At 43.9% G+C, this 144179-nt stretch overlaps 4 protein-coding genes across 4 annotated transcripts; all 4 read left to right on the top strand.

Annotated features, from left to right (window-relative positions):
- Positions 1 to 11283: 11283 nt before the first annotated feature.
- On the top strand, positions 11284 to 25904 carry LOC130044153 (sulfotransferase 2A1-like). Its single transcript, XM_056136750.1, has 6 exons — positions 11284 to 12299; positions 15952 to 16160; positions 19697 to 19823; positions 20294 to 20388; positions 21415 to 21595; positions 25559 to 25904. The coding sequence occupies exons 1-6, from the start codon at positions 12164 to 12166 to the stop codon at positions 25669 to 25671; spliced, it is 861 nt and encodes a 286-aa protein (XP_055992725.1). The 5' UTR covers positions 11284 to 12163; the 3' UTR covers positions 25672 to 25904.
- A 23303-nt stretch (positions 25905 to 49207) lies between these two features.
- LOC130044155 (sulfotransferase 2A1-like) lies at positions 49208 to 64000 on the top strand. Its single transcript, XM_056136753.1, has 6 exons — positions 49208 to 50212; positions 54083 to 54291; positions 57793 to 57919; positions 58390 to 58484; positions 59511 to 59691; positions 63655 to 64000. Exons 1-6 carry the CDS (start codon positions 50077 to 50079, stop codon positions 63765 to 63767), a joined length of 861 nt encoding a protein of 286 aa, XP_055992728.1. The 5' UTR covers positions 49208 to 50076; the 3' UTR covers positions 63768 to 64000.
- A 20947-nt stretch (positions 64001 to 84947) lies between these two features.
- Positions 84948 to 102352, top strand: LOC130044349 (sulfotransferase 2A1-like). The gene is made up of 6 exons (XM_056137060.1): positions 84948 to 85149; positions 88801 to 89009; positions 92539 to 92665; positions 98083 to 98177; positions 99810 to 99990; positions 102001 to 102352. Exons 1-6 carry the CDS (start codon positions 85014 to 85016, stop codon positions 102111 to 102113), a joined length of 861 nt encoding a protein of 286 aa, XP_055993035.1. The 5' UTR covers positions 84948 to 85013; the 3' UTR covers positions 102114 to 102352.
- A 33891-nt stretch (positions 102353 to 136243) lies between these two features.
- On the top strand, positions 136244 to 144120 carry LOC130043323 (binder of sperm protein homolog 1-like). The gene is made up of 3 exons (XM_056135575.1): positions 136244 to 136253; positions 143199 to 143330; positions 143981 to 144120. The coding sequence occupies exons 1-3, from the start codon at positions 136244 to 136246 to the stop codon at positions 144118 to 144120; spliced, it is 282 nt and encodes a 93-aa protein (XP_055991550.1).
- The last annotated feature ends 59 nt before the right edge of the window (positions 144121 to 144179 follow it).

Raw genomic sequence — 144179 nt, 5'->3', positions numbered from 1 at the left:
CAATTTGTTTTCTTTTTTTTTTTAGTTTTTTTTTTTTTTTAGTGAAACACCATGAGGTACACTTGCAGACCCACAAATCTTCGTGCTTGGGTTTCGATTATACAATGATCAAATACCCATCCCTCCACCAGTGCCCATTTTCCACCACCATGGATAACATCCCTCCCACCCCCATCCTCCCCATCCCACCCTGCCTCTGTGACAGGGCATTCCCTTTTGTTCTCTCTCTCCCTTTGGGTGTTGTGGTCTGCAAAAGAAGCATTGAGTGGCAATGCCACTCCATATTCTACTCCCAACACGAATCTCCCCTCCTGGGATAAGCCTCCAAACACCCTTTTTTGGTGCTCCCTTCTCTATCTGAGTTGCCCTTTCATTAGAATACTCGGCTGGTCTCTAAGCTATGGAGTAATCCTCCTGGTGCTGAACTCAGCTATTCTTGGATATTAATCTCATATTTTGTTACTTTATATGCCCCAATCTTTCTATGTCTATCCCTCTCTTTCTGACTCATTTCGCTTAGCATGATACTTTCCATGTTGTACCACTTGTATGTAAATTTCATGACTTCATCTTTTCTAACAGCTACATAGTACTTTGTGTAGATGTACCAAAGTTTCGTTAACCAGTTCTCTGTTCTTGGGCACTCAAGTTTTTTCCAGTTTCTGGCTATTATAAAGAGTGCTGCAATGAACAAACAAGTGCAGATGTCACTTCGACTATACATTTTTGCCTCTCTGGGATATATTCCCAGGAGTGGTATTGCTGGGTCAAATGGGAGCTCAATTTCTAATTTTTTGAGAATCGTCCATACTGTTTTCCAGAAGGGCTGAACCAGTCGACATTCCCACCAACAGTGAAGGAGTGTCCCTTTCTCGCCACATCCGCGCCAGCATCGGTTGCTTTTGTTCTTCTGAATGTGGGCCAGTCTCTGAGGTGTGAGATGGTATCTCATTGTGGTTTTGATCTGCATCTCCTTGATGATTAATGATGTAGAGCATTTTCTCATGTGCTTTTTTGCCATTCAGATTTCTTCTTTGAGAAAGTTTCTGTTCATTTTGTTGCCCCATTTTTTGATGGGGTTGGATGTTTTCTTCTTGTGGAGTTCAACCAGTACTTTGTATGTCCTTGATATCAATCCCTTGTCAGATGTGTGTTCGGCGAATATCCTTTCCCATTCTGTAGACTGTCTTTGTATTTTGGTCACTGTTTCTTTTGAGGTGCAGAAGCTTCTTAGTTTAAGATAGTCCATTTTATCTATCTGTTTCACTTGCTCGACCAGTGACATGGTATCTTTTAAGATACCATTAGCTTCAATGTCATGGAGGGTTTTGCCAACTTTGTCTTCAATGTACCTTATGGTTTCTGGTCTGCTGTTGATGTCTTTAATCCATTTTAATCTTACTTTTGTACATGGTGTTAGGCAGAGTTCTGAGCCCATTTTTTTGCATGTAGCCATCCAGTTCTGCCAGCACACTTTGTTAAAGAGGATTTCCTTACTCCACGTCACATTTCCTGCACCTTTATCAAAGATTAGATGATCATATGATTTAGGGGAGATGTCAGTGTATTCAACCCTGTTCCATTGGTCTGCAGTTCTGCCTTTGTTCCAGTACCATGCTGTTTTAATTATTACCACTTTGTAGTAGAGTTTGAAGTTAGGGAGGTTGATTCCTCCCATTTTCTTTTTCCCAAGAATTGCTTTAGCTATTCATGGGGGCTTATTGTTCCATATAAATTTCAGGAGTGTTTGCTCCATTTCTTTGAAGAATGTCATGGGTATCCTTATAGGAATTGCATTGAATTTGTACAGTGCTTTCAGTAGTATTGCCATTTTGACAATGTTAAGTCTCTCGACCCATGAGCAGGGGATGTCTTTCCATTTCCTCATGTCCTCTTTTATTTCCTGAAGTAGCGTTTTGTAGTATTCTTAGTACAGTTCTTTTACTTCCTTAGTTAAGCTGATTCCTGGGTACTTGATTTTCTGGCGCACAATTGTGGACTGGATTGTTTTTTGCATGTAGCTTTCTTCTCTCTAACTGTTTGCGTATAGGAAAGCCATGGACTTTTGGGTATTGATTTTATAGCCTGCAACTTTACTATACAAGTCTATTGTTTCTAGGAGTTTTTTGGTGGAGGTTATTGGGTTCTCTAAGTATAGTATCATATCATCTGCGAATAGTGAGAGCTTGATTTCTTCCTTTCCTACCTGAATGCCACTAATATCTTTTTCTTGCCTAATCGCTATTGCAAGTACTTCCAGTACTATATTGAACAGCAGTGGAGAGAGTGGGCATCCTTATCTCATCCCTGATCTTAGAGGGACGGCTCTCAGTTTTTCCCCATTGAGGTTGATGCTTTCTGTAGGCTTGTGGTAGATGGCTTTGACTATGTTGAGGAAAGTCCCCTCTATACCCATTTTGTCTAGGGTTTTCATCATAAAGGGGTGCTGTATCTTGTCAAATGCTTTCTCTGCATCTATTGATATGATCATATGCTTTTTATCTTTTCTTTTGTTGATATGATGGATTATGTTGATTGATTTATGAACGTTAAACCATCCTTGCATCCCTGGGATGAATCCTACTTCGTCATGGTGTATGATCTTTTTGATGAGTAGTTGGATTCTATTTGCTAGTAGTTTGTTGAGGATCTTTGCATCTGTGTTCATTAGGGATATCGGCCTGTAGTTCTCTTTCTTCGTGGTATCTCTGTCTGCTTTTGGTATCAGTGTGATATTTGCTTCGTAGAAACTGTTTGGAAGTGTTTTTGATATTTCAATTTCGTGGAAAAGCTTAAAGAGGATTGGGAGTAAGTCCTCTTTAAAGATTTGGAAGAATTCACTAATGAATCCATCCGGGCCAGGACTTTTGTGCTTGGGCAGACTTTTTATTACCATTTCAATTTCCTTGATGGTGATAGGTCTGTTCAGGTATTCCAGGTCTTCTTGGTTCAGCCTTGGGAGTCTGTAGGAGTCTAGGAATTTATCCATTTCCTCGAGGTTTTCATGTTCCGTGGCATAAAGCTTCTGAAAGTATTCCCTGAGGTTCCTTTGAATTTCTGTAGTTTCTGTTGTAATGACCACCTTTTCATTTCTGATTCGGTTTATTAGGGCTTTCTCTCTCCCTTTCTTTGGGAGTTTTGCTAGAGGCTTATCCATCTTGTTAATTTTCTCGAAGAACCAGCTCTTGGTTTCATTGACCTTTTGGATTGTTTTTTGGGTTTTCATCTCGTTAATCTCTGCTCTGAGTTTTATTATTTCCTTCCTCCTGTTTCCTCTTAACACAGCTTTTGCTGTGTCCCATAAGTTTTGGTAACTTGTGTCCTCATTTTCATTCGTTTCTAGGAATCTTTTGATTTCCTCTTTGATTTCCTTTCTAAGCCACTCATTGTTCAATAGCGTACTGTTTAATTTCCAGGTGTTTGATTTAGTTTTCTGTTTTTGTGTGTGATTTACTTCTAATTTCAGCGCATTGTGGTCTGAGAAGATTGTTGATACAATCTCTATCTTCTTAATTTTATGGAGGTATGTTTTGTGGCTCAGCATGTGGTCTATCTTGGAGAATGTTCCATGTACGCTTGAGAAGAATGTGTATTCAGCTTTTTGAGGATGAAGTGTCCTTTATATATCTACTAAATCCCTTTCTTCCATTTTTTCCCTCAGATGAAGTATGTCCTTGCTAAGCTTGAGTCTGGTTGATCTATCAAGAGGTGACAAAGCGGTGTTGAAGTCTCCCACTAGTATTGTGTTGCTATTGATGTCTTTTTCCAATTCTATGAGTAGTTGTTTTAAGTACTTTGCTGGTCTCTCATTACGTGCATATACATTTATTATTGTAAGTTCTTCCTGTTGTACAGATCCTTTGATCAATAAGAAATGACCTTCACTGTCTCTTATGACCTTCTTCACCCTGAAATCGATGTGGTCTGATATTCGGATGGCTACCCCAGCTTTTTTATGGGAGCTGTTTGCCTGTAGGATTGTTTTCCAGCCTTTGACTCTAAGCCTGTGTTTGCTTTGACTATTGAGATGTGTTTCTTGCAGGCAGCAGAATGTTGGGTTCAATTTTCTAATCCATCCTGCCACTCTATGTCTTTTAATTGGTGCGTTTAGCCCATTGACATTGAGAGAGATTATTGTTATGGGATTTTTCCCCATTGTTTTGTTGAAATTTGGTGTATTTGAGGGGCGTGTCTTGCCTTAAACTAGCCCATTTAGTTGTTCTTGTAACCATGGTTTTGAGTCTATGAAGTTCCTGAGCTGTTTTTTGTCTGTGAAACTGTGTGTTCTTCCTTCTATTATGAATGAGAGTCTCGCTGGGTAAAGTATTTTTGGAGAAGCATTTTTTCATTGAGTTTTTTCACTATGTCCCACCACTGATTTTGGGCCATGAGGGTTTCATCAGAAAAATCAGCTGTTAATTTCAAGGATGCTCCCTTGTAAGAGATTTCTTTCTTCGATCTTGCTGCTTTCAGAATTTTATCTCTATCTAAGGTTTTGGTCATTTTGATTAGGATGTGTCTTGGGGTATTTTTATTTGGATTTCTTCTAACTGGTACCCTTCGGGCCTCCTGAATGTGGTCACAGGTTTTCTTCAGCTCTGGAAACGTAGCAGTGATGTCTTTGACAGTTTCTTCTTCATCAGGGTTTTCTTCCTGTCCTTCTGGGACTCCACTAATTCTTATGTTACCCCTCTTGGCTTCATCACGATCTTCTCTTGCCATCTGTTCCGAATTGTAAGTCTCTTTTCCATTTTCTGCTCTTTTCTGGAGAGTCTCTGAACTTCATCTTCAAGCTCACTGATTCTGTTCTCAGCAGCTGTTTCTCTGATGCTAAGGCCTTCCACTGAGTTTTTCAATTCGCCTACCAGGTTTTTCAGGTCTGACATTTCCGATTGCATTTTCCTCATTTCTGCCTTTAAATCCTCTTGTCTTTTATTGGCATTGCTTTCCATTGTTCTTTGAGTTCCCTCAGCATCCTAAGTAGCTCACTTCTGAATTCCTTGTCAGAGAGGTTGTCTAACACTACAGTACTGTTGGTGTCTTCTGGGCTAGCCTCTTCAATAAGAAAGTTTGGTGGGCTTTTGCATTGCTTAACCACTGTGACCAGTGTGGTTTAGTCCTTCACGTTCACTGTTACTATTCTGGTTGAATGAGGAGAGAGTGCCCGGAGCCATTCAGCTTTGTTGCCGCGAGATGGGCCTCAGTTCCCGTCCCGCGCAGATCAAGGGAGCAAACCGGCTGTTCCAGGGGTTCGAGCTAGCTGTGCATGCCCAGAGAGAGTCCCAAGCCCTGGGGGCTGGCTGTACCTGGGGAGGAGGGGCCAATTAGCTGGTGGATCTGTCCCACCGACCTGGACCTGTGGTGTTCGGGTCCCCGCTGGGGTTCGGTGGGAAAAGGCGCGCGGCTGGGGGGGAGGAGCGGCTCCTGGCTTGGGCTCCCCCTACCCACCTGGGGAGGAGGGGCCGATCAGCTGGTGGATCGGTCCCACGGAGCTGGACCTGCGGCGGGCCGACAATTTGTTTTCTTTCGCTGATTATGAATAGCGGATGATGTCGTGTGCCCATGAGAGTGGCCATGCAATCTTTGAATTCTAAAATTTTAATAAATAGGTCTGGTGAGGTTTCTACCAAGAGCCGCTGGGTTTCGAGATTCGTTTGTGGGTCTCTAAGATCATGACCAATACGCAGCTTAACGAATAACTGGGGGGAGGAGGGGAGAGGGGAGCATCGGTGTTCTTGGGTGGCATCTCAGGGATTCATCGGGGTGGAAGAGGAGAAGCACCAGCTTCTGTCCTATCCAGTGAGGCCAGGAGTGTGTTGTCATGGATTAAAGACAATTTAAAGAGAAGAAAATTTCCATCTAAATTGAGATGCTAAGAATGAATGTGATCAACTAGCACAAAACTGCTCCGGAAATCTTCAATGATTCAGTAATACCATTAAAAAACACCAAGTGGTACTACATGGAAAGTATCATGCTAAGTGAAATGAGTCAGAAAGAGAGGGACAGACATAGAAAGAGTGCATTAATCTGGGGAATATAAAGTAACAAATTGGGAGACTAACACTCAAGAATAACCAAGATAAGTACCTGGAGGTTCACTCCATGGATCGGAGGCCAGCCGCACATGCTGGGGGGAAAGGAAGCTCAGATAGAGAAGGGAGTACCAAATAAAGGGTGTTGGGAGGATCCTCCTAGGAACAGAGATGCATGCTGAAAGTGGACTATAGACCAAACATGATTGCCACTCAATGCCTCTTTTGCAAACCACAGCACCCAAAAGGAGAGAGTGAACAAAAGGAAATGCCTGCCACAGAGGTGGGGGTAAGATGGGGTGGGGTGGGAGTTGGGAGGGATTCTGGGAGCATTGCAGGTGGGGAACAGGCACTGGTGGAGGGATGGGTACTCAATCGTTCTATAACTGAAACCCAAGAACAAAAATCTGTAAGTCTACAACTGTACCTCATGGTGTTTCACTAATAAAAAAATTTTAAATAAAGAAAAAAAACTACTCAGGAAATTCTCAATGATTCAGTATTGCCATTGAAAAATTATAACAGTGAAAACCACTGAACTTTTATTGACCTTAGTTGGATACTTCCATTTGACTTTGCGTTGTAACAAACCATAGGAAGTAAAATTATTGTACCTACTAAGCGAGTAGGTTGAAATGGTGGGTGGGTTACCAGGGACATTGGTGGAGGGAAGGTCACACTGGACGTAGACATGTTGGTGTTGGAAAATTTAATGCCCGAAACAACTGTATTATGAACAACATAGTAACATTTATATATTTTTTAAAGTGCATGTAAAACTGTTTATTGAAAAGGCTGTTTGCAGGGAAAGATATAAATGTGAGCAGTAGTCAGGAAATGAAGGGTCTGTAAGAGTGAGTTAGTTAAATGATACGGGTGTTATTTCTTTGGTGGGAATCATGTCATTTCTAGGGATCTAGGAGACTCTCCCAGGTGTTCTGGAGACTGAGATGATTCATGCAGTTATTTCAAGCATGGCCTCAAGCATGTCTGGCAGTTGATCCTGCCCAATGTGATGACACCCCTGTCTAGTAGGTATTCATTGTTTTTTTATTTTAGTTTTTCAATTTAAGATTTATATAGACACTGCAGTTCACAAAGTTGTTCATATCACTATTGTTTCAGGCATTGTGTTCCAAATCTATCCTATCACCATTGTGACCTTCCCTCTACACAGTTCTTAGATTGCTTCCCCCGTCCCACGAAGGCTGTCCTTTAGCAGGCACCAAATAATTGATCTATCTTGTTTGTGCAACGCAATAATTAATGGAATTACCAAATAATATTGCGGAACAAAATTTGTGAAAATGGTTATGTCTTACAATGGGGTCAAAATATTTGTCTGAGGGTTTACCAAGTTGTTTGGTGATAGTTGAGCTTCTGTTACTGATTTTTTAAACTGAGCTTCTTTGACTTCTATGTTACATTCTGATCTAATTTGGTGTGCTCTAAAGAGCCCTCAGTACCGTGTAATTTGGTAGGGTCACTCGGCCCCCTGTGTGACTGCACACTCCAGAAGTCCAGGATCTGTAGAACTGGGACAATTGGATTCAGCAGCTTAGCTTGGCTTGCATCTCCCCTGAGACTGTAAAGCTGGGCGTTTTTTATAAGGAAGTGACTGTGGGATGTGGGTGTCACTTGTGAGTCTTCCAGCAGTACAGCAGGGTGGGGAAGGCTGCTTTTCCCTACTCCAAGAAGAACCCAGAGTTTTCAGGTCAGAAACCTATGTACTAGGAATTTTCATTAGCCTGGCATCTCTGCAGAGATGCGGTGTGAAGCAGTGAGGTTGGGGTTGTTTGCATGGCTCCAGCTCTGGGCAGTGGGTGCAGATGCTGGCGCTTTGGCAGGGAGAGGACTTGGCCTGTCCTCCATCCTAAGGGACCCCCATAGTATTGAGCCTAAAGATGCATATCCTAAGGGACCCCCATAGTATTCAACCCCTGAGATTTATCTTAGGTTCCATCTCTTCTGGGGTTGGTCCTGAAGCTGTGTTGCTAGACTGCCTTGTCTATCTAGATGCTATTTTTATGAGGGAAGGCAAACAAATGAGGACTGAGGCTGAGGTCAGGGAAAGGGTATCACTGTTTTACTGTCATCCCGATTTGCTCATCCTGATTTGCTCGAGTGGGCGCCAGTAACATCCCCAGTCTTCCCAGACCTGACATTTTAGCACCCTCTACTTCTCATTCTTCCCAACGGTGCCCCACTGGAGGCCTTTCAGGGTCAGGGGAATGAGACCCATTCTTGTTACTGTTTTTGACATATCGAATATGCCACAGGGAGCTTGCCAGGCTCTGCCGTGCAGGCAGGATACTCTCGGTACCTTGCTGGGCTCTCTGAGAAGGACGGAGAATGTATATAAGAGAATACAAGCAAGTGTGTTAAAACCAAACACATGTGTGCCGCTTTAGGTACATCAGTGGGCTAGGAGTCAATATCACAGTGTCTTACCTCTAAGATCTTAATCCTTCACCTTCCTCTGGTGACAGCTAATTTACCCCCAAGATTAGAGGAGAGAAGTACCAAAAACTGAGAAGTACAGAAGGAGTGCAGTTTTTTCTCCAAAGGTTTTTTTCCCTGTTACTTAGACTCTAGGTAGAATGTAGTTGCTTAGCACCTGCAAGAATAGCTGAGATCAGCCTGGCACCATCTGCCCATGACAGTCCTTCCTGTCAGCATCCCAAGACTCAGATAACTGATCAGGAAGGTACTTGACATATTCTATTTCTCTTCAGACATCAACAGGAGATTTCTGGGTCCATAAACTTTTGAAAAAAAATACTATCATTGACAGTGAGTTTGCATTTTAGGATACAGTCCTGCACACGGTTATGCCAAACATCATAAGGGCGTGTATCTCTACAAATTGAGCCAATATTGTTAGAATGATGCCTTGACTTCTCTGTCACATGCAAGGATGGAGTCAGTTCTGCAAGATTTCTTCAGGGAACCTTGATGAGTGGGTCTCAGTGGACTGAGACTTTTACCCAGAGTTTGAAAAACACTGACCAGTGGTTTTCTAAACTTTCTGTGGATATGTTTGACGGTGGGGGGCCTTGGAATACTTTCCATACCCCAGGAGATGTTCAGGCTTGTGATGAATTTATAGGCTTCAAATATTTTTAAGAAAAACTTAAATTTAGTTGTTGTGGTTTGCAAAACCACAACACCCAAAAGAAGAGAGATAACTGAGGGGAATGCCCAGCCACAGAGGCAGGGTGGGATGGGGGTTGATGTGGTTGGGAGGGATACTGGGATCCGTGGTAGTGGGAAATGGGCACTGATGGAGGGATGGGTATTTGATCATTGTATAATTGAAACCGAAGCACAAAATTTGTAAGTCTACAACAGTACCTCATGGTGTCTCACTAATAATAAATTAATTAATTAATTAAATTGCAGTATATTGACTTTAGCCCCAAATTTTCTCAAATGCTTGGATCATTAAAATGTATTTACTGATTATAAAAAAAGCTTAAATTTAAAAATCATGTATGAGTCTGAAGATTCCTTGGTCGAATGGTCTAGATTTGTTGTCCATTTTTATGTTTTGGTGGGGTGCTAGAGAAGGACTGCCTGCAATGCTCAGAGATCATTTCTGGCAGGGCTTAGGGTACCATATGGGATGTCGGGGATCAAACTAGGGTTGATCATATGCAAGCTCCTATCCGCTGTGGTGTAGATTTGTCCTTGCCTTGATATTGATTGGCATTGACCAATCCAGTGAACTTTGGAAAACCCTGTTCATGGTCTTCCACTTCCAAACTAAAGGGCATGGGGCAGTTCCAAATTCTTTATTTAATTCAATATCATTGTTCTTGAGGACATTATGTCAGGATGAAAAAGAACACATATTGAAATTCCACAGATCAGTCTTTCCTTACTCAGTCCTGAGTTTAGGTCTCTCAAAAAATGTGTGTCTACAGTTCAATGCTAGGATCTGATAATGAGGTGCTCCTTGGGCGCTTTGGTAGCGGAGGAGACCCAAGCCACACTGGTGGTTCTCTGAGACCAATAGAGCTGTACCTGGGATGCTCAGGAGGTCAGGTGAGGCAAGGATTTGAACTGAATTTCGCTCATTTTATTATACTATCTCCCATCCCCTGTTTTTATATTTTCTTTATTTACTATATTATAGTATATTTTAGTAAGTAGAACTTACGTCAAAGTATATAAATCATGTTGTTTAATAAATGCTTATTAGAATGAAGTGTGGAAAGTAGATCAATCCAGGTAATATGCACCAATCACATGCTGAAGAGCATTTTGTCCTCTCAGAAATCCTATTTATGTGCGCTCAGTCATCCAAACACTAACCAACTGCTGTTTTTGATGTTTTTCACAGAAGAGTCACAAAAAGTTTTTCAAGTATAGTAATAAAGTCATGATAATTTCTGGTACACAGCAGGTAGGACAGTTGCCTTGCATACTGTGACTCGGATTTAGTCTTTGGCATCCCATTAAGTTCCCAGTGCCCTGAGTTTAGAGCCAGGAGTAAGCCCTGAACACTGTTGGGTGTGGCCCCCGAACAGAAAGAAAAACAAAAGCAAACCATGATAATTTCTTATTTTCTTCTTGCCTGATTGCAACCTTTGCTGCCCTCATTGTAACTAAAGTAGATTTATTTTACTTAGAGGTTGATCTCGACCTTGGATTTATAACTAAGAGGCTGATTTCTCACTGATGTACTTGATACTATTCCTCCTCTGTACCTTCACCTCTAATTGCATGTGTTCATGGAAGCTGCCAGGTGCTGAGGACACAGAATCTTCCCGGTAGTAACAAGAGTAATAAAAGGGTGTGAGGGCAGGGAGGGTCAGGAGGGCAGGAACTTGAGTGCACTCAGGCCTTGCAGAGGTGAAGGTGGACTTGGTGGCTGAGAGGCTCCCCCCTGAGTCACAGCTGCTCTTCCAATCCCATCTCAGTCCCTTCTGGAAGAAGCTGACTCAATTCCAAGGGAGAATTCCAGGTGTGTGTACATTTCTTGTGTACAGAAGCGTTCAGGAACATGGCCAGGGAACTATGATCAGATCTGCCCCAACACTCCCCTGCCCTGAGCTTTGCTCTCTGGACCTTGTTGGCTCTCTGCAATTGGTCTCAGTGTTCCCTACCTCAATCTTGTTTCCCACCTTGCATCAGCAGGTGCCCAAATTACAGGTCCAAAGGCAGATGAAGCCTAAAACATAAAAAAGTATTTTTCACAGATTATCGCCTCCTCCGTCTGCTCCTCCTGTGTCTCCTCTCCCCCTACTCCTCCTCTTTCTCCTCTGCCTCATCCTCCTTCTCTTCTATCTTTGCAGTTTTCTACATTGCCACTTTTTAAACATTTTTTCCTTTTTTTAATGAATCACTGTGAGATAAAGTTACAGATTTACAAACTTTCCTGATTATGTTTCAGCCATATGATGATTGAGAACCTATCCCTCCACCAAGCACCATTCTCCACCATCAATTTTCCCTATATCCTTCCCACCTATTTTCCCACACCTCTGTGGCAGGCACATTCCCATTTACTCTATCTTCTTTTGGGTGTTATGGTTTGCATTATAGGTATTAAGTGACCACCAAGTTTGGTCTATTGTCCACTTTCATCATGTATCTCCCATCCTGTGCATGCCCTCCAAACATCATTTATTTAGTGGTCCTTTCTCAATCCCAGCTGCCTTTTTCCCCAGGATGTGAGGCTGGTTTCCAAGCTGTGGAGCGATCCTTCTGGTCCTTACCTCTACTATCCTTGGGTGTTAGTCTCCCATTATATTCTTTACTTTATATTCCACAAATGAGTGGAGTCATTCTATGTCTGTCCTTCTCTCTCTCACTCTGACTCATTTCACTTAGCATGATACTTTCTATGTTGATCCACTTAATTACTTTGCCTCTAAAACCATTCTTTAAAAAAATTTTAAGCACCCCATAGCCTACTCTCTCGGGATGTTATTGAATTGCAGTTTCCTTCTCAAGATTCATGCTCATATTTCCACATAATATCTCCAGACTGACCACAGTTGCATAATATCATGACCGTTGGACTTAGAGATTGTTTGAACTTAATCATAATGTGAATATTACAATCAATCAAGTAACCTCCAACTGTGGATACCACATTCCTCCAAAGACAGGCAACCAGAATGTCTGGTGAAAATAAAAGGATTAATGGTGTACTTTTTCCCACTGTGGTTTTCACACCTGCTTTCATGACAGAAGAGTGGCATAATTTTTTGTTTACGGATGAAGATGTCTTGCTGCTAACCTACCCTAAATCAGGTAAGGCAGCTGGAGCGCTGCAGAGACGGGTTGTGGCTCTGTCTGTGGGCATTAGGGAACGAAGAGAGACTTTCTACAGGCCAGACCATCAGTGTCCAGGGAACTGGACGTGGGCCTTTTACAGAGACATCCTAACAGGGTTAGGGTAGGGCTATCTAGGACCTATCTAAGACCATGTCAAGTGTTTTAACTAAAGACAAGATGCAGAAATCCAGAGAGAGCTCATCAAAGACCTAGAGGGAGGTTGATTGTTGATTAGCTGGGACTGTAGCGGCATCACTACACACTACCTATAGTCCTGTGATCAGGTTGTGTCCTGTAAGTAGAGTTTCACTTCTCAGTTGTGATGTTTGAATTAAAGACAATTTAAAAAGAAGAAAAGTACCATATAAATTGAGGTACTAAGAATGAATGTGATCAGCTAGCACCAACCTGCTCAGGAATTTTTCAATGATTCGGTAACTCCATTATGAAATTATAACAGTGAAAACCAATGGACTTTTATTGACCTTAGTTTGGGTAATTCCATTTGCCTTTGTGTTGTAACAAACCATAGGAAGTAAAATTGTCGTGCCTTCTAAGCGAGGAGGTTGAGATGGAGGGTGGGTTATCAGGGACATTGGTGGAGGGAAGGTCACACTGGAGGTAGGCATGGTGTTGGAACATTTAATGCCTGAAACAACTGTTATTATGAACAATATGGTAAATCATGATGTTTTCTATATAGATATATATATACTTTAAAAAATAATGCATGTAAAACTGTTTATTGAACAGGTTGTTTTCAGGAAAAGGTATTAATGTGAGCAATGGTCAGGAAATAAAAGGTTTGGAAGAGTGAGTTAGTTGAATGATGCGGGTGTTATTTCTTTGGTGGGAATCATAGCATTTCTAGGGATCTAGGAGACTCTCCCAGGTTTTCTGGGAACAGGGTGGTTTATGCAGTTATTTCACTCAGCCTTCAAGAATGTCTGACATTTGATCTAGCCCATTGTGCTGACACCCCTGTCCAGATGCTATTCATCATTTTATTTTATTTTTTTTCTATTTAAGATTTATATAGACACAGTGGTTCACATGGTTGTTCATAGTACTGTTGTTTCAGGCATTTGTGTTCCAAACCTATCCCATGACCATTGTGACCTTCCCTCTACCACAGTTCTTAGATTGCTCCCCCCTCCAACCCCACAAAGGCCACCCTTTAGCAGGCACAAAATAATTGATTTATATTTTTGCTGCAACCCAGTAGTAAAATGGAATTACCAAATAATGCTGCAGTAACAAAATTTGTGAAAATAGTTATGTCTTACAATGGGGTCAAAATGTTTGTCTGAGGGTTTACCAAGTTGTTTTCTCGATGGTTGAGCTTCTCTGTTATTGATTTTTTAAATTGAGCTTTGTTGACTTCTACGTTACTTTCCTATTTAAGTTGGTGTGTTCTAATGGGCTGTCAGTATTATAGAATTTGAAGGAGTTGCTCAGCCCCATATGTAACTGCACACTCCAGAAGTCCAGGATCTGTAGGACTGGACCGATTGGTTTCAGCAACTTGGCTTCGCTTGCATCTCTCCTGAGACTGTAAAGCTGGGTCTTGGTTATAAGAAAGTGACTGTGGGATGTGACTGCTGCCTGTGGGACTTCCAACAGTACAGCAGGATGGGTGAGGCTGCTTTCCTCCACTCAAGAAGAACTCAGAGTTTTCAGGCCAAAAACCTATGTACCTAGAATTTTCATTGGCCTGGTATCTCTTCAGAGATGAGTTAAAGCCGTGAAGTTGGGTTCTTTTTATGGCTCCAGCTCTGGGAGGTAGGTGCAGATGCCTGGGCTTCAATCAGGAAGGGACTTTTCCTGTTCCCCATCCTAAGGGAGCCCCATAATATTCAGGCTAAAGATGCGTGTACCCCTGAGATTTATCCTGGCTTGCATGTCTTCCGAGGTGTGTCCTGAAGCTGTGTTGCTAGGCTGCTATGTATATCCAGATGTTATTTATGAGGGAAGGCAAACAAATGAGGACTGAGTCTGATTTCAGGGACGGGATAAGTGCATATAAATGACCACTAGCACAGAGGCAGAGACAAAGTCAAGATCAAATGCCTTAGTAATATGTAGATAAAAGGTAGCACCAACATCTCAGGGCATATTCTTCATCCTTTTATGAAAAGTGAAATTCAAAAACAGTCCCAAGATTTTGTGTGCTCTCAACTGAGTATTGAGTCCAGATGACTGTAATGAGTCTAACGACAAGCCACACAATGATAAACTATCGTTCTGGTCCATTGAGGCAGGGCACCTGCTGTTCTGCAGCTCATGAAAACAGAAAAAGATAAATGGTGAATAGGGAGTAAAGGGAGGGAAAAGGGAGAGTTTATATGGATTCAGTAGAAGGTCCTGCTTGAATGTTTATAACCAGGTACGATGTTCCTTCTTGTAAGTCAAGACTTTCTCGCATAGAGAACTCCAAGCATGTCCCCAGTACTGTGACCCTTGCTTGTTTCTTTGCATACTGAGGTACCAGAGGGTTTCAAGAGCAATAAATGTTTCTGTTTAGGGATACACTGAACCATTCCAAATCCAACACCAAATTTCCAACACCCCTGAACCACAGCTCACCCACTGCCTCCTCGGTAAAATCAAAACTGTGCCTGCTAAGGGGTAGCCATCCAGGAGTCCCTCTATTTTATTTCCTTATTTTCTTGATTATCTATCGGCTATATCACCTGGTATCTATTTTTATTTATTTTTCTAATTATTTTAATTTTATTTTCATAAGGTTGTTCACAATACTTGACTACATTCAATATTTCAACAACAATCTCACCGCCACTGCACCTTCGAACCACCATTATTTTAAATTTTTGCACCACCATTCAAACCTGCCTGTGAGGGGCAGATTCTAAATAATTTATTTTCTATTGCTTATTATAATTATCATAAGGGGTAACTCGGCTGAGAAAGCGTCCATGTACTTCCAGAATTCTCATATATAAAATGGTTGGGGTCCAGAGACATCTCTGTAGGGAGCTAATTCATTTTGAGATTCATTTGGGAGTCTCTAGATCAAGGCCCTTGATGCGTTGTGATTGCACCCAGCGTCAGATCATGGCGGGCATGATGTCTAGAAACCCCAAGTGGGCAGGAAGACAGGAAGGGAGGGCCAATCCCCGTGCTACCATGTGACCTGGAGTCTTAGTCCCTGAACCCAAGCACCTGCATTTTTCCTCTGGAAGCTCATAGCCACCAGGGTTTCATTTGGAGCCAGCAGAGAGGGCACACCCACTCCATCTGAGGTGCCCTGGTGGAATTAACTCTGTACGGGGTCTGGAGAGAACTCTGGCGACCTGTAATCTTCCGGAATTCAATGCTGTGTCTCTGTCACCTGGTATTTAATTTCTCCATTACTCCCTCATGAGATGAGAACAATTGGACTGCATCTCTTCTACCAGATGACTAGGATTCCTCACTATCTGTACAGTTCTCGTCTTTTTCATTCACGTATCTGTTTGCGGGCATTTGGTTGCTTTCAGATCTTAATTTTTGTTGATAGAACTGGGGTGCACGTGTGAAAATGGTGACTTTTTGTTCCATATTTAATACAGTGCATTTTTAAAAGTCAAAGAAGATGTCTGATCATCATTTTCTGTCCTTTATTTAGGAACAAACTGGATGATAGAGATTCTTTCCCTGATTCGTTCCAAAGGCGATCCCAAGTGGATTCAATCTGTGCCAATCTGGGATCGTTCCCCCTGGATAGAGACAGACGAAGGGTTTAAGGTATTAAAGGATCAGAAAGGCCCACGATTTATATCTTCCCACCTTCCAATCCAATTTCTGCCCAAGTCATTCTCCAATGCCAAAGTGAAGGTGAGTGCACAATGGTCCTCATATATTTGATCAATGCTTTTTAAATGTCGCTATGCCCAGAGGTTAGCAGAGACTGTGGTGGAGATGCAAAGTTTCTTTCAAGGGCCTGAAGTGGGGTCTGTGATTCTGTATTGGATGACGTTACTGTGCATTTCTGAGTGCAGTCTCTCAATCGCTTCACAGGGTTTCTGATAGCTAAGTTAAAATACAAATAAAGAGTTCTTTTCTGTGCTATGTCACCCCACTCTGTTTAAGATGCTACTTCCATTAGGTCAGGTTGAAGCCCAAAGAGCCATCCATAGGAAACTGCTGGGAACATTCATAAATGAACTGCAAGCCAGGGTGAGTGGTTGATACCCCTCCCTGAATTTTCTGCCCCTTTATCTCTACTAATTGCCAATGTCTATTAAGTCCAACAGTCTAACACATCTCACATGGGAATGACAAGTGACCCACATAGATCAGACAAAAAAATAATAAACTGTGTATCTGTAGACAAAAGTCAGTTTGAAATGAAGAGTAGAGCCAAGTGAGGAAGAGTAAGTCCATGTAGATGGACAGGCGCACCTCTGCCTTCTCATCTCTGGACCTCTTCTCTGTGTCCTGGACTCACAATCCCCTCATTTCCTCCTGAAATGAAACAATGGAGAAGTGAAGGGTATTTTGGATTCTAGGATTTCTGATTTCTGTTTTCCTGGAAGCCCTTCTGTCTCCCAAACTCAGTTCAGGGGGAACTCTGAGTATCAATGTTGGCATTCAGTAACATGGAGATCCAGGACTGGGTATCTTTGAAACCTTGTTGGGATTCTTTTTTACTTTTTTTCATTAGAGGGTTTCAGTCATACAATGTTGCAACTACCATCTCTTCACCAGTGTACACTTTCCACTACCAATGTGCCCAGTTTCCGTCCCACCCACCCTAAGCCTGCCTCTATAGCAGACAATTCTCTCTCTCTCTCTCTCTCTCTCTCTCTCTCTCTCTCTCTCTCTCTCTCTCTCTCCTATAGCAGGCAATTCTCTCTCTCCTCTCTCTCTCTCAACCTCTCCCTTTCTCCTTTTGAGCATTTTGGTTTGCTATACAGGTACTGAGAGGAAATGTGTTTGTTCAAGAAGTTCAGTATTTATTTGGAGAAGGTACAACTGGAGTGGAGTTTGTAAATGAGTGTCAGTTTTGGGTTGAACATAACTGCCAGGGCTTCTGGAATTGCAGAAAAGTGGGAGGAATTAGCCCATAACAACTGCAAAAGAGCCTGGATATTTCAGTCATAAAGCCAGCATACCCAAAGTTCTAGCAGATTAATATCTTGGTGAGGTCTGTCCATTGATGTTGGAGTTTGGTCCAGGGGATGGTGGAGATTTTGGACTGTGGGAGCAAGTGGCTGCTAAAGGCGCTGGGAATGCACTGGGCTAACTCACTCCCACATCCCCCAGGTGCACTGGAGGATTCAGTCATGCACCTGTCTTAAAATTTTCCTGAAGCTTTTTAAAAAAATCTCTTTTGAGATTTATTTAGACAGTCTCTGGAGCAAGCTCAATAAAAGAGTTTGTGTGGCAGCACCAGAGGTGGTTGGTGGGCATGTCTACACCATACCTAAATTTTGGCAGCCTAATTTTTTAGAAAACTATTTTCATAGTTGAAGGAGTCTAGGCAGAGGCATAGCACCAAATTTTGGGGTGTCAGGAAACACAGGGGCACCACTGGGCTGCTGATACTCTGGCCCAGCAGGTCCAAGTTGCCCCAACTGCTGCGCTGCAGCCTCTGGGCCCCAGGGGTGATGGCAGTAGCAATGCTGGCCAGAAGTTCTGTGAGTTGGGCACTCTCGGAAAGCGGCCACAACCAGTCCAGCCGGACCTTCCCAGAGGGCATTTGCCCCTATCCTGAGTCCAGTCTCCAGGCAGTTGGAGCTCAGGAAGATTTTCCTCCGAGATATGATACCGTTGGCCACTGCTGTGAGAGCTGATCTTGTGGAGGATGAAGGATCAGTGGCGGCAGGGATGCCTTGGCAGAAGCGAGTAGCTGGGGCCATCGAGCCTGCCCCCCATTGCGGGAACCTGGGGCGCCCCTCTGCTCAACGACCCATGCGCTACGGTGGTGCCAGGTTGGACATGAAGATCATTGTTTATTCACACAGAAGTTGTGTGGCTGCAGTGGTCTGCTGACATAGTGCACATGACCGCCAATCCTCCAACAGCGCTGGCACCTGTAGCCACGCTGAAGCCTTCTTCAGGGATCACATTCCTAGGCAGTGATCCATGGCGGGTGCCAGTCTGGTTGCGAAAGGCACTCTTTGAGGGAGAATACTTAAAAGACACTTACATTCTTTCAGGAAGATATATTGTGACTGCACTGCCCGCTGTTCAGAGAGTTGAGTGCCGTTGGCACTAGCCATCTCTGGCCTCTCGTAGGTACGCTCCCACCATCTTCTCCCCACCATCCCGCTCTCCCCACACCTAGTTATTTTGTATTGATGGTGTTTTCTTGGATTATAGAAGAAGATAGATGAACATGTAAAATGGAAGACGACCAAACTAAAAAATAGCAAATGTTATTTTTTGACAAGTATGAAGTGTGACAGTATTAAGCTCTATGAAGCAAATCAAACAATAAAGACAAGTAACTTACAATAATTTTATTAATTTGTTGAAAAACTGAAAAAATCACGGGTTGGAAGCCGGCCTCACATGCTGGGGGAAAAGGCAGTTCAGATAGAGAAGGGACCACCAAGTAACGGATACTTGGAGGACCCGCTCCAATGGGAGGAGTGCACTGAAAGTAGAGTATAGACCGAAGATGATGGCCACCTAACACCTGCACTGCATACCACAACACCCTAAAGGAGAGAGAGAGAGAGAGAGAGAGAGTAAAAAGGGAATCTGCCTGATACAGAGGCGGGGTGGGGGAAGGTAGAGATGTGGGAGGGATACTAGGAACATTGGTGGTGAAGAATGGGCACTGGTGGAGGGATGGGTACTCAAGCACTGTATGACTGAAACTGAAGCACAAAATTTCATAAGTCTGTAACTGTATCCCATGATTATTCATTAAAAATTAAAAATATTTAAAAAATAAAATTAAAAATGAGCAAAGAGGGCAGGAGCAATAGTGCAGAAGGAAGAGTGTGAGGCTGGTACGAGTGCAATCCAACTTCAGTTCCCAATGCCCAATACGGTCCCCTAAGCCCAAGAGTAAGATTCCTGAAAGGAGAGCCAGGAGTATACCCTGAGTAACTGATGTGTGTTCCAAACAGCCCCCTCCCATGCACCTCAAATGATCAATGAATATAAGACTTTAGATAGATAAAATTAATATTAATAACATTGGTTACTAACTCAGTAGGAGTAGGTTTAGGTAATGGGAGGGATTGTTTGGTGTTGTGTGGAAGCTCGAGTTTGAGGGGAGACCACAAGGATGTCCTCTGTGGCACACTGGAAACACAGTCGTGTTTTAAACTGATGCTCCTCAATATGAATGAATTTTCATAGGAAGGATAGAACATCATTCCAATGGTTGATTTTGTCCCCTTTTTCTATTGAAGGTGATTTATGTCATTAGAAATCCCAGAGATGTTATTGTGTCTGGACATTTGTTCTGGAAAGGCTTAAAATATGTTCAAGCAGCAGAATCAATGGAACAATATTTTGATTGGTTCCTCGAAGGAAATGGTGAGTGACTGTAAAATACAGTAGTTGGATAGAGGATGTCAGAGTCCTTTATGAGAACTCATGTTACACCCAGATGGTAACTCAATGTCTTCCCAACAAATGAGCACCCGGTTTGTCAGTATGAAGCCCAACTTTTCTAGGTCCCAATTTTTTGCTAGAGTGCAGCCTCACAAACCTCCAGCATCAGGACCTATTGGACACCATGGAGTATTGGTCCTCCATTCCTTGTTCCCCGGGGGTAGAGCCTGGAGGTCAGCTTTTCATCCAATACCTGGATGAAAGAACCCGACTTCCCCTGACATCTTGGGCTATATCTTTGCAAGTTCCAACATCCTCCCATTCAATCAGTGACTCCTAGGAAAGGCCCCAGTGTGAAGAGGCACAAGCGATGTTGCTTGAGTTTTGACAATCAAGGATCCTAAGCAGCATGATGTGAGACCCTCTTCTTTCTCTGCTTCCTCATTCTGCAGTCCCCTACGGATCGTGGTTCGACCATATTCATGGCTGGATGTCCATGAGAGGTCGGGATAACTTCCTGCTGCTGAGTTATGAAGAGCTGAAAAGGGTAACTCTGGTTCTTGTGGTCAAACCCCCAAACTATCTGCATCTTATTTCCTGTGCATCCTCATCTGTGTCTCAAACCAACATCTCTGCCGATATATGGTAGGTCCCCAGGGAGAGGACAGTTTGTGCCAGGGGTGCCCCCTTTTGGAAGAGCTCTCCCCAGACTCCTTACTCTTTACCGTGGTTCTTTGCTCCCTTTAACAACATTGAAAGAGTGACAGTCCGCGCAGAGACAGATGATGCATGAGAGTCACATAGGTACTGGGTCGTCCACTGGGGGTGCTGCTCATGGGGGTGGGAATGATGGGCTGTGGAAGCAACTTGAGCTGCCCAGATGTATCTGGAGTTATTCCCTATTACCCAAAATACCTCGCTAACATGAGACTTTCCTTCTGACACCCACTCCCTTTCATCCTCTGAAGAAGTTTCCAGTCACCAAAACAACTTTCCTGACATCGTTTCTCATGTCAGAAGTTATCTTGTGAAATACAATCACGACTCATGGAAAAAAACAAAGTAGAAAGTTTCTTGGTTCTGAAAGGACTAAGGTTCATGAGTCACAGCAAAGAGAAACATCCGTTTTCTCATCACCTCCCGCTGGTGCTTCGTGTAACCAGTGAAATGAGTAACGCTGTGTGCAGGATGACACTGTGCACGTGTATGCACCTCAGTTGGAGTGTTTCTGACACCCTTTAAGGAGTCACGAGAGCTGGAGTCCATCCCTTTCACCGTGTCATCTTCTCCCTGGACCTGTCTTGAGTGACTCTGACCACAGGTGTCTGAAGTCTTTTCAGCATCTTGTGTTCTGGACTCTGCAAGGGCTCAGCTACCTCTCAGAGAACAGGGCGGACCTTCCTTCTTAACACTTTCTGTGTTTCTTCTGACTTTTTCCAGTCTATCCAGCTTCTGGGCGCTTGAATTTCCAAATGCTCTTCTGCACCTAATCCCCATCTCCCTTTGGGGCACTTCCCTCTCATCTCCTCTCTAGTATCTTTCAAATCATTGTTCTTATCTGGTCTTCTTCAAGGACAAAAGAAACAGTGTGCAGAAGATCTGTCGATTTCTGGGCATGGAATTAGGACCAGAAGCCCTGGATTCAGTCCTCGAGAATTCTTCCTTCCAGGCTATGAAAGACAACAAGATGTCCAATTATTCTCTTGTGGATGGTGTTGCTATTGATCTAAAGACATCAACCATGATGAGAAAAGGTAAAGGAAAATGCTATGTGTATGGCAGGACAACAGGGTAGAGAGTACAAGAGTTTGAGTTCATGCATGGACATTGTCAATCACTCATTGCCCTTCTCGCTGACCTGGGTGAAAATCTCTCATAGTTATGACGTGGGCTACAGGCACTGGCAGATGCTAATTCCTGCTTTGGGATCATCTGAGTTCTGTGATGTCAGTAGATCTATCCCTCTTCTAAGAAATTGGCACGCAGATATTCAGCTTACAAAGGGGTCCTAGTGAATTCCTGACCAAAATTAAACAGACCAGTCTGAAAGACCTGGGGAAGAGAGTGAAATTGGCCATGGTCTTATCACTGTCCTGAACTAATAAATGTCTAGAGTTTTTAACCTTTGAGAGAACAGATCAGGTTTTTTACTCTGCAAAAAGACTGTGTTCCTACAAGTTTCTGTCAGATCTGTGTAATAAAATTTGATGAATTCCCTACCCTCGGGCTCAAGATGAAGAGTTTCTCAGGCACAGACTTGGAAGTAGAAGTAGAATTTTGCAGAGCGGGGAGAAAGGGCTGCAAAGTTCAAAAAGAGAACTTCCAGAATGACCACCAACTGGGAACTCTTTGGCAATATTGCGGCAACATGGGAAGATGCCATTGTTGACAACATTGACGAGGAATACGGTCGACTGGTTCAGCACCTCCATGAATGTGAAAGGAACGCCAAGAGAGAGAGAGCCACAAAAAATCGCCTATCTTCGAAAACTCTTGAGCTAATTCGCCAGCGTGGTTTGGCGCATGCCTCAGGCAACTGCAAGCTAACGTCCGAGCTCGCAAAGCAGTGCAGAGATGCGATCAAGGAAGACCTCAAAGAGAGAAGAGCAAAAGTACTGGTAGATGCAGCAGAATCCGGGAAAAGTATTTGTAACGCCCGCCTGTCCTTCGCCAAATACAAGACCAAGATGACTGCCCTCCGACGTCCTGATGGATCCATCACATCTTCCAGAATGGCAATGGAGAAGATTATCCATGACTTCTACTCAAATCTCTTCGATAGCCATGTCCACTTGCCGACATACCAAATTCCACAGGATGGATATGTCGTTCCCAACGTTCTCCCTTCCGAAATCCGACATGCCATTTCATCAGTAAAGAAATGAACAGCATCCGGCCCAGACAAGGTCAGACCTGAACACCTGAAGAACCTGCCGTCAGTACTCTTCAATACACTGGCTTGGCTCTTCACTCGCTACCTGTCTGAATGCAGGGTTCCGTCCTAATGGAAAACCAGCAGCACCGTACTACTGTTCAAGAAGTGAGACATCCATGACATTGGCAACTCTCGCCCGATCTGCCTATTGTCTGTCATCTACAAGTTGTTCACTCGAGTCATCCTAAATAGGATTGGCAGAACACTAGATGAAGGACAACCATGAGAGCAAGCCGGGTTCCGCAACGGATTCAGCACCATTGACCATATCCAGACGATAACCAAGCTCATTGAGGTTTCTCAGGAGTTCAAGATGCTGCTCTGTTTAACGTTCATTGATTTAAAGAAGGCCTTTGATTCTGTTGAGAAGGAAGTGGTCATTGAGGCCCTAGCCAATCAGGGCATTCAAGCCCAATACATCAGGATCCTCCGTGAGCTGTATTGCGGATTCACTACTAGGATCTCACCATTCTACAAAGAAGTGATCGTTGATGTCAAGAGAGGGGTGCGGCAGGGTGATACCATTTCACCGAAACTCTTCAGTGCCACCCTCGAGAACATCATGTGACGACTGGAATGGGAAGGAATGGGAGTGAAGATAGATCGTCGGCAACTACACCACCTCCCCTTTGCTGATGACATTGTTTTAATAACACCAAACATCAGTTAAGCGGCACAAATGCTGGCCGACTTTGACCGTGAGAGTGGAAAGGTTGGACTACAGCTGAATCTTACGAAGATAATGTTTATGAGAAACAGCCTCGTTCCTGATGCCCCATTCGCTCTCAACGGAACGACCATCTCCGAATGCAACAGCTATGTGTACCTAGGTCGAGAAGTCAACATGACAAATGACCTGGCACCCGAGCTGCGCAAGAGGAAGAGAGCGGCTTGGAAGACCTTCAAGAACGTCGAAGAAATAGCTAAGAGGAAGAAGAACCTCCGGCTCCGGGCACATCTCTTTGATTCCACTGTTCTTCCTACATTAACACATGCCTCAGAGACCTGGGCCCTATGCAAACAGGATGAGAATGCTATTCAGGTCTCCCAAAGAAGAATAGAAAGAGCTATGCTTGGAATATCACGTTTCACTCAAATGAGAGAAAGAATCTGGAGTTCTGACATCCTTTGACGATCACGAATCAGGGACGCTGTCTCATTTCCCAAGGTGTCAAAAATAAGATGGGCTGGTCACCTAATGAGATTTAAAGACGACCTCTGGACTAGAGCTGTTACCGACTGGATTCCACGGGATGTCAAAAGACTGCGCGGCCGCCCACCTACCAGATGGTCAGATTTTTTCGTCAAGATCATGAACGATCGGTTTGAGGCTCTTCATGTTCCCAGAGAGAACAGATGCCATTGGGCTACACTAGCACGCGACAGGGACAAATGGAGACGTTACTGGCGCCCGCAAGAGCAAATCGACGACTAATGGGAAGTTAAGTGATTAAGTGATTAAGACTTGGAAAATTCCAGCTTCAAGGATGTGAGGCTAGAAGAAGGAAGGAAATGATTTTCATACTCAGCCAGGCCAGGCTGTCACCCAGGGTTGTGGTGTCAGGTGACACGCAATGGTGGCCTAGAGGTTGTGCAGGAATTAGAGGCTTTCCTTGATGCTTAAAATCCAGGAGAATTTGATGTGTTACTCTTTTTTCGGGTGGGTGGAAATGAGGGATGGTGTGAGCCATGCCAGTGATGTTCAGTATTTACTCTTGGCACTTCACTCAGGAATTACTCCTAGTGGTTCAAGGGGGACCCTGTGGGATGCCAGACATAGAAACTGGTAGGGCCATGTGGAAGGCAAAGGACTAACCCCTGTGCTATGGCTCTGGCCCCTGCTCAGTGACCCTTAGTCAACTACTATTTTTCTGCAATGTCTGGCTTGATTCTGATTCTTTCCTTTGGAAAAGAGACCTGTGTTCTGCAGTTCATGATGTTGCATATGAAAACAGGTAACTTGAATCACAGACCACTTGAGGAAAGCTATTGCTTTAGAGGGTGGGAACATTTTGGCAGCTGGGTGAGAATACATTTTTCTGGTGTGAGAGGACGATAATTTTGTGGAGAGCAGGATGAGGTGCGTGCCGGGCTAATTTCTGTCTTTGAAGTGACTCCCATTCCCTGTTCAGGACTTCAGAACTAGATTTGGAGATATATTCTATAAGGAGTTATTACCACAATAAGATACTAAGACACAGCCCTAGATTGCTACAACTTATATCCTTTAAGCAGATAGTGGACAAAAGTGTGTTTGGGTAATTACCGGGAGGAGCACTTCCTCTCATGGAGAGCAATATCCCTCAGATCCCCAAGTATTCTGACATAGAAATCCTGGCCAGTGACCTCCAGGTCGAGATTAGTCTGAAGAAAATTAATTCAGTATTTTAAAAGAACAGAAGGAACTGAAGAGAAAACAAGAGAAAAGATAGAAGTCACTTGCACAGCATACAGCCGACCTAGGCTTGGTGCAGCAACACCTACCTGAGCTGACCAAGGAGTGATTCCTGAACAAAGCCCCAAGAGGAAACCTTGACACTGCTAGTTGTAGTCCAGAAATAAACAAATAAAAAAGAAATGAAAAATGGCTCTCTCACATTCCTTGCCAGTTACACTCAGTAAAGTGAAGAATCCTAGCACAGCATGACCTAGTTTTGCTAAGACTTGCTTAGACTTGCTCTTAGTTTTCCTTTTCTGCATTAGTACTTGGCAGAGGAGAAGATATCTTGGTGTCAGCAGAGCTGAAATCATCTAATCAGAGTCCCTTTTTTATGTTTATCAGGTGTATCTGGAGACTGGAAAAATCACCTCACAGTGGCACAAGCAGAAACCTTTGATGAAATATACCAGGAGAAGATGAAAGATCTTCCTTCAGAGCTGTTCCCATGGGAATGAAGTTCTAGATTGTTCTGGATCTCACATAGATGTTGATCATCGTTCAGTCTTTGCAAAAGTGCATGCCAGGGGGATGATTGTTTATGATAATTCATTTCTCCCTGGTATCCTGATGAACTATTCATTGCATCTTGGTGACGTTGCTTGCATTGATTTGTGTACTGCTCGGCATATAATGCAACCCACTTTGAAAAAAGAAATATGGATGGATGTTTCTTAAATGGATAAAATATTACAAGTAATGGTGATAATATTGTTTTAATCCAAATGCGGCTAAACCAAGGTGTGGAGATCAGAGAGTTGTGTTGGGGGCTCATGAGTAAGAGCTTTCCCAGTATTGCAGGTGTCCAGGCTGAGGAAGTGCTTGCTAGGTGTGTGGCTGCCACTTTCAAAATTGTAGCATCATCGATACCCTGAGAACCACCAGGGGTCACTCCTGATCACAGAGGAAGGAAGAGGCCCAGAGCATTTCCAGGTGAGGACCCTATAAGGAAGAGTAAAATTAAAAGGGTATTTTGACACAGTTGGCAGAGAACATCAGAATAAAGTTAAATTTAATCACACCCACTACACACATACACTTCTCACTGGTAGGTCTTCTCAGACACGGAAACCCTCCCCCTTCCACCCCACTGTCAGCTATCATATCAGCAATGCTCATCAACTTTCACACTCAGACTAACAAATCAATGCAAAGTCACCCATTTGGTAATGACTATATCAAAATATCTATGAGCATAAGATTGTATTTTAATAGGGGAACAAGCATGCCTAAATTCTGAAATTTGTGAATTTGAGACTGGCTAGATAGACTCATGTGCTCCCATCAAAATTCTCTGTCATGGTTAGATCAAAGTGAAGAGCAAGGCACACTAGACTGGAGATAATCATTTTTGTGGGAAACCCCGTTCTTGCAATTTTCTCTTTGTGCACATAGGCAGGATAATCCTACCTGCTCTGTCTTTTACTCTGGGAAAGTCAGTATAATGGGTAGTTGACAAAGTGACCTCTGTGAGGTCACTTAGAGTGGTACCAAGAGCCAGAGGAAGTCTTTCTATTTGAATTAGACCCAAAGCTTTTGCTTTAAGAAACCATCGATGAGGGTAGGAGAGATAGAGAAGAGACCAGTATGACAATAAGCTCTGTGAACAATATTTGTGGACAAGATCTGAGGGCTAAAAGCAGGTAAGTGATAATCTATATAACCTTTCAGAATCAATATAGAGAACTATACTCCTCAACGGGGTTGGAAAAAGAGAGAGAAAGAGAGAGAGAGGTGGGGGTAGGGGGGTGTGATGGGAGGAAACCTGGGGACATTGGTCCTGGGAAATGTACACTGGTTGAGGGAGAGGGGTTGGAATAGTATAGGACTGAAATCCAATCATGAACAGTTTTGTAAGGTTCTATCTCAGTGATTCAATAACAAAGTTAAATAAATAAAAGAAAAAGAAAACAAAACCATCAGGCATCAATTGATGGAGCAGTAAAGATGATATCATGGAACAGGGTTCATGCTTCCTAGAACCCTTCACTGTTGGAGCAGAATGAAAGCCTGTTCAAGTCGTCCACTTCCTCCTTTCACTTTTTACATTTCTGTGCCCTCCAGAAATCTCTAACTTGACAAAACCTCCAGCAATAATTTTCTCTGTTGTCTGCCTTAATCTATGAACCCCAGCTTGCCTTTTACTGCTCCGCAAATTGATGTGCTTTGTCTTGTCATTGCCTCCGCATGTTCAGGTTGAGAAGAATAGGGTCACGAGAGAGAAGATAATAATTTTATTCTCTTCGCTTAGGAACACTTTTCCTTTCCAATTTAGCACTCACATGTGACTTGTGAGAGTGAAATCAAATCAAATATTTAGAAATGAAAGTCATGTAGAACATCACAGAAAGTTGTTAGGTGGTATATGCACAAAGACTATCTGGGCATCTACCCAAATCCACTACAAAGTGCACATTCAGGCTGCGCGCCTGGGATTCTCTGTCCCAGTGCCTCATGCTACATGGGCAGTTGGCCAAACTGAATAGTGTACTTCCCAGAAAAATTTAATCAAATTGTATTATTAGTCAGTCTGTTCATCATTCACAGAGCACTTCTTGCATGTGTGCAATGCGGATTTTGATCTGTATCCTAAAAGTGAAGCAAAATAAAAGTTCTTCATTACTAGTGCCAGAGAGATAGCACTTGCCTTGCATGTGGAAGACCCTAGTAGCTACCGAGCATGAGATATGTTCACTGGAGCATGGAAATATTCTCAGTGAACATATATCAGAGTCAGAAGTATTCCTTGCCCTCCACCAGGTGTGGTCCCAATGTCTCCTTCAAAGTAAAGAAATAATTTTTTAAAAATTTTTATTAGTGAAACACCATGAGGTATAGTTGTAAACTTACAAATTTTTGTGCTTGGGTTTCAGTTATACAATGATCAAGTACCCATCCCTCCACCAGTGCCCATTTTCCACCACCACGGGTTCCAGTATCCCTCCCACCCCCATGCCCCCCATCTCACCCTGCCTCTGTGGCAGGGCAATCCCCTGTGTTCTCTCTATCCTTTTGGGTGTTGTGGTTTGAAAACGATTCATTGAGTGGCAATCATGTTTGGTCTATAGTCTAGGTATAAAAATATTAAAAAATAATGGGGCTGATGTAGGAGTACTTAGGTTAGGGCACTTGCATTGCATGTGACCAACTAATGTTCCATCTCTCATATAGCTCGTGCACCTTGGGAACTGTCAGTGCAGAGCCAAGAGTAATGCCTAAACACCTCCAGTTTTGCTCACCCCCTCTCAAAATAATTCCAGAATCTGAGTAACTAGTCTCAGCGAGAGCTACAAATCACAAGAGCAAAGTCAAGTTAGGATCGCCACATCATTCTAAAATCTGTGCTCTATTCTCAGGAATTCAGTGGAATTTTAGTCACTAAAAATTTGTATTGGGGCAGAGATGCTGCCAGAGCCCATGGCAGGTTGAATCATCTTGGACATCCCAGAATGGAGGGTTGAGCCAGCACCTACCAAAACAGAGTTTTGTCAGCAGAGAACTTCTACACTCCAACCACTGGTAACATCATGGTCATTTTTGTTAGGCTCTGAATGAGACTCCCCCAGAAATGAATCTGTTGAACAACACATGTATGTGAGTTGTGTGACTGAAATCTCCAGGCTCTCATGGAGTCATGGAAAGGATACCTTCCCCTGTTCTTCTGGAAGCCTGGCGGTCATGCCCTTAACCTTCTTCCTGTGTTCAATAATCTCATTAGTCAGCCATGATCCAGAAGCTCATTAAATCTCAAAAGAGACCCAACAGGTTACAGAGATTTTCGAGATCCTGTCACCCAATGTCACAATCCAGTCAAAATTTAACTTTTGCTGTATCACCCCATTCAAAATTTTGTATTCCTGAAAAGCAGTCTAAATTCATCTCAAACATTACATACTGATAAACCAGAAGTCGCACACCACATTGGATGTGATGTAAAATAGAAGGCAACCAATCTCGATCAACAAGATTAAAACACACACGGCTTATCCTGTAACAACAAGTTAGCAATCGCTTATACAACGGCTTAAGGGCTCCATGGGGAGATACAACAATCTTCACGTACTTTATTCTAAGAAAACACTTTTGATGATTTTTTGTGACTTTTTTATAACAAGCAAAATAAAATAATTTATTCAGGGCCTACTATAGGGTTAGGCTGGAGAGGTGATTGAGAACACTGGAAATAATGGTTGTGGGAAGGTGCATTATGATGGGGTTGGTGTTGGACTATTGAATGTACCAAACCATCAAAAACAAATTTCTTTAGAAAATTAAAAAGTGTCATATTGGCCAAGCCTGGGAAAATATTTATTTCCCTTCTTCTCTGCCCTGAACGCATCTCCAATTTAAGAAACTTAACCAAGAAGGCATGTTCAGGGCCAACCTTTGGTGGTGTAGCTGTCTTTGCTACTTGGTTCTCTAGCCTCCCCTTCATTCAGGGGACAAATCCATGAACTGCCCCATGCCTGACTGAGGACATAATGCAGCCCTTTCAATATTTCACGGAATGAAACTGCTAGGCAAGCAAGAACTCACTTGATTTCTTAAACCTATATCACCAACTCAACACCCCCAGAGGCTTCTGTGACCAATCATGACTGAAAAGCTGACAGGTGTAGCCACCACTGTCCCTTCTAATACCAAGTATCAGCAAAAAAAATATTCCAGGGAAACAGAAGAGGGGTCAATATCACAGTGTCTCATCTCCGAGATCAATAATTCTTCATCTTCCTCTGGGGACACCTGGTTTACCTCCCAAGAAATACAGGAGATGTTAATTGAAGCTAAGAGTATCACACCAAAGGGTTGATCACTTGATCACTTAGACAGCCCATTACTCATCGATTTGCTCGAGCGGGCACCAGTAGCATCTCCATTCATCCCTGTCGAGTGCCAGTGTAGCCCAGTGGTGTCTGCTTGTTCCAGGGACGCGAAGAGCCTCAAACCGATTGTTCAGGGTCTTGACAAAGAAGTGTGACCATCTTATAGGTGGGCGACCAGTTGATCTTTTGACGTTTCATGGAATCCACTTGGTAACGGCTCTAGTCAAGCGGTTGTCTCCAAATCGCATTACATATCCAGCCCATCTGATTTTCGATGCCTTGGCAAATGAGACAGCATCCCTGATTCTCGATAGTCGACGGATGTTGGAACTCCAGATTCTTTCTCTCACTTGAGTGAAGCATGATACTGCAAGCATAGTTCTTTCGATTCCTCTTTGGGAATCGCAAATGGCGTTCTCATCCTGTTTCTGTAGGGCCCAGGTCTCTGAGGCATATGTTAATGCAGGAAGAACAGTGGAATCGAATAGATGTGCCCAGAGCCAGAGGTTCTTCATCCTCTCAGCTATTTCTTTGACACTCTTGAAGGCGTTCCAAGCCACTCTCTTCCTCCTGCGCAACTCGGGTGCAAAGTCATCGTCATGTTGAGTTTTCGACCTAGGTACACATAACTGTTGCATTTGGAGATGTTCATTCTGTTGAGAGCGAATGGAACGTCAGGAACAAAACTGTTTCTCATAAACATTATCTTCGTGAGAATTAACTGCAGTCCGACCCTTGCACACTCACGATCGAACTCAGCCAGCATTTGTGCCACTTGTCTAATGTTTGGTGTTATTAGAACAATGCCATAAGCAAAGCAGAGGTGGTGTAGTTGTTGACAGTCTATCTTAACTCCCATTCATTCCCATACCAGTAGTCGCATGACATTCTCGAGCGTGGCACTGAAGAGTTTCGGTGAATGGTATCACCCTGCTGAAGCCTTCTCTCTTTTTTTTTTTTAATGTAGGAGTACTGCTATTTATTCAGTCTCTGAATAGATGATTGAATTGGGCATAAATTCCACATTAATTTCTTTTCATTTTTTATAATTTTATTTATTGAATCACCGTGGGAGCCGTCACAAAGCTTTCGGGTTTAAGTCTCGGTCATACAATGAAACACCCGTACCTTCACCAGTGCCTATTCTCCACCACCAAAACCACAGTTTACTCCCATCCCACACCCTCCCCCTACCTGTGGGGCAGATAATTTCCACATTGCTCTATCTCTACTCTGGTTATGTTCAGTATTTTGACACCAGACCCACCATTATTATTTGCGATTTTACCCCAATACTCAGATCTGCTGAAAAGGCAACAGTAGACAATTTGTTTTCTATTGCAGGTTATGAATAACATATGATGTCGTGTGGCTGCAGTAGTGGCAATACAATTATGCAATTCAGAAATTTTTTACAATTAAATCTGGAGGGATTTCTAACAAAACCTGCTGGGATCCGAGATTTGTTCCTGAATCTCTTGGATCATGGCTGTTGAGCAGCTTGACCAGGAGAGAGAAATGCCGTATATGGACGGCAATTCGGGGTCTTGTTGGGATGGGGAAGAAAGGGCCGGTTCCACCCTTATACCATGAGGCCCCGCATGTCTCGTCACTGCAAGCCCAAACCTGACTCTCCAAAAGCCTCGGGCGGATGGTGCCACCAAATCACTTAGGGGGAGCAGGTGGAGGGACAGTACCCTTTCCCCCCTGGGGTGGCCTGGCAACAGTAACCTACTGCGCAGTCCAGACACATTTCTGCCAAAAGCCCCTGGGTTCTGAGATTTGTTTTTGAGTCTCTGGGATCATGGCCATTAAGCAGTTTGATCAGGAGCCAGAGAGGCCGTTCGTGTGTGACAACTCAGGGTCTTGTTGGGGTAGGAGGGAAAGGGCCTGCTCCACCCCATACCATGATGCCCCACGTGTCTCGTCACTGCGGGCCTAACCTGAGTGTCCTGTGGCCTATGGAGGATGGTGGCCACCGGGCCGCCAGGGGAAACAGGCCAAGGCACAAAACCTATTCCCACCTGGGGTGTACCGGCGCCTATAACCTACTGCAGGGACTGGACACATTTCTGCCAAAAGCCATTGGGTTTTCAGATTTGTTTCTGAGTCTCTGGGATCATGACCGTTAGGCAGTTCTGTCAGGAACCAGAGAGGCCATGCCTCCAATTATATAGCTGAGCCCAAGGTGGTTTGTGGGTGTGTCTCCCACACACCTAACTTTTGGCCATTTATTTTCTTGGTAAACTTTGCTACAAGTTTTTGGGGTCTGGTCAAAGGCACAGCAGCAATTTTGGGGTATCTGGAAGTCTGAAGGCGCCATCAGGCTGCTGATGCACTCGACTCACAGGTACAGATTGACCTGCTGGCAGCACCATACCTCTTTGAAGCCTTCTCTTGATGTCGATGATCACTTCCTTGTAGAATGGTGAGATCCCAGTAGTGAATTCGTAATAGAGCTCAAAAAGGATACTGATGTATTGATTTTGAATGCACGCCCTGTTTGATTAGGGCTTCGATGACTGCTTCCATCTCTACAGAATCAAAGGCCTTCTTTAAATCAATGAATGTTAGACAGAGCGGCATCTTGAACTTCTAAGAAATCTCAATGAGTCCTGTTACTGTGTGGATATGGTCAATCATGCTGAATCCTTATCGGAACCCAGCTTGCTCTTATGGTTATACTTCATCTAGTGTTCTACCAATCCTACTCAGGATGACTCGAGTGAACATCTTGTAGACAATAGACAAAAAGAAGATTGGGCAATAGTTGCCAATGTCATGAATATCTCCGTTCTTATATAGTAGAACAGTCCTGCTGGTCTTCCATTGGTACGGAAACTTGCATTCAGACAGGTAGCATGTGAAGAGCTGAGAAGTGTATTGATGAGTACTGACAACAGGTTCTTCAGGTGTTCAGGTCTGATTGTGTTTGGTCCGGGTGCTGTTTGCTTCTTTACCGATGAAATGGCATGTCTGATTTTGGAAGGGAGAGCGTTGGGAAGGATGTATCCATCCTGCAGAATTTGGTTTGTGGGCAGCTGGACGTGGCTATCGAAGAGATCTGAGTATTAGTCATAAATAATCTTCTCCACTGCCCTTCTGGAAGATGTGATAGATCCATCAGGACGTCGGAGGGCAGTCATCGTGGCCTTGTAGTTGGCAAAGGACAGCGGGTGTTCTGAATGCTTTTCCCGGCTTCTGCCACATCTGCCAGCACTGCTGCTCTTATCTCTTTGAGGTCTTCCTTTATCGCTTCTCTGCACTGCTTTGCAAGCTCAGATGTTCGCTTTGGTTGCCTAAGGTTTGTGCCAAGTCACATTGGTGAATGAGCTAGAGAGTTTTCTCAGAAGTGCATTTTTTTGTGGCTTTCCCACTCTCGGCATTTCTTGCACAATCATGGAGGTGCTGAACGAGTCGTTCATATTCTTCATCAATGTTGTCAACAACAGCACAAATACCAAAGACTGTAGCACTATAGCACTGTCCTCCCATTGTTCATCGATTTGCTCAAGCGGGCCCAGTAACGTCTCCATTGTGAGACTTGTTGTTACTGTGTTTGGCATATTGAATACGTCATGGGTAGCTTGCCAGGCTTTGCTCTGCGGGGGAGATATTCTCAGTAGCTTTCCAGGCTCTCCGAAAGGGGTGAAGGAACCGAACCTGGGTCGGCCGAGTCGGCCGCGTGCAGGAAGTTTGTTGCTTTGCACGTGGCCAACACAGCCGACCTGTGTTCGATTCCACCAAAGACTAGTCTTTGTAAAAACTAAAGAAGGCATGCAGATTTTTCTCCAAAGTCGCTTTCCCTGTTCCTTAGACTCTAGATAGAATGTGGTTGCTTTGCACCTGCAAGAATACTTTCCAGTGAGCTGAGCTCAGCCTGGCACATTCTGCCCATTACACAGAGACAAGCATGTTAATTCCCATGACAGTCCTTTCTGTCAACATCCCAAGACTCAGATAACTCATCAGGAAGCCTCTTGACATATCATTATTTCTCCTGAGACATCAACCTGAACTTTCTGAGTCCAGCAACTTTTGAAAAAATACCGTCATTGACAGTGAGTTTGCATTTTAGGATACAGTACTGTACACAGATATGCCAAACATCCTAAGGTCCCACAGCTCTTCAAACTGACCCAATAGCATTAGAGATGATGCCTTGACTTCTTTGTCACATGTCAGGATGGAGTCAGTTCTGCAGGATTTCTTATGGGAATATTGCTGACTCAGTGAATTGAGATTTTTACCCAGAGTTAGAAAAACACTGTCCAGTGGTTTTCTAAACTTGCTTTGGACAGGATTGATGGTAGGGGACCTTGGAATACTTTTGATATCCCAGAAATTGTTCAGGCTTGTGATGACTTTGGGCTGGAGCAATAGCACAGCAGGTAGGGCATTTGCCTTGCATGTGGCTGACCCAGCCGACCCGGGTTCAATTCCTCCGCACCTCTCAGAAAACCCGACAAGCTACTGAGAGTACCTCACCCGCACCAAGCTTGCCCCGTGATGTATTGGATACACCAATCACAGTAAAAATAAGTCTCACAACGGAGATGTTACTGGGCCCACTCGAGCAAATCAATGAACAATGGGAGGACAGTGCTATAGTGCTACAGTGCAGTGATGAATTTATAGGTTTCAAATGTAAGAGAAACCTAAATTAAAAAATCATATTTGAGCCTGAAGATACCTTGGTCGAATGGTCCATCTTTGATGTCCATCTTTATGTTTTGGTGGGTGCTAGAGGAGGACTGCCTGCAATGCTCAGAGAACATTTCTGGCAGTACTTAAGGGACCATATGGGATGTCAGGGATTGAACTCAGGTTGACCACCTGCAAGACAAACGCCCTCCCCGCTATGCTGTAGCTTTGTCCCTGCCTTGATATTGATTTGCACTGACCAATCATTTAAATTTTGGAAAACCCTGCTCACGGCCTTTCTCTTCCAAACTAAAGGGCATCTGGGCAGTTCCAAATACCTTATTCAATCAAAAATCATTGCTCTCAGGGATTTCATGTCAAGATCAAAAGGAGCACATACTTGAAGTTCCACAAGTTTCAGTCTTTCCTTACCTCGTCCTAAGGTTTAGTCTAACAAAAAAAGGTGTGTCCACAGTTGAATGTTAGGACCTGACGATGAGGTGCTACTTCGGGCCTTTGGTAGCAGGGGTAACCCAGGCCACACTGGTGGTTTTCTGAGACCTCTAGGTCTGTATCTGGGATGCTCAGGAGGCCATATGGGGCCAGGATTCGAACTGGATAGGGCTCATATTATTGTACTATCTCCCATTTCCTGTTTAGTATATTTTCTTTAGTTGCTATATTTTAGTATATTTACTAAGTAGAACTTACCTCAAAATATACAAATCATGTTGTTCAATAAATGACTAATAGAATGAAGTGTGGCAAGCAGATCAACCCAGGTAATATACACCAATCACATGCTGAAGAACACTTTGTCCTTTCGGAAAGGATATTATGTGTCTTCAGTCAACCACACATTAACCAACTGCTGTTTTTGAAGGTTTTCACTGAAGATTTGTTTGGTCTGTCCTACAATGTTATATAAATAAAACCACACAGTATGTGCTAAAAAAATGTGTTTCCGATTACGATCCTCATTTTCAAAGACGAGCAGTGGTTCTGTGTTGTATTATAAAGCAAATTAGAATGGTCTCTTTGACCTGCATTCAGTAGGGTTGGTGGCAAAGAATGAGACAGATGGATGCAGTAGCATATCCAGGTGTGAAGGTAACCTCAACAGCCTCAAAAAAAGGTCCCCAGCTGGTCATTTATTGAACACAGTACCTGAACCCCACCCTGTCTCTCTGGATTCAGGTCTGTGAGCCATTATTTCTGGTAACAGACACCTGGAGGACATTATCAGGTACATGGAGTGCAAGGGCTGAGGTATTTACAGCACTTGGCTAAAAGGCGTCAGCAAGAGTCTTTCATGCATAGTACTAAAGTCATGATAATTTCTGGCACAGCAGGTTGGACAGGTAGGACTAGTGAAGGGATGGGTTTTTGATCATTGTATGACCGAGACTTAAATAAGAAAGCTTTGTAACTGTTCTCACAGTGATTCAATAAATACATTTATAAAAAAAAAAGAAAGACAATTGTGGGACAGGTCCAATTGTATATATAAATAAGCAAAGCAAATAAACTGAAAAAACCAAAATTCTCAGACTGAAGAAAAAGAGTTAGATCGGGTATAAGAGGATCCGGAAGAGAGAAGAAATATACCTCTGAACTTGAAATAAATAGAGTCTATCATTATTGTGAAAAAAAAAAAGATTCACACTCAGATTTTCACATACTGTCTCCTGAGTGACCTCGCAGTTGAATAATATCATGACACTTGGGCCTGTGTTAGGGATTGTTTGGACTTCATTATAATGTGGATCTTACAACAAATGAGACCAGCTCCAACCGTGGATACCACATTCCTCCAATGCAAGCAATCAGAAGGTCTGGTGAAAATAAAAGGATTAATGATGTATTTTTTCCAACGTGGTTTTCACACCTGCTTTCATGACAAAAGAGTGCCATAATTTTTGTTTACGGATGTAGATGTCTTGCTGCTGACCTACCCTAAATCAGGTAAGGCAGCTGAAGCAGGTACAGAGACGGGTTGTGGCTCTGTCTGTGGGCACTGGGGGGAAAAGGGAGACTTTCTATAGGCTAGAACACCAGATTTCAGGGAACTGGAGGTGGGCCTGGAACAGAGACATCCTAACAGGGTTGGAGTGGGGCTATCCAGGCTCCAGGGGAGCCCATAAGACAAAATCCTATGACTGTGTCAAGTGTTTCAACTAAGGACAAGAAGTGGAAGTCTAAAGGGAGCTCATCAAAGACCTAGAGGGGAGTTTGATTGTTGATTAGCTGTGACTATAGCGGCATCACTACACACTATATATAGTTCCATGATCAGGTAGTGTCCTGTAAGTAGAGTTTCAATTCTCAGTTGTGAGGTGTGAGTAAAGACAGTCTATTGGTTTATATTTATTTGTTGTTTTTTAGTTTATTTATTGAATTACCGTGAGAAGAGTTACAAAGCTTTTGTGTTTGAATCTCGGTCATACAATAATCAAATACCCATCTCTTCACCAGTGCACATTTTCAACCACCAAAATCCCAAGTATACCTATATCGCATCCCTACACCTACCTGTGTGGCAGATAATTTTCACATTACTCGCTCTCTACTTTGATCACATTCAGTATTTTGATACCAGCCCCCCCCCATTATTATATAAAATTTTCGCAAACACTCAGATCTGCTGAAAGCCAACATTAGACAATTTGTTTTCCTTATTTTTTTTTAGTTTGGTTTTTTTTTTTTGGCAAACACCATGAGGTACAGCTGTAGACCCACAAATCTTCGTACTTGGGTTTCGATTATACAATGATCAAATACCCATCCCTCCACCAGTGCCCATTTTCCACCACCATGGATAATATCCCTCCCACCCCCATCCTCCCCATCCCACCCTGCCTCTGTGGCAGGGCATTCCCTTTTGTTCTCTCTCTCTCTTTGGGTGTTGTGGTCTGCAAAAGAGGCATTGAGTGGCAATGCCACTCCATAGTATACTCCCAACACGCATCTCCCCTCCTTGGATGACCCTCCAAACACCCTTTTTTGGTGCTCCCTTCTCTATCGGAGCTGCCCTTTCATTAGAATACTCGGCTGGCCTCTAAGCTATGGAGTAATCCTCCTTGTGCTGAACTCAGCTATTCTTGGGTATTAATCTCATATTTTGTTACTTTATATGCCCCAGATGAATGCAATGTTTCTATGTCTATCCCTCTCTTTCTGACTCATTTCACTTAGCATGATACTTTCCATGTTGTACCACTTGTATATAAATTTCATGACTTCATCTTTTCTAACAGCTACATAGTACTCCGTTGTGTAGATGTACCAAAGTTTCGTTAACCAGTCCTCTGTTCTCGGGAACTCAGGTTTCTTCCAGTTTCTCGCTATTGTAAAGAGTGCTGCAATGAACAAACAAGTGCAGATGTCACTTCAACTATACATTTTTGCCTCTCTGGGATATATTCCCAGGAGTGGTATTGTTGGGTCAAATGGGAGCTCAATTTTTAATTTTTTGAGAATCGTCCATACTGTTTTCCAAAAGGGCTGAACCAGTCGGCATTCCCACCAACAGTGAAGGAGTGTCCCTTTCTCGCCATATCCGCGCCAGCATCGGTTGCTTTTGTTCTTCTGAATGTGGGCCAGTCTCTGAGGTGTGAGATGGTATCTCATTGTGGTTTTGATCTGCATCTCCTTGATGATTAATGATGTAGAGCATTTTCTCATGTGCTTTTTTGCCATTCTGATTTCTTCTTTGAGATAGTTTCTGTTCATTTCATTGCCCCATTTTTTGATGATGCTTTCTGTAGGCTTGTGGTAGATGGCTTTAACTATGTTGGAGAAATTCCCCTCTATACCCATTTTGGCTAGGGTTTTCATCATAAAGGGGTGCTGGATCTGTCAAATGCTTTCTCTGCATCTATTGATATGATCATATGCTTTTTATCTTTTCTTTTGTTGATATGATGCATTATGTTGATTGATTTCTGAACGTTAAACCATTCTTGCATCCCTGGGATGAATCCTACTTGGTCATGGTGTATGATCTTTTTGATGAGTAGTTAGATTCTATTTGCTAGTAGTTAGTTGAGGATCTTTCCATCTGTGTTCATCAGGGATATCGGCCTGTAGTTCTCTTTCTTTGTGATATGTCTGTCTGCTTTTGGTATCAGTGTGATATTTGCTTCGTAGAAACTGTTCGGAAGTGTTTTTGATATTTCTATTTGGTGGAAAAGCTTAAAGAGGATTGGGAGTAAGTCCTCTTTAAAGATTTCGGATATGGCCGAAGAGAAGGGCCACATGGAGGGCTGGCTCCACAGCCCCTGGAGAAAAAACCAGGTTCCAAAAAGAGCCGAGATCATCGAGAAGTCCCAGATGGGGTAGGTGCCGCATCCCGCCTCCCCCAGATAGAACCCCGGTGACCAGAAGCCTCTACAAGCATAGCTCGAGTATGCGGGAACTAGGACTTTTCCTCCAAACTGCCGGGACTACGGCTCCCAGGTAACCTCTGATTCCGGAAGTCACGCCCACAGCCCGCCCCTCAGCGACATCTTTACAGCATACGGCTGAAGAGAAGGGCCACATGGAGGGCTGGCTCCACAGCCCCCAGAGAAAAAACCAGGTTCCAAAAAGAGCCGAGATCATTGGGAAGTCCCAGATGGGGTAGATGCCGCATCCTGCCTCCCCCAGATGGAACCCCGGTGACCAGAAGCCTCTACAAACATAGCTCGAGTATGCGGGAACTAGGACTTTTCCTCCAAACCACGCAGCCGCTCATGCGGCCGCGCGACATCTCTCTATATACAAAGTGATCGATGGGAAGTAAATCACCCAACGTTTCTCCCTGAAAATCAGAGTAAAGTTTGGAGCATGGCCACAGCCCCAGAAACACAAGGAGTTAATGCAGAATCCAGCAGCTTGGAGCAGAAAAGTGAATGGACTATGCGTTAATCCAGGTCATCATGTCTGCCCAGAGGGGAAAGGGTGTTGCCCCATTCGCCCTCTCTTCTCTGGAAAGAAGGATGGCGGCTGCATGGGAGCCTTGTGGACAGCAGGTATGAGCCGGGGGTGGGGGCAACTAAAACCTCATGGGAAGGGGGGCGTTCCGGTCCGTCCTTCACGCTCCACCGAGGTCACCAGTTGCCCCCCACGAGCGGCTCTCCAGCACAGCCACGGCCCCAGAAGCACAAGGACTTAATGCAGAACCCAGCAGCTTGGAGCAGAAAAGTGAAAGGACTATGCGTTAATCCAGGCCATCATGTCTACCCGGAGGGAAAAGGGTGTTGCCCCATTTGCCCTCTCCTCTCTGGAAAGAAAGATGGCGGCCGCATGGGAGCCTTGTAGACAGCAGGAATGAGCCGGGGGAGTAGGGCCGACTAAAACCTCATGGGAAGGGGGGCGTTTCGGTCCGCCCTTTACGTCCTACCGAGGTCACCAGTTGCCCCCCACGAGCGGCTCTCCAGCACGGCCACAACTCCAGAGCACAGAAACCAATTTCTTAATTATCTGACTTTCAGTAGAAATACTTCCAGGGTTAATAAGTAAAATAGCAGAAATCCAAAACCAATATTTAATTCTTGAACCCAGCTGTAGAAAGCAAATCACTTCACAATGCTTTTTCAGCATGTATGATTTGGGGGTGGGTAAACTCTAAATAATAGTGGTGAATCTTTTATTGAAACAATGAATCTAATCAAAGCAGATAGAGTGCTAACTAGAATTCATCTGCCTCACAGCGACTGGGAGGGGTGGGAGTGGGGTTTTATTGGGGTTCTTCATGGTAAAAAATAAGTATTGGTAAAGGGAAATGTGTTTGATATTTGCATGACTGAGACCTAAACCTGAAAGCTTTGTAACTTTTCCCACAGTAATTCAATAAATAAATAAATAAATAAAAAGATTTGAAACAATTCACTAGTGAATCCATCTGGGCCAGGACTTTTGTGCTTGAGGAGACTTTTTATTACATTTGAATTTCCTTGATGGTGATAGGTCTGTTCAGGTATTCCAAGTCTTCTTGGTTCAGCTTTGGGAGTCTGTAGGAGTCTAGGAAATTATCCATTTCCTCGAGGTTTTCATGTTCCATGGCATAAAGCTTCTCAAAGTGCTCCCTGAGGATCCTTTGAATTTCTGTAGTTTCTGTTGTAATGACCCCCTTTTCATTTCTGATTTGGTTTATTAGGGCTTTCTCTCTCCCTTTCTTTGGGAGTTTTGCTAGAGGCTTATCGATCTTGTTAATTTTCTCGAAGAACCAGCTCTTGGTTTCATTGACCTTTTGGATTGTTTTTTTGGGTTTTCATCTCGTTAATCTCTGCTCTGAGTTTTATTATTAACTTCCTCCTGTTTCCTCTTAACACAGCTTTTGCTGTGTCCCATAAATTTTGGTAACTTGTGTCCTCATTTTCATTCGTTTCTAGGAATCTTTTGATTTCCTCTTTGATTTCCTTTCTAAGCCACTCATTGTTCAATAGCGCACTGTTTAATTTCCAGGTGTTTGATTTAGTTTTCTGTTTTTGTGTGTGATTTACTTCTAATTTCAGCGCATTGTGGTCTGAGAAGATTGTTGATACAATCTCTATCTTCTTAATTTTATGGAGGTATGTTTTGTGGGTCAGCATGTGGTCTATCTTGGAGAATGTTCCATGTACGCTTGAGAAGAATGTGTATTCAGCTTTTTGAGGATGAAGTGACCTTTATATATCTACTAAGTCCCTTTCTTCCATTTTTTCCCTCAGATGAAGTATGTCCTTGCTAAGCTTGAGTCTGGTTGATCTATCAAGAGGTGACAAAGCGGTGTTGAAGTCTCCCACTAGTATTGTGTTGCTATTGATGTCTTTTTCCAATTCTATGAGTAGTTGTTTTAAGTACTTTGCTGGTCTCTCATTACGTGCATATACATTTATTATTGTAAGTTCTTCCTGTTGTACAGATCCTTTGATCAATAAGAAATGACCTTCACTGTCTCTTATGACCTTCTTCACCCTGAAATCGATGTGGTCTGATATTAGGATGGCTACCCCAGCTTTTTTATGGGAGCTGTTTGCCTGTAGGATTGTTTTCCAGCCTTTGACTCTAAGCCTGTGTTTGCTTTGACTATTGAGATGTGTTTCTTGCAGGCAGCAGAATGTTGGGTTCAATTTTCTAATCCATCCTGCCACTCTATGTCTTTTAATTGGTGCGTTTAGCCCATTGACATTGAGAGAGATTATTGTTATGGGATTTTTCCCCATTGTTTTGTTGAAATTTGGTGTATTTGAGGGGCGTGTCTTGCCTTAAACTAGCCCATTTAGTTGTTCTTGTAACCATGGTTTTGAGTCTATGGAGTTCCTGAGCTGTTGTTTGTCTGTGAAACTGTGTGTTCTTCCTTCTATTATGAATGAGAGTCTCACTGGGTAAAGTATTTTTGGAGAAGCATTTTTTCATTGAGTTTTTTCACTATGTCCCACCACTGATTTTGGGCCATGAGGGTTTCATCAGAAAAATCAGCTGTGAATTTCAAGGATGCTCCCTTGTAAGAGATTTCTTTCTTCGATCTTGCTGCTTTCAGAATTTTATCTCTATCTAAGGTTTTGGTCATTTTGATTAGGATGTGTCTTGGGGTATTTTTATTTGGATTTCTTCTAGCTGGTACCCTTCGGGCCTCCTGAATGTGGTCACAGGTTTTCTTCAGCTCTGGAAACAGCAGTGATGTCTTTGACAGTTTCTTCTTCATCAGGGTTTTCTTCCTGTCCTTCTGGGACTCCACTAATTCTTATGTTACCCCTCTTGGCTTCATCACGATCTTCTCTTGCCATCTGTTCCCAAATTGTAAGTCTCTTTTCCATTTTCTGCTCTTTTCTGGAGAGTCTCTGAACTTCATCTTCAAGCTCACTGATTCTGTTCTCAGCAGCTGTTTCTCTGATGCTAAGGCCTTCCACTGAGTTTTTCAATTCGCCTACCAGGTTTTTCAGGTCTGACATTTCCGATTGCATTTTCCTCATTTCTGCCTTTAAATCCTCTTGTCTTTTATTGGCATTGCTTTCCATTGTTCTTTTAGTTCCCTCAGCATCCTAAGTAGCTCCCTTCTGAATTCCTTGTCAGAGAGGTTGTCTAACACTACAGTACTGTTGGTGTCTTCTGGGCTAGCCTCTTCAATAAGAAAGTTTGGTGGGCTTTTGCGTTGCTTAACCATTGTGACCAGTGTGGTTTAGTCCTTCACGTTCACTGTTACTATTCTGGTTGAATGAGGAGAGAGTGCCCGGAGCCGTTCAGCTTTGTTGCCCCGAGATGGGCCTCAGTTCCCATCCCGCGCAGATCAAGGGAGAAAACTGGCTGTTCCAGGGGATCGAGCTAGCTGCGCATGCCCAGAGAGAGTCCCAAGCCCTGGGCGCTGGCTGTACCTGGGGAGGAGGGGCCGATTAGCTGGTGGATCTGTCCCACCGACCTGGACCTGTGGTGGCCGGGTCCCCGCTGGGGTTCGGCGGGAAAAGGCGCGCGGCTCGGGGGGAGGAGCGGCTCCTGGCTTGGGCTCCCCCTACCCACCTGGGGAGGAGGGGCCGATTAGCTGGTGGACCGGTCCCACGGAGCTGGACCTGCGGTGGGCCAACAATTTGTTTTCTTTCGCTGATTATGAATAGCGAATGATGTCGTGTGCCCATGAGAGTGGCCATGCAATATTTTAATTCTAAAATTTTAATAAATAGGTCTGGTGAGGTTTCTACCAAGAGCCGCTGGGTTTCGAGATTCGTTTGTGGGTCTCTAAGATCATGACCAATACGCAACTTAACGAGTAACTGGGGGGAGGAGGGGAGAGGGGAGCATCGGTGTTCTTGGGTGGCATCTCAGGGATCCATCGGTATGGAAGAGGAGAAGCACCAGCTTCTGTCCTATCCAGTGAGGCCAGGAGTGTGTTGTCATGGATTAAAGACAATTTAAAGAGAAGAAAAGTTCCATCTAAATTGAGATGCTAAGAATGAATGTGATCAACTAGCACAAAACTGCTCCGGAAATCTTCAATGATTCAGTAATACCATTAAAAAACACCAAGTGGTACTACATGGAAAGTATCATGCTAAGTGAAATGAGTCAGAAAGAGAGGGACAGACATAGAAAGAGTGCATTCATCTGGGGAATATAAAGTAACAAATTGAGAGACTAACACTCAAGAATAACCAAGATAAGTACCTGGAGGTTCACTCCATGGCTCGGAGACCAGCCGCACATGCTGGGGGGAAAGGAAGCTCAGATAGAGACGGGAGTACCAAATAAAGGGTGTTGGGAGGATCCTCCTAGGAACAGAGATGCATGCTGAAAGTGGACTATAGACCAAACATGATTGCCACTCAATGCCTCTTTTGCAAACCACAGCACCCAAAAGGAGAGAGTGAACAAAAGGAAATGCCTGCCACAGAGGTGGGGGTAAGATGGGGTGGGGTGGGAGTTGGGAGGGATTCTGGGAGCATTGCAGGTGGGGAACAGGCACTGGTGGAGGGATGGGTACTCAATCATTCTATAACTGAAACCCAAGAACAAAAATCTGTAAGTCTACAACTGTACCTCATGGTGTTTCACTAATAAAAAAAACTTTAAATAAAGAAAAAAAACTACTCAGGAAATTCTCAATGATTCAGTATTGCCATTGAAAAATTATAACAGTGAAAACCACTGAACTTTTATTGACCTTAGTTGGATACTTCCATTTGACTTTGCGTTGTAACAAACCATAGGAAGTAAAATTATTGTACCTACTAAGCGAGTAGGTTGAAATGGTGGGTGGGTTACCAGGGACATTGGTGGAGGGAAGGTCACACTGGACGTAGACATGTTGGTGTTGGAAAATTTAATGCCCGAAACAACTGTATTATGAACAACATAGTAACATTTATATATTTTTTAAAGTGCATGTAAAACTGTTTATTGAAAAGGCTGTTTGCAGGGAAAGATATAAATGTGAGCAGTAGTCAGGAAATGAAGGGTCTGTAAGAGTGAGTTAGTTAAATGATACGGGTGTTATTTCTTTGGTGGGAATCATGTCATTTCTAGGGATCTAGGAGACTCTCCCAGGTGTTCTGGAGACTGAGATGATTCATGCAGTTATTTCAAGCATGGCCTCAAGCATGTCTGGCAGTTGATCCTGCCCAATGTGATGACACCCCTGTCTAGTAGGTATTCATTGTTTTTTTATTTTAGTTTTTCAATTTAAGATTTATATAGACACTGCAGTTCACAAAGTTGTTCATATCACTATTGTTTCAGGCATTTGTGTTCCAAGTCTATCCTATCACCATTGTGACCTTCCCTCTACCACAGTTCTTAGATTGCTTTCCCCGCCCCACGAAGGCTGTCCTTTAGCAGGCACCAAATAATTGATCTATCTTGTTTGTGCAACGCAATAATTAATGGAATTACCAAATAATATTGCGGAACAAAATTTGTGAAAATGGTTATGTCTTACAATGGGGTCAAAATATTTGTCTGAGGGTTTACCAAGTTGTTTGGTGATAGTTGAGCTTCTGTTACTGATTTTTTAAACTGAGCTTCTTTGACTTCTATGTTACATTCTGATCTAATTTGGTGTGCTCTAAAGAGCCCTCAGTACCGTGTAATTTGGTAGGGTCACTCGGCCCCCTGTGTGACTGCACACTCCAGAAGTCCAGGATCTGTAGAACTGGGACAATTGGATTCAGCAGCTTAGCTTGGCTTGCATCTCCCCTGAGACTGTAAAGCTGGGCGTTTTTTATAAGGAAGTGACTGTGGGATGTGGGTGTCACTTGTGAGTCTTCCAGCAGTACAGCAGGGTGGGGAAGGCTGCTTTTCCCTACTCCAAGAAGAACCCAGAGTTTTCAGGTCAGAAACCTATGTACTAGGAATTTTCATTAGCCTGGCATCTCTGCAGAGATGCGGTGTGAAGCAGTGAGGTTGGGGTTGTTTGCATGGCTCCAGCTCTGGGCAGTGGGTGCAGATGCTGGCGCTTTGGCAGGGAGAGGACTTGGCCTGTCCTCCATCCTAAGGGACCCCCATAGTATTGAGCCTAAAGATGCATATCCTAAGGGACCCCCATAGTATTCAACCCCTGAGATTTATCTTAGGTTCCATCTCTTCTGGGGTTGGTCCTGAAGCTGTGTTGCTAGACTGCCTTGTCTATCTAGATGCTATTTTTATGAGGGAAGGCAAACAAATGAGGACTGAGGCTGAGGTCAGGGAAAGGGTATCACTGTTTTACTGTCATCCCGATTTGCTCATCCTGATTTGCTCGAGTGGGCGCCAGTAACATCCCCAGTCTTCCCAGACCTGACATTTTAGCACCCTCTACTTCTCATTCTTCCCAACGGTGCCCCACTGGAGGCCTTTCAGGGTCAGGGGAATGAGACCCATTCTTGTTACTGTTTTTGACATATCGAATATGCCACAGGGAGCTTGCCAGGCTCTGCCGTGCAGGCAGGATACTCTCGGTACCTTGCTGGGCTCTCTGAGAAGGACGGAGAATGTATATAAGAGAATACAAGCAAGTGTGTTAAAACCAAACACATGTGTGCCGCTTTAGGTACATCAGTGGGCTAGGAGTCAATATCACAGTGTCTTACCTCTAAGATCTTAATCCTTCACCTTCCTCTGGTGACAGCTAATTTACCCCCAAGATTAGAGGAGAGAAGTACCAAAAACTGAGAAGTACAGAAGGAGTGCAGTTTTTTCTCCAAAGGTTTTTTTCCCTGTTACTTAGACTCTAGGTAGAATGTAGTTGCTTAGCACCTGCAAGAATAGCTGAGATCAGCCTGGCACCATCTGCCCATGACAGTTCTTCCTGTCAGCATCCCAAGACTCAGATAACTGATCAGGAAGGTACTTGACATATTCTATTTCTCTTCAGACATCAACAGGAGATTTCTGGGTCCATAAACTTTTGAAAAAAAATACTATCATTGACAGTGAGTTTGCATTTTAGGATACAGTCCTGCACACGGTTATGCCAAACATCATAAGGGCGTGTATCTCTACAAATTGAGCCAATATTGTTAGAATGATGCCTTGACTTCTCTGTCACATGCAAGGATGGAGTCAGTTCTGCAAGATTTCTTCAGGGAACCTTGATGAGTGGGTCTCAGTGGACTGAGACTTTTACCCAGAGTTTGAAAAACACTGACCAGTGGTTTTCTAAACTTTCTGTGGATATGTTTGACGGTGGGGGGCCTTGGAATACTTTCCATACCCCAGGAGATGTTCAGGCTTGTGATGAATTTATAGGCTTCAAATATTTTTAAGAAAAACTTAAATTTAGTTGTTGTGGTTTGCAAAACCACAACACCCAAAAGAAGAGAGATAACTGAGGGGAATGCCCAGCCACAGAGGCAGGGTGGGATGGGGGTTGATGTGGTTGGGAGGGATACTGGGATCCGTGGTAGTGGGAAATGGGCACTGATGGAGGGATGGGTATTTGATCATTGTATAATTGAAACCGAAGCACAAAATTTGTAAGTCTACAACTGTACCTCATGGTGTCTCACTAATAATAAATTAATTAATTAATTAAATTGCATTATATTGACTTTAGCCCCAAATTTTCTCAAATGCTTGGATCATTAAAATGTATTTACTGATTATAAAAAAAGCTTAAATTTAAAAATCATGTATGAGTCTGAAGATTCCTTGGTCGAATGGTCTAGATTTGTTGTCCATTTTTATGTTTTGGTGGGGTGCTAGAGAAGGACTGCCTGCAATGCTCAGAGATCATTTCTGGCAGGGCTTAGGGTACCATATGGGATGTCGGGGATCAAACTAGGGTTGATCATATGCAAGCTCCTATCCGCTGTGGTGTAGATTTGTCCTTGCCTTGATATTGATTGGCATTGACCAATCCAGTGAACTTTGGAAAACCCTGTTCATGGTCTTCCACTTCCAAACTAAAGGGCATGGGGCAGTTCCAAATTCTTTATTTAATTCAATATCATTGTTCTTGGGGACATTACGTCAGGATGAAAAAGAGCACATATTGAAATTCCACAGATCAGTCTTTCCTTACTCAGTCCTGAGTTTAGGTCTCTCAAAAAATGTGTGTCTACAGTTCAATGCTAGGATCTGATAATGAGGTGCTCCTTGGGCGCTTTGGTAGCGGAGGAGACCCAAGCCACACTGGTGGTTCTCTGAGACCACTAGAGCTGGGATGCTCAGGAGGTCAGGTGAGGCAAGGATTTGAACTGAATTTGGCTCATTTTATTATACTATCTCCCATCCCCTGTTTTTATATTTTCTTTATTTACTATATTATAGTATATTTTAGTAAGTAGAACTTACGTCAAAGTATATAAATCATGTTGTTTAATAAATGCTTATTAGGGGATGGGAGGATGGGGGGGAGGGATATTATCCTGGTGGTGGAAAATGGGCACTGGTGGAGGGATGGGTATTTGATCGTGGTATGACCGAGATCCAAGCACAAAATTTGTAAATCTACAACTGTACCTCATGTTGTTTCACTAATAAAAAAGAAAAAAAAAAGATGATTTACAATAAAAAAAATAAAAAAAATAAATGCTTATTAGAATGAAGTGTGGAAAGTAGATCAATCCAGGTAATATGCACCAATCTCATGCTGAAGAGCATTTTGTCCTCTCAGAAATCCTATTTATGTGCGCTCAGTCATCCAAACACTAACCAACTGCTGTTTTTGATGTTTTTCACAGAAGAGTCACAAAAAGTCTTTCAAGTATAGTAATAAAGTCATGATAATTTCTAGTACACAGCAGGTAGGACAGTTGCCTTGCATACTGTGACTCGGATTTAGTCTTTGGCATCCCATTAAGTTCCCAGTGCCCTGAGTTTAGAGCCAGGAGTAAGCCCTGAACACTGTTGGGTGTGGCCCCCGAACAGAAAGAAAAACAAAAGCAAACCATGATAATTTCTTATTTTCTTCTTGCCTGATTGCAACCTTTGCTGCCCTCATTGTAACTAAAGTAGATTTATTTTACTTAGAGGTTGATCTCGACCTTGGATTTATAACTAAGAGGCTGATTTCTCACTGATGTACTTGATACTATTCCTCCTCTGTACCTTCACCTCTAATTGCATGTGTTCATGGAAGCTGCCAGGTGCTGAGGACACAGAATCTTCCCGGTAGTAACAAGAGTAATAAAAGGGTGTGAGGGCAGGGAGGGTCAGGAGGGCAGGAACTTGAGTGCACTCAGGCCTTGCAGAGGTGAAGGTGGACTTGGTGGCTGAGAGGCTCCCCCCTGAGTCACAGCTGCTCTTCCAATCCCATCTCAGTCCCTTCTGGAAGAAGCTGACTCAATTCCAAGGGAGAATTCCAGGTGTGTGTACATTTCTTGTGTACAGAAGCGTTCAGGAACATGGCCAGGGAACTATGATCAGATCTGCCCCAACACTCCCCTGCCCTGAGCTTTGCTCTCTGGACCTTGTTGGCTCTCTGCAATTGGTCTCAGTGTTCCCTACCTCAATCTTGTTTCCCACCTTGCATCAGCAGGTGCCCAAATTACAGGTCCAAAAGCAGATGAAGCCTAAAACATAAAAAAGTATTTTTCACAGATTATCGCCTCCTCCGTCTGCTCCTCCTGTGTCTCCTCTCCCCCTACTCCTCCTCTTTCTCCTCTGCCTCATCCTCCTTCTCTTCTATCTTTGCAGTTTTCTACATTGCCACTTTTTAAACATTTTTTCCTTTTTTTAATGAATCACTGTGAGATAAAGTTACAGATTTACAAACTTTCCTGATTATGTTTCAGCCATATGATGATTGAGAACCTATCCCTCCACCAAGCACCATTCTCCACCATCAATTTTCCCTATATCCTTCCCACCTATTTTCCCACACCTCTGTGGCAGGCACATTCCCATTTACTCTATCTTCTTTTGGGTGTTATGGTTTGCATTATAGGTATTAAGTGACCACCAAGTTTGGTCTATTGTCCACTTTCATCATGTATCTCCCATCCTGTGCATGCCCTCCAAACATCATTTATTTAGTGGTCCTTTCTCAATCCCAGCTGCCTTTTTCCCCAGGATGTGAGGCTGGTTTCCAAGCTGTGGAGCGATCCTTCTGGTCCTTACCTCTACTATCCTTGGGTGTTAGTCTCCCATTATATTCTTTACTTTATATTCCACAAATGAGTGGAGTCATTCTATGTCTGTCCTTCTCTCTCTCACTCTGACTCATTTCACTTAGCATGATACTTTCTATGTTGATCCACTTAATTACTTTGCCTCTAAAACCATTCTTTAAAAAAATTTTAAGCACCCCATAGCCTACTCTCTCGGGATGTTATTGAATTGCAGTTTCCTTCTCAAGATTCATGCTCATATTTCCACATAATATCTCCAGACTGACCACAGTTGCATAATATCATGACCGTTGGACTTAGAGATTGTTTGAACTTAATCATAATGTGAATATTACAATCAATCAAGTAACCTCCAACTGTGGATACCACATTCCTCCAAAGACAGGCAACCAGAATGTCTGGTGAAAATAAAAGGATTAATGGTGTACTTTTTCCCACTGTGGTTTTCACACCTGCTTTCATGACAGAAGAGTGGCATGATTTTTTGTTTACGGATGAAGATGTCTTGCTGCTAACCTACCCTAAATCAGGTAAGGCAGCTGGAGCGCTGCAGAGATGGGTTGTGGCTCTGTCTGTGGGCATTAGGGAACGAAGAGAGACTTTCTACAGGCCAGACCATCAGTGTCCAGGGAACTGGACGTGGGCCTTTTACAGAGACATCCTAACAGGGTTAGGGTAGGGCTATCTAGGACCTATCTAAGACCATGTCAAGTGTTTTAACTAAAGACAAGATGCAGAAATCCAGAGAGAGCTCATCAAAGACCTAGAGGGAGGTTGATTGTTGATTAGCTGGGACTGTAGCGGCATCACTACACACTACCTATAGTCCTGTGATCAGGTTGTGTCCTGTAAGTAGAGTTTCACTTCTCAGTTGTGATGTTTGAATTAAAGACAATTTAAAAAGAAGAAAAGTACCATATAAATTGAGGTACTAAGAATGAATGTGATCAGCTAGCACCAACCTGCTCAGGAATTTTTCAATGATTCGGTAACACCATTATGAAATTATAACAGTGAAAACCAATGGACTTTTATTGACCTTAGTTTGGGTAATTCCATTTGCCTTTGTGTTGTAACAAACCATAGGAAGTAAAATTGTCGTGCCTTCTAAGCGAGGAGGTTGAGATGGAGGGTGGGTTATCAGGGACATTGGTGGAGGGAAGGTCACACTGGAGGTAGGCATGGTGTTGGAACATTTAATGCCTGAAACAACTGTTATTATGAACAATATGGTAAATCATGATGTTTTCTATATATAGATATATATATATACTTTAAAGGGCTGGAGCGATAGCACAGCGGGTAGGGCGCTCGCCTTACACGCTGCCAACATGGCCGACCCCAGTTCGATTCCTCCACCCCTCTCGGAGAGCCCGGCAAGCTACTGAGAGTATTCGATATGCCAGACACAGTAACAACAAAGTCTCCAATGGAGACGTTACTGGGCCCGCTCGAGCAAATCGACGATCAACGGGAGGGCCTTATCCTTTATATACTTTAAAAAATAATGCATGTAAAACTGTTTATTGAACAGGTTGTTTTCAGGAAAAGGTATTAATTGAGCAATGGTCAGGAAATAAAGGGTTTGGAAGAGTGAGTTAGTTGAATGATGCGGGTGTTATTTCTTTGGTGGGAATCATAGCATTTCTAGGGATCTAGGAGACTCTCCCAGGTTTTCTGGGAACAGGGTGGTTTATGCAGTTATTTCACTCAGCCTTCAAGAATGTCTGACACTTGATCTAGCCCATTTTGCTGACACCCCTGTCCAGATGCTATTCATCATTTTATTTTATTTTATTTCTATTTAAGATTTATATAGACACAGTGGTTCACATGGTTGTTCATAGTACTGTTGTTTCAGGCATTTGTGTTCCAAACCTATACCATGACCATTGTGACCTTCCCTCTACCACAGTTCTTAGATTGCTCCCCCCTCCAACCCCACAAAGGCCACCCTTTAGCAGGCACAAAATAATTGATTTATATTTTTGCTGCAACCCAGTAGTAAAATGGAATAATGCTGCAGTAACAAAATTTGTGAAAATAGTTATGTCTTACAATGGGGTCAAAATGTTTGTCTGAGGGTTTACCAAATTGTTTTCTCGATGGTTGAGCTTCTCTGTTATTGATTTTTTAAATTGAGCTTTGTTGACTTCTATGTTACTTTCCTATTTAAGTTGGTGTGTTCTAATGGGCCGTCAGTATTATAGAATTTGAAGGAGTTGCTCAGCCCCATATGTAACTGCACACTCCAGAAGTCCAGGATCTGTAGGACTGGACCGATTGGTTTCAGCAACTTGGCTTCGCTTGCATCTCTCCTGAGACTGTAAAGCTGGGTCTTGGTTATAAGAAAGTGACTGTGGGATGTGACTGCTGCCTGTGGGACTTCCAACAGTACAGCAGGATGGGTGAGGCTGCTTTCCTCCACTCAAGAAGAACTCAGAGTTTTCAGGCCAAAAACCTATGTACCTAGAATTTTCATTGGCCTGGTATCTCTTCAGAGATGAGTTGTAAAGCCGTGAAGTTGGGTTCTTTTTATGGCTCCAGCTCTGGGAGGTAGGTGCAGATACTGGGGCTTCAATCAGGAAGGGACTTTTCCTGTTCCCCATCCTAAGGGAGCCACATAATATTCAGGCTAAAGGTGCGTGTACCCCTGAGATTTATCCTGGCTTGCATGTCTTCTGAGGTGTGTCCTGAAGCTGTGTTGCTAGGCTGCTATGTATATCCAGATGTTATTTATGAGGGAAGGGAAACAAATGAGGATTGAGGCTGAGTACAGGGACGGGATAAGTGCATATAAATGACCACTAGCACAGAGGCAGAGACAAAGTCAAGATCAAATGCCTTAGTAATATGTAGATAAAAGGTAGCACCAACATCTCAGGGCATATTCTTCATCCTTTTATGAAAAGTGAAATTCAAAAACAGTCCCAAGATTTTGTGTGCTCTCAACTGAGTATTGAGTCCAGATGACTGTAATGAGTCTAACGACAAGTCACACAAGGATAAACTATCGTTCTGGTCCATTGAGGCAGGGCACCTGCTGTTCTGCAGCTCATGAAAACAGAAAAAGATAGGTGGTGAATAGGGAGTAAAGGGAGGGAAAAGGGAGAGTTTATATGGATTCAGTAGAAGGTCCTGCTTGAATGTTTATAACCAGGTAGGAAGTTCCTTCTTGTAAGTCAAGACTTTCTCGCATAGAGAACTCCAAGCATGTCCCCAGTACTGTGACCCTTGCTTGTTTCTTTGCATACTGAGGTACCAGAGGGTTTCAAGAGCAATAAATGTTTCTGTTTAGGGATACACTGAACCATTCCAAATCCAACACCAAATTTCCAACACCCCTGAACCACAGCTCACCCACTGCCTCCTCGGTAAAATCAAAACTGTGCCTGCTAAGGGGTAGCCATCCAGGAGTCCCTCTATTTTATTTCCTTATTTTCTTGATTATCTATCAGCTATATCACCTGGTATCTATTTTTATTTATTTTTCTAATTATTTTAATTTTATTTTCATAAGGTTGTTCACATTACTTGACTACATTCAATATTTCAACACCAATCTCACCGCCACTGCACCTTCGAACCACCATTATTTTAAATTTTTGCACCACCATTCAAACCTGCCTGTGACTGGCAGATTCTAAATAATTTATTTTCTATTGCTTATTATAATTATCATGAGGGGTAACTCGGCTGAGAAAGCGTCCATGTACTTCCAGAATTCTCATATATAAAATGGTTGGGGTACAGAGACATCTCTGTAGGGAGCTAATCCATTTTGAGATTCATTTGGGAGTCTCTAGATCAAGGCCCTTGATGCGTTGTGATTGCACCCAGCGTCAGATCATGGCGGGCATGATGTCTAGAAACCCCAAGCGGGCAGGAAGACAGGAAGGGAGGGCCAATCTCCGTGCTACCATGTGACCTGGAGTCTTAGTCCCTGAACCCAAGCACCTGCATTTTTCTTCTGGAAGCTCATAGCCACCAGGGTTTCATTTGGAGCCAGCAGAGAGGGCACACCCACTCCATCTGAGGTGCCCTGGTGGAATTAACTCTGTACGGGGTCTGGAGAGAACTCTGGCTAGCTGTAATCTTCCGGAATTCAATGCTGTGTCTCTGTCACCTGGTATTTAATTTCTCCATTACTCCCTCATGAGATGAGAACAATTGGACTGCATCTCTTCTACCAGATGACTGGATTCCTCACTATCTGTACAGTTCTCGTCTTTTTCATTCACTTATCTGTTTGCGGGCATTTGGTTGCTTTCAGATCTTAATTTTTGTTGATAGAACTGGGGTGCACGTGTGAAAATGGTGACTTTTTGTTCCATATTTAATACAATGCATTTTTAAAGTCAAAGAAGATGTCTGATCATCATTTTCTGTCCTTTATTTAGGAACAAACTGGATGATAGAGATTCTTTCCCTGATTCGTTCCAAAGGCGATCCCAAGTGGATTCAATCTGTGCCGATCTGGGATCGATCCCCCTGGATAGAGACAGACGAAGGGTATAAGGTATTAAAGGATCAGAAAGGCCCACGATTTATATCTTCCCACCTTCCAATCCAATTTCTGCCCAAGTCATTCTCCAATGCCAAAGTGAAGGTGAGTGCACAATGGTCCTCATATATTTGATCAATGCTTTTTAAATGTCGCTATGCCCAGAGGTTAGCAGAGACTGTGGTGGAGATGCAAAGTTTCTTTCAAGGGCCTGAAGTGGGGTCTGTGATTCTGTATTGGATGACGTTACTGTGCATTTCTGAGTGCAGTCTCTCAATCGCTTCACAGGGTTTCTGGTAGCTAAGTTAAAATACAAATAAAGAGTTCTTTTCTGTGCTATGTCACCCCACTCTGTTTAAGATGCTACTTAAATTAGGTCAGGTTGAAGCCCAAAGAGCTATCCATAGGAAACTGCTGGGAACATTCATAAATGAACTGCAAGCCAGGGTGAGTGGTTGATACCCCTCCCTGAATTTTCTGCCCCTTTGTCTCTACTAATTGCCAATGTCTATTAAGTCCAACAGTCTAACACATCTCACATGGGAATGACAAGTGACCCACATAGATCAGACAAAAAAATAATAAACTGTGTATCTGTAGACAAAAGTCAGTTTGAAATGAACAGTAGAGCCAAGTGAGGAAGAGTGAGTCCATGTAGATAGACAGGCATACCTCTGCCTTCTCATCTCTGGACCTCTTCTCTGTGTCCTGGACTCACAATCCCCTCATTTCCTCCTGAAATGAAACAATGGAGAAGTGAAGGGTATTTTGGATTCTAGGATTTCTGATTTCTGTTTTCCTGGAAGCCCTTCTGTCTCCCAAACTCAGTTCAGGGGGAACTCTGAGTATCAAAGTTGGCATTCAGTAACATGGAGATCCAGGACTGGGTATCTTTGAAACCTTGTTGGGATTCTTTTTTCCTTTTTTTCATTAGAGGATTTCAGTCATACAATGTTGCAACTACCATCCATTCACCAGTGTACATTTTCCACCACCAATGTGCCCAGTTTCCCTCCCACCCGCCCTAAGCCTGCCTCTATAGCAGGCAATTCTCTCTCTCCTATAGCAGGCAATTCTCTCTCTCTCTCCTCTCTCTCTCTCACAACATCTCCCTTTCTCCTTTTGAGCATTTTGGTTTGCTATACAGGTACTGAGAGGAAATGTGTTTGTTCAAGAAGTTCAGTATTTATTTGGAGAAGGTACAACTGGAGTGGAGTTTGTAAATGAGTGTCAGTTTTGGGTTGAACATAACTGCCAGGGCTTCTGGAATTGCAGAAAAGTGGGAGGAATTAGCCCATAACAACTGCAAAAGAGCCTGGATATTTCAGTCATAAAGCCAGCATACCCAAAGTTCTAGCAGATTAATATCTTGGTGAGGTCTGTCCATTGATGTTGGAGTTTGGTCCAGGGGATGGTGGAGATTTTGGACTGTGGGAGCAAGTGGCTGCTAGAGGCGCTGGGAATGCACTGGGCTAACTCACTCCCACACCCCCCAGGTGCACTGGAGGATTCAGTCATGCACCTGTCTTAAAATTTTCCTGAAGCTTTTTAAAAAAATCTCTTTTGAGATTTATTTAGACAGTCTCTGGAGCAAGCTCAATAAAAGAGTTTGTGTGGCAGCACCAGAGGTGGTTGGTGGGCATGTCTACACCATACCTAAATTTTGGCAGCCTAATTTTTTAGAAAACTATTTTCATAGTTGAAGGAGTCTAGGCAGAGGCATAGCACCAAATTTTGGGGTGTCAGGAAACACAGGGGCACCACTGGGCTGCTGATACTCTGGCCCAGCAGGTCCAAGTTGCCCCAACTGCTGCGCTGCAGCCTCTGGGCCCCAGGGGTGATGGCAGTAGCAATGCTGGCCAGAAGTTCTGTGAGTTGGGCACTCTCGGAAAGCGGCCACAACCAGTCCAGCAGGACCTTCCCAGAGGGCATTTGCCCCTATCCTGAGTCCAGTCTCCAGGCAGTTGGAGCTCAGGAAGATTTTCCTCCGAGATATGATACCGTTGGCCACTGCTGTGAGAGCTGATCTTGTGGAGGATGAAGGATCAGTGGCGGCAGGGATGCCTTGGCAGAAGCGAGTAGCTGGGGCCATCGAGCCTGCCCCCCATTGCGGGAACCTGGGGCGCCCCTCTGCTCAACGACCCATGCGCTACGGTGGTGCCAGGTTGGACATGAAGATCATTGTTTATTCACACAGAAGTTGTGTGGCTGCAGTGGTCTGCTGACATAGTGCACATGACCGCCAATCCTCCAACAGCGCTGGCACCTGTAGCCACGCTGAAGCCTTCTTCAGGGATCACATTCCAAGGCAGTGATTCATGGCGGGTGCCAGTCTGGTTGCGAAAGGCACTCTTTGAGGGAGAATACTTAAAAGACACTTACATTCTTTCAGGAAGATATATTGTGACTGCACTGCCCGCTGTTCAGAGAGTTGAGTGCCGTTGGCACTAGCCATCTCTGGCCTCTCGTAGGTACGCTCCCACCATCTTCTCCCCACCATCCCGCTCTCCCCACACCTAGTTATTTTGTATTGATGGTGTTTTCTTGGATTATAGAAGAAGATAGATGAACATGTAAAATGGAAGACGACCAAACTAAAAAATAGCAAATGTTATTTTTTGACAAGTATGAAGTGTGACAGTATTAAGCTCTATGAAGCAAATCAAACAATAAAGACAAGTAACTTACAATAATTTTATTAATTTGTTGAAAAACTGAAAAAATCACGGGTTGGAAGCCGGCCTCACATGCTGGGGGAAAAGGCAGTTCAGATAGAGAAGGGACCACCAAGTAACGGATACTTGGAGGACCCGCTCCAATGGGAGGAGTGCACTGAAAGTAGAGTATAGACCGAATATGATGGCCACCTAACACCTGCACTGCATACCACAACACCCTAAAGGAGAGAGAGAGAGAGAGAGAGAGAGAGAGTAAAAAGGGAATCTGCCTGATACAGAGGCGGGGTGGGGGAAGGTAGAGATGTGGGAGGGATACTAGGAACATTGGTGGTGAAGAATGGGCACTGGTGGAGGGATGGGTACTCAAGCACTGTATGACTGAAACTGAAGCACAAAATTTCATAAGTCTGTAACTGTATCCCATGATTATTCATTAAAAAATTAAAAATATTTAAAAAATAAAATTAAAAATGAGCAAAGAGGGCAGGAGCAATAGTGCAGAAGGAAGAGTGTGAGGCTGGTACGAGTGCAATCCAACTTCAGTTCCCAATGCCCAATACGGTCCCCTAAGCCCAAGAGTAAGATTCCTGAAAGGAGAGCCAGGAGTATACCCTGAGTAACTGATGTGTGTTCCAAACAGCCCCCTCCCATGCACCTCAAATGATCAATGAATATAAGACTTTAGATAGATAAAATTAATATTAATAACATTGGTTACTAACTCAGTAGGAGTAGGTTTAGGTAATGGGAGGGATTGTTTGGTGTTGTGTGGAAGCTCGAGTTTGAGGGGAGACCACAAGGATGTCCTCTGTGGCACACTGGAAACACAGTCGTGTTTTAAACTGATGCTCCTCAATATGAATGAATTTTCATAGGAAGGATAGAACATCATTCCAATGGTTGATTTTGTCCCCTTTTTCTATTGAAGGTGATTTATGTCATTAGAAATCCCAGAGATGTTATTGTGTCTGGACATTTGTTCTGGAAAGGCTTAAAATATGTTCAAGCAGCAGAATCAATGGAACAATATTTTGATTGGTTCCTCGAAGGAAATGGTGAGTGACTGTAAAATACAGTAGTTGGATAGAGGATGTCAGAGTCCTTTATGAGAACTCATGTTACACCCAGATGGTAACTCAATGTCTTCCCAACAAATGAGCACCCGGTTTGTCAGTATGAAGCCCAACTTTTCTAGGTCCCAATTTTTTGCTAGAGTGCAGCCTCACAAACCTCCAGCATCAGGACCTATTGGACACCATGGAGTATTGGTCCTCCATTCCTTGTTCCCCGGGGGTAGAGCCTGGAGGTCAGCTTTTCATCCAATACCTGGATGAAAGAACCCGACTTCCCCTGACATCTTGGGCTATATCTTTGCAAGTTCCAACATCCTCCCATTCAATCAGTGACTCCTAGGAAAGGCCCCAGTGTGAAGAGGCACAAGCGATGTTGCTTGAGTTTTGACAATCAAGGATCCTAAGCAGCATGATGTGAGACCCTCTTCTTTCTCTGCTTCCTCATTCTGCAGTCCCCTACGGATCGTGGTTCGACCATATTCATGGCTGGATGTCCATGAGAGGTCGGGATAACTTCCTGCTGCTGAGTTATGAAGAGCTGAAAAGGGTAACTCTGGTTCTTGTGGTCAAACCCCCAAACTATCTGCATCTTATTTCCTGTGCATCCTCATCTGTGTCTCAAACCAACATCTCTGCCGATATATGGTAGGTCCCCAGGGAGAGGACAGTTTGTGCCAGGGGTGCCCCCTTTTGGAAGAGCTCTCCCCAGACTCCTTACTCTTTACCGTGGTTCTTTGCTCCCTTTAACAACATTGAAAGAGTGACAGTCCGCGCAGAGACAGATGATGCATGAGAGTCACATAGGTACTGGGTCGTCCACTGGGGGTGCTGCTCATGGGGGTGGGAATGATGGGCTGTGGAAGCAACTTGAGCTGCCCAGATGTATCTGGAGTTATTCCCTATTACCCAAAATACCTCGCTAACATGAGACTTTCCTTCTGACACCCACTCCCTTTCATCCTCTGAAGAAGTTTCCAGTCACCAAAACAACTTTCCTGACATCGTTTCTCATGTCAGAAGTTATCTTGTGAAATACAATCACGACTCATGGAAAAAAACAAAGTAGAAAGTTTCTTGGTTCTGAAAGGACTAAGGTTCATGAGTCACAGCAAAGAGAAACATCCGTTTTCTCATCACCTCCCGCTGGTGCTTCGTGTAACCAGTGAAATGAGTAACGCTGTGTGCAGGATGACACTGTGCACGTGTATGCACCTCAGTTGGAGTGTTTCTGACACCCTTTAAGGAGTCACGAGAGCTGGAGTCCATCCCTTTCACCGTGTCATCTTCTCCCTGGACCTGTCTTGAGTGACTCTGACCACAGGTGTCTGAAGTCTTTTCAGCATCTTGTGTTCTGGACTCTGCAAGGGCTCAGCTACCTCTCAGAGAACAGGGCGGACCTTCCTTCTTAACACTTTCTGTGTTTCTTCTGACTTTTTCCAGTCTATCCAGCTTCTGGGCGCTTGAATTTCCAAATGCTCTTCTGCACCTAATCCCCATCTCCCTTTGGGGCACTTCCCTCTCATCTCCTCTCTAGTATCTTTCAAATCATTGTTCTTATCTGGTCTTCTTCAAGGACAAAAGAAACAGTGTGCAGAAGATCTGTCGATTTCTGGGCATGGAATTAGGACCAGAAGCCCTGGATTCAGTCCTCGAGAATTCTTCCTTCCAGGCTATGAAAGACAACAAGATGTCCAATTATTCTCTTGTGGATGGTGTTGCTATTGATCTAAAGACATCAACCATGATGAGAAAAGGTAAAGGAAAATGCTATGTGTATGGCAGGACAACAGGGTAGAGAGTACAAGAGTTTGAGTTCATGCATGGACATTGTCAATCACTCATTGCCCTTCTCGCTGACCTGGGTGAAAATCTCTCATAGTTATGACGTGGGCTACAGGCACTGGCAGATGCTAATTCCTGCTTTGGGATCATCTGAGTTCTGTGATGTCAGTAGATCTATCCCTCTTCTAAGAAATTGGCACGCAGATATTCAGCTTACAAAGGGGTCCTAGTGAATTCCTGACCAAAATTAAACAGACCAGTCTGAAAGACCTGGGGAAGAGAGTGAAATTGGCCATGGTCTTATCACTGTCCTGAACTAATAAATGTCTAGAGTTTTTAACCTTTGAGAGAACAGATCAGGTTTTTTACTCTGCAAAAAGACTGTGTTCCTACAAGTTTCTGTCAGATCTGTGTAATAAAATTTGATGAATTCCCTACCCTCGGGCTCAAGATGAAGAGTTTCTCAGGCACAGACTTGGAAGTAGAAGTAGAATTTTGCAGAGCGGGGAGAAAGGGCTGCAAAGTTCAAAAAGAGAACTTCCAGAATGACCACCAACTGGGAACTCTTTGGCAATATTGCGGCAACATGGGAAGATGCCATTGTTGACAACATTGACGAGGAATACGGTCGACTGGTTCAGCACCTCCATGAATGTGAAAGGAACGCCAAGAGAGAGAGAGCCACAAAAAATCGCCTATCTTCGAAAACTCTTGAGCTAATTCGCCAGCGTGGTTTGGCGCATGCCTCAGGCAACTGCAAGCTAACGTCCGAGCTCGCAAAGCAGTGCAGAGATGCGATCAAGGAAGACCTCAAAGAGAGAAGAGCAAAAGTACTGGTAGATGCAGCAGAATCCGGGAAAAGTATTTGTAACGCCCGCCTGTCCTTCGCCAAATACAAGACCAAGATGACTGCCCTCCGACGTCCTGATGGATCCATCACATCTTCCAGAATGGCAATGGAGAAGATTATCCATGACTCCTACTCAAATCTCTTCGATAGCCATGTCCACTTGCCGACATACCAAATTCCACAGGATGGATATGTCGTTCCCAACGTTCTCCCTTCCGAAATCCGACATGCCATTTCATCAGTAAAGAAATGAACAGCATCCGGCCCAGACAAGGTCAGACCTGAACACCTGAAGAACCTGCCGTCAGTACTCTTCAATACACTGGCTTGGCTCTTCACTCGCTACCTGTCTGAATGCAGGGTTCCGTCCCAATGGAAAACCAGCAGCACCGTACTACTGTTCAAGAAGTGAGACATCCATGACATTGGCAACTCTCGCCCGATCTGCCTATTGTCTGTCATCTACAAGTTGTTCACTCGAGTCATCCTAAATAGGATTGGCAGAACACTAGATGAAGGACAACCATGAGAGCAAGCCGGGTTCCGCAACGGATTCAGCACCATTGACCATATCCAGACGATAACCAAGCTCATTGAGGTTTCTCAGGAGTTCAAGATGCTGCTCTGTTTAACGTTCATTGATTTAAAGAAGGCCTTTGATTCTGTTGAGAAGGAAGTGGTCATTGAGGCCCTAGCCAATCAGGGCATTCAAGCCCAATACATCAGGATCCTCCGTGAGCTGTATTGCGGATTCACTACTAGGATCTCACCATTCTACAAAGAAGTGATCGTTGATGTCAAGAGAGGGGTGCGGCAGGGTGATACCATTTCACCGAAACTCTTCAGTGCCACCCTCGAGAACATCATGTGACGACTGGAATGGGAAGGAATGGGAGTGAAGATAGATCGTCGGCAACTACACCACCTCCCCTTTGCTGATGACATTGTTTTAATAACACCAAACATCAGTTAAGCGGCACAAATGCTGGCCGACTTTGACCGTGAGAGTGGAAAGGTTGGACTACAGCTGAATCTTACGAAGATAATGTTTATGAGAAACAGCCTCGTTCCTGATGCCCCATTCGCTCTCAACGGAACGACCATCTCCGAATGCAACAGCTATGTGTACCTAGGTCGAGAAGTCAACATGACAAATGACCTGGCACCCGAGCTGCGCAAGAGGAAGAGAGCGGCTTGGAAGACCTTCAAGAACGTCGAAGAAATAGCTAAGAGGAAGAAGAACCTCCGGCTCCGGGCACATCTCTTTGATTCCACTGTTCTTCCTACATTAACACATGCCTCAGAGACCTGGGCCCTATGCAAACAGGATGAGAATGCTATTCAGGTCTCCCAAAGAAGAATAGAAAGAGCTATGCTTGGAATATCACGTTTCACTCAAATGAGAGAAAGAATCTGGAGTTCTGACATCCTTTGACGATCACGAATCAGGGACGCTGTCTCATTTCCCAAGGTGTCAAAAATAAGATGGGCTGGTCACCTAATGAGATTTAAAGACGACCTCTGGACTAGAGCTGTTACCGACTGGATTCCACGGGATGTCAAAAGACTGCGCGGCCGCCCACCTACCAGATGGTCAGATTTTTTCGTCAAGATCATGAACGATCGGTTTGAGGCTCTTCATGTTCCCAGAGAGAACAGATGCCATTGGGCTACACTAGCACGCGACAGGGACAAATGGAGACGTTACTGGCGCCCGCAAGAGCAAATCGACGACTAATGGGAAGTTAAGTGATTAAGTGATTAAGACTTGGAAAATTCCAGCTTCAAGGATGTGAGGCTAGAAGAAGGAAGGAAATGATTTTCATACTCAGCCAGGCCAGGCTGTCACCCAGGGTTGTGGTGTCAGGTGACACGCAATGGTGGCCTAGAGGTTGTGCAGGAATTAGAGGCTTTCCTTGATGCTTAAAATCCAGGAGAATTTGATGTGTTACTCTTTTTTCGGGTGGGTGGAAATGAGGGATGGTGTGAGCCATGCCAGTGATGTTCAGTATTTACTCTTGGCACTTCACTCAGGAATTACTCCTAGTGGTTCAAGGGGGACCCTGTGGGATGCCAGACATAGAAACTGGTAGGGCCATGTGGAAGGCAAAGGACTAACCCCTGTGCTATGGCTCTGGCCCCTGCTCAGTGACCCTTAGTCAACTACTATTTTTCTGCAATGTCTGGCTTGATTCTGATTCTTTCCTTTGGAAAAGAGACCTGTGTTCTGCAGTTCATGATGTTGCATATGAAAACAGGTAACTTGAATCACAGACCACTTGAGGAAAGCTATTGCTTTAGAGGGTGGGAACATTTTGGCAGCTGGGTGAGAATACATTTTTCTGGTGTGAGAGGACGATAATTTTGTGGAGAGCAGGATGAGGTGCGTGCCGGGCTAATTTCTGTCTTTGAAGTGACTCCCATTCCCTGTTCAGGACTTCAGAACTAGATTTGGAGATATATTCTATAAGGAGTTATTACCACAATAAGATACTAAGACACAGCCCTAGATTGCTACAACTTATATCCTTTAAGCAGATAGTGGACAAAAGTGTGTTTGGGTAATTACCGGGAGGAGCACTTCCTCTCATGGAGAGCAATATCCCTCAGATCCCCAAGTATTCTGACATAGAAATCCTGGCCAGTGACCTCCAGGTCGAGATTAGTCTGAAGAAAATTAATTCAGTATTTTAAAAGAACAGAAGGAACTGAAGAGAAAACAAGAGAAAAGATAGAAGTCACTTGCACAGCATACAGCCGACCTAGGCTTGGTGCAGCAACACCTACCTGAGCTGACCAAGGAGTGATTCCTGAACAAAGCCCCAAGAGGAAACCTTGACACTGCTAGTTGTAGTCCAGAAATAAACAAATAAAAAAGAAATGAAAAATGGCTCTCTCACATTCCTTGCCAGTTACACTCAGTAAAGTGAAGAATCCTAGCACAGCATGACCTAGTTTTGCTAAGACTTGCTTAGACTTGCTCTTAGTTTTCCTTTTCTGCATTAGTACTTGGCAGAGGAGAAGATATCTTGGTGTCAGCAGAGCTGAAATCATCTAATCAGAGTCCCTTTTTTATGTTTATCAGGTGTATCTGGAGACTGGAAAAATCACCTCACAGTGGCACAAGCAGAAACCTTTGATGAAATATACCAGGAGAAGATGAAAGATCTTCCTTCAGAGCTGTTCCCATGGGAATGAAGTTCTAGATTGTTCTGGATCTCACATAGATGTTGATCATCGTTCAGTCTTTGCAAAAGTGCATGCCAGGGGGATGATTGTTTATGATAATTCATTTCTCCCTGGTATCCTGATGAACTATTCATTGCATCTTGGTGACGTTGCTTGCATTGATTTGTGTACTGCTCGGCATATAATGCAACCCACTTTGAAAAAAGAAATATGGATGGATGTTTCTTAAATGGATAAAATATTACAAGTAATGGTGATAATATTGTTTTAATCCAAATGCGGCTAAACCAAGGTGTGGAGATCAGAGAGTTGTGTTGGGGGCTCATGAGTAAGAGCTTTCCCAGTATTGCAGGTGTCCAGGCTGAGGAAGTGCTTGCTAGGTGTGTGGCTGCCACTTTCAAAATTGTAGCATCATCGATACCCTGAGAACCACCAGGGGTCACTCCTGATCACAGAGGAAGGAAGAGGCCCAGAGCATTTCCAGGTGAGGACCCTATAAGGAAGAGTAAAATTAAAAGGGTATTTTGACACAGTTGGCAGAGAACATCAGAATAAAGTTAAATTTAATCACACCCACTACACACATACACTTCTCACTGGTAGGTCTTCTCAGACACGGAAACCCTCCCCCTTCCACCCCACTGTCAGCTATCATATCAGCAATGCTCATCAACTTTCACACTCAGACTAACAAATCAATGCAAAGTCACCCATTTGGTAATGACTATATCAAAATATCTATGAGCATAAGATTGTATTTTAATAGGGGAACAAGCATGCCTAAATTCTGAAATTTGTGAATTTGGGACTGGCTAGATAGACTCATGTGCTCCCATCAAAATTCTCTGTCATGGTTAGATCAAAGTGAAGAGCAAGGCACACTAGACTGGAGATAATCATTTTTGTGGGAAACCCCGTTCTTGCAATTTTCTCTTTGTGCACATAGGCAGGATAATCCTACCTGCTCTGTCTTTTACTCTGGGAAAGTCAGTATAATGGGTAGTTGACAAAGTGACCTCTGTGAGGTCACTTAGAGTGGTACCAAGAGCCAGAGGAAGTCTTTCTATTTGAATTAGACCCAAAGCTTTTGCTTTAAGAAACCATCGATGAGGGTAGGAGAGATAGAGAAGAGACCAGTATGACAATAAGCTCTGTGAACAATATTTGTGGACAAGATCTGAGGGCTAAAAGCAGGTAAGTGATAATCTATATAACCTTTCAGAATCAATATAGAGAACTATACTCCTCAACGGGGTTGGAAAAAGAGAGAGAAAGAGAGAGAGAGGTGGGGGTAGGGGGGTGTGATGGGAGGAAACCTGGGGACATTGGTCCTGGGAAATGTACACTGGTTGAGGGAGAGGGGTTGGAATAGTATAGGACTGAAATCCAATCATGAACAGTTTTGTAAGGTTCTATCTCAGTGATTCAATAACAAAGTTAAATAAATAAAAGAAAAAGAAAACAAAACCATCAGGCATCAATTGATGGAGCAGTAAAGATGATATCATGGAACAGGGTTCATGCTTCCTAGAACCCTTCACTGTTGGAGCAGAATGAAAGCCTGTTCAAGTCGTCCACTTCCTCCTTTCACTTTTTACATTTCTGTGCCCTCCAGAAATCTCTAACTTGACAAAACCTCCAGCAATAATTTTCTCTGTTGTCTGCCTTAATCTATGAACCCCAGCTTGCCTTTTACTGCTCCGCAAATTGATGTGCTTTGTCTTGTCATTGCCTCCGCATGTTCAGGTTGAGAAGAATAGGGTCACGAGAGAGAAGATAATAATTTTATTCTCTTCGCTTAGGAACACTTTTCCTTTCCAATTTAGCACTCACATGTGACTTGTGAGAGTGAAATCAAATCAAATATTTAGAAATGAAAGTCATGTAGAACATCACAGAAAGTTGTTAGGTGGTATATGCACAAAGACTATCTGGGCATCTACCCAAATCCACTACAAAGTGCACATTCAGGCTGCGCGCCTGGGATTCTCTGTCCCAGTGCCTCATGCTACATGGGCAGTTGGCCAAACTGAATAGTGTACTTCCCAGAAAAATTTAATCAAATTGTATTATTAGTCAGTCTGTTCATCATTCACAGAGCACTTCTTGCATGTGTGCAATGCGGATTTTGATCTGTATCCTAAAAGTGAAGCAAAATAAAAGTTCTTCATTACTAGTGCCAGAGAGATAGCACTTGCCTTGCATGTGGAAGACCCTAGTAGCTACCGAGCATGAGATATGTTCACTGGAGCATGGAAATATTCTCAGTGAACATATATCAGAGTCAGAAGTATTCCTTGCCCTCCACCAGGTGTGGTCCCAATGTCTCCTTCAAAGTAAAGAAATAATTTTTTAAAAATTTTTATTAGTGAAACACCATGAGGTATAGTTGTAAACTTACAAATTTTTGTGCTTGGGTTTCAGTTATACAATGATCAAGTACCCATCCCTCCACCAGTGCCCATTTTCCACCACCACGGGTTCCAGTATCCCTCCCACCCCCATGCCCCCCATCTCACCCTGCCTCTGTGGCAGGGCAATCCCCTGTGTTCTCTCTATCCTTTTGGGTGTTGTGGTTTGAAAACGATTCATTGAGTGGCAATCATGTTTGGTCTATAGTCTAGGTATAAAAATATTAAAAAATAATGGGGCTGATGTAGGAGTACTTAGGTTAGGGCACTTGCATTGCATGTGACCAACTAATGTTCCATCTCTCATATAGCTCGTGCACCTTGGGAACTGTCAGTGCAGAGCCAAGAGTAATGCCTAAACACCTCCAGTTTTGCTCACCCCCTCTCAAAATAATTCCAGAATCTGAGTAACTAGTCTCAGCGAGAGCTACAAATCACAAGAGCAAAGTCAAGTTAGGATCGCCACATCATTCTAAAATCTGTGCTCTATTCTCAGGAATTCAGTGGAATTTTAGTCACTAAAAATTTGTATTGGGGCAGAGATGCTGCCAGAGCCCATGGCAGGTTGAATCATCTTGGACATCCCAGAATGGAGGGTTGAGCCAGCACCTACCAAAACAGAGTTTTGTCAGCAGAGAACTTCTACACTCCAACCACTGGTAACATCATGGTCATTTTTGTTAGGCTCTGAATGAGACTCCCCCAGAAATGAATCTGTTGAACAACACATGTATGTGAGTTGTGTGACTGAAATCTCCAGGCTCTCATGGAGTCATGGAAAGGATACCTTCCCCTGTTCTTCTGGAAGCCTGGCGGTCATGCCCTTAACCTTCTTCCTGTGTTCAATAATCTCATTAGTCAGCCATGATCCAGAAGCTCATTAAATCTCAAAAGAGACCCAACAGGTTACAGAGATTTTCGAGATCCTGTCACCCAATGTCACAATCCAGTCAAAATTTAACTTTTGCTGTATCACCCCATTCAAAATTTTGTATTCCTGAAAAGCAGTCTAAATTCATCTCAAACATTACATACTGATAAACCAGAAGTCGCACACCACATTGGATGTGATGTAAAATAGAAGGCAACCAATCTCGATCAACAAGATTAAAACACACACGGCTTATCCTGTAACAACAAGTTAGCAATCGCTTATACAACGGCTTAAGGGCTCCATGGGGAGATACAACAATCTTCACGTACTTTATTCTAAGAAAACACTTTTGATGATTTTTTGTGACTTTTTTATAACAAGCAAAATAAAATAATTTATTCAGGGCCTACTATAGGGTTAGGCTGGAGAGGTGATTGAGAACACTGGAAATAATGGTTGTGGGAAGGTGCATTATGATGGGGTTGGTGTTGGACTATTGAATGTACCAAACCATCAAAAACAAATTTCTTTAGAAAATTAAAAAGTGTCATATTGGCCAAGCCTGGGAAAATATTTATTTCCCTTCTTCTCTGCCCTGAACGCATCTCCAATTTAAGAAACTTAACCAAGAAGGCATGTTCAGGGCCAACCTTTGGTGGTGTAGCTGTCTTTGCTACTTGGTTCTCTAGCCTCCCCTTCATTCAGGGGACAAATCCATGAACTGCCCCATGCCTGACTGAGGACATAATGCAGCCCTTTCAATATTTCACGGAATGAAACTGCTAGGCAAGCAAGAACTCACTTGATTTCTTAAACCTATATCACCAACTCAACACCCCCAGAGGCTTCTGTGACCAATCATGACTGAAAAGCTGACAGGTGTAGCCACCACTGTCCCTTCTAATACCAAGTATCAGCAAAAAAAATATTCCAGGGAAACAGAAGAGGGGTCAATATCACAGTGTCTCATCTCCGAGATCAATAATTCTTCATCTTCCTCTGGGGACACCTGGTTTACCTCCCAAGAAATACAGGAGATGTTAATTGAAGCTAAGAGTATCACACCAAAGGGTTGATCACTTGATCACTTAGACAGCCCATTACTCATCGATTTGCTCGAGCGGGCACCAGTAGCATCTCCATTCATCCCTGTCGAGTGCCAGTGTAGCCCAGTGGTGTCTGCTTGTTCCAGGGACGCGAAGAGCCTCAAACCGATTGTTCAGGGTCTTGACAAAGAAGTGTGACCATCTTATAGGTGGGCGACCAGTTGATCTTTTGACGTTTCATGGAATCCACTTGGTAACGGCTCTAGTCAAGCGGTTGTCTCCAAATCGCATTACATATCCAGCCCATCTGATTTTCGATGCCTTGGCAAATGAGACAGCATCCCTGATCTCGATAGTCGACGGATGTTGGAACTCCAGATTCTTTCTCTCACTTGAGTGAAGCATGATACTGCAAGCATAGTTCTTTCGATTCCTCTTTGGGAAACGCAAATGGCGTTCTCATCCTGTTTCTGTAGGGCCCAGGTCTCTGAGGCATATGTTAATGCAGGAAGAACAGTGGAATCGAATAGATGTGCCCAGAGCCAGAGGTTCTTCATCCTCTCAGCTATTTCTTTGACACTCTTGAAGGCGTTCCAAGCCACTCTCTTCCTCCTGCGCAACTCGGGTGCAAAGTCATCGTCATGTTGAGTTTTCGACCTAGGTACACATAACTGTTGCATTTGGAGATGTTCATTCAGTTGAGAGCGAATGGAACGTCAGGAACAAAACTGTTTCTCATAAATATTATCTTCGTGAGAATTAACTGCAGTCCGACCCTTGCACACTCACGATCGAACTCAGCCAGCATTTGTGCCACTTGTCTAATGTTTGGTGTTATTAGAACAATGCCATAAGCAAAGCAGAGGTGGTGTAGTTGTTGACAGTCTATCTTAACTCCCATTCATTCCCATACCAGTAGTCGCATGACATTCTCGAGCGTGGCACTGAAGAGTTTCGGTGAATGGTATCACCCTGCTGAAGCCTTCTCTTTTTTTTTTTTTAAATGTAGGAGTACTGCTATTTATTCAGTCTCTGAATAGATGATTTAATTGGGCATAAATTCCACATTACTTTCTTTTCATTTTTTATAATTTTATTTATTGAATCACCGTGGGAGCCATCACAAAGCTTTCGGGTTTAAGTCTCGGTCATACAATGAAACACCCGTACCTTCACCAGTGCCTATTCTCCACCACCAAAACCACAGTTTACTCCCATCCCACACCCTCCCCCTACCTGTGGGGCAGATGATTTCCACATTGCTCTATCTCTACTCTGGTTATGTTCAGTATTTTGACACCAGACCCACCATTATTATTTGGGATTTTACCCCAATACTCAGATCTGCTGAAAAGGCAACAGAAGACAATTTGTTTTCTATTGCAGGTTATGAATAACATATGATGTCGTGTGGCTGCAGTAGTGGCAATACAATTATGCAATTCAGAAATTCTTTACAATTAAATCTGGAGGGATTTCTAACAAAACCTGCTGGGATCCGAGATTTGTTCCTGAGTCTCTTGGATCATGGCTGTTGAGCAGCTTGACCAGGAGAGAGAAATGCCGTATATGGACGGCAATTCGGGGTCTTGTTGGGATGGGGAAGAAAGGGCCGGTTCCACCCTTGTACTATGAGGCCCCGCATGTCTCGTCACTGCAAGCCCAAACCTGACTCTCCAAAAGCCTCGGGCGGATGGTGCCACCAAATCACTTAGGGGAAGCAGGTGGAGGGACAGTACCCTTTCCCCCCTGGGGTGGCCTGGCAACAGTAACCTACTGCGCAGTCCAGACACATTTCTGCCAAAAGCCCCTGGGTTCTGAGATTTGTTTTTGAGTCTCTGGGATCATGGCCATTAAGCAGTTTGATCAGGAGCCAGAGAGGCCGTTCGTGTGTGACAACTCAGGATCTTGTTGGGGTAGGAGGGAAAGGGCCTGCTGCACCCCATACCATGATGCCCCACGTGTCTCGTCACTGCGGGCCTAACCTGAGTGTCCTGTGGCCTATGGAGGATGGTGGCCACCGGGCCGCCAGGGGAAACAGGCCAAGGCACAAAACCTATTCCCACCTGGGGTGTCCCGGCGCCTATAACCTACTGCAGGGACTGGACACATTTCTGCCAAAAGCCATTGGGTTTTCAGATTTGTTTCTGAGTCTCTGGGATCATGACCGTTAGGCAGTTCTGTCAGGAACCAGAGAGGCCATGCCTCCAATTATATAGCTGAGCCCAAGGTGGTTTGTGGGTGTGTCTCCCACACACCTAACTTTTGGCCATTTATTTTCTTGGTAAACTTTGCTACAAGTTTTTGGGGTCTGGTCAAAGGCACAGCAGCAATTTTGGGGTATCTGGAAGTCTGAAGGCGCCATCAGGCTGCTGATGCACTCGACTCACAGGTACAGATTGACCTGCTGGCAGCACCATACCTCTTTGAAGCCTTCTCTTGATGTCGATGATCACTTCCTTGTAGAATGGTGAGATCCCAGTAGTGAATTCGTAATAGAGCTCAAAAAGGATACTGATGTATTGATTTTGAATGCACGCCCTGTTTGATTAGGGCTTCGATGACTGCTTCCATCTCTACAGAATCAAAGGCCTTCTTTAAATCAATGAATGTTAGACAGAGCGGCATCTTGAACTTCTAAGAAATCTCAATGAGTTCTGTTACTGTGTGGATATGGTCAATCATGCTGAATCCTTATCGGAACCCGGCTTGCTCTTATGGTTATACTTCATCTAGTGTTCTACCAATCCTACTCAGGATGACTCGAGTGAACAGCTTGTAGACAATAGACAAAAAGAAGATTGGGCAATACTTGCCAATGTCATGAATGTCTCCCTTCTTATATAGTAGAACAGTCCTGCTGGTCTTCCATTGGTACGGAAACTTGCATTCAGACAGGTAGCATGTGAAGAGCTGAGAAGTGTATTGATGAGTACTGACAACAGGTTCTTCAGGTGTTCAGGTCTGATTGTGTTTGGTCCGGGTGCTGTTTGCTTCTTTACCGATGAAATGGCATGTCTGATTTTGGAAGGGAGAGCGTTGGGAAGGATGTATCCATCCTGCAGAATTTGGTTTGTGGGCAGCTGGATGTGGCTATCGAAGAGATCTGAGTATTAGTCATAAATAATCTTCTCCACTGCCCTTCTGGAAGATGTGATAGATCCATCAGGACGTCGGAGGGCAGTCATCGTGGCCTTGTAGTTGGCAAAGGACAGCGGGTGTTCTGAATGCTTTTCCCGGCTTCTGCCACATCAGCCAGCACTGCTGCTCTTATCTCTTTGAGGTCTTCCTTTATCGCTTCTCTGCACTGCTTTGCAAGCTCAGATGTTTGCTTTGGTTGCCTAAGGTTTGTGCCAAGTCACATTGGTGAATGAGCTAGAGAGTTTTCTCAGAAGTGCATTTTTTGTGGCTTTTCCACTCTCGGCATTTCTTGCACAATCATGGAGGTGCTGAACGAGTCGTTCATATTCTTCATCAATGTTGTCAACAACAGCACAAATACCAAAGACTGTAGCACTATAGCACTGTCCTCCCATTGTTCATCGATTTGCTCAAGCGGGCCCAGTAACGTCTCCATTGTGAGACTTGTTGTTACTGTGTTTGGCATATTGAATACGTCATGGGTAGCTTGCCAGGCTTTGCTCTGCGGGGGAGATATTCTCAGTAGCTTTCCAGGCTCTCCGAAAGGGGTGAAGGAACCGAACCTGGGTCGGCCGAGTCGGCCACGTGCAGGAAGGTTGTTGCTTTGCACGTGGCCAACACAGCCGACCTGTGTTCGATTCCACCAAAGACTAGTCTTTGTAAAAACTAAAGAAGGCATGCAGATTTTTCTCCAAAGTCGCTTTCCCTGTTCCTTAGACTCTAGATAGAATGTGGTTGCTTTGCACCTGCAAGAATAGTTTCCAGTGAGCTGAGCTCAGCCTGGCACATTCTGCCCATTACACAGAGACAAGCATGTTAATTCCCATGACAGTCCTTTCTGTCAACATCCCAAGACTCAGATAACTCATCAGGAAGGCTCTTGACATATCATTATTTCTCCTGAGACATCAACCTGAACTTTCTGAGTCCAGCAACTTTTGAAAAAATACCGTCATTGACAGTGAGTTTGCATTTTAGGATACAGTACTGTACACAGATATGCCAAACATCCTAAGGTCCCACAGCTCTTCAAATTGACCCAATAGCATTAGAGATGATGCCTTGACTTCTTTGTCACATGTCAGGATGGAGTCAGTTCTGCAGGATTTCTTATGGGAATATTGCTGATTCAGTGAATTGAGATTTTTACCCAGAGTTAGAAAAACACTGTCCAGTGGTTTTCTAAACTTGCTTTGGACAGGATTGATGGTAGGGGACCTTGGAATACTTTCGATATCCCAGCAATTGTTCAGGCTTGTGATGACTTTGGGCTGGAGCAATAGCACAGCAGGTAGGGAATTTGCCTTGCATGTGGCTGACCCAGCCGACCCGGGTTCAATTCCTCCGCACCTCTCAGAAAACCCGACAAGCTACCGAGAGTACCTCACCCGCACCAAGCTTGCCCCGTGATGTATTGGATACACCAATCACAGTAAAAATAAGTCTCACAACGGAGATGTTACTGAGCCCGCTCGAGCAAATCGATGAACAATGGGAGGACAGTGCTATAGTGCTACAGTGCAGTGATGAATTTATAGGTTTCAAATGTTAGAGAAACCTAAATTAAAAAATCATATTTGAGCCTGAAGATACCTTGGTCGAATGGTCCATCTTTGATGTCCATCTTTATGTTTTGGTGGGTGCTAGAGGAGGACTGCCTGCAATGCTCAGAGAACATTTCTGGCAGTACTTAGGTGACCATATGGGATGTCAGGGATTGAACTCAGGTTGACCACCTGCAAGACAAACGCCCTCCCCGCTATGCTGTAGCTTTGTCCCTGCCTTGATATTGATTTCCACTGACCAATCATTTAAATTTTGGAAAACCCTGCTCACGGCCTTTCTCTTCCAAACTAAAGGGCATCTGGGCAGTTCCAAATACCTTATTCAATCCAAAATCATTGCTCTCAGGGATTTCATGTCAAGATCAAAAGGAGCACATACTTGAAGTTCCACAAGTTTCAGTCTTTCCTTACCTCGTCCTGAGGTTTAGTCTAACAAAAAAAGATGTGTCCACAGTTGAATGCTAGGACCTGACGATGAGGTGCTACTTCGGGCCTTTGGTAGCAGGGGTAACCCAGGCCACACCGGTGGTTTTCTGAGACCTCTAGGTCTGTATCTGGGATGCTCAGGAGGCCATATGGGGCCAGGATTTGAACTGGATAGGGCTCATATTATTGTACTATCTCCCATTTCCTGTTTAGTATATTTTCTTTATTTGCTATATTTTAGTATATTTTACTAAGTAGAACTTACCTCAAAATATACAAATCATTTTGTTCAATAAATGACTAATAGAATGAAGTGTGGCAAGCAGATCAACCCAGGTAATATACACCAATCACATGCTGAAGAACACTTTGTCCTTTCGGAAAGGATATTATGTGTCTTCAGTCAACCACACATTAACCAACTGCTGTTTTTGAAGGTTTTCACTGAAGATTTGTTTGGTCTTTCCTACAATGTTATATAAATAAAACCACACAGTATGCGCTAAAAATGTGTTTCCGATTACGATCCTCATTTTCAAAGACGAGCAGTGGTTCTGTGTTGCATTATAAAGCAAATTAGAATGGTCTCTTTGACCTGCATCCAGTAGGGTTGGTGGCAAAGAATGAGACAGATGGATGCAGTAGCATATCCAGGTGTGAAGGTAACCTCAACAGCCTCAAAAAAAGGTCCCCAGCTGGTCATTTATTGAACACAGTACCTGAACCCCACCCTGGCTCTCTGGATTCAGGTCTGTGAGCCATTATTTCTGGTAACAGACACCTGGAGGACATTATCAGGTACATGGAGTGCAAGGGCTGAGATATTTACAGCACTTGGCTAAAAGGCGTCAGCAAGAGTCTTTCATGCATAGTACTAAAGTCATGATAATTTCTGGCACAGCAGGTCGGACAGGTAGGACTAGTGAAGGGATGGGTTTTTGATCATTGTATGACCGAGACTTAAATAAGAAAGCTTTGTAACTGTTCTCACAGTGATTCAATAAATACATTTATAAAAAAAAAAAGAAAGACAATTGTGGGACAGGTCCAATTGTATATATAAATAAGCAAAGCAAATAAACTGAAAAAACCAAAATTCTCAGACTGAAGAAAAAGTGTTAGATCGGGTATAAGAGCATCCGGAAGAGAGAAGAAATATACCTCTGAACTTGAAATAAATAGAGTCTATCATTATTGTGATAAATAAATAATAATAATATTATTTATTTTGATAAATAAATAATAATAATAATGATAGACACAATGATATTGTGTTCTGTTCACAATATCATTGTGTCTATCATTATTATTATTATTTATTTATTATTGTGAATTTATTATTTATTTATTATTGTGAATTTATTATTTATATATTTATTATTGTGAAAAAAAAAGATTCACACTCAGATTTTCACATACTGTCTCCTGAGTGACCTCGCAGTTGCATAATATCATGACACTTGGGCCTGTGTTAGGGATTGTTTGGACTTCATTATAATGTGGATCTTACAACAAATGAGACCAGCTCCAACCGTGGATACCACATTCCTCCAATGCAAGCAATCAGAAGGTCTGGTGAAAATAAAAGGATTAATGATGTATTTTTTCCAACGTGGTTTTCACACCTGCTTTCATGACAAAAGAGTGCCATAATTTTTGTTTACGGATGTAGATGTCTTGCTGCTGACCTACCCTAAATCAGGTAAGGCAGCTGAAGCAGGTACAGAGACGGGTTGTGGCTCTGTCTGTGGGCACTGGGGGGAAAAGGGAGACTTTCTATAGGCTAGAACACCAGATTTCAGGGAACTGGAGGTGGGCCTGGAACAGAGACATCCTAACAGGGTTGGAGTGGGGCTATCCAGGCTCCAGGGGAGCCCATAAGACAAAATCCTATGACTGTGTCAAGTGTTTCAACTAAGGACAAGAAGTGGAAGTCTAAAGGGAGCTCATCAAAGACCTAGAGGGGAGTTTGATTGTTGATTAGCTGTGACTATAGCGGCATCACTACACACTATATATAGTTCCGTGATCAGGTAGTGTCCTGTAAGTAGAGTTTCAATTCTCAGTTGTGAGGTGTGAGTAAAGACAGTCTATTGGTTTATTTTTATTTGTTGTTTTTTAGTTTATTTATTGAATTACCGTGAGAAGAGTTACAAAGCTTTCGTGTTTGAATCTCGGTCATACAATGATCAAATACCCATCCCTTCACCAGTGCACATTTTCAACCACCAAAATCCCAAGTATACCTATATCGCATCCCTACACCTACCTGTGTGGCAGATAATTTTCACATTACTCGCTCTCTACTTTGATCACATTCAGTATTTTGATACCAGCCCCCCCATTATTATATAAAATTTTCGCAAACACTCAGATCTGCTGAAAGCCAACATTAGACAATTTGTTTTCTTTATTTTTTTTGTTTGGTTTTTTTTTTAGTGAAACACCATGAGGTACAGCTGTAGACCCACAAATCTTCGTGCTTCGGTTTCGATTATACAATGATCAAATACCCATCCCTCCACCAGTGCCCATTTTCCACCACCATGGATAATATCCCTCCCACCCCCATCCTCCCCATCCCACCCTGCCTCTGTGACAGGGCATTCCCTTTTGTTCTCTCTCTCCCTTTGGGTGTTGTGGTCTGCAAAAGAGGCATTGAGTGGCAATGCCACTCCATAGTATATTCCTAACACGCATCTCCCCTCCTTGGATGACCCTCCAAACACCCTTTTTTGGTGCTCCCTTCTCTATCGGAGCTGCCCTTTCATTAGAATACTCGGCTGGCCTCTAAGCTATGGAGTAATCCTCCTTGTGCTGAACTCAGCTATTCTTGGGTATTAATCTCATATTTTGTTACTTTATATGCCCCAGATGAATGCAATGTTTCTATGTCTATCCCTCTCTTTCTGACTCATTTCACTTAGCATGATACTTTCCATGTTGTACCACTTGTATGTAAATTTCATGACTTCATCTTTTCTAACAGCTACATAGTACTCCGTTGTGTAGATGTACCAAAGTTTCGTTAACCAGTCCTCTGTTCTCGGGAACTCAGGTTTCTTCCAGTTTCTCGCTATTGTAAAGAGTGCTGCAATGAACAAACAAGTGCAGATGTCACTTCAACTATACATTTTTGCCTCTCTGGGATATATTCCCAGGTGTGGTATTGTTGGGTCAAATGGGAGCTCAATTTTTAATTTTTTGAGAATCGTCCATACTGTTTTCCAAAAGGGCTGAACCAGTCGGCATTCCCACCAACAGTGAAGGAGTGTCCCTTTCTCGCCATATCCGCGCCAGCATCGGTTGCTTTTGTTCTTCTGAATGTGGGCCAGTCTCTGAGGTGTGAGATGGTATCTCATTGTGGTTTTGATCTGCATCTCCTTGATGATTAATGATGTAGAGCATTTTCTCATGTGCTTTTTTGCCATTCTGATTTCTTCTTTGAGATAGTTTCTGTTCATTTCATTGCCCCATTTTTTGATGATGCTTTCTGTAGGCTTGTGGTAGATGGCTTTAACTATGTTGGGGAAATTCCCCTCTATACCCATTTTGGCTAGGGTTTTCATCATAAAGGGGTGCTGGATCTGTCAAATGCTTTCTCTGCATCTATTGATATGATCATATGCTTTTTATCTTTTCTTTTGTTGATATGATGCATTATGTTGATTGATTTCCGAACGTTAAACCATTCTTGCATCCCTGGGATGAATCCTACTTGGTCATGGTGTATGATCTTTTTGATGAGTAGTTAGATTCTATTTGCTAGTAGTTAGTTGAGGATCTTTCCATCTGTGTTCATCAGGGATATCGGCCTGTAGTTCTCTTTCTTTGTGGTATGTCTGTCTGCTTTTGGTATCAGTGTGATATTTGCTTCGTAGAAACTGTTCGGAAGTGTTTTTGATATTTCTATTTGGTGGAAGAGCTTAAAGAGGATTGGGAGTAAGTCCTCTTTAAAGATTTCGGATATGGCCGAAGAGAAGGGCCACATGGAGGGCTGGCTCCACAGCCCCTGGAGAAAAAAACAGGTTCCAAAAAGAGCCGAGATCATCGAGAAGTCCCAGATGGGGTAGGTGCCGCATCCCGCCTCCCCCAGATAGAACCCCGGTGACCAGAAGCCTCTACAAGCATAGCTCGAGTATGCGGGAACTAGGACTTTTCCTCCAAACTGCCGGGACTACGGCTCCCAGGTAACCTCTGATTCCGGAAGTCACGCCCACAGCCCGCCCCTCAGCGACATCTTTACAGCATACGGCTGAAGAGAAGGGCCACATGGAGGGCTGGCTCCACAGCCCCTGGAGAAAAAACCAGGTTCCAAAAAGAGCCGAGATCATTGGGAAGTCCCAGATGGGGTAGATGCCGCATCCTGCCTCCCCCAGATGGAACCCCGGTGACCAGAAGCCTCTACAAGCATAGCTCGAGTATGCGGGAACTAGGACTTTTCCTCCAAACCACGCAGCCGCTCATGCGGCCGCGCGACATCTCTCTATATACAAAGTGATCAATGGGAAGTAAATCACCCAACGTTTCTCCCTGAAAATCAGAGTAAAGTTTGGAGCATGGACACAGCCCCAGAAACACAAGGAGTTAATGCAGAATCCAGCAGCTTGGAGCAGAAAAGTGAATGGACTATGCGTTAATCCAGGCCATCATGTCTGCCCAGAGGGGAAAGGGTGTTGCCCCATTCGCCCTCTCTTCTCTGGAAAGAAGGATGGTGGCTGCATGGGAGCCTTGTGGACAGCAGGTATGAGCCGGGGGTGGGGGCAACTAAAACCTCATGGGAAGGGGGGCGTTCCGGTCCGTCCTTCACGCTCCACCGAGGTCACCAGTTGCCCCCCACGAGCGGCTCTCCAGTACAGCCACGGCCCCAGAAGCACAAGGACTTAATGCAGAACCCAGCAGCTTGGAGCAGAAAAGTGAAAGGACTATGCGTTAATCCAGGCCATCATGTCTACCCGGAGGGAAAAGGGTGTTGCCCCATTCGCCCTCTCCTCTCTGGAAAGAAAGATGGTGGCCGCATGGGAGCCTTGTGGACAGCAGGTATGAGCCGGGGGAGTGGGGGCGACTAAAACCTCATGGGAAGGGGGGCGTTTCGGTCCGCCTTTCACGCCCTACCGAGGCCACCAGTTGCCCCCCACTAGCGGCTCTCCAGCACGGCCACGACTCCAGAGCACAGAAACCAATTTCTTAACTATCTGACTTTCAGTAGAAATACTTCCAGGATCAATAAGTAAAATAGCAGAAATCCAAAACCAACATTTAATTCTTGAACCCAGCTGTAGAAAGCAAATCACTTCACAATGCTTTTTCAGCATGTCTGATTTGGGGGTGGGTAAACTCTAAATAATAGTGGTGAATCTTTTATTGAAACAATGAATCTAATCAAAGCAGATAGAGTGCTAACTAGAATTCATCTGCCTCACAGCGACTGGGAGGGGTGGGAGTGGGGTTTTATTGGGGTTCTTCATGGTAAAAAATAAGTATTGGTAAAGGGAAATGTGTTTGATATTTGCATGACTGAGACCTAAACCTGAAAGCTTTGTAACTTTTCCCACAGTGATTCAATAAATAAATAAATAAATAAAAAAGATTTGGAAGAATTCACTAGTGAATCCATCTGGGCCAGGATTTTTGTGCTTGAGGAGACTTTTTATTACATTTGAATTTCCTTGATTGTGATAGGTCTGTTCAGGTATTCCAAGTCTCCTTGGTTCAGCTTTGGGAGTCTGTAGGAGTCTAGGAAATTATCCATTTCCTCGAGGTTTTCATGTTCCGTGGCATAAAGCTTCTCAAAGTGCTCCCTGAGGATCCTTTGAATTTCTGTAGTTTCTGTTGTAATGACCCCCTTTTCATTTCTGATTCGGTTTATTAGGTCTTTCTCTCTCCCTTTCTTTGGGAGTTTTGCTAGAGGCTTATCGATCTTGTTAATTTTCTCGAAGAACAAGCTCTTGGTTTCATTGACCTTTTGGATAGTTTTTTGGGTTTTCATCTCGTTAATCTCTGCTCTGAGTTTTATTATTTCCTTCCTCCTGTTTCCTCTTAACACAGCTTTTGCTGTGTCCCATAAGTTATGGTAACTCGTGTCCTCATTTTCATTCGTTTCTAGGAATCTTTTGATTTCCTCTTTGATTTTCTTTCTAAGCCACTCATTGTACAATAGCGCACTGTTTAATTTCCAGGTGTTTGATTTAGTTTTCTGCTTTTGTGTGTGATTTACTTCTAATTTCAGCGCATTGTGGCTGAGAAGATTGTTGATACAATCTCTATCTTCTTAATTTTATGGAGTATGTTTTGTGGCTCAGCATGTGGTCTATCTTGGAGAATGTTCCATGTACGCTTGAGAAGAATGTGTATTCAGCTTTTTGAGGATGAAGTGTCCTTTATATATCTACTTAGTCCCCTTCTTCCATTTTTTCCCTCAGATGAAGTATGTCCTTGCTAAGCTTGAGTCTGGTTGATCTATCAAGAGGTGACAAAGCGGTGTTGAAGTCTCCCACTAGTATTGTGTTGCTATTGATGTCTTTTTCCAATTCTATGAGTAGTTGTTTTAAGTACTTTGCTGGTCTCTCATTACGTGCATATACATTTATTATTGTAAGTTCTTCCTGTTGTACAGATCCTTTGATCAATAAGAAATGACCTTCACTGTCTCTTATGACCTTCTTCACTCTGAAATCGATGTGGTCTGATATTCGGATGGCTAACCCAGCTTTTTTATGGGAGCTGTTTGCCTGTAGGATTGTTTTCCAGCCTTTGACTCTAAGCCTGTGTTTGCTTTGACTATTGAGATGTGTTTCTTGCAGGCAGCATAATGTTGGGTTCAATTTTCTAATCCATCCTGCCACTCTATGTCTTTTGATTGGTGCGTTTAGCCCATTGACATTGAGTCCAGGATCTGTAGAACTGGGACAATTGGATTCAGCAGCTTAGCTTGGCTTGCATCTCCCCTGAGACTGTAAAGCTGGGCGTTTTTTATAAGGAAGTGACTGTGGGATGTGGGTGTCACTTGTGAGTCTTCCAGCAGTACAGCAGGGTGGGGAAGGCTGCTTTTCCCTACTCCAAGAAGAACCCAGAGTTTTCAGGTCAGAAACGTATGTACTAGGAATTTTCATTAGCCTGGCATCTCTGCAGAGATGTGGTGTGAAGCAGTGAGGTTGGGTTGTTTGCGTGGCTCCAGCTCTGGGCAGTGGGTGCAGATGCTGGCACTTTGGCATGGAGAGGACTTGACCTGTCCTCCATCCTAAGGGACCCCCATAGTGTTCAGCCTAAAGATGCATATCCTAAGGGACCCCCACAGTATTCAGCCTAAAGATGCATATACCCCTGAGATTTATCTTAGGTTCCACCTCTTCTGGGGTTGTTCCTGAAGCTGTGTTGCTAGGCTGCCTTGTCTATCCAGATGCTATTTTTATGAGGGAAGGCAAACAAATGAGGAGTGAGGCTGAGGTCAGGGAAAGGGTATCACTGTTTTACTGACATCCCGATTTGCTCATTCTGATTTGCTCGAGTGGGCGCCAGTAACGTCCCCAGTCTACCCAGCCCTGACATTTTAGCACCCTCTCCTTCTCATTCTTCACAATGGTGCCCCACTGGAGGCCTTTCAGGGTCAGGGGAATGAGACCCATTCTTGTTACTGTTTTTGGCATATCAAATATGCCACAGGGAGCTTGCCAGGCTCTGCCATGCAGGCGGGATACTCTCGGTACCTTGCTGGCCTCTCTGAGAGGGACGGATTACATATATAAGAGAATACAAGCAAGTATGTTAAAACCAAACACATGTGTGCCGCTTTAGGTACATCAGTGGGCTAAGAGTCAATATCAGTGTCTCACCTCTAAGATCTTAATCCTTCACCTTCCTCTGGTGACAGCTAATTTACCCCCAAGATTACAGGAGAAGAGTACCAAAAACTGAGAAGTACAGAAGGAGTGCAGTTTTTTCTCCAAAGTTTTTTTTCCCTGTTACTTAGACTCTAGGTAGAATGTAGTTGCTTTGCACCTGCAAGAATAGCTGAAATCAGCCTGGCACCATCTGCCCATTACACAGATACAAGCATTTTCATTCCCATGACAGTCCTTCCTGTCAGCATCCCAAGACTCAGATAACTGATCAGGAAGGTTCTTGACATATTCTATTTCTCTTCAGACATCAACAGGATCTTTCTGGGTCCATAAACTTTTGAAAAAAAATACTGTCATTGACAGTGAGTTTGCATTTTAGGATACAGTCCTGCACACGGTTATGCCAAACATCATAAGGGCGTGTATCTCTATAAATTGAGCCAATATTGTTAGAATGATGCCTTGACTTCTCTGTCACATGCAAGGATGGAGTCAGTTCTGCAAGATTTCTTCAGGGAACCTTGATGAGTGGGTATCAGTGGACTGAGATTTTTAACCAGAGTTTGAAAAACACTGTCCAGTGGTTTTCTAAACTTTCTGTGGACAGGTTTGACGGTGGGGCGGGGGGGGCTTGTAATACTTTCCATACCCCAGGAGATGTTCAGGCTTGTGATGAATTAATAGGCTTCAAATATTTTAAAAAAACTTAAATTTAGGTGTTGTGGTTTGCAAAACCACAACACCCAAAAGAAGAGAGAGAACAGAGGGGAATGCCCTGCCACAGAGGCTTGGTGGGATGGGGGTGATGGGGGTGGGAGGGATACTGGGATCCGTGGTAGTGGGAAATGGGCACTGGTGAAGGGATGGGTATTTGATCATTGTATAATTGAAACCCAAGCACAAAATTTGTAAGTCTACAACTGTACCTCATGGTGTCTCACTAATAATAAATAAATCAATTAAATTGCATTACATTGACTTTAGCCCCAAATTTTCTCAAATGCTTGGATCATTAAAATGTATTTACTGATTATTAAAAAAGCTTAAATTTAAAAATCATGTATGAGTCTGAAGAATCCTTGGTCGAATGGTCTAGCTTTGATGTCCATTTTTATGTTTTGGTGGGGTGCTAGAGAAGGACTGCCTGCAATGCTCAGAGATCATTTCTGGCAGGGCTTAGGGTACCATATGGGATGTCGGGGATCAAATTAGGGTTGATCATATGCAAGCTCCTACCCGCTGTGGTGTAGATTTTTCCCTGCCTTGATATTGATTGGCATTGACCAATCCAGTGAACTTTGGAAAACCCTGCTCATGGTCTTCCACTTCCAAACTAAAGGACATGGGGCAGTTCCAAATTCTTTATTTAATTCAATATAATTGTTCTTGGGGACATTACGTCAGGATGAAAAAGAGCACATATTGAAATTCCACTGTCAGTCTTTCCTTACTCAATCCTGAGTTTAGGTCTCTCAAAAAATGTGTGTCTACAGTTCAAGGCTAGGATCTGATGATGAGGTGCTCTTGGGTGCTTTGGTAGAAGGGGTGACCCAGGCCACACTGGTGCTTCTCTGAGACCACTAGAACTGTACCTGGGATGCTCAGGAGGCCAGGTGAGGCTAGGATTTCAACTTAATTAGGCTCATTTTATTATACTATCTCCCATCCCCTGTTTTTATATTTTCTTCAGCGGTAGGGCGTTTGCCTTGCACGCAGCCAACATGGCCGACCCGAGTTCGATTCCTCTGCCCCTCTTGGAGAGCCCCGCAAGCTACCGAGAGTATCTCGCCCGCACGGCAGAGCCTGGCAAGTTCCTCGTGACGTATTTGATATGCCAAACACAGTAACAACAAGTCTCATGATGGAGACGTTACTGGGCCCGCTTGAGCAAATCGATGAACAATGGGAGGACCGTGACCGTGACTGTGATATTATAGTATATTTTAGTAAGAAGAACTTACATCAAAGTATACAAATCATGTTGTTTAATAAATGCTTATTAGAATAAAGTGTGGCAAGGAGATAAATCCAGGTAATATGCACCAATCACATGCTGAAGAGCATTTTGTCCTCTCAGAAATCCTATTTACATGCGCTCAACCAAACACTAACCAACTGCTGGTTTTGATGTTTTTCACAGAAGAGTCACAAAAAGTCTTTCAAGTATAGTAATAAAGTCATGATAATTTCTGGCACCAGAATAATATCACAGCAGGTAGGGCAGTTGCTTTGCATACTGTGACTCAGATTTAGTCTTTGGCATCCCATTAAGTTCCCAGTGCCCTGAGTTTAGAGCCAGGAGTAAGCCCCGAACACTGTTGGGTGTGGCCTCCGAACAGAAAGAAAAACAAAAGCAAACCATGATAATTTCTTATTTTCTTCTTGCCTGATTGCAACCTTTGCTGCCCTCATTGTAACTAAAGTAGATTTATTTTACTTAGAGGCTGATCTCGACCTTGGATTTCTAATTAAGAGACTGATTTCTCACTGATGTGCTTGATACTATTCCTCCGCTGTACCTTCAACTCTCATTCCATGTGTTCATGGAAGCTGCCAGGTATTGAGGGCACAGAATCTTCCCGGTAGTAACAAGAGTAATAAAAGGATGTGAAGGCAGGGAGGGTCAGGAGGGCAGGAACTTGAGTGCACTCAGGCCTTGCAGAGGTGAAGGTGGACTTGGTGGCTGAGAGGCTCCCCCCTGAGTCACGGCTGCTCTTCCAATCCCATCTCAGTCCCTTCTGGAAGAAGCTGAGTCAATTCCAAGGGAGAATTCCAGGTGTGTGTACATTTTTTGTGTACAGAAGCATTCAGGAAAATGGCCAGGGAACTATGATCAGATCTGCCCCAACACTCCCCTGCACTGAGCTTTGCTCTCTGGACCTAGTTGGCTCTCTGCAATTGGTCTCAGTGTTCCCTACCTCAATCTTGTTCCCCACCTTGCATCAGCAGGTGCCCAAATTACAGGTCCAAAAGCATATGAAGCCTAAAACATAAAAAAGTATTTTTCACAGTCACGATAATCTTCACAGATTATCGCCTCCTCCGTCTGCTCCTCCTGTGTCTCCTCTCCCCCTACTCCTCCTCTTTCTCCTCTGCCTCATCCTCCTTCTCTTCTATCTTTGCAGTTTTCTACATTGCCACTTTTTAAACATTTTTTCCTTTTTTTAATGAATCACTGTGAGATAAAGTTACAGATTTACAAACTTTCCTGATTATGTTTCAGTCATATGATGATTGAGTACATATCCCTCCACCAAAGACCATTCTCCACCATCAATTTTCCCTATATCCTTCCCACCTATTTTCCCACGCCTCTGTGGCAGGCACATTCCCATTTACTCTATCTTCTTTTGGGTGTTATGGTTTGCATTATAGGTATTAAGTGACCACCAAGTTTGGTCTATTGTCCACTTTCATCATGTATCTCCCATCCTGTGCATGCCCTCCAAACAACATTTATTTAGTGGTCCTTTCTCAATCCCAGCTGCCTTTTTCCCCAGGATGTGAGGCTGGTTTCCAAGCTGTGGAGCGATCCTTCTGGCCCTTATCTCTACTATCCGTGGGTGTTAGTCTCCCATTATATTCTTTACTTTATATTCCACAAATGAGTGGAGTCATTCTATGTCTGTCCTTCTCTCTCTCTCTCTCTCTCTCTCTCTGACTCATTTCACTTAGCATGCTACTTTCTATGTTGATCCACTTAATTACTTTGCCTCTAAAACCATTCTTTAAAAAAATTTTAAGCACCCCATACCCTACTCTCTCGGGATGTTATTGAATTGCAGTTTCCTTCTCAAGATTCATGCTCATATATCCACATAGTATCTCCAGACTGACCACAGTTGCATAATATCATGACCGTTGGACTTAGAGAGTGTTTGGACTTAATCACAAACAATCAAGTAAACTCCAACTGTGGATACCACATTCCTCCAAAGACAAGCAACCAGAATGTCTGGTGAAAATAAAAGGATTAATGGTGTGCTTTTTCCGACCGTGGTTTTCACACCTGCTTTCATGACAGAAGAGTGGCATAATTTTTTATTTACAGATGAAGATGTCTTGCTGCTAACCTACCCTAAATCAGGTAAGGCAGCTGGAGCGCTGCAGAGGATTGTGGCTCTGTCTGTGGGCATTAGGGAACGAAGAGAGACTTTCTACAGGCCAGACCATCAGTGTCCAGGGAACTGGACGTGGGCCTTTTACAGAGACATCCTAACAGGGTTAGGTAGGGCTATCTAGGACCTATCTAAGACCATGTCAAGTGTTTTAACTAAAGACAAGATGCAGAAATCCAGAGAGAGCTCATCAAAGACCTAGAGGGAGGTTGATTGTTGATTAGCTGGGACTGTAGTGGCATCACTACACACTATATAGAGTCCTGTGATCAGGTTGTGTCCTGTAAGTAGAGTTTCACTTCTCAATTGTGAGGTTTGAATTAAAGACAATTTAAAAAGAATAAAAGTACCTATAAATTGAGGTACTAAGAATGAATGTGATCAGCTAGCACCAACCTGCTCAGGAATTTTTCAATGATTCGGTAACACCATTATTAAATTAAAACAGTGAAAACCAATGGACTTTTATTGACCTTAGTTTGGGTAATTCCATTTGCCTTTGTGTTGTAACAAACCATAGGAAGTAAAATTGTCGTGCCTTCTAAGGGAGGAGGTTGAGATGGTGGGTGGGTTATCAGGGACATTGGTGGAGGGAAGGTCACACTGGAGGTAGGCATGGTGTTGGAACATTTAATGCCTGAAACAACTGTTATTATGAACAATATGGTAAATCATGATGTTTTCTATATAGATATATATATACTTTAAAAAATAATGCATGTAAAACTGTTTATTGAACAGGTTGTTTTCAGGAAAAGGTATTAATGTGAGCAATGGTCAGGAAATAAAGGGTTTGGAAGAGTGAGTTAGTTGAATGATGCGGGTGTTATTTCTTTGGTGGGAATCATAGCATTTCTAGGGATCTAGGAGACTCTCCCAGGTTTTCTGGGAACAGGGTGGTTTATGCAGTTATTTCACTCAGCCTTCAAGAATGTCTGACATTTGATCTAGCCCATTGTGCTGACACCCCTGTCCAGATGCTATTCATCATTTTATTTTATTTTTTTTCTATTTAAGATTTATATAGACACAGTGGTTCACATGGTTGTTCATAGTACTGTTGTTTCAGGCATTTGTGTTCCAAACCTATCCCATGACCATTGTGACCTTCCCTCTACCACAGTTCTTAGATTGCTCCCCCCTCCCACCGCACAAAGGCCACCCTTTAGCAGGCACAAAATAATTGATTTATATTTTTGCTGCAACCCAGTAGTAAAATGGAATTACCAAATAATGCTGCAGTAACAAAATTTGTGAAAATAGTTATGTCTTACAATGGGGTCAAAATGTTTGTCTGAGGGTTTACCAAGTTGTTTTCTCGATGGTTGAGCTTCTCTGTTATTGATTTTTTAAATTGAGCTTTGTTGACTTCTATGTTACATTCCTATTTAACTTGGTGTGTTCTAATGGGCTGTCAGTATTATAGAATTTGAAGGAGTTGCTCAGCCCCATATGTAACTGCACACTCCAGAAGTCCAGGATCTGTAGGACTGGATCGATTGGTTTCAGCAATTTGGCTTCGCTTGCATCTCTCCTGAGACTGTAAAGCTGGGTCTTGGTTATAAGAAAGTGACTGTGGGATGTGACTGCTACTTGTGAGACTTCCAGCAGTAAAGCAGGTGGGTGAGGCTGCTTTCCTCCACTCAAGAAGAACCCAGAGTTTTCAAAGGTACATAGGCCAAAAACCTGTGTACCTAGAATTTTCATTGACCTGGTATCTCTTCAGAGATAAGTTGTAAAGCCGTGAAGATGGGTTCTTTTCATGGTTCCAGCTCTGGGAGGTGGGTGCAGATGCTGGGGTTTCAATCAGGAAGGGACTTTTCCTGTTCCCCATCCTAAGGGAGCCCCATAATATTCAGGCTAAAGATGCGTGTACCCCTGAGATTTATCCTGGCTTGCATGTCTTCCGAGGTGTGTCCTGAAGCTGTGTTGCTAGGCTGCTATGTATATCCAGATGTTATTTATGAGGGAAGGCAAACAAATGAGGACTGAGGCTGAGTTCAGGGACGGGATAAGTGCATATAAATGACCACTAGCACAGAGGCAGAGATAAAGTCAAGATCAAATGCCTTAGTAATATGTAGATAAAAGGTAGCACCAACCTCTCAGGGCATATTCTTCATCCTTTTATGAAAAGTGAAATTCAAAAACAGTCCCAAGATTTTGTGTGCTCTCAACTGAGTATTGAGTCCAGATGACTGTAATGAGTCTAACGACAAGCCACACAAGGATAAACTATCGTTCTGGTCCATTTAGGCAGTGCACCTGCTGTTCTGCAGCTCATGAAAACAGAAAAAGATAGGTGGTGAATAGGGAGTAAAGGGAGGGAAAACTGAGAGTTTATATGGATTCAGTAGAAGGTCCTGCTTGAATGTTTATAACCAGGTAGGAAGTTCCTTCTTGTAAGTCAAGACTTTCTCACATAGAGAACTCCAAGCACGTCCCCAGTACTGTGACCATTGCTTGTTTCTTTGCATACTGAGGTACCAGAGGGTTTCAAGAGCAATAAATGTTTCTGTTTAGGGATACACTGAACCATTCCAAAAACAACACCAAATTTCCAACACCCCTGAACCACTGCTCACCCACTGGCTCCTTGGTAAAATCAAAACTGTGCCCGCTAAGGGGTAGCCTTCCAGGAGTCCCTCTATTTTATTTACTTGTTTTCTTGATTATCTATCGGCTATATCACCTGGTATCTGTTTTTTTTTTAATTATTTTAATTTTATTTTCATAAGGTTGTTCACATTACTTGACTACATTCAATATTTCAACACCAATCTCACCGCCACTGCACCTTCGCACCACCATTATTTTAAATTTTTTCACCACCATTCAAACCTGCCTGTGAGGGGCAGATTCTAAATAATTTATTTCCTATTGCTTATTATAAATATCATGAGGGGTAACTTGGCTGAGAAAGCGTCCATGTACTTCCGGAATTCTCATATATAAAATGGTTGGGGTCCAGAGGCATCTCTGTAGGGAGCTAATCCATTTTGAGATTCATTTGGGAGTCTCTAGATCAAGGCCCTTGATGCGTTGAGATTGCACCCAGCGCCAGATCATGGCGGGCATGATGTCTAGAACTCCAAGCGGGCAGGAAGACAGGAAGGGAGGGCCAATCTCTGTTTTATCATGTGACCTGGAGTCTTAGTCCCTGAACCCAAGCACCTGCATTTTTCTTCTGGAAGCTCATAGCCACCAGGGTTTCATTTGGAGCCAGCAGAGAGGGCACACCCACTCCATCTGAGGTGCCCTGGTGGAATTAACTCTGTACGGGGTCTGGAGAGAACTCTGGCGAGCTGTAATCTTCCGGAATTCAATGCTGTGTCTCTGTCACCTGGTATTTAATTTCTCCATTACACCCTCATGAGATGAGAACAATTGGACTGCATCTCTTCTACCAGATGACTAGGATTCCTCACTTATCTGTACAGTTCTCATCTTTTTCATTCACTTATATGTTTGCAGGCATTTGATTGTTTTCAGATCTTAATTTTTGTTGATAGAACTGCAGTGCACATGTGAAAACGGTGTGTTTTTGTTCCATATTTAATATAATGCAGTTTTAAAAGTCAAAGAAGATGTCTAATCATCATTTTCTGTTCTTTATTTAGGAACAAACTGGATGATGGAGATTCTTTCCCTGATTCGTTCCAAAGGTGATCCCAAGTGGATTCAATCTGTGCCGATCTGGGACCGTTCCCCCTGGATAGAGACAGACGAAGGGTTTAAGATATTAAAGGATCAGAAAGGTCCACGATTTATGTCTTCCCACCTTCCAATCCAATTTCTGCCCAAGTCATTCTCCAATGCCAAAGTGAAGGTGAGTGCACAATGGTCCTCATATATTTGATCAATTCTTTTTAAATGTCGCTATGCCCAGAGATTATCAGAGACTGTGGTGGAGATTCAGAGTTTCTTTCAAGGGCCTGGAATGGGGTCTATGATTCTGTGTTGGATGACGTTACTGTGCATTTCTGAGTGCAGTCTCTCAATTACTTCACAGGGTTTTTGGTAGCCAAGTTAAAATACAAAGAGTTCTTTTCTGTGCTATTCCACCCCACTCTTTTTAAGATGCTACTTAAATTAGGTCAGGTTGAAGCCCAAAGAGCTATCCATAGGAAACTGCTGGGAACATTCATAAATGAGCCGCAAGCCAGGGTGAGTGGTTGATACCCCTCCCTGAATTTTCTGCCCCTTTTTCTCTATTAATTGCCAATGTCTATTAAGTCCAACAGTCTAACACATCTCACATGGGAATGACAACTGACCCACAGACATCGGACAAAAAAATAACAAACTGTGTATCTGTAGACAAAAGTCAGTTTGAAATGGACAGTAGAGCCAAGTGAGGAAGAGTGAGTCCATGTAGATAGACAGGCATACCTCTGCCTTCTCATCTCTGGACCTCTTCTGTGTGTCCTGGACTCACAATTCCCTCATTTCCTCCTGAAATGAAACAATGGGGAAGTGAAGGGTGTTTTGTATTCTAAGATTTCTGATTTCTGTTTTCCTGGAAGCCCCTCTGTCTCCCAAACTCAGTTCAGGGGAAACTCTGAGTATCAATGTTGGCATTCAGTAACATAGAGATCCAGGACTGGGTATCTTTGAAACCTTGTTGGGATGAGATAATTCTTTTTTCCTTTTTTTCATTAGAGGGTTTCAGTCATACAATGTTGCAACTACCATCCATTCACCAGTGTACATTTTCCACCACCAATGTGCCCAGTTTCCCTCCCACCCACCCTAAGCCTGCCTCTATAGCAGGCAATTGTCTCTCTCCTATAGCAGGCAATTCTCTCTCTCTCTCTCCTCTCTCTCTCTCACAACATCTCCCTTTCTCCTTTTGAGCATTTTGGTTTGCTATACAGGTACTGAGAGGAAATGTGTTTGTTCAAGAAGTTCAGTATTTATTTGGAGAAGGTACAACTGGAGTGGAGTTTGTAAATGAGTGGCAGTTTTGGGTTGAACATAACTGCCAGGGCTTGTAGAATTACAGCAAAGTGGGAGGAGTTAGACCATAACAACTGCAAAAGAGCCTGGATATTTCAGTCATAAAGCCAGCATACCCAAAGTTCTAGCAGATTAATATCTTGGTAAGGTCTGTCCATTGATGTTGGAGTTTGGTCCAGGGGATGGTGGAGATTTTGGATTGTGGGAGCAAGTGGCTGCTAAAGGCGCTGGGAATGCACTGGGCTAACTCACTCCCCCCACCCCCCAGGTGCACTGGAGGATTCAGTCATGCACCTGTCTTAAAAATTTACTGAAGCTTTTTTAAAAATCTCTTTTGAGATTTATTTAGACAGTCTCTGGAGCAAGCTCCATAAATGAGCTTGTGTGGCAGCACCAGAGGTGGTTGGTGGGCATGTCTACCCCATACCTAAATTTTGGCAGCCTAATTTTTCAGAAAACTATATCCATAGTTGAAGGAGTCTAGGCAGAGGCATAGCACCAAATTTTGGGGTGTCAGGAAACCCAGGGACACCACTGGGCTGCTGATACTCTCGCCCAGCAGGTCCAGGTTGCCCCAACTGCTGCTCTGCAGCCTCTGGGCCCCAGGGGTGGTGACAGTAGCAACCCTGGCCAGAAACTCTGTGGGTTGGGCACTCTAGGAAGGCGGCCACAACCAGTCCAGCAGGACCTTCCCAGGGGGCATTTGCCCATATCCTGAGTCCAGTCTCCAGGCAGTTGGAGCTCAGGAAGATTTTCCTCCAAGATATGATACCGTCGGCCACTGCTGTGAGAGCTGATCTTGTGGAGGATGAAGGATCAGTGGCGGCAGAGATGCCCTGGCAGAAGCGAGTAGCTGGGGCCATCGAGCCTGCCCCCCATTGCGGGAACCTGGGGCGCCCCTCTGCTCAACGACCCATGCGCTACGGTGGTGCCAGGTTGGACATGAAGATCATTGTTTATTCACACAGAAGTTGTGTGGCTGCAGCGGTCTGCTGACATAGTGCACATGACTGCCAATCCTCCAACAGCGCTGGCACCTTTAGCCGCACTGAAGCCTTCTTCAGGGATCACATTCCTGGGCAGTGATCCATGGTGGGTGTCAGTCTGGTTGTGAAAGGCACTCTTTGAGGAAGAATACTTAAAGGACACTTACATTCTTTCAGGAAGATATTTTGTGACTGCACTGCCCGCTGTTCAGAGAGTTGAATGCTGTTGGCACTAGCCATCTCTGGCCTCTCATAGGTACGCTCCCACCATCTTCTCCCCACCATCCTCTCCCCACCATCCTGCTCTCCCCACACCTAGTTATTTTGTATTGATGGCGTTTTCTTGGATTATAGAAGAAGATAGATGAACATGTAAAATGAAAGACGACCAAACTAAAAAATAGCAAATGTTTTGTTTTGACAAGTATGAAGCATGACAGTATTAAGCTCTATGAAGCAAATCAAACAATAAAGACAAGTAACTTACAATAACTTTATTAATTTGTTGAAAAACTGAGAAAAAACACGGCTTGGAAGCCGGCCTCACATGCTGGGGGAAAAGGCAGTTCAGATAGAGAAGGGACCACCAAGTAACGGATACTCCAATGGGAGGTGTGCACTGAAAGTAGAGTATAGACCGAAGATGATGGCCACTTAACACCTGCACTGCATACCACAACACCCTAAAGGAGAGAGAGAGAGAGAGAGAGAGAGAGAGAGAGAGAGAGAGAGAGAGAGTAAAAAGGGAATCTTCCTGATACAGAGGCGGGGTGGGGGAAGGTAGGGATGTGGGAGGGATACTAGGAATATTGGTGGTGGAGAATGGGCACTAGTGGAGGGATGGGTACTCAAGCACTGTATGACTGAAACTGAAGCACAAAATTTTGTAAGTCTGTAACTGTATCCCATGATTATTCATTAAAAAATAAAAAATATTTAAAAAATAAAATTAAAAATGAGCAAAGAGGGCAGGAGCAATAGTGCAGAAGGAAGAGTGTGTGGTTGGTATGAGTGCAATCCAACTTCAGTTCCCAATGCCCAATACGGTCCCCTAAGCTCAACAGTAAGATTCCTGAAAGCAGAGCCAGGAGTATACCCTGAGTAACTGATGTGTGTCCCAAACAGTCCTCTCCCATACACCTCAAATGATCAATGAAAATAAAACTTTAGATAGATAAAATTAATATTAATAACATTGGTGATTAACTCAGTAGGGGTAGGTTTAGGTAATGGGAGGGATTGTTTGGTGTTGTGTGGAAGCTCGAGTTTGAGGGGAGACCACAAGGATGTCCTCTGTGGCACACTGGAAACACGGTCATGTTTTAAACTGATGCTCCTCAATATGAATGAATTTTCATAGGAAGGATAGAACATCATTCCAATGGTTGATTTTGTCCCCTTTTTCTATTGAAGGTGATTTATGTCATTAGAAATCCCAGAGATGTTATTGTGTCTGGACATTTGTTCTGGAAAGGCTTAAAATATGTTCAAGCAGCAGAATCAATGGAACAATATTTTGATTGGTTCCTCGAAGGAAATGGTGAGTGACTGTAAAATACAGTAGTTGGATAGAGGATGTCAGAGTCCTTTATGAGAACTCATGTTACACCCAGATGGTAACTCAATGTCTTCCCAACAAATGAGCACCCGGTTCGTCAGTATGAAGCCCAACTTTTCTAGGTCCCAATTTTTTGCTAGAGTGCAGCCTCACAAACCTCCAGAATCAGGACCTATTGGACACCATGGAGTATTGGTCCTCCATTCCTTGTTCCCCTGGGGGTAGAGCCTGGGGGTCAGCTTTTCATCCAATACCTGGATGAAAGAACCCGACTTCCCCTGACATCTTGGGCTATATCTTTGCAAGCTCCCATAATCTCTTGTCCCATATGGAGGATTTTTCATGGTTTGAAGTCTTATATTCATATTTGACCCATTTTGGTGCTAGAGAAGCCACAGAGTGATGAGGCGCTTCCCTCACACTTAACAGACCTCTGTTTTATTCCTGGTACCCCATATAGCTCACTGAGCTTTCTGGGAATATATACTGAGCACCGAAACAGGACTAAGCCCTGTACACCCCAGACATCAATCAAAACTCAAATTTTGGACCAACTTTGACCCAAAAATTGTGAGTGTAAGATAAACATTGGGTTCATACTTTTTCATCCTGAAACCCACTTTTTGCGGCACTTTTTATACTGATCGAACGATCATCTGAGCCAGTATTGTACTCTTGCTGCTCTTGTTTGTGATGTGTGATGTGTGATGTGTGAACTCTAAAGGCTGATGACTGGATGATGTCTGCATTCTCTTGAGCCCACCAGATGAGATGCCTGTTTGAGGCCAGAACTATATCATATTGATGAAATATCTTTGTGATCAGTCTAAACTCAGGGTACAAGAAGCCTCTAGCTTTTTTCCTCTTTTTATTGAGAGACCAGGTTACTTAGAGCCCTTTTTACTTTACAGATTATAGAAACACATTTCTATGTCCGCAGAAATGTCATGGAATTTTGAAAAGAATTGCGCTGATTCTCTAGATCCCTCTGTACTCTGCACACATTCACCACAGCAATGTTCCCGAAGATCCAAGAACACAGGTGTCTTTTCATTGATTTTTGTTTCCTTCACACCCTTCCATCAGTGTCTTGTCTTAACTGCACATGTCTTTGACATACCCTTATTCTCTGGGTATTCCTGAAATGGGATTGATTTCTTCTTTTCGCTCTAACACAATTCATTGCTTCGATATAGAAACTCGCTGTCCTCTGCATTTACTGACAGAACATTAGAATTGATGTTACTGGTCAGTGATTCTCATGCCTACCTGTCCTCGTATTATTAGCCTAACTTTACACCCCATGTTAGTCAAATTATCGCTGTCCTTACTACTTTTCTACCTGCTTATTTTTGAGGTGCTAGGAATGTCAATTCGAAACAAGAACCACATCCCTGCTCCTAGTTTTGTCATCTTGCTACCTGTCTGGGATAGCTGAAATAGGATCCAATATTTCTGGTGTTAATACGAGCTGCTTATTCATTTTCTTATCAATGATGTAGCTTTTGACTCTATTGGAAACTACAATTGGTGCAAGTATGACAAACAATCATGTTCTCTTCTCCTCTTTGTTTCATATCTTAAATCAGAATTCTCCTTTCCAATCAACAGTCCATTTTTAATAAATCACAAAAGACGTAGGCTAGTATTTGAAAGCCATCTCTTCTGAGATTGATGAGAGACACCTGCCCAGAAATCTATACTTATCAACACATTATGGATCAACAAATGTCCCCATGCCTGCTAGCTTGCCTCATATGACCTCTAAACTATGCTCCTCATTCCTATTTACAGAGCGATGATAGGAGTTAATTATAAACGAACATAGTCATTCACACTGATGATACACGTTAACTATAAATGAATGTAGGCATTCACAACAATGATACAAGTTAATCACAAATGAGTCCAGTAAGAGATAACAACCCACCTAGACAACCAAGTAGAACAACTATAAATAGATACGCATTAAAGGAATGTGATGTGGGTCTGTCTTGGTTTTAAAAGGACACAGATCTGTGCTCAAATTCATTGTGGTGATAGGTGGGAAGTGAAGGAAGAAAAATGATGCAGGTAAGGAATTGAGGTGAAGGAACTAATGCAGGCACAAGATATCCTATTTCAAGACAGACTTTGAATGGCAAAGCTGCAGGGGGACAGGCCCGAGGATGGAAAGTACTTGTCTGTGCCTTTCTGATAACATTTTGCAACAATCATGTTTAGTTGTGTCACTTCCCAGGGCCAGGTCAGAGATCTTTTAATGTCAAAAGATTATACTATTCGGCATTCAGCCGAATAGAAGGACTACATGGAGGGCGGGATCCACAGATCCCGAAGGAAAAAAAAAAAACAGGTTCCAAAAAGAGCCGAGATCATCGGGAAGTCCCAGATGGGGTAGGTACCGCATCCTGCCTCCCCCAGATGGAACCCCGGTGACCAGAAGCCTCTACGAGCACAGCTCGAGTATGCAGGAACTAGGACTTTTCCTCAAAACCGCCATCTATATACGTCTCTCTATATACAAAGTGATCCATGGGAAGTAAACCACCCAACGTTTCTCTCTGAAAATCATAGTTAAGTTTGGAGCACGGCCACAGCCCCAGAAACACAAGGACTTAATGCAGAACCCAGCAGCTTGGAGCAGAAAAGTGAAAGGACTATGCGTTAATCCAGGCCATCAAGTCTGCCAGAGGGGAAAGGGTGTTGCCCCATTTGCCCTCTCTTCTCTGGAAAGAAGGATGGCGGCTGCATGGGAGCCTTGTGGACAGCAGGTATGAGCCGGGGGAGTGGGGGCGACTAAAACCTCATGGGAAGGGGGGCGTTCCGGTCCGTCCTTCACGCCCTACCGAGGTCACCAGTTGCCCCCCGCGAGCGGCTCTCCAGCACGGCCACGGCCCCAGAAAGACAAGGACTTAATGAAGAACCCGGCAGCTTGGAGCAGAAAAGTGAACGGACAATGCGTTAATCCAGGCCATCAGGTCTGTCCGGAGGGGAAAGGGTGTTGCCCCAGTCGCCTTCTCCTCTCTGGAAAGAAAGATGGCGGCCACATGGGAGCTTTGTGGACAGCAGATACAAGCCGGGGGAGTGGGGGCGACTAAAACCTCATGGGAAGGGGGGCGTTTCGGTCCGCCCTTCACGCCCTACCGAGGTCACCAGTTGCCCCCCATGAGCGGCTCTCCAGCACGGCCACAGCCCCAGAAGCACAAGGACTTAATGCAGAACCCAGCAGCTTGGAGCAGAAAAGTGAAAGGTCTATGCGTTAATCCAGGCCATCATGTCTGCCCGGAGGGGAAAGGGTGTTGGTCCCTTCCGCCCTCCTCCCTCTGGAAAGAAAGATAGCAGCCACATGGGAGCCTTGTGGACAGCAGGTATGAGCCGGGGGTGTGGGGGCGACTAAAACCTCATGGGAAGGGGGGTGTTCCGGTCCGTCCTTCACGCCCTACCGAGGTCACCAGTTGCCCCCCGCGAGCGGCTCTCCAGCACGGCCACGGCCCCAGAAGCACAAGGACTTAATACAGAACCCGGCAGCTTGGAGCAGAAAAGTGAACGGACTATGCGTTAATCCAGGCCATCAGGTCTGTCCGGAGGGGAAAGGGTGTTGCCCCAGTCGCCTTCTCCTCTCTGGAAAGAAAGATGGCGGCCGCATGGGAGCCTTGTGGACAGCAGGTATGAGCCGGGGGAGTGGGGGCGACTAAAACCTCATGGGAAGGGGGGCGTTTCGGTCCGCCTTTCACGCCCTACCGAGGCCACCAGTTGCCCCCCACTAGCGGCTCTCCAGCACGGCCACGACTCCAGAGCACAGAAACCAATTTCTTAACTATCTGACTTTCAGTAGAAATACTTCCAGGGTCAATAAGTAAAATAGCAGAAATCCAAAACCAACATTTAATTCTTGAACCCAGCTGTAGAAAGCAAATCACTTCACAATGCTTTTTCAGCATGTCTGATTTGGAGGGGGGGGTAAACTCTAAATAATAGTGGTGAATCTTTTATTGAAACAATGAATCTAATCAAAGCAGACAGAGTGTTAACTAGAATTCATCTGCCCCACAGGGACTGGGAGGGGTGGGGAGTGGGGTTTTATTGGGGTTCTTCATGGTAAAAAATAAGTATTGGTAAAGGGAAATGTGTTTGATATTTGCATGACTGAGACCTAAACCTGAAAGCTTTGTAACCTTTCCCACGGTGATTCAATAAATAAATAAATAAATAAAGATTATATTATTCATTAGGAACTTTCCACAATTACATGCATTTTGTTCTTGGCATATGAGGAATTTCTTCTATGTCTGCTCCATTTTTCCTCTAAACACAATTTTCATTCTCCTCTATATCCTCAATTCTATTATTTCTTCTCTATTCCCTCTTTGTATGTTTTGGGAAGGGTTTTTGAAAGGGCCAAACTTCCACTCACGTTCATACTAGCTTTCTGAAAATGTCATGGTCTCTGAAAGAGCGAGAAATTCTGTTTGTATTTCACCTGAAAAATGAGCCTTTGTTTAGGCTTTCTTCTAAAAAGTACAACTGGAGTGAGCAGAATGCGCAGGCACAGTGATTCCCATCAGCATTCATCAAACAGAAGAGCTCAGATATGCTCTATACCCGCAGAACCCAGTGCAGTCAGGGCTGGAGTAGAGACAACACATTGAAGTAGAAACTGGCCTTGCTCACAGCCAACTCTGATGTGATCCAAAGTCCTCCATGGCTCCTCATGCCTTGAGCGCAGATCCAGAGTTAATCCCTAAGCACTGCAGAGTGTGACCCCCCGCCACCAACATACACACACAACCCAAAAAAGAAAGTACACCACATTCGAGGTAACCACTAGAGTTACTTTTCCAAAATCACATGATATACAAGAAAAGTCGTTCCCCCAAGGAAACATGTCTGAGAAAGTCCTGAATCAAAGAACCTGAAAACCCACCACTATCACATAGACACATTAGACAATTCCCCGGGAAACAATAGTTGAACATAGGAGAGAGCTCTCAGAACAGAATAGGGGAGATAGGCAGAAAGAGACCGCGAGATAGAGACAGAGAGGGACAGAGAGACATAGACAGAGATCATTTCCTAAGAGAAAATAATTATCAAAGCAACTGTCAAAGCCATAAGAGAGACAATATATTCAAGATCCACTACTGTGTCTCTCCATCCGTGGTTGGGTCACTGGGCAGGAACTTCGTAGAGGCTCAAAAAGCTGTTGCAGAGTTGACTCGGGCAGGAGATCCCCAGGATGTTGGAGCACTATGGGCCCACTTCCTCCCATTCAATCAGTGACTCCTAGGAAAGGCCCCAGTATGAAGAGGCACGAGCAATGTTGCTTGAGTTTTGATAATCAAGGATCCTAAGCAGCATGATGTGAGACCCTCTTCTTTCTCTGCTTCCTCACTCTGCAGTGCCCTACGGATCGTGGTTCGACCATATTCATGGCTGGATGCCCATGAGAGATCGGGATAACTTCCTGCTGCTGAGTTATGAAGAGCTGAAAAGGGTAACTCTGATTCTTGTGGTCGAACCCCCAAACTATCTGCATCTTATTACCTGTGCATCCTCCTCTGTGTCTCAAACCAACATCTCTGCAGATATATGGTAGGTCCCCAGGGAGAGGACAGCTTGTCCCAGGGGTGCCCCCTTTTGGAAGAGCACTCCCCCAGACTCCTTACTCTTTACCATGGTTCTTTGCTCCCTTTAACAACATTGAAAGAGTGACAGTCTGCGCAGAGTCAGATGATGCATGAGAGTCACATAGGTACTAGGTCCTCCACTGGGGGTGCTGCTCATGGGGGTGGGAATGATGGGCTGTGGAAGCAACTTGAGCTGCCCAGATGTATCTGGAGTTATTTCCTATTACCCAAAATACCTCCCTAACACGAGAGTTTCCTTCTGACACCCACTCCCTTTCATCCTCTGAAGAAGTTTCCAGTCACCAAAACAACTTTCCTGACATCGTTTCTCATGTCAGAAGTTATCTTGTGAAATATAATCACGACTCATGAAAAAAACAAAAGAAAAGAAAGATGGCGGCCACACGGGAGCATTGTGGACAGCAGGTTTGAGCCGGGGGCGGGGGGCAGCAGGGGCCTCATGGGAAGGGGGGCGTTCTGGGCCGTCCTTCACGCCCGACCGAGGTCACCAGCTGCCCCCCACGAGCGGCTCTCTGGCACGGCCACGACTCCAGAGCACAGAAACCAATCTCTTAACTATCTAACTTTTAATAGAAATACTTCCAGGGTTAATAAGTGAAACAGCAGAAATCCAAAACCATCATTTTATTCTTAAACCAAGCTGTAGAAAGCAAATCATTTCACAACACTGTTTCAGCATATCTGATTGGGGGGGGGTCGTAAACTCTAAACAATAATTGTGCATCTTCTATCGAAACAATGTATCTAGTCAAAGTAGATAGAGTATTAACTAGAACTCATCTGCCTCACAGGAATTGGGAGGGGTGGGAGGTGGGGTTCTATTGGGGTTCACGGTTAAAAATAAGTAGTGGTAAAGGGAAATGTGTTTGATACTTACATGACTGAGACCTAAACCCGAAAGCTCTGTAACTTTTCCCACAGTGATTCAATAAAGAAATAAACTATTAAAAAAAAAAAGAAAAAAAACAAAGTAGAAAGTTTCTTGGTTCTGAAAGGACTAAGGTTCATGAGTCACAGCAAAGAGAAACATCCGTTTTCTCATCACCTCCCGCTGGTGCTTCGTGTAACCAGTGAAATGAGTAACGCTGTGTGCAGGATGACACTGTGCACGTGTATGCACCTCAGTTGGAGTGTTTCTGACACCCTTTAAGGAGCCACGAGAGCTGGAGTCCATCCCTTTCACCGTGTCATCTTCTCCCTGGACCTGTCTTGAGTGACTCTGACCACAGGTGTCTGAAGTCTTTTCAGCATCTTGTGTTCTGGACTCTGCAAGGGCTCAGCTACCTCTCAGAGAACAAGGCGGACCTTCCTTCTTAACACTTCCTGTGTTTCTTCTGACTTTTTCCAGCCTATCCAGCTGGGCGCTCAAATTTCCAAATGCTCTTCTGCTCCTAATCCCCATATCCCTTTGGGGCACTTCCCTCTCATCTCCTCTCTGGTATCTTTCAAATCATTGCTCTTATCTGGTCTTCTTCAAGGACACAAGAAGCAGTGTGCAGAAGATCTGTCGATTTCTGGGCATGGAATTAGGACCAGAAGCCCTGGATTCAGTCCTCGAGAATTCTACCTTCCAGGCTATGAAAGGAAATAAGATGTCCAATTATTCTCTGGTGGATGGTGTTGTTATTGATCTAAAGACATCAACCATGATGAGAAAAGGTAAAGGAAAATGCTATGTGTATGGCAGGACAACAGGGTAGAGAGCAAAAGAGTTTGAGTTCATGCATGGACATTGTCCATCACTCATTGCCCTTCTCGCTGACCTGAGTGAAAATCTCTCATAGTTATGACATGGGCTACAGGCACTGGCAGATGCTGATTCCCTCTTTGGGATCATCTGAGTTCTGTGAGGTCAGTAGATCGATCTCTCTTCTCAGAAATTGCCATGCAGATATTCAGCTTACAAAGGGGTCCTCACAAATTCCTTACCACTATCAAACAGAGCAGGCTCAATGACTTGGGAAAGATATTCAAATTGGGCATGGTCTTGTCACTGTCCTGAACAAGGAAATGTCTAAAGTAGAGAAGTAGAGTTTTTGTGTTTGGGGAAGACAGGTCAGGTTTTTTTTTTTTAATTTTCATTAGTGAGACATCATGAGGTACAGTTGTAGACTTACAAATTTTTGTGCTTGGGTTTCAATTATACAATGATCAAATACCCATCCCTCCACCTGTGCCCATTTCCCACCACCACGGATCCCAGTATCCCTCCCACCCCCATACCCCAATCCCACCCTGCCTCTGTGGCAGGGCAATCCCTTTTGTTCTCTCTCTCCTATTGGGTGTTGTGGTTTGCAAAAGAGGAAATGGGTGGCAATCATGTGTGGTCTACAGCCTACTGTCAGGTTTTTTCACTCTGCAAAAAGGCTGTCTTGCCACAAGATTGTGTTAGACCTATGTAATAAATTCCAATGAATTCTCCACCCTTGGGCTCAAGATGAAGGGTTTCTCAGGAGAATTCCAACTTTAAGGATGTGTGGCTAGAAGAAGGAAGAAATTATTTTCATACTCAGCCAAGCCGGGCTATCATGCAGGGCTGTGGAGTTAGGTGGCGGCCTAAAGGTTGGGGTATCAGGATAAATAGGCTTTCCTTGATGGTTAAAATCTAGGAGAATTTGATATGTGACTCTTTTGGGGGGGGAGGAGATGGTGTTATCCATGCCTGTGTTGCTCAGTATATACTCCTGGCTCTGCACTCAGGAATTACTCCTGGTGGTTCTGGAGGGACCCTGTGGGATGCCAGGAATAGAAACTGGTAAGGCTATGTGCAAGGCAAAGGAGTAACCCCTGTACTATGGCTCTGGTCCCTGCTCAGGGACTCAGTCAACTACTGTTTTTCTGCAACTGTGACTTGATCCTGATTCTTCACTTGGAAAATAGACTTGTGTTCCACATATGGAAACAGATAACTCAATTAAGAGAACTACTTGTGGAAAGTGATGCTTTCGAGGGTGGAAAAATTTTTGCAGCTGGGTGAGAAGGACAAGAATTTTGTGGAGAGCAGGAGGAGTCATGTTCCAGGCTAATTTCAGTTTTTGAAGGGTCACTGACTCCCCCTCCCTCTTCAGGACTTCAGAACTGGATTCAGAGATAAAGTCTGTAAGGGGTCATTATCACAATCATAGACTGCTATGATTTGTATCCTTATAAGCAGATATTGGACAAAAGTGTGTCTGGGTAATTACGGGAAGGGAGCACCTCCTATCATGGAGAGAGATATCCCTCCAACCCCCAGGTGTTCTGACATAGAAAACCTGACCTGTGATCTCCAGGCTGAGATTAGTCTGAAGAAAATTAGGGACTGGAGAGAAAACACAAGATGGAAGACACGTGCATAGCATGCAGCCTAGGATTGATGCAGCAACACCTACAGTACCCTGAGCTGAGTCAGGAGTGATTACTGAGCAAAGACCCCGCAGCAAACCCTGACACTGCCAGTTGAAGCCCATAAACAAACAAAAAAATGAGAAATGGTTCTCTCACATTCCCTGCCAGTGACACTCAGTAAAGTGGAGAAACCTAGTAGAGCATGAACTTGTTTGCTCTTAGTTTTCCTTTTATGAATCAGTACTTGACAGAGATAAGTTTTGTACCCAAGCGAGGAGGAGACGTCTTGGTGTCAGCAGAGCTGACATCATCTAATCAGAATCTCTCTTTTATGTTTGTCAGGTGTTTCTGGAGACTGGAAAAATCACCTCACAGTGGCACAAGCAGAAACCTTTGATGAAATATACCAGGAGAAGATGAAAGATCTTCCTCCAGAGCTGTTCCCATGGGACTGATGTTGTAGAATGTTCTGGATCTCATACAGTGTTGATCATTGTTCTGTACTTGCAGAAGTGCATGCCTGGGGCTGATTGTTTATGATCATTAATTTCTCCCTGGTACCCTGATTAGCCAGTCATTGCATCTTGGTGACTTTTTTCCCATTGATCTGTGTACTGCTCTTCATATAATGCAACCCACTTTGGAAAAATAAATATGAATGAATAAAAATAAATGGATAAAAATATTACATTTAATGGTGTTAATATTATTTTAATTCAATATTATCCTGCATATGTGCATAAAGAGAAAATTCCAAGAACCGTGTTTCCCACATAAATTATTATCTCCAGTCCAGTGTGCCTTACTCTTCACTTTGGTCTAACCATGACAGAGAATTTTGATGGGAGCACATGAATCTATCCCGCCAGTCTCACATTTACCAAATTTTAGAATATATACATGTTTGCTCCCCATTAAAATACAATCTTCTGCTCATAGACATTTTGATATAGTCATGACCAAATGGGTGACTCTGCATTGATTTGTGAGTCTGGGTGTGAAATTTGTTAAGCATTGTTGATATGGTAGCTGACAGGGGGATTTCTGAGTCTAAGAATACCTATCAATGAGTGTGTGTGTGTGTGTGTGTGTGTGTGTGTGTGTGTTTTGCGGGTGTGATTAAATTTTACTTTACTCTGATGTACTCTGGCAACCTTGTGAAAATACCCTTTTAATTTTACTCTTTCTTTTGAGGTACATGGCTGGCAGTGCTCAGGATCTCTTCCTTCCTCTGTGATCAGGAGTGACTTCTGGTGGTGCTCAGGGGATCGATGCTGCTGTAGATTTGAAAGTGGCAGCCACATACCTAGCAAGAACCTCCTCAACCTGGATACTGGCAACACTGGGAAAGCTCTTACTCACAAGCCCCAAACACAACTCCCTAAACCGCACACCCTTGATTTAGTCTCATTTTGATTAAACTCTTTGACAAAACTGACAGGAAGAATTTTCTCTGTTGTCTGCCTTAATCTATGAACCCAGCTTGCCTTTCACTGCTCCCCAAATTGATGTGCTTTGCCTTTTCATTGTCTCTGTGTGTTCAGGTTGAGAGAAAAAGGGCCACGAGAGAGAAGAGCATAATTTTATTCTCTCAGTTTAGGAATAATTTTCCTTTCCAAATGATCACTTACGTGTGACTTGTGACAGTGAAATCAAATCAAATATTTAGAAATGAAAGTCATATACAACATCACAGAAAGTGGATAGGCGGTAGATGCATAAAGACTATGGGATCTACCCAAATCCACTACAAAGTGCCCATTCTGGCTGCACTCCTGGGATCCTGTTTCCCAATGTCTCATGCTACGTGGGTTAGTTGCCCAGACTGAATCCTGCACTTCTCACAAAATATTTAATCAAATTGTATTATTCATCTGGGACTTTTAATCATTTACAGAGCACTTCTATTGCACATTTGAAGTGCTGGTTTTGATTCACGTTCATCTTAAACACAAAGCAAAGTAAAAGTGCTTCATTACTAGGCCAGAAAGATAGCACTCACCTTGCATGTTGAAGAGCCTAGTAGATCCCAGGCACAAGATATGGTCCCTGGAGCAAGGCCCGAGGTCACTCCTGGGCACAGAGTCAGGAGTATTCCTTGCCCTCCACCAGGTGTGGCCCCAATGTCTCCCTCAAAGCAAAGAAATAAAAATTTCAATGGGTAGGTATCACTGTCACTGTTCTCCTGTTGTTCATCGATTTGCTCGAGTGGGCACCAGTAACGTCTCCATTGTGAGACTTGTTACTGTTTTTGGCATATAGAGTATGCCACGGGGAGCTTGCCAGGCTCTGTCATGCGGGCGGGATACTCTCGGTAGCTTGCCAGGCTCTCCAACAGGAATGAAGGAATCTAAACCGGGTCAGCCACGTGCAAGGCAAATGCCTTACCCACTGTGCTATCGCTCCAGTGCATGGATAGGTATAAAAACATTTAAAAATAATTTAAAAACATTTAAAAATAATGGGGCTGATGTAGGAGTACATAGCTTAGGGCACTTGCATTGCAAGTCATTGACTTGCATTCTATCTCTGGTATAGCTTATATCACTGTGAGACATCCAGGATACCCCAGAAGGGGGCAGGTAGACCCAGAACCTACTCATGCAGAGCTCTGACAGCCAAAAACCTTCACACTCCAATCCCGCCAACCTCATGGCAAGACTCCACAGGCTCCTGATGAGACTCCTCCAGAAATGAATATGTTGAAAAGCTCAAGTATACGGGTTTTGTTACAAAATCTCCAAGCTCTCATGGAGTCAGGGACGAGGTACCTTCCCCCATCTCCCTGTTCTTCTGAAGCCTGGCAATCACACCCATGAACTGCTTCTGGCACCAAATAAGCTCATTAACTGACATGATCCAGAGACTCATATAATTCTCAAAAGAGAAACAAGTTCCAGAAATTGTTCCAAACCCTGCTCCAGGCTGAGGGTCCACCCAATGTCACAATCCAATCAAAATATAAATCCTGTTGTATCATCCTATTCAAAAAATTTTAATTCCTGGACAGCACTATATCAACTCAAACTTTACGTACAGATAAATAGGAGTATCACACCGCATAAGGATGGGATGTAAAGTAGAAGGTAACCAATCTCAATTAACAAGATATAAACACAAAAGGTTTAACTTGTAACAACATATTAGTAATCTCATACAAGTGCTTAAGGGCTCCATGGTGAGATACAACAGTTTTCACATACTTTTTAAAAATTTTTATTAGTGGAACACCATGAGGTACAGTTGTAGACTTATAAATTTTTGTGCTTGGGTTTCAGTTATACAATGATCAAGTACCCATCCCTCCACCAGTGCCCATTCTCCACCACCACTAATCCCAGTATCCCTCCCACCCCCCATCTCCCCCATTTCACCCTGCCTCTGTGGCAGGGCATTCCCTTTTGTTCTCTCTCTACTTTTGGGTGCTGTGGTTTGCAAAAGAGACATTGAGTGGTAATCATGTTTGGTCTATAGTCTATTTTCAGCATGCATCTGTCTTCCTGGGAGGATCCTCCAAACACCCTTTACTTGTTGCTCCCCTCTCTATCTGAGCTGCCTTCTCCCCCAGCATGTAAATCTGGCCTCCAAACCATGGAGTGAACCTCCTGGTACTTATCTTGGCTATTCTTGGGTGTTAGTCTCCCATTTTCTTACTTTATATTCCCCAGATGAATGCAATCTTTCTATGACTGTTTCTCTCTTTCTGACTCATTTCACTTAGCATGATACTTTCCATGCAGTACCACTTGTATGTAAATTTCATGACTTCATCTTTTCTAACAGCTGCATTCTAACAGCTCCATTGTGTAGATGTACCAAAGTTTCTTTAACCAGTCATCTGTTCTCGGGCACTAGGGTTTTTTCCAGATTTTGGCAATTGTGAATAGTGCAGCAATGAACATAGAAGTGCAGATGTCATTTCGGCTGTACTTTTTTGCCTCTCCAGGATATATTCCCAGGAGTGGCATTGCTGGGTCAATTTCTAATTTTTTGAGAATCGTCCATACTGTTTTCCAAAAGGGCCGAAACAGTAGGCATTCCAACCAGCAGTGAAGGAGAGTTCCTTTCTTGTCACATCCACGCCAACACTGGTTGCTTTAGTTCTTTTGGATGTGGGCCAATCTCTGTGGTATGAGATGATATCTCATTGTTGTTTTGATCTGCATCTCCCTGGTGATTAGTGATGTAGAGCATTTTCTCATGTGCCTTTTAGCCATTTGGATTTCTTCTTTGGGAAAGTTTCTGTTCATTTCATCACCCCATTTTTTGATGGGGTTAGATGTTTTCTTCTTGTAGAGTTCAACCAGTGCTTTGTTTGTTCTTGATATCAGCCCTTTATCATATGGGTATTGGGTAAATATCCTTTCCCATTCTGTATATTGTCTTTGTATTCTGGTTATTGTAGCTTTTGAGGTGCAGAAGCTTCTTAATTTACGATAGTCCCATTTGTTTATCTGTTTCCACTTGGTTGGTCAGTGGAGTGTCGTCTTTGAAGACACTGTTAGCCTCAATATCGTGGAGGGTTTTGCAGACCTTGTCTTCAGTGTACCTTATTGAGTTTGGCCTGATGTTGAAATCTTTAAACCATTTTGATCTGACTTTTGTGCATAGTGGTAGGTCGAGGTCTAATCCCATTTTTTTGCATGTGGTTGTCCAGTTATGCCAGCACCATTTGTTGAAGAGGCTTTCCTTGTTCCACTTCACATTTCTTGCTCCCTTATCAAAGATTAGATGCTCATACATTTGGAGTTGTGTATACGGGTATTCCACCCTGTTCCATTGGTCTGCAGCCCTGCCTTTGTTCCAGTACCATGCTGTTTTAATTACCACTTTGTAGTAGAGTTTGAGGCTAGGGAGGGTGATGCCTCCCCCATGTCTTTTTCCCAAGAATTGCTTTAGCTATCCGTGGGCGTTTGTTGTTCCATATGAATTTCAGGAGTGCTTGATCTATCTCTTTGAAGAATTTCATGGGTATCCTTATAGAGATCGCATTGAATCTGTATAATGCTTTCAGGAGTATTGCCATTTTGACGATGTTGATTCTTCTTATCCATGAGCAGGGAATATGTTTCCATTTCCTCGTGTCCTCTTTGAGTAGCGTTTGGAGTAGCGTTTTGCAGTTTTCATTGTAGAGATCCTTTACCTCTTTAGTTAGGCTGACACATACTTTCTTCTATGAAAATGTTTTTTGATAATTTTTTGTGAATTATGTCACTGTCACTGTCCTCCCATTGTTCATCGTTTTTCTAGAGCAGGCACAGTAACGTCTCCATTGTGACACTTGTTACCGTGTTTGGCATATCAAATATGTCACAGATAGCTTGCCAGTCTTTGCCATGCAGGTGAGATACTCTCGATAGCTTGCTGGGCTCTCCAAGAGGGGCGAAGGAATCGAACTCGGGTAGGCCATGTTGGCTGCGTGCAAGGCAAATGCCCTACCTGCTGTGCTATCGCTCCAGCCCATGAATTATGTATAACAAGATATTTATAATTATGTATAATTTATAAAATAAATTATTCAGGGTCCTCTATAGTGACAAGCTTGAGGTGTGTTTGAGAAAATTGGAAATAATGGTGGTAGGAAGGTGCAATGTGATGCGATTGGTGTTGAAATATTGAATGTAACAAATCATCATAAACAAATTTATTAAAAATAAAATTTAAAAAATTATATTGCTCAAAGCCTGGTAAAATATGTATTTCCCTTCTCCCGTGCCCTGAACATATCGCCACTTTAAGGAAGTCAACCAAGAAGGCATGTACAGGGTCAACCTTTGACAATGCAGCTGCCTTTGGCTTCCTGGTTCTCCGGCCTCTCCTTCATTCCGGGAACAAATCTATGAACTGATTCATGCCTGCAAAATCAGTGACTCAGGAAAAATCCAACCCTTTGGATAATCCATGTAATGAAAGTGCTCAGCAACACAAATTGATTTCTTAACCTATATCATCAATTCAACACTCCCATTTGCCTCCCTGCTCCACGGACATTCCCAAGAAGCTGTCAGGTACGGCACCACTATCCCTTCTGAACACCCCGTCTCATCTGGGAAATATTCTAGGGAAATAGAAGAGGGTTCAATATCACAGTGTCCAACTCCCAAGGACCATAATCCTTCTCCTTCTTCCTGGGACAGCTGGTTTGTCCTCAAGAATTAGCAGGAGAATTTACTTGAAGCTGAGAGGAGCACCAAAGACTGAGAAGTAAAGAAGGCATGCAGATTACTCTCCAACTTTAATCCCCAGCTGCCAATATGCTTCCCTAAGTCCAACCAGGGATAATAACCCTGAGCGAGTAGTATGCCCTGAGCAACACCATGTGTGACCCAAACAGACCCCTTCCACCTGCCCAAAATGGTCAATGAAAACAAAATGAAAATAAGTCTTTAGACATATTTAAAAAGCAATAGCACAGCGGGTGAGGCATTTGCCTTGCACGCAGCCAACATGGCCGACCCGGGTTCAATTCCTCCGCCCCTCTCAGAAAACCCAGCAAGCTACCGAGAGTATCTCGCCCGCACAGCAAAGCCTGGCAAGCTACCCGTGTTGTATTCAATATGCCAAAAACAGTAACAAGTCTCACAATTTGTTGTGAGACATTACTGATGCCTGCTCGAGCAAATGGATGAATAACAGGAGGACAGTGCTACTAATATTGACAGTATTTGTGGTTACCTCAGTGGGGGTTGGTTCAGGTAAAAGAAGAATTAGGTAAAAGGGATTTTTAAAATTTTATTGGATTACCTTGAGATAGTTACAAACTTACATGATTACATTTCAGTCATACAATGCTCGAGCACCCATCCCTTCACCAGTGCACATTTTCTACCACCATTGTTCCCAGTGTCCCTCTGGCCACCCCTACTCCATATGACTCCCTGCCTCTGTGGCAGGTACAATCCTTCTTACTCTATCTCTCTTATTTTTCACATTATGATTTGCAATACAGATACTAAGAGGCCATCATGTTTGATTCCTTGGTCTTCTTTCATCACATATCTCCCATCCTGGGAGATCCCTCTAAACATCATTTACTTAGTGGCTCCTTCTCCATCACAACTACCTTTTCCCCCAGCACGTGAGGCAGGCTTCCAAACTGTGGTGTTGTCCTACTGGCCCTTATCTCTACTGTCCTCGGGTGTTAGTCTCATGTTATGCTACTTTATATTTCACAAATGAGTGCTGTCATTCTATGTCTGTCCCTCTCTTTCTGACTCATTTCACTTAGCATGATACTCTTCATCTGTAGCACTGTCTGTAGCACTGTCCTCCCATTGTTCATCAATTTGCTTGAGCAAGCACCAGTAACTTCTCCATTGTGAGACTTGTTGTTACTTTGTTTGGCATATCGAATACGTCATGGGGAGCTTGCCAGGCTTTGCCATGTGGGCGAGATACTCTCAGTAGCTTGCCCGGCTCTCTGAGAGGGGCGGAGGAATCGAATCCGGCTCAGCCAGGCCGGCCACATGAAAGGCAAACGCCCTACTGCTGGGCTATTGTTCCAGCTCCATGTCCATCTACTTATGTGCAAATTTTATGATTTCATCTCTTCTAACAGCTGCACAGTATTCCATTGTGTAGATGTATCAGAGTTTCTTAAAATAATCATCTGTTCGAGTTGAATACACTGACATCACCCCCCAATCATATGATCATCTAATCTTTGATAAAGGTGCAAGAAATGTGAAGTGGAGTAAGGAAAGCCTCTTTAACAAATTATGCTGGCATCACTGGACGGCTACATGCAAAAAAATGGGCTCAGAACTCTGCCTAACACCATGTACAAAGGTAAGATCAAAATGGATTAAAGACCTCAACATCAGACCAGAAACCATAAGATACATTGAAGACAAAGTTGGCAAAACCCTCCATGACATTGAGGCTAATGGTATGTTCAAAGATGACACGCCACTGGCTGAGCAAGTGAAAACAGAGATAGATAAATGGAACTATCTTAAACTAAGAAGCTTCTGTACCTCCAAAGAAACAGTGACCAAAATACAAAGACAGCCTACAGAATGGGAAAGAATATTCGCCGAATACACATCTGACAAGGGGTTGATATCAAGGATATACAAAATACTGGTTGAACTCCACAAGAAGAAAACATCCAACCCCATCAAAAAATGGGGCAATGAAATGAACAGAAACTTTCTCAAAGAAGAAATCAGAATGGCAAAAAAGCACATGAGAAAATGCTCTACATCATTAATCATCAGGGAGATGCAGATCAAAACCACAATGAGATACCATCTCACACCTCAGAGACTGGCCCACATTCAAAAGAACAAAAGCAACCGTTGCTGGCGCGGATGTGGCGAGAAAGGGACACTCCTTCACTGTTGGTGGGAATGTCCACTGGTTCAGCCCTTCTGGAAAACAGTATGGACGTTCCTCAAAAAATTAGAAATTGAGCTCCCATTTGACCCAGCGATACCACTCCTGGGAATATATCCCAGAGAGGCAAAAACGTGTAGCCGAAGTGACATCTGCACTTGTTTGTTCATTGCAGCACTCTTTACAGTAGCCAGAAACTGGAAGAGACCTGAGTGCCCAAGAACAGATGACTGGTTAAAGAAACTTTGGTACATCTACACAATGGAGTACTATGTGGCTCTTAGAAAAGATGAAGTCATGAAATTTACATACAAGTGGTACAATATGGAAAGTATCATGCTAAGCGAAATGAGTCAGAAAGAGAGGGATAGACATAGAAAAATTGCATTCATCTGGGGGATATAAAGTAACAAAGTATGAGATTAATACCCAAGAATAGCTGAGATCAGCACCAGGAGGATTACTCCATAACTTAGAGGCCAGCCGGGTATCCTAGAGGAAAGGGCAGTTCAGATAGAGAAGGAAGCACCAAATAAAGGATGTTTGGAGGATCCTCCCAGGACGGGAGATGCATGTCGAAAGTAGACTATGGACTGAACATGTTTGCCACTCAATGCCTCTTTTGCAGACCACAACACCCAAAAGGAGAGAGAGAACACAGGGAATTGCCCTGCCACAGAGACAGGGGGGATGGGGGGATGGGGGTGGGAGGGATATTATCCATGGTGGTGGAAAATGGGCACTGGTGGAGGGATGGGTATCTGATCATTGTATAATTGAAACCAAAGCACAAAAAATTGTAAATCTACAACTTTAAAAAAAATAAAATAAAATAAAGGGAAAAAAAAATAAAATAAAATAAAATAAAGGGAAAAAAATAATCCAACGTAAATAAAAAAAAATAATAATCATCTGTTCTTGAGCACTCGGTTTTCTTTTCCCCAGATTCTGGCTATTGTGAACAGTGCTGCAATAAACATACAAGTAAAGATGTCATTTTACTGGGGATTTTTTTTGGCATCTCTAGGATATATTCCCAGGAGGGATATTGCTGGGTCATATGAAAGCTCAATTTCTATTTTTTGAAAGAATGTCCATATCGTTTTCCCAAAAGGCTGGACCAGTCGGCATTCCCACCAACAATGAATGAGACTCCCTAAAAGGAATTTCTTATGGGAACCTTGCTGGGTAGATTTCAGTAAACCGATACTTTAACCCAGAGTTTGAAAAACACTGTCCAATATTTTTATACACTTGCTATGGATGGGTTTGATGGTGAGGGACTTTGGAATACTTTTCATGTCCCGGGAGATATGCAGGCTTGTGATGAAGTTATATGTTTCAAATGTAAAGAAAAATTAAATTTAAAGATCATATATGAACCTGAAGATACCTTGGTAGCATGGTCTAGCTTTAATGTCCATCTTTATGTTTTCGGTGGGGTGGTAGTGGAGGACACCCTGCGATGCTCAGAGATCATTTCTGGCAGGGCTTAGGGGACCATGGGATGCTGGGGATCAAACTCAGGTTGATTACACGCAAGGCAAGCGCCCACCTGCTGTGGCCCTCCCCTTGGTGTTCATTTGCATGGACCAATTCAGTGAATTTGGAAACCCTACCCAAAGCTTTCTATGGCCAAACTAAAAGGCAACTGGGAAGTTACAGGTTTTTATCTAATTCAAAAGCATTGCTCTGGGGACTTTTTGTCAGGATTGAAAGGAGCATATACTTGAAATTCCACAGTTTTCAGTTTTCCTTCATCCAGTCCTGAGTTTTAGGTCTCAAAAAACTGGTGTGTCTGATTTCTATCCTCATTGCCCAAAGAAGAGCAGTGGTTCTGTGTGGTAATGTAAAGTCAATTGGATTGGCACCTTGAACCTGCGTCCAGCAGGGTTGGTGGCAAAGAATGAGACAGATGGATGCAGTGGCATATCCAGGTGTGAAGGTAACCTCAACAGCCCCAAACAAGGTCCCCAGCTGGTCATTTGTTGAACACAGTACCTGCACCCCACCCTGGTTCTCTGAATTGAGACTCGTAAGCCATCATTTCTGGTAACAGGCACATGAAGGGCATTAGCACATGAAGGGTACGTGGAGTGCAAGAGCTGGGGTATTTACATCACTTGGTCATTGGGCAATACAGCATCAGCAAGAACCTTTCAACTATAGCACTAAAGTCATGGTAATTTCTGGCACCAGGGTGATAGCACACAGTCACGGTCATGGTCCTCTCGTTGTTCATCTATTTACTCGAGCGGGCCCAGTAATGTCTTCATCGTGAGACTTGTTTTTACTGTGTTTGGCATATTTAATACATCACGGGTAGTTTGCCAGGCTTTGCCATGCAGGCGAGATACTCTCGGTAGCTTGCCGGGTTCTCCGTGAGGAACAGAGGAATCAAACCTGGCTCAGCCAAGCCGGTTGCGTGCAAGGCAAACGCCCTACTGCTGTGCTATCACTCAAGCCCAGCACATAGTAATGAGACTAATAAAAGGGTGAGAGGGCAGGGGATAGAGTGATAGCACAGTGGGTAGGGCGTTTGCCTTGCACACGGCCGACCCGGGTTCAATTCCCAGCATCCCATATGGTTCCCCAAGCACCGCCAGGAGTAATTCCTGAGTGCAGAGTCAGGAATAACCCCTGTGCATCACTGGGTGTGACGCAAAAGGCAAAAAAATTAATGGGTGAGAGGGCAGGGAGAGTGGGGTAGGGTAGGGCAAGAATCTAAGTGCACTCAGGTCTTGCTGGGAGTGAATGTGGAATTGGTGGCTGTAAGACTCCCCCTGAGTCACAGCCACTCCCCCAATCCTGTCTTGGTCTCTTCTGGAAGAAGCTGATTCAGGTCCAAGTGAGAATCCAGGCGTATGTGCAGGTTTATGTAGGGAAGGGCTCAGGGACATGGTCAGGAAACCCTGATTAGACTCTGTACCTGCCCCTGGAAAGTCCTTGCTCAGCTGGCTCTGTGTGCTCTGTCCCAGTGTGCTCTGTTCCACCTGTGATCATTTGCTCCCAGCCTGCTCAGCATGTGTCTGTGTTATGAGTCCAATATCACACGACTCCTGTCCTCTTCTCCCAGCTCTGAATGTTCTTGGAAGCATAAAAGGAAAGGATCCCTGAGCCTGTGTGGGGAGTGGACGTTTTCGATTGTTGGCCACACTTGGCAATGCTTAGGGTTACTCATAGCTCTGCACTCAGTAATCACTCCTGGCAGTGCCCTGGGGATCATATGAGACACAGGGGATTAAATGCCAGGTCATCTTCATGAAGGCAAACACCCATTGTACTACAACTTGTGTTTCCTCTCTGATCAATTGACTTTCGAATAAACTTGATTTTGTTCTTCATTAAATGTCTTACTAAGCTGATATCTGATCCCAGGGCTGATGAACATTTTCACTTTTCACACTGATGAGGAAGAAATTGATTCCTAGATGGGACTCTTTTGTATATTTGACAAATATCTAGGGGTGGAGGGCGAACACTTCAACATTCCACAGATGGGCAAATACATTCTGACGGATCTCCTTTGTCCCATAGTGGGGGTGTCTGGGATGAAGGGGCATCCTGTCTGTTGTCACTGTAGCACTGTAGCACTGTCCTCCCATTGTTCACCATTTGCTCAAGCGGGCACCAGTAACGTTTCCATTGTGAGACTTGTTACTGTGTTTGGCATATCAAGTATGTCACGGTTAGCTTGCCAGGCTTTGCCGTGCAGGCACGATACTCTCGGTAGCTTGCCGGGCTCTCCGAGAGGGGTGGAGGAGTCAAACCGGCGTCGGCCTGGGTCTGCTTCATGCAAGGCAAGCACCCTACCTGCTGCGCTATATTGCTCCAGCCCTGTCTGTTGGATTGTTTATTTTATTATTTTTTGGCTTTTTGGGTCACACCTGGCAATGCACAGGGGTTACTCCTGGCTTTGCACTCAGGAATTACTCCTGGCAGTGCTCAGGAAACCATATGGGATGTTAGAAATCGAACCCGGGTCAGCCACGTGCAAGGCAAGCACCCTACCCGCTATACTATCACTCCAGCCATGTTGGATTATAGTTTAAAGCACTTTAGGAATAACATGGGCTGGAGCGATGGCACAGCGGATAAGGAGTTTGCCTTACACGTGGCCAATCTAAGCTCGATTCCTCTGCCCCTCTTGGAGAGCCCAGCAAGCTACTGAGAGTATCTAGCCAGCACAGGAAAGCCTGACAAGCTAACCGTGACATATTTGATATGCCAAAAACAGTAATAGACACAGAAAGATTGCATTCATCTGGGGAACATAAAGCAACAAAACGGGAGACTAACACCCAGAAATGGCTCAGATTAGTACCAGGAATTTTGCTCCATGTCTTGAAGGCCAGCCACATGTGCTAGGTGAAAAGGAAGCTCAGATAGAGAAGAGAGCACCAAATAAAGGGTGTTGTGAAGACCCTCCCAGGGTGGGAGAGACATGCTAAAAGTAGTCTATAGACCAAACATGATTGCCACTTAATGCCTCTCTGGCAAAACACAGTACCCAAAAGAAGAGAGAGAGAACAAGGGGGAATGCCCTGCCACAGCGGCAGGGTGGGACGGGGGGGTGGGGGGCGGGGGGGGGAGGGATGCTAGGACCCGTGATGGGGGAGGATGGGCACTGGTGGAGGGATGGGTACTTGATCATTGTATAACTGAAACCCAAGCACAAAAATTTATAAGTCTATAAATGTACTTCATGGTGTTTCACTAATAAAAAAAAAAGAAAGAAAGAAAGAAAAAAAGAAAACCCCCCCAAAAAAAAAACAGTAACAAGTGTCACAATTTGTTGTGAGATGTTACTGGTGTCCGCTCAAGCAAATTGATGAACAACGGGAGGAGAGTGCTACAGGAATAACACCAGGTTGTCTCCTCTCCTCTCGCAGAGAGCTTATGTTACTTGAGTTACACCCACTACAGTGTTCCTGGAGGCACATGCAACTTCGCTCTCCGTGTTTATCTTTAACCTCTCCTTTGTGTTCTACTCCCCCTATCTGTTAGTCACAAATATCTCTTACTCAGACATGATAACTTGTAAAGTCAAACCTCTGATGGCTCTGGATTATGTGTTTATTTATTTTTACAAAGTTGTTCATGATTGGATTTCAGTCATATGGTATTCCAACACCTATTCCTCCTCCAGTGTACATTTCCCAGCACCAGTGTCCCTAGGTTCCCTCCCAGACTCTGGACGCTCAGGGGTTACTCCTGGCTCTGCACTGGGGAATTACTCCTGGTGGTGCTTGAGGGACCATATGGGATGCTGGGGATTGAACTCGGATGGACTGCTTGCAAGGAAAATGCCCTACCCGCTGTACTATCGCTCCAGCCCAACTCTGGATTCTTTTATATGTAGGTGAAATATTTACTTTTCTCTTTTCTTTATGTCCTTTGCATATTTTTTATTTTAGAACAATGTTCTTTTTATATTGTTAGGGTCCGAGGCTGATACTCCCTCTTTCAAACCACACAAAAAGTCCAGCCAGTAATGTAAAACACAAGTGGAGCTTATTCAAGCCAGCTAGCTGGGGTCAAGTTCTCAGACACGCAGGCCAAAGCAAGACCCAAGCAAGGGAGATGCCTCAGGTTTTATAATCAGTGCTTATGTCATACCCCACGCTTATAAACTCAAACTAAAACATAAGTGAAAAATGCAAGTTTCATAATTCAAAAGGAAACATAATTTCACAGCACAAACCGTTACAGAAGGGTCATCTGGACATGTTCCAGGATGTTCTGGCGACTACTCGCCCTTCACCTGCATCAGGGTGGCTTTTGATGTTTGGGTTATGAAACTATTTGTCAAGGCCAAGTTTTCATCCCAGATATCCTTCCCTTACAGAGGGTAAGGGAGGAAGAAGAGCGGGATTTTAAGAAAACAAGACATAGATCAGGGGCAGGCAATATGGAGCTATTCTTAGGCCGCTCCATGTCCAACAATATAAACACAGTAAAATAGTTCATGTTGCCCTTTGTATTAATTGACTCCAAATAATATTTATTTCTGGGCACCCATCATATTTACTTAACATAGGCCTCATTTGCACTTATAACAATCTTAGTTCCTTACACTTCAAAAGGTTGGTTCCAACAAGGGACTTGAATGAACCTGGAGAAAGCCATAAACTGCCCTGGCTTCAACATGGGATAGCCTAAGGGCCATAAGAAGATAATAAGTTAAGATCATGTAAGTATAACAAGAAGTATAATAAGATAATGGAACAAGTTCTGACATGACAAAAGAAGTAAATGAAAAAAAACTCTATTGGGATTAGAAAAAAAACTAAGCTGACCTAAGAACTGTCACTGTCCTCCCGTTGTTCATTGATTTGCTCGAGCGGGCCCAGTAACGTCTCCATTGGAGACTTTGTTGTTACTGTGTTTGGCATATCGAATACATCACGGGTAGCTTGCCAGGCTCTGCGGGCGAGATACTCTCGGTAGCTGGCCGGGCTCTCCGAGAGGGGTGGAGGAATCAAACTCGGGTCGGCCATGTTGGCTGCATGCAAGGCAAACGCCCTGCTGCTGTGCTATTGCTCCAGCCCTGTAGAAGGGGAAGTATAGCGAGATGTCCCCAGGAAAAGCCACCCTTTACCATGAATCCAGAGAGACTAAGCTTAATCTAGGATATAGATAAGAGTCTATATCTCTTACTGTGTTTACACAAAAGACTAACAATATTGTTAAGAAGTAAATTTAGGGCTGGAGTGATAGTACAGTGGGTAGGGCAGTTGCCTTGCATACGGCCGACTTGGGTTAGATTGCCAGCATCCCATATGGTTCCCTGAGCACTGCCAGGAGTAATTCCTCCCCTGGGCAGATCTCCTAGAAGAATTTCCCCTGAAGGAAGAGCTTGACATCTGTTCATGTTCATGTTAATGTTCAACCACACCTACGAACCCCTCAACCCTTCACAACTTCTCTCTAATAATCCTGATTGATTATAATAAAGTCAACACTGTTTACCAGGCTGTGGGCCTATTCCTTTGTCCATTAGTCAAGGGGATGACTACACCAGAGGATCACAGTCATTATGGGAAGGTGACTCAGACACTGCATGGGGCATGATAGTCCACTGTGACTACGAACAGCAAATGAATGGATGGATGATGACTACAAATGACAGATGCATCAAGTGTTTGGGGCAGGGGGCATTCTGGAGAAGCTTCTTGCTATTTGAAAGGGAAGAAATCTGCTTCAGGAGCTCAGCCCCTGTGATGTCAGAGACGGTTCTGTCTCATGTCCTTTCTCTCAAAGTCCTCATTTGCAAGAAGTCAGCAGTCATGAAGGGTTAAGATTTATTGTCCATGAAGTCACCTGTGGGGCTTTAAATAATGCGGCAGTCCAGAGAGATTGTCCAGGGGTTAAGGCACTTGCCTTGCATGCAGCTGACCCTGGCCTGACCCTGTCACCACATGTGGAGCCCCAAGCTATACTCGGGCTCACTCCTGAGCTCAGAGTCAGGAACAGCACTTGAGTATGGCTGCCATAGACCCCAGCCTAACAATTGTCACTGCCCATTATCACTGCCCTCCCGTTGTTCATCTATTTTCTCAAGGGGGCCCAGTAACGTCTCCATTGTGACAATTGTTACTGTGTTTGGCATATCGAAAACGTCGTGGGTAGCTTGCTAGGCTTTGTCCTGTGGGCGAGATACTCTCGGTAGCTTGCCGGGCTCTCCGAGAGGGGCAGAGGAATCGAATTCGGGTAGCTTGCCAGGCTCTGCGGGCGAGATACTCTCGGTAGCTGGCCGGGCTCTCCGAGAGGGGTGGAGGAATCGAATTCGGGTTGGCCATGTTGGCCACTTGCAAGGCAAATGCCCTACCTGCTGTACTATCACTCCACCCCAGCCTAACAATTATTGCTATTATTATTATAAATAGGAAGGAGACGTTACTGGTGCCTGCTTGAGGAAATCGACGAACAACAGCATGATCGTGATCGTGATCGTGATTATAAGTAGGATGGCTAGCTGAATACACATTCTTCTCAAGCGTACATGGAACATTCTCCAAGATAGACCACATGCTGAGCCACAAAACAAGCCTCCATAAATTTAAGAAGATAGAGATTGTATCATCAATCTTCTCAGACCATAATGCGCTAAAATTAGAAGTAAATCACACACAAAAACAGAAATCTAAATCAAACACCTGGAAATTAAACAGTGCGCTATTGAACAACGAGTGGCTTAGACAGGAAATCAAAGAAGAAATCAAAAGATTCCTAGAAACGAATGAAAATGAGAACACTAGTTACCAAAACTTATGGGACACAGCAAAAGCTGTGTTAAGAGGAAAGTTTATAGCTCTACAAGCATTCCTCAGGAAGGAGGAGCGAGCACACATAAGTAACCTAACCTCACAGCTTAAGAGCTTGGAGAAGGACCAAAAAAAGGAGCACAACTTGAATAGGAGAAAGGAAATAATAAAACTCAGAGCAGAGATTAACGAGATGGAAACCCAAAAAACAATCCGAAAGATCAATGAAACCAAGAGCTGGTTCTTCGAGAAAATTAACAAGATCGATAAGCCTCTAGCAAAACTCACAAAGAAAGGGAGAGAGAAAACCCTAATAAACCGAATCAGAAATGAAAAGGGGGTCATTACAACAGAAACTACAGAAATTCAAAGGATCCTCAGGGAATACTTTGAGAAGCTTTATGCCACGGAACATGAAAACCTCGAGGAAATGGATAAATTCCTAGACTCCTACAGACTCCCAAGGCTGAACCAAGAAGACCTGGAATACCTGAACAGACCTATCACCATCAAGGAAATTGAAATGGTAATAAAAAGTCTACCCAAGCACAAAAGTCCTGGCCCGGATGGATTCACTAGTGAATTCTTCAAATCTTTAAAGAAGATTTACTCCCAATTCTCTTTAAGCTTTTCCACGAAATTGAAATATCAAAAACACTTCCAAACAGTTTCTACGAAGCAAATATCACACTGATACCAAAAGCAGACAGAGATACCACGAAGAAAGAGAACTACAGGCCAATATCCCTGATGAACACAGATGCAAAGATCCTCAACAAACTACTAGCAAATAGAATCCAACTACGCATCAAAAATATCATACACCATGACCAAGTAGGATTCATCCCAGGGATGCAAGGATGGTTTAACGTTCGGAAATCAATCAACATAATGCATCATATCAACAAAAGAAAAGATAAAAAGTATATGATCATATCAATAGATGCAGAGAAAGCATTTGACAAGATCCAGCACCACTTTAGGATGAAAACCCTAGCCAAAATGGGTATAGAGGGGACTTTCCTCAACATAGTCAAAGCCATCTACCACAAGCCTACAGAAAGAATCATCCTCAATGGGGAAAAACTGAGAGCCTTCCCTCTAAGATCAGGGATGAGATAAAGATGCCCACTCTCTCCACTGCTGTTCAACATAGTACTGGAAGTACTTGCAATAGTGATTAGGCAAGAAAAAGATATTGAGGGCATTCAGGTAGGAAAGGAAGAAATCAAGCTCTCACTATTCGCAGACGATATGATACTATACTTAGAGAACCCAATAACCTCCACCAAAAAAACTCCTAGAAACAATAGACTCGTATAGTAAAGTTGCAGGCTATAAAATCAATACCCAAAAGTCCATGGCTTTCCTATATGCAAACAGTGAGAGAGAAGAAAGCGACATGAAAAAAACAATCCCGTTCACAATTGTGCCCCAGAAAATCAAGTACCTAGGAATCAGCTTAACTAAGGAAGTAAAGGACCTGTACAAAGAAAACTACAAAATGTAACTTCAGGAAATAAAAGAGGACATGAGGAAATGGAAATATATCCCCCGCTCATGGGTCTTGGAGACTTAACATTGTCAAAATGGCAATACTACCGAAAGCATTGTATAAATTCAATGCAATCCCTATAAGGATACCCATGACATTCTTCAAAGAAATGGAGCAAACACTCCTGAAAATTATATGGAAAAATAAGCCCCCACGAATAGCTAAAGCAATTCTTGGGAAAAAGAAAATGGGAGGAATCAACCTCCCTAACTTCAAACTGTACTACAAAGCAGTAATAATCAAAACAGCATGGTACTGGAACAAAGGCAGAACTGCAGACCAGTGGAATAGGGTTGAATACACTGACATCTCCCCTCAATCATATGATCATCTAATCTTTGATAAAGGTGCAAGTAATGTGAAATGGAGTAAGGAAAGCCTCTTTAACAAAGTGTGCTGGCAGAACTGGACGGCTACATGCAAAAAGGTGGGCTCAGAACTCTGCCTGACACCATGTACAAAAGTAAGATCAAAATGGATTAAAGACCTCAACATCAGACCAGAAACCATAAGGTACATTGAAGACAAAGTTGACAAAACCCTCCATGACATTGAAGCTAATGGTATCTTCAAAGATGCCATGCCACTGGCCGAGCAAGTGAAAACAGAGATCGGTAAATGGGACTATCTTAAACTAAGAAGTTTCTGCACCTCAAAAGAAACAGTGACTAAAATACAAAGACAGTCTACAGAATGGGAAAGGATATTCGCCAAATACACATCTGACAAGGGGTTGATATCAAGGATATACAAAATACTGGCTGAACTCCACAAGAAGAAAACACCCAACCCCATCAAAAAATGGGGCAATGAAATGAACAGAAACTTTCTCAAAGAAGAAACCCAAATGGCAAAAAAGCACATGAGAAAATGCTCTACATCATTAATCATCAGGGAGATGCAGATCAAAACCGCAATGAGATACCATCTCACACCTCAGAGACTGGCCCACATCCAAAAGAACAAAAGCAACCGATGCTGGCGTGGATGTGGCGAGAAAGGGACACTCCTTCACTGTTGGTGGGAATGTCGACTGGTTCAGCCCTTCTGGAAAACAGTATGGACGATTCTCAAAAAATTAGAAATTGAGCTCCCATTTGACCCAGCAATACCACTCCTGGGAATTTATCCCAGAGAGGCAAAAATGTATAGTCGAAGTGACATCTGCACTTGTTTGTTCATTGCAGCACTCTTTACAATAGCCAGAAACTGGAAGAAACCTGAATGCCCAAGAACAGGTGACTGGTTAAAGAAACTTTGGTACATCTACACAACGGAGTACTATGTAGCTGTTAGAAAAGATGAAGTCATGAAATTTATGTACAAGTGGTACAACATGGAAAGTATCATGCTAAGCGAAATGAGTCAGAAAGAGAGGGATAGACATAGAAAGATTGCGTTCATCTGGGGAATATAAAGTAACAAAATATGAGATTAATACCCAAGAATAGCTGAGATCAGCACCAGGACGATTACTCCATAGCTTAGAGGCCAGCCAGGCATTCTAGGGGAAAGGGCAGCTCAGATAGAGAAGGGAGCACCAAATAAAGGATGTTTGGAGGATCCTCCCAGGAGGGAAGATGCATGTTGAAAGTAGACTATGGACTGAACATGTTTGTCACTCAAAGCCTCTTTTGCAGACCACAATACCCAAAAGGAGAGAACGAACACAAGGGATTGCCCTGCCACAGAGGCAGGGTAGGATGGGAGGGATGGGGGTGGGAGGGATATTAACCATGGTGGTGGAAAATGGGCACTGGTGGAGGGATGTGTATTTGATCATTGTATAATCTAAACCCAAGCACAAAAAATTGTAAATCTACAACTGCACCTCATGGCGTTTAAAAAAAAAAATTTCGGAATTTCAAAATCACGTGGCCCTACTGCAGCCACGTGACATCATGTTATTCATAACCAGAAATAGAACACAAATTGTCTACTGTTGAAAAAAAAAATAAATAGGATGGCTATCAGCTGGTACTGGGTAGAGTTCAAAGTGCACAGGCCAATTGTTATTCTGGATATTTCTGAGGTGTGTGTTTGCCTGTATGTGTGCTATTTGAATTTTCTCACATGTGCTTTTCTTGCATGATAGTTTTCCAGTTTGTGGAGAGACAATGTGTCAGTTTAAAGTCTATAGTGCACTAATCAAATACCCATAAACCTTGTGAAAGGATTAATAAGTTATTAACAAGTCGACAAACATTGATTATGGACCCGGTGGCCTTTTGTGGAGCGTGGAGAAGGACCTTTGTTACCTTTCTCTCAACCACTGCTAAGGACCCATGTAGCATTGCTGATGACAAAAAAACCTGTGTTCAGAACCAGTGTCCAATGCCACCTCCCTTCTCACCATAGCTGCACTCATTCCCCAACCCACGTCACCATCCCCTGGGCCCTGCTCATCCAGCTCTGGGATTTGTCCTTTCAAACTCCAGGTGCCAGTAGGTCCCTGCAGAATCTCCCTGCGTGGCTTCACATACACAGATGATATGCTGACAGGTGCAATGCGGCTGGTCCTCCAAAGTCTGAGTTTCTCTGTCTCAGTTGCTATGCCTGTCACATTGCAGATGAAGCCTCCAGCCTGGAGAAGATCCAAGCCTGTCTCGGCACTCTGTGGGGTGAGCCCAGGGACCTCATAACTCTGCTCCTAGGCCTGACACTCGGTGTGAGTTCTGGGCTCCCCCACACCAGGACGCCAGGCAGAAGGGTTCTTGGCTGCCAAGGGTGGGCATGAGTTACTCCAGACAGAGCAGGGACTTTCTGGAAGGCATGTTGAGGGAGGTTTTGATGACTGCAAACTGTATGCAATCTTCTAAGCTGCTGAGTTGTTTCAGTTCGGGAGATCCTGTGTCCCCTGCGTGCCTCAGAATCCCTCAGGGGCCGCCAAGGGGCAGGGGCCAAGTTATTCTCTCCAGAACCGGAGAACCTAAGCCCCTGGGTTTTTCTTGGTGTGGCAAAGGGGGAGAACTGGGGGAGGACCATGGGGGATTCACATGGGGCTTCAAGGGTCAGACTGGAAGCAAGCAGAGTCACCCTCACGCAAGCCATGACCTCCAGGTTGGCGGTTCTGAGTTGCCTCTCTGTGGCCCTCATTGCTCTGAAGGGAGAAGGCTCCCAGATAGCATTTGGGCATTTGGGCTAACAGAAAAGTAGTCCTTTTCACTTCTTACCAAGGAAACACCAATCAAATCAAGGAGGAATTGGCATGGCTTGAGCACCAGATGTAGTGCTGCCAGATGGCAGTGAGAACAGACCTGCTCTCCTCTGGAGGGAATGTGTTCTGGTCCAGCCTCCATGGACAACAATATGGAGAGTTCTCCAAAAGGAAGAGTTGAGCTTTTCTAGGACCCAGCATCTCCCTCCACAACACATCAACAGGGGCTGGAGCAATAATACAGCTGGGAGGGCACTTGCCTTGAATGCAGGTTACATGGGTTTCATCCCTGGCATCCCATTTGGTCCCCTGAGACTGTCCTGAGTAACACTTGAGTACAGAGACAGGGGTAAGACCTGAGCACTGTTGGATGTGCCCAAACAAACAAACAACTCACAAAAGCTTTCATTAGGAAAGACAGATGCTCACTTGTCCGAAGCATTCAGTCCAATAGTCAGAGTAAGAAAACAACCCAACTCTCCAAGAACAGGTTGTGGTTTCCAGACCTCAGAGCCCAACAGGGGATGAGTGACCATGAGGGGATTTCAGGGGTCACCTGCACTAGCAACGTAAAGTATCACTCTAGGTCTTTGGGTTTGGGTCAGCAGAGCTTCTCTCTCCTACTCAGCCTCATTAAACTACTTTCACCCTTTTCCCCACCTCTGCATATTCATCCATTTTTAAGCAAGTTTCATGACTTCATTTTTTCGCTAACAGCTGTACAGTATTTCAATGTGTAGATGTACTATGGTTTTTTTTAACAAGTCATCTGTTCTCGGGTACTCAGGTTGTTTCTAGATTCTGGCTGATGTGAACGGTGCTGCAATGAATACACAAGTGTCTATTTAATTTCTGTTTGTTTTTACACCTCAGGGGTGTATTCCCAGAAGTGGTATTGCTGGGTCATATGGAAGTCAATTTCTAGTTTTGTTTTGTTTTTTGTTTGTTTGCTTGTTTGTTTGAGGAACACCCATATTTTTTCCAAAAAGTCTGGACCTGTTGGCATTCCCACCAACAATGAATGAGTGTTCCTTTCTCCCCAAATCTATGCCAGCACTGATGGCTCTTAATTCTTTTTTATGTGTCTCTCTGGTGTAAGGTGATATCTCATTGATTTGCAACTCCCTGGTGATTAAAAGAGAAGGAGAGGAAATGGAGACAGATTCCCTGCTCTAGGACTGGAAGGATTAACATAGTCAAAATAGCAATACTCCCCAAGCATTATTATAGATTCAATATTGTCCCTCTAAGGATACCTGTATGTTCACAAAATAAATAACTGAATGCAGTGGCAGTGGTGTGGTCTCTCTTACCCGCCATGTGCATTCAGTGGCTATGAGCCACTGCCCCACCCCAGCCTGACGCAACCACAAACAGACATGAAGGAAGGAACGGGGCCACCAGGCTGGTTAGTGATCAATTGCCGTTAATTCCAATCTTGCCTCCCTCTGCCTCCTTCCAGTCTCACCCACTCCCACATTCCTCCTGCACCCCATGCTAGTCTCTCCGATGCTCCATCTCACTGCCTTGGTCTAGGGCCCAACCTCCAAGCATGGGGGTAGCAAATGAACCCAGGTGAGGTAGCACAATTAGCATATGAAAGTCCTTCCTTCCAAGGGAAGCTCTTCTAAGATAAGACAAAGATGTCCTGCAGCTAGGAGATCCACTCAAGGGTGAAATACCATCTATGGGTATTTCCTTAGTCCAACAACCATTTAAACACTCATCTTTACTTCTTAACAATACGAGCCATTTTGTATGGACACAGTAAGAGATACAGTAAGCTTGTAGGGTGGCTCTCCTGGGAACATCTCACTATAGATCCCAGACTACAGTGCTCGGGCCAGATTAGTCTTTCCTAACCCTAGCAGGGTCCTAATTCAGTTGTTACTCTTTGAATCATGACAGAATTTGTCCATGACTATTAACTTATAGTTAAGTATTATTGTGCTTGGCCTGGCCCATTTTGATGCCAGGGTGGCTCACAGCTTGCCCTGGGTTCATCCAGTTCCTCACTGGGAGCCTATAAGGCAGAATCTCAAACCTTATCACATGTTTTGGCTAAGGACAGGTTGAGGAAGACCATCTGTCTGTGACAGGCAGGCTTGAGTGGTGATGGGAAACTTTGAAGTAGAGGTGGTAAGAAGGTGTAATAGTGGTGAGATGGGTGTTGAAATATTTCATATGCTCAATGTAAACAATCTTGTCACTTGTCACTTGTCATCAATTTGCTCAAGCGGGCACCCATAATGTCTCCATTCATCCCATTCGTGTGCTAGTGTAACCCAGTGGCGCCTGCTTGCTCCAGGAACACGAAGAGCCTCAAACCATTTGTTCAGGATTTTGACAAAGAAATCTGACCATCTCGTAGGTGGGCAGTCAGGCTTTCATTTGACGTCCCGTGGAATCCAGTCAGTAACAGCTCTAGTCCAGCAGTCGTCTCCAAATCGCATTACATGTCCAGCCCATCTGATATTTGATACCTTGGCAAACAAGACAGTGTCCCTGATTCTTGATCATCAACAGAGGTTAGAACTTAGGATTCTTTCTCTCACTTGAGAAACGTGATATTCCTGTTAGGGTCGAGACGCTCGCCGCCCACCGCCCGTGAAGGAAGACTCCAAGAGACTTTCTCATGCAACATGCACAGGGTTTATTGTCCAAGCATGCTGGGGCTCACTACATGTCCCGCAAACAGGACAGAGGCAGAGAGCCCCGAGCCAAAGTACAGTGTGTTTTTATAACCAAGAATAAACAAAGGAATCTTACAGTACAGCAGTCTGCAGCTTTTTCAAGAACAGCACGACATTTGCACAAGATTAATTTCTTCGGAACATCTGAGCACATGTCCCCATATCTGGCCCAACCACAAGGTCATAGCAGGGAGTAGGTGGGAGCTACATTATCCAGCTTTTGCAACTCTAGCTTTCACAGCTCTTACAGTTTTCTGGTTAACTCTTTCCTAGCACTTAACTCTTTCATGACTATTAGCCTGGGCGGCCCTTACATTCCAAGCATAGCTCTTTCGATTCCTCTTTGGGAGACCTGAATAGCATTCTTATCCTGTTTCCTTAGGGCCCAGGTCTCTGAGGCATATGTTAGTGCAGGAAGAATGGTGGAATCAAAATGATGTGCCCAAGAGCCAGAGGTTCTTTATCCTCTTAACTTCTTCAACGCTCTTGAAGGCATTCCATGCCAATCTCTTCCTCCTGCGCAGCTCAGGTGCCAGGTTGTTTGTCATGTTGAGTTCTTGACCTAGGTACACATAACTGCTGCATTCGGAGACGTTCATTTTGTTGAGAGCAAATGGAACATTAGGAACTAGTACATTTCTCATGAACATTGTCTTGTTGAGATTTAGCTGTAGTCCAACCTTTTCACACTCATGGTCGAAGTCGGCCAGCATTCGTGCTGCTTGGCTGATGTTTGGTGTTATTAGAACAATGTAATCAGAGAAGCAGAGGTGGTGTAGTTTCTGACCGTTCTATCTTCACTCCCATTCCTTCCCATTCCAGTTGTCACATGACATTCTCAAGGGTGGCACTGAAGAGTTTTGGTGAAATGTTATCGCCTTGTCGAACCCCTCTCTTTATGTCAATGATTACTTCCTTGTAGAATGGTGAGATCCTGGTGGTGAATCCATAATATAGCTCACAGAGGATCCTGATGTACTCAGTTTGAATGCCCTGTTTTGCTAGGGTTTTGATGACTGCTTCAGTCTCAATAGAATCAAAGGCCTTCTTTAAATTGATGAATGTTAGACAGAGTGGCATCCTGAACTCTCGCAAAACCTCAATGAGATTGGTCACCATGTGGATATGGTCAATTGTGCTGAATCCTTTTCAGAACCCAGCTTTCTCACATGGTTGTCCTTCATCTAGTGTTCTGCCAATCCTTCAGGATGACTTGAGTGAATAACTTGTAGACGATGGACAACAGGCAGATTGCGCGATAGTTGCTGATGTCGTGGATATCTCCCTTATTGTACAACAGAATGGCCCTCCTGGTTTTCCAATGGAATGAAAACTTGCATTTAGACAGGTAGTCTGTGGAGAGCCGAGCCGTTGTATTGACGAGTACTGGCAGCAGATTATTCAAGTGTTCATTGGGTCTAGTCTTGTCTGGACTGAGTGCTATATGCTTCTTTATTGACAAAATGGTGTGTCATTCCTGGGAATATATCCCAGAGAGGCAAAATTGTTTGCTCATTGCAGCACTCTTTACAATAGCCAGAATCTGGAAAAAAACCTGAGTGCCTGAGAACAGATGACTGGTTAAAGAAACTTTGGTACATTTACACAGTGGAGTACTATGTAGCTGTTAGAAAAGATGTAAAGTAAAAGTAAAGTAAAGGCCCTCCCGTTGATCATCGATTTGCTCGAGCGGGCCCAGTAACGTCTCCATTGGAGACTTTGTTGTTACTGTGTCTGGCATATTGAATACTCTCGGTAGCTTGCTGGGCTCTCCGAGAGGGGCGGAGGAATCGAACTCGGGTCGGCCATGTTGGCTGCGTGCAAGGCAGACGCCCTACCCGCTGTGCTATCGCTCCAGCATGAAGTCATGAAATTTACATACAAGTGGTACTACATGGAAAGCATCATGTTAAGCGAAATGAGTCAGAAAGAGAGGGATAGACATAGAAAGATTGCATTCATCTGGGGAACATAAAGTAACAAAATAGGAGATTAACACCCAAGAATGGCCGAGATTATTATCAGGAATTTTACTCCATGGCTTGGAGGCCAACCACACATGCTAGGGGAAAAGGGAGCTCAGATAGAGAAGGGAACATCAAATAAAGGGTGTTGGGAGGATCCTCCCAGGATGGGAGAAGCATGCTGAAAGTAGACTATAGACCGAACATGATTGCCACCCATTGCCTCTTTTGCAAACCACAACACCCAATAAGAGAGAGAGAACAAAAGAGAATGCCCTGCCACAGAGGCAGGGTGGGATGGGGGGACAGGGGTTGGGAGGGATACTAGGATCCGTGGTAGAATGGGCACTGGTGGAGGGATGGGTATTTGATCATTGTATAATTGAAACCCAAGCACAAAAATTTGTAAGTCTACAACTGTACTTCATGATGTCTCACCAATAAAAATTTTTAAAAACTAATAAATTAAAAAAATGGTGTGTCATATTTTGGAATGGAGAACACTGGGAACAACATATCCATCCTGCAGAATTTGGTATGTGGGCAGATGGACATGGCTATTGAAGAGATCCAAGTAGAAGTCGTGGATCACCTTTTCCATTGCCCTTCTGGAAGATTTGATCCATCAGGATGGCAGTTATCTTAGTCTTGTACTTGGTGAAGGACAGGCTTTGTAAATGCTTTTCCCAGCTTCTGCCGCATCAGCCAACACTGCTGCTCTTCTCTCTTTGAGGTCTTCCTTTATCGCTTCTCTGCACAGCTTTGCAAGCTTGAATGTTAGCTTGTGATTGCCTGAGGCTCACGCCAAACCACGTTGGCAAATGAGCTCGAGAGTTTATGAAGACAGGCATCTTTTTATGGCTTTCTCTCACTTATTTTTATAGATAAGTGAGGAGTAGGGAGGGGGCCAGCTATAGTAGATAAGTGAGGAATGGTGGGGGGCAGCTGTTGTAGATAAGTGAGGGATATAAAGGGGGCCAGCTATAGTAGATAAGTGAGGAGTAAGGAGAGGGTCAGCTATTGTAGAGAAGTGAGGAGTAGGAAGGTTCACAGATCTCGATGGTTCACCGCCTCAACCAGCAAAGAGTGAACCAACAAGTGCTGCCCAGAGATGCAGGCAGGTGCAGGGATGGACTCCTTACATCAACTGTGTCTATCTGGCCAGTACTTTCTGTACATGAGCAGCACGTCCTTGCACAAGGTTTTGAGTCTATGAAATTCCTGAGCTGCTGTTTATCTAGAAAATAGTGTACTGTTCCGTCGATTTTGAGTGAGAGTTTAGCCGGATAGAGTATTCTTGGTGAAGCATTCATTTCAGTGAGTTTTTTCACTATATCCTGCCATTGCCTTCGGGCTGGGAGGGTTTCCTCTGATAGGTCTGCTGTGAATATAAGGAATGCTCCTTTGTATGTGATTTCCTTCTTTGACTGGGGCTGGAGCGATAGCACAGCGGGTAGGGCGTTCGCGTTACAAGCGGCTAACATGGCCGACCCGAGTTCGATTCCTCCGCCCCTCTCGGAGAGCCCGGCAAGCTACCGAGAGTATTCGATATGCCAGACACAGTAACAACAAAGTCTCCAATGGAGATGTTACTGGGCCCGCTCGAGCAAATCGACGATCAACGGGAGGGCCTTTACCTTTACCTTTCCTTCTTTGACCTTGCTGCTTGCAGTATTGTGTCTCTATCGGCAGCATCAATCATTCTAACTGTGATATGCCTTGAAGTGTTTTTGTTAGGGTCTCTTTTAGCTGGCACCCTTCGGGATCCTTGAACCTGAATGGCTGCATTGTCAAGCTCTGGGAATTTTTCAGCAATGATTTGTTTAACCGTGTTTTTTTCATTGGGATTGTTTCTCTGTACTTCTGGTACTCCAATAATTTTAATGTTGTTCCTCTTGGAATCATCTCCTAGGACTCTGATTCTCTGTAGAGCTATTTTGAGATCCCTTGCCATTGTTTGTAGTTGCCTGTTGGCTTGGTGGAACTGATCTTCCAGCTCACTGATTCTGTCTTCAGCTGCAGTCATTCTATTGTTGAGGGCACAGACTTAGTTTTTTTATTTCATCTACGGAATCTTTTATTTGTGACATTTCTGCTCTCATTTCTTCCTGCAATTTGTCGATTTTTTTCTGTCATGTTACTGGATATCTGTCTGACTGTTTCATTGAGTTCATTGAACATCTTCATAACTTCATATCTGAATTTGCAGGGGGCCCCAGTAACCACTCTCCGGCCCGCAGAGGTGGCCCGAGGATTGATCCAATGGTGCAAGGAGGGACCAACCGAATGAACACGAGACACAAGAGACAGAGTACAGTTTAGAAACAGAGAGAAAAGGGGACAGGCTTTATTGAGGGATACAGGCTGTTTATATAGGGTCCTGGAAGCTCAGTCAGGAGCAGAAGCAATATAACCATATATGGTAAGGTCACCAACAAGAGCTTTACCTAACATTCAAGGTAGACATTTGTACATCAAAGGGTCTTGTGGCAGTAGGTGCATCCTGAGCTTTACATTTGTATATCAAAGGGCCTTATGGCAGTAGGTGTATCCTGAGCTTTACATTTGTATATCAAAGGGTCTTAGGGAGTAGATGCATCCTGGAGGTTACTATAGATAAGGCCAGATAAGCTGTCAGCCTGATGTGTGGCTATAGATCAGGTATCCGCTGAGATCAGGAAGTCCTGGGAGACTGTCACCAATGTCTGTCCCAAGCAGTTCCTAACATGGGAACCATGGCCAGGGTCTATGAGAGGGCTCTTGGCTTCCCACATGAATTCTTTCTCATAGAGGTCCTTTAGGTGAGTAGCACCTAGTGAGGCTTCTGGACTCTTTGCATCGTTGTCCCCACGTGGTGGGGATTTGCGTTGTTTCTTCATGTTGGTGTGTAGGTATGGGGACTAGGTTTCTTGGTATGGGTAAAGTACCTGTGGCCGCGTGAGCGTTGACCCGCTGAAAATTAGGCCACGCCCACTTCTGAAGAGTCCACTCCCCCACGGAAACCTGGTGAGTGTGGGGAGGTAAAGACTGGGTGGCGGAGAAGACCAGCACTGCTTGGGGGATGAAGAGGAAGAGGCAGAGGCTCAGGGCTGCTTTTCTCCCAGGGTCCGAAAGGACACCTGGGGGGCTGGCAGGGAGAAATCCAAGTCCCGGGTTTGAATACCAACAGATAAAATGACCTGGGTGGCGGAGAAGACCAGCACAGCTTGGGGGACGAAGAGGAAGAGGCTCAGGGCTGCTTTTCTCCCAGGATCTGAGAGGACACCTGGGGGGCTTGCAGGGAGAAATCCAAGTCCCGGGTTTGAATACCAGCGGATAAACTCACCTGGGTGGCAGAGAAGACCAGCACAGCTTGGGGAACGAGGAGGAACATTTTACATAAATGTTTTGAGAAAAACACTCCTTTGAGTCTACGGAAGTCAAGCATTTTAATTTAAGCTATCAATTTAAGCTATCAATCAACAATTTTAATTATTGCTATAAATGACCTACAATTAGTAGTATTGAGAGATTATTTAGATTGACCTAAGCATATTTTAAATACAACTTTCTAGAACAAATATCCTCCAAGAAACTTTCCCTGAGCTATAAATCCTGCCATGCATGCAACAATATTAGGATTAATATGAGATGTGCTCACTTTCAGCCCGTTTGTCCTCCTTGGGCAAGCAGAAATAACATAAATTTAAAACAAAGGGGGTATCTATAGCTAATGGAGTATCTATAGCACAGACCTAGCATACAGAAGCCCTGGGTTTGATCCCAGGCACAAAATAATGGGGTGTTTTACAAAAGCCACACTTAATTTTACCTTACAGCATTGTGACATGCATAAATGTTGTGTTGCTGATTCCTCAGACCTGTAAGAACACCTGCAGTCTATTAGGTAAATTGCCAGGGGAATCCAGAGAACAGGTGACCCAAGTTTAAGGTGCATACAGTACAGACAAGAGATTTGCTTTCAGATAGATAAACCTGCTCCTCCAGTTTCTAAAGGCCTCTCCAGCTTTGGGTGATTCAAGAGCACATTAACCTCCAAATGCTTCTGTGCCCTTGAAGATTGGTGCAAAAATAACTCCCAATCCCTTCCCAGGATTTTGCTCCTACTGGACTGTGTTTGATGCCAGCTGTCATCTCAGCTATTTTCTTTTCTTTGTTTGTCATCAGAAGTTGATGGTCTCTGTCTTGGGGAAGAGGGAGGAAAGTAGGAGGGGAGACAAAAGAGAAGAAGGTAAGGGAGGTAAAAGACAGGATAAAGGAAGGAGGAAGAAGAGGAGAAGCTTGAGGAGGAGAAGAATGGTGGGGATTAGGAGAGTAGAAGTGGTATGACAAATAGGAAGCAGAGAGGAGATGGTTTAATAGAGTAAAGGAGGGGCCAGGAGGAGGAGGAAGTGAAGGGAGGAGGCAAGAGGCAGGAGAGAGAAGGGCAGACCTGTCCTGGCTATAAAACCCCTGAAAGATTTTTTTTCTGGTTGACCGGTTGTCTCAGAAGGAGGAGAAGGAGCAGGAGAAGCAGAAGGAGGATGACATTTCATGCAACAGTTCTGGTGTTTTTTATCTTCTTGCTTCACAATGTAACTTTACAGGATAAAAGAGGTGAGGAGTCAAACGACAGTTGGTGGAGGCATGAAAAATCTCAGAGCAATATCAGAGCGGGGAGAGCAGCTGCGTTGTACGCAGCCAACCCAGGTTCAATCCCTGGCACCCAAGATGGTACCCTGAGCACCAACAGAAGTAATTTCTGAGTGCTAAGGCAGGAATAATCCCTGAGAGTCGCCAGGTGTGGCCCCAAAACAAAACGAGAGAGAGAGAGAGAGAGAGGAAGGAAGGAAGGAAGGAAGGAAGGAAGGAAGGAAGGAAGGAAGGAAGAAAGAAAGAAAGAAAGAAAGAAAGAAAGAAAGAAAGAAAGAATAAGATGTCAATCTCAGACACCCAAATCACAGGGATCTACCCTTGTTTCAGGCACCCAGAAATAGCATGTTTTTCAGGTATTTTTACTGAACATACACAAGCTATGAAACTGTGAGTGGGGGAGGGATTCTGGGGCTAGAGGTTGTTGATACAGAAATCTTATTTGCCTGCTGTGATTTTAAAATTGAAACTAGTGTTCAGAAAAGTTTATGCTGCCCCCTACCTTTTTTTGCATCACACCTGGCAAGCACAGGGCTCACTCCTGGCTTTGCACTCAGGAATTACTCCTGGTGGTACTCGGGAGACCATATGGGATGCTGGGAATCAAACCCAAGTCAGCCATGTGCCCTATCCGCTGTACTATCACTCCAGACTCTTTGTTGCCCCTTTAAAGATGTGATGTGGCCTTTAATAATTAGAGAGGGAGGTTATGAAGTTCACTGTGCCTGCATTTTCTGTGCAATAGTTTTCCATGGTAATTGGTAATGCCCTGTAGTCATAGAATGTCAAGGATTCCAAAGTGTTTATACCACACATTGAATACCACGTGGCATCTCTGCTTTTGTCCTTGCTGAGCACATGGGTTGGTTCTGCCCTTGAAGGATGTCCACCATAGGGTCCCTTCTCAGATGAGGAAGGAGGCATCTGGATGATTGAGAGATCATCTGGGATTCTCACCTGCCTCAGGCATTGAACCATCATGGATATCAATGGGGTCAAAACAATAGAAAAGTGTGTAGGTTACTTACCTTGCATGATACCGACCCAGGTTCAATCCCCAGAACCCCATCAGGAATAAGCATCGTGTCCCAACAAAACAGATACTTATCAACAACGGAATCAAAGTAAAAGTTTTTATTTCAAGCCCCTAAGGCAGACAGAGCATCTGCTGATACACAACTATTGGATGACTCAACAGGAGCCAATGAGGAAACAGTTCTCAGTTATGCAATGAACCCACAGCAGATAGAGGATCAAAGCTGTTGCTCTTTCAAGGGATATTGCAAGTTTTATAATATGCAAAGTATATGGATTTGCCACTCAGACAGCTTCTGTTGAATTTTAATGCTTGATACATATGCAATTTATGTTCTAATGCAGTATTCTCTAAATCATGCTCTGTAGGGGCTGGAGTGACAGGACAGCACACAGCTGACCCAGGCTGGATCTCCTGAACCCCATATGATTCCCCCAAGCCCTATCAAGAGTGATACCTGAGCTCATAGCCAAGAGTTAGCACTGAGCACCACCAGGGATGGCCCCAAAAGCAAAAACAAAAATAAGCAAATAAACATATTTGAAGGGACTAATGATATTGAGTCTATTGCACAGACTCCATTCTCATTCTGTAATATATCTACATATAGTGAATTTTGGTGTATCATCTTCAAATTCTATTCTCCTTACTAAAATAAAATTAATAAATTATTTTAAGAAATAATTAAGTAAAATGAATATTTGTTAAAATTTGTCTTTCGGATGTCCTAGGTGAGTTGATCAAAATCCTTTCATTAGTTTATTTTTTAAATGTATTTTAATTAATTATTTATTTATATTTTGCCGTGAAATATGAGGTCATTGCTTACTTTCTTAATTTTGCTGGTGAAAAAATAATCATTACATTTCCCCCCTTTTTTGTGAGGGGAAGGTTAGGGACCACACATAGCAGGGCTCAGGGCCCCTCTGTGTGTGGCCACAAAACCAAAACCAAAATACCAAAATACTTAAAAATAAATTATCTGTTGATTGATTCATTTTGGACATCACTTTTATCATACTGATTTGATTTGATCTGATCCTCCTTATTCCACAATAGATATGTCTAGCTAAACTTTTTGTTGTTGTTGTTGTTGTTGTTATATTTTGGGGCCACAGAGATGCTCAGGGCTTATTCCTTCCTCTGAACTCAGGGGTCACTCCTGACAGCATACAGGGAATGCCATATGGGATGCCAGGGATCAAATTCAGGTTGGCCATGTGCAAGGTAAGTCTCCTACCCACTGCATTATCACTCCAGCCCTAAATCTAACTGAACTTTTTTATTTTATTTATTTATTTATTTAGAATACCCATCCCTCCACCAGTGATCATTTCCCACCACCACGGATCCCAGTATTCCTCCCACCCCCCATCCCCCATCCCACCTGCCTCTGTGGCAGGGCATTCCCTTTTGTTCTCTCTCTCCTATTGGGTGTTGTGGTTTGTAAAAGAGTTAAGCCTGATTTTCAGGGAGAAGTTGGATGATTTACTTTCCATTGATCACTTTGTATATAAGGAGATGTCGCACAGCCGCGTAAGCGGCCGTGTGGTTTGGAATAAAAGTCCTGGTTCCCGCATGCCCAAGCTATGCTTGTAGAGGCTCATGGTCACCGGAATTCCATATGGAGAAGGCGGGATGTGGCACCTACCCCATCTGGGACTTCCCGGTGATCTTGGCTCTGTTTGGGACCTGGAGCATTCTCCAATCTAACTGAACTTTTGAAAGAGTCAGAAAAAGGCCACAAAGTTAATGTGAAAATATGTCACTGAGACTCACCTATTTTTCCCTTCAGAGAATAGCTGTTTAAATTTGGAGTTAGGACTCTGCCAATTCCAACTCTAACCCTAATTCTACCCTAATCCTCATCCAAACTCCAACCCTAATCATTTTTTGTTTTGTTTTTGGTTATGACACCCTGCAGTTCTCAGGAGTTACTCCTTGCTCTGCACTGTACTTGGAATTACTGTACTTGGAAGTAGTTGGGGGACAAAATGGAATGCAGAGACCGAACCCAGGTTGGCCACATACAAGGCAAGCACCCTACCGGTACTCTGTTACTCAGTCCTAATCTTAATCCTAACCCTAACCCCAACCCCAACTCCAGCCCTAATCCTAACTTGAACCCTCATGTCCAGTCCAGCCCCTGCTTACAGGATGATGCCAGCCCAGTTGGTTTCACCACTATCCTGGATTCCCCTGGGACAGTGCTTATTCCAACAAATGAACCCCTACTTTAAAAAATCCCAAACACAGGCAGGAAAACACAGAGTTTCTAGCTGTGACTTGTAAAATTTAGCATTCCTGAGGCTGCAAGTTGCCTGTGAACACAGAAAATAAGAGGCACGATGATTTTAAGGCCTTCTTCTTTGAAAACCCCCAAGTACTAGTCAATTGGTTAAGGAAACACTGGTACATCTACACAATGGAATACTATGTAACTGTTAGAAAAGATAAAGTCATAAAATTTGCATGTAAGTGGATCAACATGGAAAGTATCATGTTAAGTGAAATAACTCAGAAAGAGAGGGACAGACATAAAAAGATTGCACTCATCTGTGGAATATAAAGTAACAGAATAGAAGACTAACACCCCAGAATAGTAGAGATAAGGATCAGTATGTTTTCCCTACAGCTTGGAAGCTTCCTCACATGCTGGAGAAAAAGGCAGCTCAGATAGAGAAGGGAACACCAAGTAAAGGGTGCTGGGAGGACCTGCTCAGGTTGGGAGCTGCCGAAAATAGACAATAAACCGGGCACAATGGCCACTCAATACTTCTATTGCAAACCACAGTACCCAAAAGGAGAGAGAGAACAAAAGGGAATGCCCTGCCACAAAGGTGGAGTGAGAGGGGTTGGGGGGAGGGGGAATGCTGAGATCATTGGTGGTGGAGAATGGGCACTGGTGGAGGGATGGGTAACTGATGATTGTATGACCACAAACATGAATGTTCGTAAGTATGTAACAGTACCTCAAGGTGATTCACTAATAAAAAAAAAAAATTTTTTTAAATCTCTTCCAAAAAAAAATAAAACTTCCAGAGAAGGGACTCTGAATTGTGGTTTATAAATATAACTTTTGGAAAGTATCATGTTAAGCGAAATGAGTCAGAAAGAGAGGGATAGACATAGAAAGATTGCATTCATCTGGGGAACATAAAGTAACAAAATAGACTAACACCCAAGAGTGGCCGAGATTAGTACCATGAGGTTTGCTCCATGGCTTGGAGGCCAGCCACACATGCTAGGGGAAAAGGGAGCTCAGATAGAGAAGGGAGCACCAAATAAAGAGTGTTGGTAGGATCCTCCCAGGATGGGAGAAGCATGCTGAAAGTAGACTATTGACCAGACATGATTGCCACTCAATGCCTCTTTTGCAAACCATAACACCCAAAATGAGAGAGAGAACAAAAGGGAATGCCCTGCCACAGAGGCAGGGTGGGATGGGGAGGATGGGGGATGGGAGGAATACTGGGACCTGTGGTGGTGAAAAATTGCCACTGGTGGAGGGATGGGTATTTGATCATTGTATAATTGAAATCCAAGCACAAAAATTTGTAAGTCTACAACTATACCTCATGGTGTTTCACTAATAAAAATTTAAAAAAAAAATAAAAATAAAAATAAATAAATACAACTTTCACCTACTTCCATTGAGTAAGTAAGTACTCAATAAATGTTTGATGAGTAAGTAAAAAAAAATACTAGTCAAGATAACAAATTTCGATGGTAGTATGTTGACTGATTGTGATATACAACAATCAACAATTTTTCTTTGTATGGGTGAGAGCACACAAGACATTGAGAGTCAGGAACGGTGATGCATTTGGAATTCAATCACTGAGAAGACAAAACTCGGCATCAGTAAGAAGAATCAGAACATAAAGTTCAGAGCAACAAATCATTAAGAGACCTTGACCAAAAGAAAGAACAATGAGAGAAATAAATGCTTTCAATTTTATTTTTCAGATCTTAGGAGAAACGTAGAAGTCACTGGTAAGCTGACAGAACGCTTTCACTATTAAATTCGATTTTCTTTTATTTCATAAAAATGGGGAAGGAATCAGCAAGGATTAGATTTGTTTGTGGGGGTGGGGAGAGGGAAATGTGAATTTTTTTCTTTTTTTGTCAGCCCTTCCATCAAAATTCAGGAACAAACAAAAAATATTTCTACTCTTTCATTTCTTTTGTTTCCCTTTCCTATCATACTTCACTTAACTTAATCACTTAACTTCCCGTTAGTCGTCGATTTGCTCGAGCGGGCGCCAGTAACGTCTCCATTTGTCCCTGTCGCGTGCTAGTGTAGCCCAATGGCATCTCTTCGCTCCGGGAACATGGAGGGCCTCAAACCGATCGTTCATGATCTTGACAAAGAAGTCTGACCATCTGGTAGGTGGGCGGCCACGCGGTCTCTTGACATCCCGTGGAATCCAATCAGTAACAGCTCTAGTCCAACGGTCGTCTTTAAATCTCATTACGTGACCAGCCCATCTGATTTTCGACACCTTGGCATATGAGACAGCGTCCCTGATCCTTGATCGTCGACGGATGTCAGAACTCCGGATTCGTTCTCTCATTTGAGTGAAACGTGTTATTCCAAGCATAGCTCTTTCTATTCTTCTTTGGGAGACCTGAATGGCGTTCTCATCTTGTTTGTGTAGGGCCCAGGTCTCTGAGGCATATGTTAATGCAGGAAGAACAGTGGAATCAAAGAGATGTGCCCGGAGCCGGAGGTTCTTCGTCCTCTTAGCTATTTCTTCGACGTTCTTGAAGGCGTTCCAAGCCGCTCTCTTCCTCCTGCGCAGCTCGGGTGCCAGGTCATTTGTCATGTTGACCTCTCGACCTAGGTACACATAGCTGTTGCATTCGGAGATGGTCGTTCCATTGAGAGCGAATGGGGCGTCAGGAACAAGGCTGTTTCTCATAAACATTGTCTTCGTAAGATTCAGCTGTAGTCCTACCTTTCCACACTCACGGTCAAAGTCGGCCAGCATTTGTGCCGCTTGGCTGATGTTTGGTGTTATTAAAACAATGTCATCAGCAAAGCGGAGGTGGTGTAGTTGCCGACCATCTATCTTCACTCCCATTCCTTCCCATTCCAGTCGTCGCATGATGTTCTCGAGGGTGGCACTGAAGAGTTTCGGTGAAATGGTATCACCCTGCCGCACCCCTCTCTTGACATCAACGATCACTTCTTTGTTGAATGGTGAGATCCTGGTAGTGAATCCGCAATACAGCTCACGGAGGATCCTGATGTATTGGGCTTGAATGCCCTGATTGGCTAGGGCTTCAATGACCGCTTCCGTCTCAACAGAATCAAAGGCCTTCTTTAAATCAATGAACGTTAAGCAGAGCGGCATCTTGAACTCCCGAGAAACCTCAATGAGCTTGATTACCGTGTGGATATGGTCGATGGTGCTGAATCCTTTGCGGAACCCTGCTTGCTCGCATGGTTGTCCTTCATCTAGTGTTCTGCCAATCCTATTCAGGATGACTCGAGTGAACAGCTTGTAGATGACAGACAATAGGCAGATCGGGCGATAGTTGCCAATGTCATGGATGTCTCCCTTCTTGAACAGTAGTACGGTCCTGCTGGTTTTCCATTGGGACGGAACCTTGCATTCAGACAGGTAGCGAGTGAAGAGCCGAGCCAGTGTATTGATGAGTACTGACGGCAGGTTCTTCAGGTGTTCAGGTCTGACCTTGTCTGGGCCGGGTGCTGTTTGCTTCTTTACCAACGAAATGGCGTGTCGGATTTCGGAAGGGAGAACGTTAGGAACGACATACCCATCCTGTGGAATTTGGTATGTCGGCAAGTGGACATGGCTATCGAAGAGATTTGAGTAGAAGTCATGGATAATCTTCTCCATTGCCGTTCTGGAGGATGTGATGGATCCATCAGGACGTCGGAGGGCAGTCATCTTGGTCTTATAGTTGGCGAAGGACAGGCGGGCGTTACGAATACTTTTCCCGGCTTCTGCCGCATCTATCAGTACTTCTGCTCTTCTCTCTTTGAGGTCTTCCTTGATCGCATCTCTGCACTGCTTTGCAAGCTCGGACGTTAGCTTGCGGTTGCCTGAGGCATGCGCCAAACCACGCTGGTGAATTAGCTCAAGAGTTTTCGAAGATAGGCGACTTTTTGTGGCTATCTCTCTCTTGGCGTTCCTCGCACATTCATGGAGGTGCTGAACCAGTCGATCGTATTCCTCGTCAATGTTGTCAACAATGGCATCTTCCCATGTTGCCGCAATAGTACCAAAGAGTTCCCAGTTGGTGGTCATTCTGGGAGTTCTCTTTTTGAACTTTGCAGCCCTTTCTCCCCGCTCTGTGAAGTAGAATTTTGCACGAAGGAGACGGTGGTCCGATCCCGTTCGAAATTTTGGGACAACAGCGACATCAGTCAGGCAAAACCGTCGATTGAATATGATGTGGTCTATTTCATTGTGGAATCGTCCACCGGGAGACTCCCATGTCCATCGTTTAGATTCTGCCTTCTGGAACTGTGAGTTACCATGAATGGTCTTGGTCGACATGATGAACTCAGACAGTCTTTCACCCTGTTCGTTCCATTCTAGGCCATGGGTCCCGATGTGAAGTTCTTCAGCTGATCTTCTCGGTCCTATCTTGGCATTAAAATCACCCACAATGATCTTGTAGAAGGTGTGGTCTTCTTTATAGAACTTCTCTAGCTCCATGTAGAACTTCTCGATTTCTCTTTCATCATAATGAGATGTTGGTGAGTAGACAACGAAGATAGAAACTGCAGGCAGTGAGCCACATCTATTCAAATGTAAACGTCCGATTCGGGTTGTTAGGCATTCAAATGAATCAATGCTCTTGGCCAAGTTTGTGTTGACAAGGACACCGACGCCTCCGACACCTCTTTTATCGCGTGTTCCGAGGAACAATTCTTCTCAGGTGTCGAAAACGGCATGGTGAGATTCGTGCCTTCTTGTCTCGGTCAGACCAATGATGTCGTACTTGATCATTCGCGCTTGTACCATCAGGTCCTCGATGGATGCATCTGATGCTAGCGTACGTGCATTGAAAGTACAGACGATCATTTTTGTCTTCCTTCGTTGTGGCAGCCTAGGTCGGCCTTGAGATTTTGTCGGCCTCTCCTTTCTCATCCTTCTCAGTGCTGCCATGTCGGTGAAGCCTTCAGGGTCAGGTGAATGAGACCAGTTGTAGTTACTGGTTTTGGCATATCGAATACACAGCGGATAGCTTGCCAGGCTCTTCCGTGCGGGCGGAATACTCTCGGTAGCTTGCCAGTCTTTCCGAGAGGTATAGAGGCTTTTGGGGTGACCTCTAATCACCCTTGTAGGTGTTACCATATTTGAACCCTATCAAATATGGTACGACAATTCCAGAAGATGGGTATTTAGTGTCTTATGATGTGTCGCGCGGCCGCTTGCAGCCGCGCGGGTCCGGAAAGCGTCCTGGAGTGTGGCGACGGCTGGGTAGTGGAAGTAGTGTCGAGAGTGGAAATCTGCCAGTGGGGTATTTATCTGGGTAGGGTGGGTCTCCTGTGCACAATTCGATCCCTGGGTGGTTGATGGAAGCAGACAGGGCAGGGTAGGGTGGGGCTCCTGATTAGAATCCCTTTGTCACCTGTGGTGGTGGGGAGCAAGCAGAGAAGCTCTGTCCCTGGGTCCGCCGAGCCTGGAGTCCAAGGTCTCAGAGAGTTCCACTTATCTTGTTCTGTGGGTCTTCAGTTGTGCGTGGGTCTCGGCCGGAGCTGCCGCGCGGGTCCGGAAAGCGTCCTGGAGTGTGGCAACGGCTGGGTAGTGGAACTGTATGTCCTATCATACAGTTCATCTTTTTCATTTTTAAAATGATTTTTCAGCTAGATTTAGTTGACAGAGTTATAATAGTCTTCAAGTTTCTGGTATTAATGCACAAGGACAGTGGCCACCCTGCAACCGAAGTGCCCATGATAGTCCCCCACTGTGTCCACTCCAGTCCAAGATCCTTCCCTCCTACTCATGCCCCCTTCGACATTAATCATGCTTTTGATGTAGACTATCATCTCAGTACCTATGCTCAAGACCCCCCACTTCTATTCCCGCATCCCTGCAGCCTGATTCTCCCACCACACCCCCACATCCTATCTCTTGGGTCTGTATTGAAGTGTATGAGGTGTTGTATCAACTGATAGTTCCCATGTACTGAATTGTTTTGCTGTAGACACAGATGAAATTTAGGGTAATCTACAGAACACAGGTTAAACCCATACATCCGGTATTTTACAGAGAACACAAGGTTAACAGTTTTAAGTATGTAACAGTTATTCGTGTTTGTAAGTATGTAACAGTTATCCTGGTAATCTACAGAAAAAACAAGGGTTAACCATTCACCTGGGAAACAGGGCTGGAATGGTCAATGGTCTGCATGTGTCTTCACTGGCACTGCTGAGACCCTGTGGTTGAACTCCTGGTCACACACAATGAATCAAATAATAGTGATGAATGTTAGAAATAAGATTAGTGTTGGGAGCTGAAAAGCCCCTGGCATGATCCAAGGCAATTGAACCAAACCACAAATTTGTTGCAAAGAGAAATAGTCTCATTCTAGAAAGATGCTTACTGCCTCTGTATCCTGCACATTTTTAGTACTATGCATTTTTTTCTTTTTGGGTCACACCTAGCGATGCACAGGGGTTACTCCTGGTTCATGCACTCAGGAATTACTCCTGGCCGTGCTCGGGGGACCATATGGGATGTTGGGAATCGAACCTGGGTCAGGCTGCGTGCAAGGCAAACTCCCTACCCGCTGTGCTATCACTCCAGCCCCACTACCATGCTTTTTAAAAAAAAATTATTATTGAACCACTATGAGATCTTTACAAAGCTATTCGTAATTTGGTATCAATTATACAGTGTTCCAATACCCATCCCTCCACCAGTGTACATTTCCTAGCACCAATGTCCCCAGTTTCCCTTCCCATCACCTCCGCCCCCCCCCGCACCAGCCTGCCTCTCTCTCTGTCTCTCTCCCTGTCTCTCTGTTTCTCTCTCTCTCTCTCTCTCTCTCTCTCTCTCTCTCTCTCTCTCTCTCTCTCTCTCTTTCTCTTAGAACATTGTCGTTTTCAGTACAGATACTGGAAGGTTATCTGGTATATCATTTTCAATACTCAGTTCCTGTCTTGCTACTATATCTTATGCCTTTAAAAGCTTCAAGAAAAATGATAGAAAGTCTAGACAAAATCACAGGCTACCTAGGAATTCAAAACATGAAATAGGGCTCAAGTGGCAGATCATATACCTGGCATTGTATGTGTCACAGAATTTGATCCCAGGCCCCACACAGTCCCCTGAAAACCTCCAGATAGGATCATTGTGGTAACTGAAGAAAAGTGTGGAAAGATACAAAGCCAGACATACATACAGTGTATGTGTGTGTGTGCCTATGTGGGTGTTTGGGTGAATGGGGCTATAGAAAATGCTCGGGGAACACTGTGCATTAAAGATTGATGACCATATTTAGTTAGTTAGATGCTTTTTTCTTCCTGTTGCTTTGGGGAACCACACCCAATGGTGCTCAGGGCTTATTCATGACTCTAAACTCAGTCATCACTCATGCAGGGACTTGGGGAGCCCTCTGTGGTGCTGGGGAGCAAACTCAGGTCTGCTGTGTGTGCAAGACAAGTGCCTTCTCTGTAGTCCTGTGTCTCCAGCCTCTGATGCCCACACTTAGTTTCCATTGAAGATTCATTTCAGGAACTGAATTTGGGGAGAGTGGGGCAAGAGCCCATCCAGAGGACATTCTGGGGTGTGGGGCCAGCACAGCTGTTCTGGGGTTGATGTATCAGTGGTAATGCCAGCTGAGTAGGGAGGATGTGTTCGTCATCTGTCCCCTCTCTTCCAGAGAAGGACCCAGGCTTTTTCTTTTCACAGAGGGTAAATGCATGTTCCCGTTCAAGTACGATGACTCCTATTTCCACAGCTGCATTCGCATAAGGAGCAAACACAGGTGGTGCTCACTGAACTCAACTTACCAAGGCTACTGGAAATACTGTTCTGAGGACGGTGAGTGTCTCCAAGGTGCTGAGCCTGAACTATTTGGAAACTGCCTGACGGGTTCCAGAAAGGAGGTTCCAGACAGCTCCAGACAGTGGGAATAATCAGGCCCTTACACTCCTCTGCCTGCATGCGATTGCCAGCCCCCAAGACATGCTCTGAGGTGTTAACTTGAAAAGGAACTTTGGAACAGACCCATCAGCACCATCCCCTAGGATGGGGGAACTATAGGGGAGCCAGTAGTGCCAAGCAGAAGTACGTGTGTGTGTGTGTGTGTGTGTGTGTGTGTGTGTGTGTGTGTGTGTGCAAGTGAGCATGGGCACACCCAAGTGTGCATATTTACATGTGCACACACACAGGTTCATGTGAATTCATCTATGTGCCCAGGCTTGCATATGTGTCCGAGGAGGGAAACTGCAAAAGAGAAAAGCTTGTGGGGCCGGAGTGATGGTATAGCAGGGAGAGTGTTTGCTTTGCACTTGGCTGATCCAGGTTTGATCCTCAGCATCCCATAGGGCCCTCCAAGCACCACCAGAAGTGATCCCTGAGCACAGAATCAGGAATAAGCCCTGGGCACTGCTGAGTGCAGACCCCCTCAAAGAGAGAGAGGGGGGGGCTCTAGGTCCCAACTGCTTGAACTGCTTCTCTGTTCTCTACAGATGTGGCCCCATGTGCATTTCCATTCTGGTACCGACGATTAATCTACAGGTCATGTACTGAAGACGGAGATGCATTTGGAAAAAAGTGGTGTTCCCTGACCAAAAATTACAACAAGGACAGGATATGGAGATATTGTTAGTGATGCTTATATTCATGGAAGAGGAAGAGGACAAAGAGTCTTAGTCTTAAGTCTTTTAG

This window comes from Sorex fumeus, unplaced genomic scaffold (assembly GCF_029834395.1).
Source record: "Sorex fumeus unplaced genomic scaffold, SorFum_2.1 ptg000122l, whole genome shotgun sequence".
NCBI lineage: Eukaryota > Metazoa > Chordata > Mammalia > Eulipotyphla > Soricidae > Sorex > Sorex fumeus.
Note: the sequence above shows the minus strand (reverse complement) of the source record. Positions and strands in the feature narration are given on the sequence as shown.

Excerpts from the sequence above, each read along its gene's own strand:
- LOC130044153 (XM_056136750.1), top strand. The coding sequence starts at position 12,164 with ATGTCTGGTGAAAATAAAAGGATTAATGGTGTACTTTTTCCCACTGTG. Across the intron at positions 16,161-19,696 it reads TCTCCAATGCCAAAGTGAAG|GTGATTTATGTCATTAGAAA; the intron begins GTGAGTGCACAA and ends TTTCTATTGAAG. Across the intron at positions 21,596-25,558 it reads ATCAACCATGATGAGAAAAG|GTGTATCTGGAGACTGGAAA; the intron begins GTAAAGGAAAAT and ends TATGTTTATCAG.
- LOC130044155 (XM_056136753.1), top strand. The coding sequence starts at position 50,077 with ATGTCTGGTGAAAATAAAAGGATTAATGGTGTACTTTTTCCCACTGTG. Across the intron at positions 54,292-57,792 it reads TCTCCAATGCCAAAGTGAAG|GTGATTTATGTCATTAGAAA; the intron begins GTGAGTGCACAA and ends TTTCTATTGAAG. Across the intron at positions 58,485-59,510 it reads GTTATGAAGAGCTGAAAAGG|GACAAAAGAAACAGTGTGCA; the intron begins GTAACTCTGGTT and ends GTCTTCTTCAAG.
- LOC130044349 (XM_056137060.1), top strand. The coding sequence starts at position 85,014 with ATGTCTGGTGAAAATAAAAGGATTAATGGTGTGCTTTTTCCGACCGTG. Across the intron at positions 92,666-98,082 it reads TTGGTTCCTCGAAGGAAATG|TGCCCTACGGATCGTGGTTC; the intron begins GTGAGTGACTGT and ends CTCACTCTGCAG. Across the intron at positions 98,178-99,809 it reads GTTATGAAGAGCTGAAAAGG|GACACAAGAAGCAGTGTGCA; the intron begins GTAACTCTGATT and ends GTCTTCTTCAAG.
- LOC130043323 (XM_056135575.1), top strand. Across the intron at positions 143,331-143,980 it reads GAAATACTGTTCTGAGGACG|ATGTGGCCCCATGTGCATTT; the intron begins GTGAGTGTCTCC and ends TGTTCTCTACAG.